General features: G+C 45.3%; 1 protein-coding gene across 1 annotated transcript; it reads left to right on the top strand.

Moving 5' to 3' along the window:
- Window positions 1–37,563: 37,563 nt before the first annotated feature.
- LOC138372370 (tripartite motif-containing protein 59-like) lies at window positions 37,564–117,975 on the top strand. Its single transcript, XM_069337670.1, has 6 exons — window positions 37,564–37,772; window positions 68,815–68,885; window positions 109,482–110,183; window positions 111,232–111,378; window positions 115,348–115,563; window positions 115,680–117,975. The coding sequence occupies exons 2-6, from the start codon at window positions 68,880–68,882 to the stop codon at window positions 116,190–116,192; spliced, it is 1,584 nt and encodes a 527-aa protein (XP_069193771.1). The 5' UTR covers window positions 37,564–37,772; window positions 68,815–68,879; the 3' UTR covers window positions 116,193–117,975.
- Window positions 117,976–144,179: the final 26,204 nt, after the last annotated feature.

Here is a 144,179-nt window from a genome sequence, read left to right as displayed (position 1 = left end):
GAAGGCTGGAGCTACAGGTCCAGGGCCAACCCCCTGCCAGTAAAAGGGGCTGGAGCTACAGGTCCAGATCCAACCCCCTGCCAGTTGAGGAGGGCTGGAGCTACAGGTCCAGCGCCAACCCCCTGCCAGTAGAGGTGGGCAGGAGCTACAGGTCCAGCACCAACCCCCAGCCAGTAGAGGGGGGCTGGAGCTACAGGTCCAGCACCAATTCGCTGCCAGAAAAGGGGGGCTGGAGCTACAGGTCCAGCACCAACCCCCTGCCAGTAGAGGATGGCTGGAGCTACAGGTCCAGCTCCAACCCCCTGCCAGTAGAGGGGGGCTGGAGCTACAGGTCCAGGGCCAACCCCCTGCCAGTAGAGGGGGGCTGGAGCTATAGGTCCAGCACCAACCCCCTGCCAGTAGAAGGAAGGCTGGAGCTACAGGTCCAGGGCCAACGCCCTGCCAGTAGAGGGGGGCTGGAGCTACAGGTCCAGCACCACCCCTCTGCCAGTAGAGGGGGGCTGGAGCTACAGGTCCAGGGCCAACCTCTTGCCAGTAGAGGGGGGCTGGAGCTATAGGTCCAGTACCAACCCCCTGCCATTAGAGGGAAGGCTGGAGCTACAGGTCCAGGGCCAACCTCCTGCCAGTAGAGGGGGGTTGAAGCTATAGGTCCAGCACCAACCCCCTGCCAATAGAGGGAAGGCTGGAGCTACAGGTCCAGGGCCAACCCCCTTGCCAGTAGAGGGGAACTAGAGCTGGAAGTCCAACACCAACCCCCTGCCAGTAGAGGAGGGATGGAGCTACAGGTCCAGCACCACCCCCCGCCTGCCAATAGAGGGGGGCTGGAGCTACAGATCCAGCACCATCCCCCTGCCAGTAGAGGGGGGCTGGAGCTACAGGTCCAGCACCAACCCCCTGCCAGTAGAGGGGGGCTGGAGCTACAGGTCCAGCACCAACCCCCTGCCAGTAGAGGGGGGCTGGAGCTACAGGTCCAGCACGAATCCCCTGCCAGTAGAGGGGAGGCTGGAGCTACAGGTCCAGCACCAACCCCCCCCCATCCTGCCAGTAGAGGGGGCTGGAGCTACAGATCCCACACCAACCCCCTGCCAGTAGAGGTGGGCTGGAGCTACAGGTCCAGCACCCCCCCCCCATCCTGCCAGTAGAGGGGGCTGGCGCTACATGTCCAGCACCAACCCCCAGCCAGTAGAGGAGGGCTGGAGCTACAGGTCCAGCACCACCCCCCCCCCCCCCATCCTGCCAGTAGAGGGGTCTGGAGCTACAAGTCCAACACCAACCCCCTGCCAGTAGAGGGGGGCTGGAGCTACAGGTGCAGCACCAACCCCCTGCCAGTAGAGGGGGGCTGGAACTACAGGTCCTGCACCAACCCCCTGCCAGTAGAGGGGGCTGGAGCTACAGGTGCAGCACCAACCCCCTGCCAGTAAAGGGGGGCTGGAGCTACAGGTCCAGCACCAACCCCCTGCCAATAGAGGAGGGCTGGAGCTACACGTCAAGCACCAACCCCCTTCCAGTAGAGGGGGCTAGAGCTACAGGTCCAGCACCAACCCCTTCCAGTAAAGGGGGCTGGAGCTACAGATCCTGCACCAACCCCCTACCAGTAGAGCGGGGCTGGAGCTACAGGTGCAGCACCAACCCTCTTCCAGTAGAGGGGGTCTCGAGCTACAGTTCCAGCACCAACCCTCTTCCAGTAGAGGGGGGCTGGAGCTACAGGTCCAGTACCTACCCCCTGTCAGTAGAGGGGGGCTGGAGCTACAGGTCCAGCACCAACCCCCTGCCAGTAGAGGGGGGCAGGAGCTACAGGTCTAGCACCAACCCCCTGCCAGTAGAGGGGGGCTGGAGCTACAGGTCCAGCACCTACCCTCTGCCAGTAGAGGAGGGCTGGAGCTATAAGGCCAGCCCCAACCCCCCGCTAGTAGAGGGGGGCTGGAGCTACAGGTCCAGCACCAACCCCCTGCCAGTAGAGGATGGCTGGAGCTACAGGTCCAGCACCTACCTCCTGCCAGTTGAGGGGGGCTGGAGCTATAGATCCAGCACCAACCCTCTTCCAGTAAAGGGGGGCTCGAGCTACAGTTCCAGCACCAACCCTCTTCCAGTAGAGTGGGGCTGGAGCTACAGGTCCAGCACCTACCCCCTGTCAGTAGAGGGGGGCTGGAGCTACAGGTCCAGCACCAACCCCCTGCCAGTAGAGGGGGGCAGGAGCTACAGGTCCAGCACCAACCCCCTGCCAGTAGAGGGGGGCTGGAGCTACAGGTCCAGCACCTACCCTCTGCCAGTAGAGGAGGGCTGGAGCTACAGGTCAAGCACCAACACCCTGCCAGTAGAGGGGGGGGGGGAGCTAGAGCTACAGGTCCAGCACCAACCTCCTGCCAGTAGAGGGGGGCTGGAGCTACAGGTCAAGCACCAACACCCTGCCAGTATAGGGGGGCTGGATCTAGAGGTCCAGTACCAACCTCCTGCCAGTAGAGGGCGGCTGGAGCTACAGGTCCAGCACCAAACCCCTGCCAGTAGAGGGGGGCTGGAGCTACAGGTTCAGATCCAACCATCTGCCAGTAGAGGGGGGCTGGAGCTACAGTTCCAGCACCAACCCCCTCCTCGTTGAGGGGGGCTGGAGTTACAGGTCCAGCACCAACCCCCTGTTAGTAGATGGGGGCTGGAGCTACAGGTCCAGCACCATCCCCCTGCCAATAGAGGGGGGTTGGAGTTACAGGTTCAGGACCAACCCCACCCTGCCCGTAGTGGGGGCTGCAGCTACAGGTCCAGCACCAACCCCCTGCCTGTAAAAGGCGCGGCTAGAGCTACAGGTCCAGCATCAACCCCCTGCCAGTAGAGGGGGCTCGAGCTACAGATTCAGGGCCAACCCCCTGCCAGTAGAGGAAGGCTGGAGCTAAAGGTCCAGCACCAACCCCCTGCCAGTAGAGGTGGGGGGGGGGCCTAGAGCTTCAGGTCAAGCAGGAACCCCCTGCCTGGAGAGGGGCCTGGAGCTACAGGTCCAGCACCAACCCCCTGCCAGTAGAGAGCGGGCTTGAGCTATAGGTCCAGCATCAACCCCCTGCCAGTAGAGGGGGGCTGGAGCTACAGGTCCAGCACCATCCCCCTTCCTGTAGAGGAGGCTGGAGCTGCAGGTCAAGCACAACCCCCTGCCAGTAGAGTGCGGGGGGGGCTGGAGCTACAGGTCCAGCACCAACCACCTGCCAGTAGAGGGGGGGGGGCTGGGGCTGGAGCTACAGGTCCAGCACCAACCCCCTGCCAGTAGAGGGGTGGGCTGGAGCTACAGGTCCAGCACCAACCCCTTGCCAGAAGAGGGAGGGGGGGGGGGGCTGGACCTACAGGTCCATGACCACCCCCCTGCCAGTAGAGGGGGCTGGATCTACAGGTCGAGCATCAACCCCCTGCCAGTAGAGTGGGGCTGGAGCTACAGGTCGAGCATCAACCCCCTGCCAGTAGAGGGGGGCTGGAGCTACAGGTCAAGCACTAACACCCTGCCAGTAGAGGGGGGCTAGATCTAGAGGTCCAGCACCAACCTCCTGCCAGTAGAGGGGGGCTGGATTTACAGGTCCAGCACCAACCCCCTGCCAGTAGTGGGGGGAAGGAGCTGCAGGTCCAGCACCGACCCCCTACCAGTAGAGGGGGCCTGGAGCTACAGGTTCAGCACCAACCCCCTGCCAGTAGAGGGGGGCTGGAGCTACAGTTCCAGCACCAACCCCCCTCCTAGTAGAGGGGGGCTGGAGTTACAGGTCCAGCATCAATCCCCTGCCAGTAGAAGGGGGCTGGAGCTACAGGTCCAGCACCATCCCCCTGCCAGTAGAGGGGGGTTGGAGTTACAGGTTCAGGACCAACCCCACCCTGCCCATAGAGGGGGCTGCAGCTACACGTCCAGCACCAACCCCCTGCCAGTAAAAGGCGGGGCTAGAGCTACAGGTCCAGCATCAACCCCCTGCCAGAGGAGGGGGCTTGAGCTACAGATTCAGGGCCAACCCCCTGCCAGTAGAGGGGGGCTGGAGCTAAAGTTCCAACACCAACCCCCTGCCAGTAGAGGGCGGAGTGGAGCTACAGATTCAGGGCCAACCCCCTGGCTATAGAGGATGGCTGGAGCTACAGGTCCATCTCCAACCCCCTGCCAGTAGAGGTGGGGGGGTGCCTAGAGCTTCAGGTCTAGCAGGAACCCCCTGCCTGGAGAGGGGCCTGGAGCTACAGGTCCAGCACCAACCCCTTGCCAGTAGAGAGGGGGCTTGAGCTATAGGTCCAGCATCAACCCCCTGCCAGTAGAGGGGGGCTGGAGCTACAGGTCAAGCACCAACCCCCTGCTAGTAGAGGAGGCTGGAGCTGCAGGTCAAGCACCAACCCCCTGCCAGTAAAGGGGGGCTGGAGCTACAGGTCCAGCACCAACCCCCTGCCAGTAGAGGGGGGCTGGAGCTACAGGTCCAGCACCTACCCTCTGCCAGTAGAGGAGGGCAGGAGCTATAAGGCCAGCCCCAACCCCCCGCTAGTAGAGGGGGGCTGGAGCTACAGGTCCAGCACCAACCCCCTGCCAGTAGAAGGGGACTAGAGCTACAGGTCCAGAACCAACCCCATTCCAGTAGAGGAGGGGCTGGAGCTACAGGTCCAGCACCAACCCCCTGCCAGTAGAGGGGGGCTGGAGCTACAGGTCCAGCAGCATCCCCTGCCAGTAGAGGGGGGCTGGGTCAACACATCCAACACCAACCCCCTGCCAGTAGAGGGGGGGGGGGGTGCTGGAGCTGTAGGTCCAGCACCAATCCCCTGCCAGTAGAGGGGGGCTGGAGCTACAGGTCCAGCACCAACCCCCTGCCTGTAGAAGGGGACTGGAGCTACAGGTCCAGAACCAACCCCCTTCCAGTAGAGGGGGGGCTGGAGTTTCAGGTCCAGCACCAACCCCCTGCCAGTAGAAGGGGACTGGAGCTACAGGTCCAGAACCAACCCCCTTCCAGTAGAGGGGGGGCTGGAGCTACAGGTCCAGCACCAACCCCCTGCCATTAGAGTGTGGCTGGAGCTACAGGTCTATCACCAACCCCCTGCCAATAGAGGGGGGCTGGAGTTACAGGTTCAGGACCAACCCCTCCCTGCCCGTAGAGGGGGCTGCCGCTACAGGTCCAGCACCTACCCCCTGCCAGTAGAGGGGAGCTAGAGCTACAGGTCCAGCACCAACCCCCTGCTAGTAGAGGGGGGCTGGAGCTACAGGTCCAGGACCAACCCCATGCCAATAGAGGGGGGGCTGGAGCTACAGGTCCAGCACCATCCCCCTGCCAGTAGAGGGGGGCTGGAGCTATAGGTCCAGCATCAACCCCCTGCCAGTAGAGGAGGGCTGGACCCAGCAAACAATTTTAGGTTGCCACAACATATCTGGAAAGTATTTGAAAGTATTGGAAACGTTTGTTTTATCGTATCAGATACGATATTGTGTGTGGACTTAAATAGGTTTCCAAAACTTATAACCAAGACATATGTATCTAACACTAATTTGAGATGTTGTGGCAACTTTACACTCCTAACATGAGTCATTCATAATCCATTCATATACCAATATGAATCTCTTATGAAAGGTTTGAGCCAATAATCTGAACCCTTTTCACATCTTTGTGTTTAAAGTTAAATTTCTTGAAATTAAATTATATTTTATATTATATTATTTTTATTATATTTTATATTATATTATTATTTTCAATTTAAATATTAAAACCAATTTAAGGGTAAAAAAAATCTAATAATTTATATTTCTTTTATTATTTACTAACAATTATAATTATTTACTAACGGAGAGAGGGGAGGCTGTACGGCGGAGAGTGGCGGCTGTGGCGGACAGTGGCGGCGGTGGCGGATAGTGGCGGCGGGCGGACAGTGGCGGCGGGCGGACAGTGGCGGCGGCGGGCGGACAGTGGTGGCGGGCGGACAGTGGCGGCGGTGGCGGATAGTGGCGGCGGGCGGACAGTGGCGGCGGTGGCGGATAGTGGCGGCGGGCGGACAGTGGCGGCGGGCGGACAGTGGCGGCGGGCGGACAGTGGCGGCTGTGGCGGATAGTGGCGGCGGGCGGACCGTGGCGGCTTTGGCGGCGGTGGTGGACAGTGGCGGCGGGCGGACAGTGGCGGCGGCGGGCGGACAGTGGCGGCGGCGGGCGGAAAAGTGGCGGCGGCGGGCGGACAGTGGCGGCGGTGGGCGGACAGTGGCGGCGGCGGGCGGACAGTGGCGGCGGCGGGCGGACAGTGGCGGCGGCGGGCGGACAGTGGCGGCGGCGGGCGGACAGTGGCAGCGGCGGGCGGACAGTGGAGGCGGCGGGCGGACAGTGGTGGCGGCGGGCGGACAGTGGTGGCGGCGGGCGGACAGTGGTGGCGGCGGGCGGACAGTGGTGGCGGCGGGCGGACAGTGGTGGCGGCGGGCTGACAGTGGTGGCGGCGGGCTGACAGTGGTGGCGGCGGGCGGACAGTGGTGGCGGCGGGCGGACAGTGGTGGCGGTGGCAGACAGTGGTGGCGGTGGCAGACAGTGGTGGCGGTGGCAGACAGTGGTGGCGGTGGCGGACAGTGGTGGCGGTGGCGGATAGTGGCGGCGGGCGGACAGTGGCGGCGGGCGGACAGTGGCGGCGGTGGCGGATAGTGGCGGCGGGCGGACAGTGGCGTCGGGCGGACAGTGGCGGCGGTGGCGGATAGTGGCGGCGGGCGGACAGTGGCGGCGGGCGGATAGTGGCGGCGGGCGGACAGGGCGGCGGCGGGCGGACAGTGGCGGCGGGAGGACAGTGGCGGCAGTGGCGGATAGTGGTGGCGGGCGGACAGTGGCGGCGGGCGGACAGTGGCGGCTGTGGCGGATAGTGGCGGCGGTGGTGGACAGTGGCGGCGGCGGGCGGACAGTGGCGGCGGCGGGCGGACAGTGGAGGCGGCGGGCGGACAGTGGAGGCGGCGGGCGGACAGTGGAGGCGGCGGGCGGACAGTGGAGGCGGCGGGCGGACAGTGGAGGCGGCGGGCGGACAGTGGAGGCGGCGGGCGGACAGTGGAGGCGGCGGGCGGACAGTGGTGGCGGCGGGCGGACAGTGGTGGCGGCGGGCTGACAGTGGTGGCGGCGGGCTGACAGTGGTGGCGGCGGGCGGACAGTGGTGGCGGCGGGCGGACAGTGGTGGCGGTGGCAGACAGTGGTGGCGGTGGCAGACAGTGGTGGCGGTGGCAGACAGTGGTGGCGGTGGCGGACAGTGGTGGCGGTGGCGGATAGTGGCGGCGGGCGGACAGTGGCGGCGGGCGGACAGTGGCGGCGGTGGCGGATAGTGGCGGCGGGCGGACAGTGGCGTCGGGCGGACAGTGGCGGCGGTGGCGGATAGTGGCGGCGGGCGGACAGTGGCGGCGGGCGGATAGTGGCGGCGGGCGGACAGGGCGGCGGCGGGCGGACAGTGGCGGCGGGAGGACAGTGGCGGCAGTGGCGGATAGTGGTGGCGGGCGGACAGTGGCGGCGGGCGGACAGTGGCGGCTGTGGCGGATAGTGGCGGCGGTGGTGGACAGTGGCGGCGGCGGGCGGACAGTGGCGGCGGCGGGCGGACAGTGGAGGCGGCGGGCGGACAGTGGAGGCGGCGGGCGGACAGTGGAGGCGGCGGGCGGACAGTGGAGGCGGCGGGCGGACAGTGGAGGCGGCGGGCGGACAGTGGAGGCGGCGGGCGGACAGTGGAGGCGGCGGGCGGACAGTGGTGGCGGCGGGCGGACAGTGGTGGCGGCGGGCAGACAGTGGTGGCGGTGGCGGACAGTGGCGACGGTGGCGGACAGTGGCGGCGGTGGCGGACAGTGGCGGCGGTGGCGGACACTGGCGGCTGTGTCTGGCGGTGGTGGCGGGCGGTGGCGGCGTCTGTGATGAGTGGTGGCGGCTGGCAGTGGTGGGTGGTGGCGGCGGTGGTGGTGGGTGGTGGTGGCGGCGGCGGCTGGTGGTGGTGGGTGGTGGCGGCGGTGGTGGTGGGTGGTGGTGGCGGCGGTGGTGGTGGGTGGTGGTGGCGGCGGCGGCTGGTGGTGGTGGGTGGTGGCGGCGGTGGTGGTGGGTGGTGGCGGCGGTGGTGGTGGGTGGTGGCGGCGGTGATGGTGGGTGGTGGTGGCGGCGGCGGCGGCTGGTGGTGGTGGGTGGTGGCGGCGGGTGGTGGGTGGTGGCGGCTGTGGTGGGTGGTGACGATCGGCGGTGGGGGGGGCTGGTGGCGGCTGGCGGTGGCGACTGTGGCAACGGGCGGTGACGGCTGATAGCGGGCGGTGGTGGCGGCAGGTGGTGGTGGCGGTGGTGGCGGCTGGTGGTGGTGGCAGCTGGTGGCGGTGATGGCGGCTGGTGGTGGTGGCAGCTGGTGGCGGTGATGGCGGCTGGTGGTGGTGGCAGCTGGTGGCGGTGATGGCGGCTGGTGGTGGTGGTGGTGGCGGCTGGTGGTGGTGGCAGCTGGTGGCGGTGATGGCGGCTGGTGGTGGTGGCAGCTGGTGGCGGTGATGGCGGCTGGTGGTGGTGGTGGCTGGTGGTGGTGGCAGCTGGTGGCGATGATGGCGGCTGGTGGTGGTGGTGGTGGTGATGGCGGCTGGTGGCGGCATGTGGCGGCTGGTGGTGGCGGCGGTGGTGGGTGGTGGTGGTGGTGGTGGGTGGTGGTGGCGGCTGTGGTGGGTGGTGGCGGTGGTGTCGGCGGCGGCTGTGGTGGGTGGTGGCGGCGGCGGCGGTGGTGGGTGGTGGTGGCGGCGGCGGTGATGGGTGGTGGCGGCGGCGGCGGTGATGGGTGGTGGCGGCGGTGGTGGTGGGTGGTGGTGGCGGCGGCGGCTGGTGGTGGTGGGTGGTGGTGGTGGGTGGTGGTGGTGGGTGGTGGCGGCGGGTGGCGGTGGTGGGTGGCGGTGGCTGGTGGCGGCTGGTGGTGGGTGGTGGCGGCGGGTGGTGAGTGGCGGTGGCTGGTGGCGGCTGGTGGCGGCTGGTGGCGGGTGGCGGCTGGTGGTGGGTGGTGGCGGCTGGCGGCGGGTGGTGGGTGGTGGCGGCGGGTGGTGAGTGGCGGTGGTGGGTGGCGGTGGCTGGTGGCGGCTGGCGGCTGGTGGTGGCGGGTGGCGGCTGGTGGTGGGTGGTGGCGGGTGGCGGCTGGTGGTGGGTGGTGGCGGGTGGCGGCTGGTGGTGGCGGCTGGTGGTGGCTGGTGGCGGGTGGCGGCTGGTGGTGGGTGGCGGCTGGTGGTGGGTGGCGGCTGGTGGTGGCGGGTGGCGGCTGGTGGTGGGTGGTGGCGGCTGGTGGTGGGTGGTGGCGGGTGGCGGCTGGTGGTGGGTGGCGGCTGGTGGTGGGTGGTGGGTGGCGGTGGCTGGTGGCGGCTGGCGGCTGGTGGTGGGTGGTGGCGGGTGGCGGCTGGTGGTGGGTGGTGGCGGGTGGCGGCTGGTGGTGGGTGGCGGCTGGTGGCGGGTGGCGGCTGGTGGTGGGTGGCGGCTGGTGCTGGGTGGCGGCTGGTGGTGGGTGGCGGCGGGTGGCGGCTGGTGGTGGGTGGTGGCGGCTGGTGGTGGGTGGCGGCTGGTGGTGGGTGGTGGCGGGTGGCGGCGGGTGGCGGCTGGTGGCGGCCAGCTGGGACACACCCTTCACCACTGAAGGTCTGAGCAAAACTAACCATATGTCTCTCTCACCCACCAGCCCAGGGTTGCCAGCTCGCGCTCTCAAAATGTTTCCTTCAAAGATTGTATATTATCTTTGAACAACAAGTTTGATTATCAAGGAAATAATGCATATATTATTGTCACATTAATACTGTGCAATATCTTATTACATTCCTGCTAAATAATTATAATTTGAAACAGGACAAAAAATCCCACATATATATAAAAACCAACATTAGAGATCACGAGGCTTAGGCCTCGCCTGTGACCACACATCCTGCCTCCCTGGCCTGCTACACTCACACACCTCACACTCTTAACTCTCTCATAATCACTCTCACTCTCTTACTCTGTCACTCTTACTCTCTGTCACTCTTACTCTCTGTCACTCTTACTCTCTGTCACTCTTACTCTCTGTCACTCTTACTCTGTCAATCTTACTCTCTATCACTCTTACTCTGTCATTCTTACTCTGTCACTCTTACTCACTCTCAGTCACCCTTACCCATTCATACTCACTCTCTCACTCTTACTCTCATACTCTTACTCTCAATTACTCTTACTCTCAATCACTCCTACTCCCAATCACTCCTACTCTCAATCACTCCTACTCTCATTCTTACTCTTACTCCCAATCACTCTTACTCTCAATCACTCTTATTCTCATTCTTACTCTTACTCTCACTCTTACTCTTACTCCCAATCACTCTTACTCCCAATCACTCTTACTCTCAATCACTCTTATTCTCATTCTTACTCTTACTCTCACTCTTACTCTTACTCCCAATCACTCTTACTCCCAATCACTCTTACTCTCAATCACTCTTACTCTCAATCACTCTTACTCTCAATCACTCTTACTCTCATTCTTACTCTTACTCACTCTTACTCTCAATCACTCTTATTCTCATTCTTACTCCTACTCTCACTCTAACTCCTACTCCCAATCACTCTTACTCCCAATCACTCTTACTCTCAATCACTCTTAGTCCCAATTACTCTTACTCTCAATCACTCTTACTCTCAATCACTCTTACTCTCACTAACTCTCAATCACTCTTACTCTCACTCTAACTCTCAATCACTCTTACTCTCATACTCACCCTTACTCTCAATCACTTTACTCTCACTCTTACTCATTCTGTCACTCTTACTCACTCTCAGTCACTCTTACTTATACTCACTCTTACTCACACTTACACACTCTCTGGCACTCTCACTCACCTTCAGTCACTCTTACTCACTCTTACCCACTCTCGCTCACTCTTACTCACTCTAGTTAATAAGAACACGCCAATATAAGACAACAAAACGTTTTCAGATTCTTTCTCACCACTTTCCAGCAACTTTTATAATTTATATAAATTATCTTAGGGAATAATACATAAATTATATATTTAAACATGATATTAGTGTTTAGTGGAATGCATAAGGAGTCAAATTGTGTTAAAAAGAGCGATTTTTAGAAAATTTGGAAAACTACTTTTTTCTGTTCATATTATAACTAAATGGATTTTAAAGGTTTCACTCAGCCAATATATATCATTCACAATTTATTAATGAATTTTACAAAAAAACACCATAAATTTTATATTTAAACATGTAAAAACTATTTGTTTTACATTTGGAAGAAAATAATTGTAGAAAAACAATTTATAATTAAACCTTTGTGTTTGGATTTTTTGAGTAAAAGTTTCTCAAAGGCTCTCCTGCACCATTCTCAATGCAAATCATTCCCACACCTATGGGAAGAGATAGGCGAACGTTGTGTAGATGATTTGTGTTTGCTGGGGAGCTACAGGTCCAGCACCAACCCCCTGCCAGTAGAGGGGGCTGCAGCTACAGGGCAGCTACACCAACCCCCTGCCAGTAGAGGGGGGGGGCTGGAGTTACAGGTCCAGCACCAACCCCCTGCCCGTAGAGGGGGCTGCAGCTACAGGGCAGCTACACCAACCCCCTGCCAGTAGAGGGGGGGGGGGGGGCTGGATCTAGAGGTCCAGCACCAACCTCCTGCCAGTAGAGGGGGGGCTGGAGCTACAGGTCCAGCACCAAACCCCTGCCAGTAGAGGGGGGCTGGAGCTACAGGTTCAGATCCAACCCCCTGCCAGTAGAGGGGGGCTGGAGCTACAGTTCCAGCACCAACCCCCCTCCTAGTAGAGGGGGGCTGGAGTTACAGTTCCAGCACCAACCCCCTCCTCGTTGAGGGGGGCTGGAGTTACAGGTCCAGCACCAACCCCCTGCCAATAGAGGGGGGTTGGAGTTACAGGTTCAGGACCAACCCCACCCTGCCCGTAGTGGGGGCTGCAGCTACAGGTCCAGCACCAACCGCCTGCCTGTAAAAGGCGCGGCTAGAGCTACAGGTCCAGCATCAACCCCCTGCCAGTAGAGGGGGCTGGAGCTACAGATTCAGGGCCAACCCCCTGCCAGTAGAGGGGGCTGGAGCTACAGATTCAGGGCCAACCCCCTGCCAGTAGAGGAAGGCTGGAGCTAAAGGTCCAGCACCAACCCCTGCCAGTGGAGGTGGGGGGGGGGGGGCTAGAGCTTCAGGTCAAGCAGGAACCCCCTGCCAGGAGAGGGGCCTGGAGCTACAGGTCCAACACCAACCCCCTGCCAGTAGAGAGCGGGCTTGAGCTATAGGTCCAGAATCAACCCCTTTCCAGTAGAGGGGGGCTGGAGCTACAGATCCAGGGCCAACCCCCTGCCAGTAGAGGAGTGCTTTAGCTACAGATGCAGGACCACCCCCCCCCCCTGCCAGTAGAGGGGGGCTGGATCTACAGGTCCAGCACCAACCTCCTGCCAGTAGAGGGGGGGGGGCAGGGCTGGAGCTACAGGTGCAGCACCTACCCCCTGCCAGTAGAGGGGGGCTGGAGCTATAGATCCAGCACCAACCCTCTTCCAGTAGAAGGGGGCTTGAGCTACAGGTCCAGCACCAATCCTCTTCCAGTAAAGGGGACTGGAGCTACAGGTCCAGCACCAACCCCCTGCCAGTAGAGGGGGACTGGAGCTACAGGTCCAGCACCAACCCCCTGCCAGTAGAGGGGGGCTGGAGCTACAGGTCCAGCACCAACCCCCTGCCAGTAGAGAGGGCTGGAGCTACAGATTCAGGGCCAACCCCCTGCCAGTAGAGTGTGGCTGGAGCTACAGTTCTAGCACCAACCCCCTGCCAGTAGAGGGGGGCTGGAGTTACAGGTCCAGGACCAACCCCACCCTGCCCGAAGAGGGGGCTGCAGCTACAGGTCCAGCACCAACCCCCTGCCAGTAGAGGGGGGGCTAGAGCTACAGGTCCAGCACCAACCCCTGCCAGTAGAGAGGGCTGGAGCTACAGATTCAGGGCCAACCCCCTGCCAGTAGAGGGGAGCTAGAGCTACAGGTCCAGCACCAACCCCCTGCTAGTAGACGGGGGCTGGAGCTACAGGTCCAGGATCAACCCCATGCCAATAGAGGGGGGCTGGAGCTATAGGTCCAGCATCAACCCCCTGCCAGTAGAGGAGGTCTGGATCTACAGGTCCAGCACCAACCTCCTGCCAGTAGAGGGGGGCTGGAGCTACAGATTCAGGGCCAACCCCCTGCCAGTAGAGGGGGGGAAGGAACTGCAGGTTCAGCACCAACCTCCTGCCAGTAGAGGGGGGCTGGAGCTACAGATCCAGCGCCAACTCCCTGCCAGTAGAGGGGAGCTGGAGCTACAGGTGCAGCAACAACCCCCTGCCAGTAGAGGGGGGCTGGAGCTACAGGTCCAGCACCAAACCCCTGCCAGTAGTGGGGGGCTGGAGCTACAGGTCCAGCACCAAACCCCTGCCAGTAGTGGGGGGGGAGGAGCTGCAGGTCCAGCACCGACCCCCTACCAGTAGAGGGGGCCTGGAGCTACAGGTTCAGCACCAACCCCCTGCCAGTAGAGGGGGGCTGGAGTTACAGGTCCAGCACCAACCCCCTGCCAGAAGAGGGAGGGGGGGGGCTGGACCTACAGGTCCAGGACCAACCGCCCCCTGCCAGTAGAGGGGGCTGGATCTACAGGTCGAGCATCAACCCGGTGCCAGGAGAGGAGGGCTGGAGCTACAGATTCAGGGCCAACCCCCTGCCAGTAGAGGGGAGCTAGAGCTACAGGTCCAGCACCAACCCCCTGCCAGTAGAAGGGGGCTGGAGTCTTCATTTCCAGGACCAACCCCCTGCCAGTAGAGGGGGGGGGGGCTGGCGCTACAGATCCAGGGTCAACCCGCTGCCAGTAAAAGGGAGTTGAAGCTACAGGTTCAGCACCAACCCCCTGCCAGTAGAGGGGGCTGGAGCTACAAGTCCAGCACCAATCCCCTGCCAGTAGAGGGGGGAGGCTGGAGCTACAGGTCCAGGACCAAACCCCTGCCAGTAGAGGGGGGCTGGAGCTACAGATTCAGGGCCAACCCCCTGCCAGCAGAGGGGGGGTGGAGCTACAGGTGAAGCACCAAATCCCTGCCAGTAGAGGGGGGCTGGAGCGACAGGTCCAGCACCAACCCCCTGCCAGTAGAGTGGGGCTGGAGCCACAGGTCCAGCACCAACCTCCTGCCAGTAGAGGGGGGGGTGGGGGCTGGAGCTACAGGTCCAGCTCCAACCCCCTGCCAGAAGAGGGGGGAGGCTGGAGCTACAGGTCCAGCACCAACCCCCTGCCTGTAGAGGGGGGAGGCTGGAGCTACAGGTCCAGCTCCAACCCCCCCCCCCCCCCTGCCGGTAGAGGTGGGCTGGAGGTACAGGTTCAGCACCAATTCCCTGCCAGTAGAGGGGGAGGCTGGAGCTACAGGTTCAGCACCAACCCCCTGCCAGTAGAGGGGGGAGGCTGGAGCTACAGGTCCAGCACCAACCCCCTGCCAGTAGAGGGGGGAGGCTGGAGCTACAGGTCCAGGACCAACCGCCCCCTGCCAGTAGAGGGGGCTGGAGCTACAGGTCCAGCACCAACCCCTTGCCAGAAGAGGGAGGGGTGGGCTGGAGCTACAGGTCCAGGACCAACCGCCCCCTGCCAGTAGAGGGGGCTGGAGCTACAGGTCCATCATCAATCCCCTGCCAGTAGGGAGGGGGCTGGAGCTACAGGTCTAGCACCATCCCCCAGCCAGTAGGGAGGGGGCTGGAGCTACAGGTCCAGCATAAACTCCCTGAGAGTAGAGGGGGCTGGAATTATTGGTCCAGCACCATCCCCTTGCCAGTAGAGGGGGGCTAAAGTTACAGGTCCAGCACAACCCCCCTTCCAGTAGAGGGGGGAGGCTGGAGCTACATGTCCAGCACCAGCCCCCCTGCCAATCGGGGGGGGGGGGGGGGGCTGGAGCTACAGGTCCAGCATAATGGGGCTGTCACTGACCACTGGTGATAATGGGGCTGACACTGACCACAGGTGATAATGGGGCTGACACTGACCACAGGTGATATTGGGGCTGACACTGTCCACAGGTGATAATGGGGCTGACACTGACCACAGGTGATAATGGGGCTGAAACTGACCACAGGTGATAATGGGGCTGACACTGACCACAGGTGATAATGGGGCTGACACTGACCACAGGTGATAATGGGGCTGACACTGACTACAGGTGATAATGGGGCTGACACTGACCACATGTGATAATGGGGCTGACACTGTCCACAGGTGATAATGGGGCTGACACTGACCACAGGTGATAATTTGGCTGACACTGTCCACAGGTGATAATGGGGCTGACACTGACCACAGGTGATAATGGGGCTGACACTGACCACAGGTGATAATGGGGCTGTCACTGACCACTGGTGATAATGGGGCTGACACTGACCACAGGTGATAATGGGGCTGACACTGACCACAGGTGATAATGGGGCTGACACTAACCACAGGTCATAATGGGGCTGACACTGACCACAGGTGATAATGGGGCTGACACTGACCACAGGTGATAATGGGGCTGACACTGACCACAGGTGATAATGGGGCTGAGACTGACCACAGGTGATAATGGGGCTGACACTGACCACAGGTCATAATGGGGCTGACACTGACCACAGGTCATAATGGGGCTGACACTGACCACAGGTGATAATGGGGCTGACACTGACCACAGGTGATAATGGGGCTGACACTGACCACAGGTGATAATGGGGCTGACACTGACCACAGGTGATAATGGGGCTGACACTGACCACAGGTGATAATGGGGCTGACACTGTCCACAGGTTGAGGACCTCCGCAGGATGAGTGAGCCCGTCAAGAGGCTGGTGGAGGCTGGCCGGGTGTTGGCCGTCCAGGAAGACCAAGATGGCCGCCGCTCCGCCAGGATAACTCTACAAGACGGACAGCTGTACCTCCACTCACTCCTGCGTCAGCCCACGCCCACACCCTCCAGGTTACTTTATTACACCCACTAGTCTTACTGACATTACTGACTTACTACGTTTTGATAACTAATATGATAAAATTTTGTTATACAGTTATCAGCATGATTTATTTCATTTCCTGCAGGAGAGTGAGGTTGTGGGCGTGCTGGAGCCCTCCTGCACCCTGGCGTTCCTTGACCTCGGGTGGGCGGGGTCAACAAGAGGGCGGGTCACCATCCGGCTGACCCCTGACACTCCGCTGGCCAGACAGTTTGTGTTGTTGTGTACGGGCCAGCGGGGCCACACCTACCGCAACACTAAACTGTTGTGGGTGGAGAACAAGGGTGAGCCGGAGGAGTGGGTGGAGGGCGGAGACTACGAGAGTAATGATGGTAAGGGAGGAGCCCCACTGCTGCCTGACCTCCAGGGGCAGTACCGGAGGTCTGACCAGGCAGGAGCTGTATCGGCCTTGTATGGGCCGGGGGGTCCCAGGAGTGCCCAGTTCGGCATCACCACCAGGGACCGCCAGGGTGGCGACCAGTGGCCATATGCCTTCGGTGATGTGGTGAGCGGCCTGGATGTGGTGAGGGCAGCCGTCAACCATAGTGACATTACGGAGGTGACTGTGGTGGACTGTGGTGTTGTGCTGCCACTCTAGTTCACTGTGCCACCACCATCACTACTGTGGTGTTGTGCTGTGACTCTAGTTCACTGTACCATCACTACTGTGGTGTTGTGCTGCCACTCTAGTTCACTGTACCATCACTACTGTGGTGTTGTGCTGCCACTCTAGTTCACTGTACCACCACCATCACTACTGTTGTGTTGTGCTGTGACTCTAGTTCACTGTACCATCACTATCACTACTGTGGTGTTGTGTTGCCACTCTAGTTCACTGTACCATCACTACTGTGGTGTTGTGCTGCCACTCTAGTTCACAGTACCATCACTACTGTGGTGTTGTGCTGCCACTCTAGTTCACTGTACCATCACTACTGTGGTGTTGTGCTGCCACTCTAGTTCACTGTGCCACCACCATCACTACTGTGGTGTTGTGCTGCCACTCTAGTTCACTGTACCACCACCATCACTACTGTGGTGTTGTGCTGCCACTCTAGTTCACTGTACCATCACCATCACTACTGTGGTGTTGTGCTGCCACCCTAGTTCACTGTACCATCACCATCACTACTGTGGTGTTGTGCTGCCACTCTAGTTCACTGTACCATCACTACTATGGTGTTGTGCTGCCACTCTAGTTCACTGTACCATCACTACTGTGGTGTTGTGCTGCCACTCTAGTTCACTGTACCATCACCATCACTACTATGGAGTTGTGCTGCCACTCTAGTTCACTGTACCACCACCATCACTACTGTGGTGTTATGCTGCCACTCTAGTTCACTGTACCATCATTATCACCATTACTACTGTGGTGTTGTGCTGCCTCTCTAGTTCACTGTACCACCACCATCACGACTGTGGTGTTGTGCTGCCACTCTAGTTCACTGTACCATCACCATCACTACTGTGGTGTTGTGCTGCCACTCTAGTTCACTGTACCACCACCATCACGACTGTGGTGTTGTGCTGCCACTCTAGTTCACTGTACCACCACCATCACTACTGTGGTGTTGTGCTGCCACTCTAGTTCACTGTACCACCACCATCACTACTGTGGTGTTGTACTGCCACTCTAGTTCACTGTACCACCACCATCAATACTGTGGTGTTGTACTGCCACTCTAGTTCACTGTACCACCACCATCACTACTGTGGTGTTGTGCTGCCACTCTAGTTCACTGTTCCATCACCATCACTACTGTGGTGTTGTGCTGCCACTCTAGTTCACTGTACCACCACCATCACTACTGCGGTGTTGTGCTGCCACTCTAGTTCACTGTACCACCACCATCACTACTGTGGTGTTGTACTGCCACTCTAGTTCACTGTACCACCACCATCAATACTGTGGTGTTGTACTGCCACTCTAGTTCACTGTACCACCACCATCACTACTGTGGTGTTGTACTGCCACTCTAGTTCACTGTACCACCACCATCACTACTGTGGTGTTGTGCTGCCACTCTAGTTCACTGTTCCATCACCATCACTACTGTGGTGTTGTGCTGCCACTCTAGTTCACTGTACCACCACCATCACTACTGTGGTGTTGTGCTGCTACTCTAGTTCACTGTTCCATCACCATCACTACTGTGGTGTTGTGCTGCTACTCTAGTTCACTGTTCCATCACCATCACTACTGTGGTGTTGTGCTGCCACTCTAGTTCACTGTACCACCACCATCACTACTGTGGTGTTGTGCTGCTACTCTAGTTCACTGTTCCATCACCATCACTACTGTGGTGTTGTGCTGCCACTCTAGTTCACTGTACCATCACTACTGTGGTGGTGTGCTGCCACTCTACTTCACTGTACCATCACCATCACTACTGTAGTGTTGTGCGGCCACTCTAGTTCACTGTACCACCACCATCACTACTGTTGTTGTGCTGCCACTCTAGTTCACAGTACCATTACCATCACTACTGTGGTGTTGTGCGGCCACTCTAGTTCACTGTACCATCACTACTGTGGTGTTGTACTGCCACTCTAGTTCACTGTACCACCACCATCACTACTTTGGTGTTGTGCTGCCACTCTAGTTCACTGTACCATCACCATCACTACTGTGGTGTTGTGCTGCCACTCTAGTTCACTGTACCATCACTACTGTTGTGTTGTGCTGCCACTCTAGTTCACTGTACCATCACCATCACTATTGTGGTGTTGTGCTGCCACTCTACTTCACTGTACCATCACCATCACTACTGTGGTGTGCTGCCACTCTACTTCACTGTACCATCACTATCACTACTGTGGTGTTGTGCTGCCACTCTACTTCACTGTACCATCAACATCACTACTGTGGTGTTGTGCTGCCTCTCTAGTTCACTGTACCACCACTATCACTACTGTGGTGTTGTGCTACCACTCTAGTTCACAGTACCATTACCATCACTACTGTGGTGTTGTGCTGCCACTCTAGTTCACTGTACCATCACTACTGTGGTGTTGTGCTGACACTCTAGTTCACTGTACCACCACCATCACTACTGTGGTGTTGTGCTGCCACTCTAGTTCACTGTACCACCACCATCACTACTGTGGTGTTGTGCTGCCACTCTACTTCACTGTACCACCACCATCACTACTGTGGTGTTGTGCTGCCACTCTAGTTCACTGTACCATCACTACTGTGGTGTTGTGCTGCCACTCTAGTTCACTGTACCATCACTATTGTGGTGTTGTGCTGTCACTCTAGTTCACTGTACCATCACTACTGTGGTGTTGTGCTGCCACTCTACTTCACTGTACCATCACCATCACTACTGTGGTGTTGTGCTGCCACTCTACTTCACTGTACCATCACCATCACTACTGTGGTGTTGTGCAGCCACACTAGTTCACTGTACCACCACCATCACTACTGTGGTGTTGTGCTACCACTCTACTTCACAGTACCATTACCATCACTACTGTGGTGTTGTGCTGCCACTCTACTTCACTGTACCGCCACCATCACGACTGTGGTGTTGTGCTGCCACTCTAGTTCACTGTACCATCACTACTGTGGTGTTGTGCTGCCACTCAACTTCACTGTACCACCACCATCACAACTGTGGTGTTGTGCTGACACTCTAGTTCACTGTACCACCACCATCACTACTGTGGTGTTGTGCTGCTACTCTAGTTCACTGTACCGCCACCATCACTACTGTGGTGTTGTGCTGCCACTCTAGTTCACTGTACCACCACCATCACTACTGTGGTGTTGTGCTGCCACTCTAGTTCACTGTACCACCACCATCACTACTGTGGTGTTGTACTGCCACTCTAGTTCACTGGACCACCACCATCACTACTGTGGTGTTGTGCTGCCACTCTAGTTCACTGTACCATCACTACTATGGTGTTGTGCTGCCACTCAACTTCACTGTACCACCACCATCACAACTGTGGTGTTGTGCTGACACTCTAGTTCACTGTACCACCACCATCACTACTGTGGTGTTGTGCTGCTACTCTAGTTCACTCTACCGCCACCATCACTACTGTGGTGTTGTGCTGCCACTCTAGTTCACTGTACCACCACCATCACTACTGTGGTGTTGTACTGCCACTCTAGTTCACTGTACCACCACCATCACTACTGTGGTGTTGTACTGCCACTCTAGTTCACTGTACCACCACCATCACTACTGTGGTGTTGTGCTGCCACTCTAGTTCACTGTACCATCACCATCACTACTGTGGTGTTGTACTGCCACTCTAGTTCACTGTACCACCACCATCACTACTGTGGTGTTGTGCTGCTACTCTAGTTCACTGTACTATCACCGTCACTACTGTGGTGTTGTGCTGCCACTCTAGTTCACTGTACCATTACTACTGTGGTGTTGTGCTGCCACTCTAGTTCACTGTACCATCGCTACTGTGGTGTTGTGCTGCCACTCTAGTTCACTGTACCACCACTATCACTACTGTGGTGTTGTGCTGCCACTCTAGTTCACTGTACCACCACCATCACCACTGTGGTGTTGTGCTCCCACTCTTGTTCACTGTACCACCACCATCACTACTGTGGTGTTGTGCTGCCACTCTAGTTCACTGTACCACCACCATCACTACTGTGGTGTTGTGCTGCCACTCTAGTTCACTGTACCACCACCATCACTACTGTGGTGTTGTGCTGCCACTCTAGTTCACTGTACCATCACTACTGTGGTGTTGTGCTGCCACTCTACTTCACTGTACCATCACTATCACTACTGTGGAGTTGTGCTGCCACTCTACTTCACTGTACCATCACCATCACTACTGTGGTGTTGTGCTGCCACTCTAGTTCACTGTACCACCACCATCACTACTGTGGTGTTGTGCTGCCACTCTACTTCACTGTACCGCCACCATCACTACTGTGGTGTTGTGCTGCCACTCTACTTCACTGTACCGCCACCATCACTACTGTGGTGTTGTGCTGCCACTCTAGTTCACTCTACCATCACTACTGTAGTGTTGTGCTGCCACTCTAGTTCACTGTACCACCACCATCACTACTGTGGTGTTGTGCTGCCACTCTACTTCACTGTACCACCACCATCACTACTGTGGTGTTGTGCTGCCACTCTAGTTCACTGTGCCACCACCATCACTACTGTGGTGTTGTGCTGCCACTCTAGTTCACTGTACCATCACTACTGTGGTGTTGTGCTGCCACTCTAGTTCACTGTACCATCACTACTGTGGTGTTGTGCTGCCACTCTACTTCACTGTACCATCACCATCACTACTGTGGTGTTGTGCTGCCACTCTACTTCACTGTACGATCACCATCACTACTGTGGTGTTGTGCTGCCACTCTACTTCACTGTACCATCACCATCACTACTGTGGTGTTGTGCTGCCACTCTACTTCACTGTACCATCACCATCACTACTGTGGTGTTGTGCTGCCACTCTACTTCACTGTACCATCACCATCACTACTGTGGTGTTGTGCTGCCACTCTAGTTCACTGTACCATCACTACTGTGGTGTTGTGCTGCCACTCTAGTTCACAGTACCATTACCATCACTACTGTGGTGTGTGCTGCCACTCTAGTTCACTGTACCGCCACCATCACTACTGTGGTGTTGTGCTGCCACTCTACTTCACTGTACCACCACCATCACTACTGTGGTGTTGTGCTGCCACTCTAGTTCACTGTACCATCACTACTGTGGTGGTGTGCTGCCACTCTACTTCACTGTACCATCACCATCACTACTGTAGTGTTGTGCGGCCACTCTAGTTCACTGTACCACCACCATCACTACTGTTGTTGTGCTGCCACTCTAGTTCACAGTACCATTACCATCACTACTGTGGTGTTGTGCGGCCACTCTAGTTCACTGTACCATCACTACTGTGGTGTTGTACTGCCACTCTAGTTCACTGTACCACCACCATCACTACTTTGGTGTTGTGCTGCCACTCTAGTTCACTGTACCATCACCATCACTACTGTGGTGTTGTGCTGCCACTCTAGTTCACTGTACCATCACTACTGTTGTGTTGTGCTGCCACTCTAGTTCACTGTACCATCACCATCACTATTGTGGTGTTGTGCTGCCACTCTACTTCACTGTACCATCACCATCACTACTGTGGTGTGCTGCCACTCTACTTCACTGTACCATCACTATCACTACTGTGGTGTTGTGCTGCCACTCTACTTCACTGTACCATCAACATCACTACTGTGGTGTTGTGCTGCCTCTCTAGTTCACTGTACCACCACTATCACTACTGTGGTGTTGTGCTACCACTCTAGTTCACAGTACCATTACCATCACTACTGTGGTGTTGTGCTGCCACTCTAGTTCACTGTACCATCACTACTGTGGTGTTGTGCTGACACTCTAGTTCACTGTACCACCACCATCACTACTGTGGTGTTGTGCTGCCACTCTAGTTCACTGTACCACCACCATCACTACTGTGGTGTTGTGCTGCCACTCTACTTCACTGTACCACCACCATCACTACTGTGGTGTTGTGCTGCCACTCTAGTTCACTGTACCATCACTACTGTGGTGTTGTGCTGCCACTCTAGTTCACTGTACCATCACTATTGTGGTGTTGTGCTGTCACTCTAGTTCACTGTACCATCACTACTGTGGTGTTGTGCTGCCACTCTACTTCACTGTACCATCACCATCACTACTGTGGTGTTGTGCTGCCACTCTACTTCACTGTACCATCACCATCACTACTGTGGTGTTGTGCTGCCACACTAGTTCACTGTACCACCACCATCACTACTGTGGTGTTGTGCTACCACTCTAGTTCACAGTACCATTACCATCACTACTGTGGTGTTGTGCTGCCACTCTACTTCACTGTACCGCCACCATCACGACTGTGGTGTTGTGCTGCCACTCTAGTTCACTGTACCATCACTACTGTGGTGTTGTGCTGCCACTCAACTTCACTGTACCACCACCATCACAACTGTGGTGTTGTGCTGACACTCTAGTTCACTGTACCACCACCATCACTACTGTGGTGTTGTGCTGCTACTCTAGTTCACTGTACCGCCACCATCACTACTGTGGTGTTGTGCTGCCACTCTAGTTCACTGTACCACCACCATCACTACTGTGGTGTTGTGCTGCCACTCTAGTTCACTGTACCACCACCATCAGTACTGTGGTGTTGTACTGCCACTCTAGTTCACTGTACCACCACCATCACTACTGTGGTGTTGTACTGCCACTCTAGTTCACTGTACCACCACCATCACTACTGTGGTGTTGTGCTGCCACTCTAGTTCACTGTACCACCACCATCAGTACTGTGGTGTTGTACTGCCACTCTAGTTCACTGTACCACCACCATCACTACTGTGGTGTTGTGCTGCCACTCTAGTTCACTGTACCACCACCATCACTACTGTGGTGTTGTGCTGCCACTCTAGTTCACTGGACCACCACCATCACTACTGTGGTGTTGTGCTGCCACTCTAGTTCACTGTACCATCACTACTGTGGTGTTGTGCTGCCACTCAACTTCACTGTACCACCACCATCACAACTGTGGTGTTGTGCTGACACTCTAGTTCACTGTACCACCACCATCACTACTGTGGTGTTGTGCTGCTACTCTAGTTCACTCTACCGCCACCATCACTACTGTGGTGTTGTGCTGCCACTCTAGTTCACTGTACCACCACCATCACTACTGTGGTGTTGTGCTGCCACTCTAGTTCACTGTACCACCACCATCACTACTGTGGTGTTGTACTGCCACTCTAGTTCACTGTACCACCACCATCACTACTGTGGTGTTGTACTGCCACTCTAGTTCACTGTACCACCACCATCACTACTGTGGTGTTGTGCTGCTACTCTAGTTCACTGTACCATCATCATCACTACTGTGGTGTTGTGCTGCCACTCTAGTTCACTGTACCATCACTACTGTGGTGTTGTGCTGCCACTCTAGTTCACTGTACCATCACCATCACTACTGTGGTGTTGTACTGCCACTCTAGTTCACTGTACCACCACCATCACTACTGTGGTGTTGTGCTGCTACTCTAGTTCACTGTACTATCACCGTCACTACTGTGGTGTTGTGCTGCCACTCTAGTTCACTGTACCATTACTACTGTGGTGTTGTGCTGCCACTCTAGTTCACTGTACCATCGCTACTGTGGTGTTGTGCTGCCACTCTAGTTCACTGTACCACCACTATCACTACTGTGGTGTTGTGCTGCCACTCTAGTTCACTGTACCACCACCATCACCACTGTGGTGTTGTGCTCCCACTCTTGTTCACTGTACCACCACCATCACTACTGTGGTGTTGTGCTGCCACTCTAGTTCACTGTACCACCACTATCACTACTGTGGTGTTGTGCTGCCACTCTAGTTCACTGTACCACCACCATCACTACTGTGGTGTTGTGCTGCCACTCTAGTTCACTGTACCATCACTACTGTGGTGTTGTGCTGCCACTCTACTTCACTGTACCATCACTATCACTACTGTGGAGTTGTGCTGCCACTCTACTTCACTGTACCATCACCATCACTACTGTGGTGTTGTGCTGCCACTCTAGTTCACTGTACCACCACCATCACTACTGTGGTGTTGTGCTGCCACTCTACTTCACTGTACCGCCACCATCACTACTGTGGTGTTGTGCTGCCACTCTACTTCACTGTACCGCCACCATCACTACTGTGGTGTTGTGCTGCCACTCTAGTTCACTCTACCATCACTACTGTAGTGTTGTGCTGCCACTCTAGTTCACTGTACCACCACCATCACTACTGTGGTGTTGTGCTGCCACTCTACTTCACTGTACCACCACCATCACTACTGTGGTGTTGTGCTGCCACTCTAGTTCACTGTGCCACCACCATCACTACTGTGGTGTTGTGCTGCCACTCTAGTTCACTGTACCATCACTACTGTGGTGTTGTGCTGCCACTCTAGTTCACTGTACCATCACTACTGTGGTGTTGTGCTGCCACTCTACTTCACTGTACCATCACCATCACTACTGTGGTGTTGTGCTGCCACTCTACTTCACTGTACGATCACCATCACTACTGTGGTGTTGTGCTGCCACTCTACTTCACTGTACCATCACCATCACTACTGTGGTGTTGTGCTGCCACTCTACTTCACTGTACCATCACCATCACTACTGTGGTGTTGTGCTGCCACTCTACTTCACTGTACCATCACCATCACTACTGTGGTGTTGTGCTGCCACTCTAGTTCACTGTACCATCACTACTGTGGTGTTGTGCTGCCACTCTAGTTCACAGTACCATTACCATCACTACTGTGGTGTGTGCTGCCACTCTAGTTCACTGTACCACCACCATCACTACTGTGGTGTTGTGCTGCCACTCTACTTCACTGTACCACCACCATCACTACTGTGGTGTTGTGCTGCCACTCTAGTTCACTGTACCACCACTATCACCATCACTCCTGCATCACCATGGACTGCGTGTTTTGATGACAATGTAATTTAAGGACACCTTCATCACTATATCATCATAACTTCACTATTTTTGGTATTTAACACTTTGGTATTTATACTTTGGTATTTTATACCTGACAATCACGGCTGTATCACCATCAATGCTATATCTTCCCAGTACTGTAACCTATCATTGCTGTATCACTATAGCTTCACTATCACCTCTATATATCACCATCACCTCAGTGCTCACACTTGGGGTCATATACTGACCATGTTGAGTAACAAATTGTTGGTGTCACTATATGACAGCTGTAGACACTGTTATATCACCAACAGCTCACTATCACATAACACTGTCACTGCTACACCAACATCATATCACTTTCTCTGCATAATCACCTCACTGATATTTCCTCCTTACATTCACTGATATATCACTATCACTGCTACAGCACCACTGCTGCTATATCACCATCACTCATATCACCATCACCTCAATATCACTGCTTTATCACTACTATACTATCACTGCTATATCGCCTCACTATCACAGCTATATTACCATCACCTCCATATCACTGCCATATCACCACCTCAGTATCACTATCACAATATCACTTATATTACTATCACTGCTATATCACCATCACCTCACAATCACTCAGGTGTGGTGTGATATTACCATACTGGTCCATGTTGTGTTGTGATATTACCATACTGGACCATGGTGTGTTGTGATATTACCATACTGGACTATGGTGTGTTGTGATATTACCATACTGGACCATGGTGTGTTGTGATATTACCATACTGGACCATGGTGTGTTGTGATATTACCATACTGGACCATGGTGTGTTGTGATATTACCATACTGGTCCATGGTGTGTTGTGATATTACCATACTGGACCATGGTGTGTTGTGATATTACCATACTGGACCATGGTGTGTTGTGATATTACCATACTGGTCCATGGTGTGTTGTGATATTACCATACTGGTCCATGGTGTGTTGTGATATTACCATACTGGTCCGTGGTGTGTTGTGATATTACCATACTGGTCCATGGTGTGTTGTGATATTACCATACTGGTCCATGGTGTGTTCTGATATTACCATACTGGTCCGTGGTGTGTTGTGGTGTTACCATACTGGACCATGGTGTGTTGTGATATTACCATACTGGACCATGGTGTGTTGTGATATTACCATACTGGTCCATGGTGTGTTGTGATATTACCATACTGGTCCATGGTGTGTTGTGGTATTACCATACTGGTACATGGTGTGTTGTGATATTACCATACTGGTCCATGGTGTGTTGTGATATTACCATACTGGTCCATGGTGTGTTGTGGTATTACCATACTGGTCCATGGTGTGTTGTGATATTACCATACTGGTCCATGGTGTGTTGTGATATTACCATACTGGTCCATGGTGTGTTGTGGTATTACCATACTGGTCCATGGTGTGTTGTGATATTACCATACTGGACCATGGTGTGTTGTGATATTACCATACTGGTCCATGGTGTGTTGGGATATTACCATACTGGTCCATGGTGTGTTGTGATATTACCATACTGGACCATGGTGTGTTGTGATATTACCATACTGGACCATGGTGTGTTGTGATATTACAATACTGGTCCATGGTGTGTTGTGATATTACCATACTGGTCCATGGTGTGTTGTGGTATTACCATACTGGTCCATGGTGTGTTGTGATATTACCATACTGGACCATGGTGTGTTGTGATATTACCATACTGGTCCATGGTGTGTTGTGATATTACCATACTGGTCCATGGTGTGTTGTGATATTACCATACTGGTCCATGGTGTGTTGTGATATTACCGTACTGGTCCATGGTGTGTTGTGATATTACCATACTGGTCCATGGTGTGTTGTGGTATTACCATACTGGACCATGGTGTGTTGTGATATTACCATACTGGTCCATGGTGTGTTGTGATATTACTATACTGGCCCATGGTGTGTTGTGATATTACCATACTGGACCATGGTGTGTTGTGATATTACCATACTGTACCATGGTGTGTTGTGATATTACCATACTGGACCATGGTGTGTTGTGATATTACCATACTGGTCCATGGTGTGTTGTGATATTACCATATGGGTGTGAGGTGGTGTTATGACCACACATACACCAGTATGATCATACTGTAGCTGGTGTATGATGTGCTCAAACTGTATAGTGATGTCTTGGCTGATTAGCCTAGTATCACGAATATTAATTTATGTAGTTATTCTTTTTTCGATAACACACTAGTATTAAATGTGTATTGCCAATGTATTCCATATATATCTATGTATATTATATTTCTGTACCATAAGTCCTTGCCATGTATTTGTGGATATATATTAGAAGTCTAGTGAATAGCAGTAGCCTAATGTCATGTAGCTTGAAAAACATCCGTATATGCTTATATTATGGAATGCTACATAATGCTGTATAGGAAATATTATGTGAACTATGATGGAGAATGTATAAATTTAGGTCTCGGATGTATTACTGTCATGTATACTGTGTAATTTCCCTTTCATTATTGTTCATTACATTGTCCTCTAACATTAAATTAGATTATGGCACTGTGAGATATATACCATATGAACATAGTTTTGATACACACATGTATATATATATACTTTATATTGTATTCATGTATACTTATGTATAATGGCTGGCGGACAGACGTCTTGAAATCCTCCCTTAACCCCTCCTCCCCTCTCCCGCCAGTGTTACCATGTCTTGCTAATATGAATTCTTTGTTCACATATTTTTATATCATGATATAATTTTTAATGTACTGAATTATTGATATGTATTATTATGTAAGGTTGTGTATTATAGTCTTTATTTTGTTGATATATGAATTAGAAGTTCTTGATCGAGATATGTCTGTATATGAGCGCATGTGTTGCCGCTACGGTCCGGGTTTTGTGACCTTATTTGTGTCATTTGACTGCTGGGATATTTGTCATGTTGCAGTAATGTATACCATGGATCAGTTCTACCATTGTGCAGCCTGTATACCAGGTGATAGGTGCTGTTATATATCTTAGTGAGGTGGGTACCTGAGGATCTTAAGTGATGCCATTGTGCTGTATATGATATTGATTCCTCATACCTCATTTGTTAATGGTTGTGACACCCCCACCACCACCCTGTATTGGTATTAGCAGCATAATAGGCGCTAGTGTCCCACTGCGCCACGATAGAGCCTGGCGTCAGCTAGTGCTGATTGTATGCAGTTTTGAGACCTGTTGATGATCATGCCCAGCTTTGAGAAGCTGGATAAATCATTGAGTGTGAGTTTATAGATTGTATTCTTTTTTATGTTATGTTCACTTATGTTAATGCCCAGTAAACTGGTATATGTTTTGTTAGCCTTTCACTCCCCTAGATACTTATTGATATTTGGCAAGTCTATGTTTTCCATTGATCTCCATTGAAGCCTGACCAGGATTTTCACACAATTCCCCCATGCACTCTGGCTGTCATCTAGGAATGTTCTATCTCTGATGCTCCTCTTTTAATACACAGAGTAATGACACTAACAAGTGATTAACCCCCATGCACTTTGTCAGAGTGCATGGGGGGGGGGGTTGTGTGAAAATCCTGGTCCGGCTTCAGTAGAAGCCTCAAGAAACCCTCGTGTGTTCAGCAGAACTCCAGATTGCAGTCCTTTTCCATGTCGTGGCCTGATTGTCTGGGCATGAGCATGAAAATACCCACCACAATGGTTCGAATCCTCATCATGGCTCCTAAGGATTTTCTCACTAATTTAATTATTCCCATCCTGATTAGTAACAATATGTATTCGAGAAATAGTGACGGGCTTTAATTACTCTCGGGTCACTTCCACACCTGCAGAGGTAGGAAATAAACTCCTAAGGGGCCATGTCACCGAAAGTCCGATGAAAAATGGAATATTTACGAAAAATTACGAAAAATACTACAACGTTCTGGCAACACTGTGGTCCAAACCGTTTAATGATATCTTGAAAAATAACGTAATTAGAGTCAAATTTCCCGCTGCAACTTTCGTGAATCTGGTCCTCGCGCCGTGAGTACGCCGCGGGGTATTGTATCTTACGTTGTAGATGTCTTATTTTTCGTAATAGCGTTGAAAATAACATGTTATGCATAAAATGAATATAAACTAACCATATGGCAACACAACATATGGTCTGACACGAGGGTGGTGCAGTCAGTGACTGCGTGTCTCTCATGGAGAGAGGATGTATGCTGACGCGCTCACACAATATCTCCCAGAACATGCTATTTTTGGATTTTTAGCTATTTGTACTGCAATATGACTTACCAAACGAACAAGAGAGAAGCATTGACAGCTAGATGCATGCGAGCTCTCCATACGAGCTGGCCGCAATGCGTAAATCACCACTCACGAGTGACCGCAGGTAGAGAAACTTTGAGAGCGCGCTACGCAACTCCAACTTTTAATACTAGATAAAATTTCACAGCCTTTATTTATTATTCTATTTACATGAAACTTGCACATTATATGTAGAAAATACGCCTCTATAAACGCATGTCATTATTCTTATCTACGTAGATTTATTGATTTTATAAATAATGATACACCTCATTTTGTTGCATACGTTTTTGGGAAACTTTTATAAAATCTGTATTATTGCACTAAATACATCTAGGAAAATAATGTGACATGCAAATCTTTATTATATAGTAAGGTCATAGCTGAGTGTCTTATAAATGATTTTGGTTCACAATTGTGGGCTGTGAAATTTTTTGAACATAATTGAAAAATTCGTATTTTTTTTGTTTTTTTTTTCTCCGTCTCTATTTAGGCTGAGATGCTGAAACTTGGCCTATGTGCAGCACCTTTCACATGTATCAGGATAATAAATTATGAATACCCTACAACAACTTTTTATTTCGGGGGAGATGGCCCCTAAGTCAAAAAATAGAACATTTAATACAAATAAATGACGATGGCAAATATTGATATTAACTGAGGCTGGACCCACAACCCCTCAGTGTACTCTTCTTGAACTCTCCTCAACACTCCCGTTACACCATGTCACAAACATGTTGTTAATTATCTTATAACACACGTGACTGTCTCCTCTGTAACTGAGGTGAACCTTTGGTCAAAACTGTACATATGTCTAATGTGCTCATTTATTTATTTATATACAAGAAGGTACATTGGGTTTGAGGATACATAGCATGGTATTTACAATCTTGTAAAGCCACTAGTAAGCGCAGCGTTTCGGGCAGACTGTACGTGCAGCGTTCCATGTGTTCAATATCTTCACCTTATGACATTCACTTCCTGGCCAAAACTGTACATACAACTAATGTGTTCATGTGCTCAATATCTTCACCACATAACCTTCACTTCCTGGACAAAAATAGTTAGCAATAAATCAACATATGGTCAAACACTCCACATAATGGACAACAATAAATGGGTACACTAACTTGCACATATATGTCTAATATTGGTAAGTCCCTTGACGATTGTTCATCAATAACATTCCCTGAGGTAATTAAGATCAGCCATTCTCGACACCAAGACAAAAGAATATTACATGCATGGAAAGGTATGAGCAGTTGGTCATAGGAGACACTGCTAACGACCCGTTGTTGAGTGCCTTAAACACTCCACTGGGATGTTGGGGCAATGTTTACACTGATGCATCTGGCAGCGTGGCGCCTCCCTTGCTGGCTGAGACCCAGTAACAGTCTGGGCTTCACACTCTCCTCCAAATATATCAACCCAGCCTCTTGTTTACACACTGCTTTTGTAACTGTGTGCACCTGTGTACTGCTGTGTAACTATGTGCACCTGTGTACTGCTGTGTAACTATGTGCACCTGTGTACTGCTGTGTAACTATGTGCACCTGTGTACTGCTGTGTAACTATGTGCACCTGTGTACTGCTGTGTAACTATGTGCAGCTGTGTACCTATGTCCACCTGTGTACTGCTGTGTAACTATGTGCACCTGTGTACTGCTGTGTAACTATGTGCACCTGTGTACTGCTGTGTAACTATGTGCACCTGTGTACTGCTGTGTAACTATGTGCACCTGTGTACTGCTGTGTAACTATGTGCACCTGTGTACTGCTGTGTAACTATGTGCAGCTGTGCACTGCTGTGTAACTATGTGCACCTGTGTACTGCTGTGTAACTATGTGCACCTGTGTACTGCTGTGTAACTATGTGCACCTGTGTACTGCTGTGTAACTATGTGCACCTGTGTACTGCTGTGTAACTATGTGCACCTGTGTACTGCTGTGTAACTATGTGCACCTGTGTACTGCTGTGTAACTATGTGCACCTGTGTACTGCTGTGTAACTATGTGCACCTGTGTACTGCTGTGTAACTATGTGCACCTGTGTACTGCTGTGTAACTATGTGCACCTGTGTACTGCTGTGTAACTGTGTGCACCTGTGTACTGCTGTGTAACTATGTGCAGCTGTGTACTGCTGTGTAACTGTGTGCACCTGTGTACTGCTGTGTAACTGTGTGCACCTGTGTACTGCTGTGTACCTATGTCCACCTGTGTACTGCTGTGTAACTATGTGCACCTGTGTACTGCTGTGGGAGTGGACGGGGGTAGAGGGAAAGACCCAGCTTAAAAAAGGTGAAACGTATAAGAGTCAATATCTTCACTAGTTTATAATCACATCTCCACCATTCCAGTTCTCTTCACACAATGGGACTTTCCACCTGCAGAGTTCAGTATGGTCATCCCGTGCAATTGGTGTTTGCCAGAGATGAGTTTATAATAATCTGACCCAATTAACACTCCTATATCTTTGATACAGTAAGATTTGTTTTATGGATCAGCTAATTTGACTCGCTGCTGTTTTAAATGTTTAATTGTGATCCTTAGACCTGGTACATGTAGGTCAGATGGGATTGTGTCCACGACTATAGAGAATACAGGTCTGAGGTAACCACCCAAGGGAATGTAGGGTTTGACTACGATCTAGGGTTTAGGTCCACTGTTCAATAAAAACCCAAGTATATTCAGGGTGACATGCATCACTGGTTTGAATTCCATTTGTTCTGCCGCCCTCTGTGTGACAGGTTTTCTTGGAACCCTCATAAAACAGCCCCTGACTAGTAGTTTCCTTTTCCCCTGAGGCAGAGTTAACATGGCTGTTGGTAGGGTTGCAGCAGTGTTGGTTTGGGTCAGCATAGCCCCTGTACTGCCTTCCACTTGGCAGTCGTTGTCTGCTGCAGTAGTTTAGGGTTTAACGCCGGGTGACGGTGGAGTTGGTCTCCTACCGTCACCCCTTCACATTCCAGCCCGTTGTTGACGTGAGGCGGCTTGGTGGGCTGCTGTCAGAGTGTGATGCTCCATGGGACAGCATTTTCTCTGTCCTTTAGTAACCTTATGGTTCCCCCCCCCCCTCCTCCCTTTCCAGCCCGTTGTCGTAGTGAGGGAGCTTGGTGGGCACCTGCCGGGGTGTGATGCTCCATGGGACAGTCCTCTGCCGTCTTCACTAATTGTGCTGGATGCTGTTTCCTCTTCCTTATGTTTCATTTTGCCTTCTCCATCTCCTTTCTAATTGTCATTTCCCGCCGACCTTTTGCCATTCTTGAATATTCTTTCGTACATCTTCTGTTTTGACGCCCGGATGTTTGGGGAGGCACACTTTCACCCGTAGAACTGTGGTACCCGACGTTGCGAGGGAGGGGACGGTTTTGATGCCACTCCTCGCCTTCGTTGCTGAACCCGATTTCGACGGACTGAAGATTCTTTAGGTGACGATTGCGGGGTGTATACTCATGATGCACGCCTGGGGGGGGGGGGCGCCATCTTGTTGGGTGTTCTATCCTCTAATTGTGACTCCATGGTGGGTATGGGGGCTTATTCTTGAATGAAATTATTACCTGCTCATTGTTATGCCACTGAATGATCCTCATATAACTTTCCAGGCGTGTGGGGTGGGCGACCAAGCCCCTGAGTCGGACTGTGTTGGAAGACTGGGCTATGTAGCCCCTGCTACATTGGGCCCAAACCTAGCTACTCCTTTGACCCTCCCAATTAAACCCTTTCGGTCTCCCCCCCCCCCCCCCCACCTTTTTGGTAGGGTTGAGTCCCAAAACCCCAGGGATGACCACCTCATCACCTGGAGTGGCTCCTTCTCTCATTGTGACAACTGGGCCATTTACCCCTCCACTTACTGGGGGTGCTTGGTGCCAACCCTCCGGGAGGGTTGGCCAACCTTCAGGGAGCCGGTCGGCCGAGCGGACAGCACGCTGGACTTGTGATCCTGTGGTCCTGGGGTCGATCCCAGGCGCCGGCGAGAAACATTGGGCAGAGTTTCTTTCACCCTATGCCCCTGTTACCTAGCAGTAAAATAGGTACCTGGGTGTTAGTCAGCTGTCACGGGCTGCTTCCTGGGGGTGGAGGCCTGGTCGAGGACCGGGCCGCGGGGACACTAAAAAAAGCCCCGAAATCATCTTAAGATAACTTAAGATAACCCCCCACAGGTGCACTCGCATGATTCCTTCCAGTGGTAATATGTTCCACGCCTTGTTTGGTCCTGCTACGTGGACTAAATACTTTGATCTCAACCATCTGGATTCTACACGGTCTGGTGATTTCTTCCTCCTTAAACAGCTCATTCTTTCAGGGGATAACTCTGTTACTTTTAACCCCATTCGTTCTGGTACACGTGTCATTGCTGCTCCTTCTCGGGAAGCAGCTGCCGGCTTAGTCGCATTGTTCAGCATTGGGGAGACGCCTGCTAGAATCTCCAAAAATACCTGGTTAAATGTCTGTATTGGCACTGTTATCCGCCCGCACTATGTTGCGAATGATGTTGGGGAACTGAAAGACTGCCACGAAGATATTAAACATATCCTTGAAGCCTAAGGCCATTCTGTCCTCCAGGTTGATACGGTCACTCGGCCCCCAAGTGGATGTCGTCATCAGCCTCTTCGAGTTGTGAAGATCACTTATGATAGTAGGTCCCTTCCGCCTTCTATAATTCTTGCTGGTGCCAGATGCTCCGTTCAGGAGTACATTCCCTCTCCTGTAATTTACAATAGGTGCTGGAACTTTGGGCTTGGTACCCTCAAATCCACAAGTGCTGTGTTACAAGGCTTAGATGACATTATGAGATGCTGCATCATCTCCCTCCAATGTGCATTTCAGTACTTACTGTATCTATAACCGTATTTTGGGAGTCGGCGTCAGTCCCTGAGGACCGGCTCTAGGCACTTGTTCTTCCTATTCGGAAACCAAGGTCTCTAAGGACTTTCCCTAATGACTATCGCCCCACTGCCCTCACACGTTGCATCTGCAAACTCTTTTGAACGTATGGTGAATGTCCGTCGGATGTGGTTCTTAGAGCACCAGTGGATCTTCCTTCCGATACTTTGGCTCTGTGGCAACTTTTGATAATTGATTATTTTCTTCTTGATTTGCTCCTTAATCTGTGAAAAACTTGGAGGTATTTGAACCTGTACAACAGATAGAGCAGTGGCAGTTTTTGCTAGTGAGTCTGCCTTTTCATTACCATCTGTGCCAATGTGACTTGGTATCCAATTTAGGGTGATTGACAGCCCTAGATTATGGGCTTCTTTTCCTGTATGTTGAATTTCTGTGAGGAGTTGTATATTATCTCTGTGCTGACTGGATAACAATGCCTGGAGCAAAGATTTAGTCGGTATGAATGATGACATCATGTAAATTATTGTCAATTGAATAGTTTATGGCCTCCTTCAGGGCATATAATTCTGTTTGCAATGTTGAGCACCCACTATTCATGCTCCAGTAAGCTTCATGGTTGGTAGTGTAAACTGCTGCCCCAGCAGAACCTTTTTCTTGATCAACTGATCCGTCTGTGAAGATGTGAGTCGTTGTGGGTCTTGAGGTCTGAGGTCTATGGCTGCTTTGAGCCTCTGCAAGTCGCATGCTGATTTTGTAACTGGTCATCCTTCAATGATGATATTTAGACTTGATTATTCCCATGGAGGAGGCTGCCGAAAGTATGGTCTGTCTTCTCCTTTGTATTTAGTGGTCCATTTCAAGTCCACTTTCTCTAGAATCTTGACCAGATTATCCGTCCATGCACTTGTTCTTTATTGAAGGTTTCTCTGAAGCGATCTGTGTATGCTGTCTTTGATTGACAGTCTGGCGGTGGTTCCAACAGTTTTGCCATTATGGTGGCTATCCTTTGTTTGATCCTGTTTTCTAAGGCTGGTAAGTTGGTTTCCATTCTTAGATTCTCTCGACGCGTCCATATAGGTGCTCCCAGCATTGTTCTGAGACCATCATAATAAGGGATTGATTGATAAAGATTAAGCCACCCAAGAGGTGGCACGGGCATGAATAACCCGTAAATAATAAGGAAATTTGTTGTTGTTTCAGATTTAGCTACTCAGAACGAAGTGTCCATGTAGCACAGGCTATGGTGAGCCCGTAATTGAGTTCGGTTATTCGCGATAACCTTGTTTCTGTGATATTTGGGTCTAGGTTTAAAATGGAGGAGGGGATTCCTCCTTTTTCCCTGTTTGTTTAACACTTCTGTTTTAGTGCACTGGTTTTAGTCTCGTTTTATTAACGTAATCTTGGTGGCGGATGTAGATGCACCTGTACAACTCTTCGCTCCCAATACATACACTTTAACATACACCTTTACTTGCACCTCAATATACACATCTGCACACATGCTACACAGGCCCCCCCCCTATACTAAGCCATACCCCCCCCCCCCCCCATTCATCACACGGAGACTCTGATCTGAAACTTTTCTTTGACAGAAGTTATAGAACTCACTATCACCACACCAGAAATAAATATCTCTTTGATATCTCCAGAGTCAAACTAACTCTGTATAAACACTCTACGCAAATAAAGGGACATAGTCTATGGAACTCACTCCCTAATGAAGTAAAAAGCTGTCCATCCTACCGCTTATTCAGAAGTACCACCAAAAAGTACCTAATTTCATCTTCATAGTTTTCTACCTAGTGCTTCACACTCGCACTGTATCTTGTGCTGCCCCAAAATATATGTCTAAGCCATATAACTTCACCGTTGTATCTTGTGCTGCCCCAAAATATGTGTCTAAGGCATATAACTTCACCGTTGTATCTTGTGCTGCCCCAAAATGTGTCTAAGCCATATAACTTCACCGTTGTATCTTGTGCTGCCCCAAAATATGTGTCTAAGCCATATAACTTCACCGTTGTATCTTGTGCTGCCCCAAAATATGTGTCTAAGCCATATAACTTCACCGTTGTATCTTGTGCTGCCCCAAAATATGTGTCTAAGCCCTATAACTTCACCGTTGTATCTTGTGCTGCCCCAAAATATGTGTCTAAGCCCTATAACTTCACCGTTGTATCGTGTGCTGCCCCAAAATATGTGTCTAAGCCCTATAACTTCACCGTTGTATCTTGTCATCATCTTATCATGGTTGTTATGTTGAACGCAAATTTTACTACAATGTACCTAACAATAATCCTCAAATTATGCTACAATATACCTAACAATAACAGTAGGTAAATGTACCTACTAATTTTCTTCAAATTTCCTTACAATGTAACTATTAACTTTTCTCAATTTAGCTACAATTTACCTACTTAAAATTATCTGTTAGATTAAGGACCTGCCTGAGACGCTATGTGTGTTAGTGGCTTTACAAGAATGTAAAAACATCAATGCTATGTACTCTCATAAACCTATTGTACCTTCTTGTATATATATAAATAAATAAACAAACTCCTGTGTATATAAAATAAAGACAATTAAAAAGTCAGTTTCGGCAAAGATCAGTAACCAAAGAAAATGTACGGGGCAAGATGGCGGGCAAGCGAGCGAGTGACGTCATCACAACAACAGCAAGCTGCTACACGAGGTGTATACGACGACCCGTGTGATAACACTGCCGCTCCTCAACTGATAACAATGTCGCCGCGCAATCACTACCAACAAGATAACAACTCTGATAAGAAGAACTGCAGCTACCATCAAGAAGAAGATAACACTGCCGCTCCTCAACTGATAGCAATGTCGCCACTTAATCACCAACAACAAGATAACAACTCTGATAAGAACTGCAGCTACCATCATGAAGAAGATAACACTGATGCTCCTCACTGTCTTAGAGACGGTCACCTGTGACCACAATACCGGCCAAATTGTCCCTCCCACAGTACTCTCAGGACACTTATGGCAGTGTAGGTGTGTGGTGAGGCCACACCACTGAAGACATTGAGGATATACCACGAGGGAGAGACAAAACTGTTGAAGGAAGGAGTCACTGGCTCCACCTGACCACCTTGTTCCTCGCACTCTCATCATCCTCCGTAAGTACTGGAGTACTTTCTGTTCAACCATTGTCTTACATAGGCCTATACAATTCTTGGGGTGTGGACACAGGTCTATGGAATTGTTAGGGTGAATTATATGCCTATGGCATTGTTGGGGTGAGAACATTATCCTATAGAATAATAATAATAATAATAATAATGTTTATTCAAAATAATGTGTGTGTACAAAGAACGTAAGAGTAATGTACAATTGAAGGGACAGGAGTTACACATACTGCTACTAATGACGCCACTATTACACAAACCATCTTGAGTAAAACTTAAAATATTATAGATTTTTTTAACTAATTAGATGTAAGGGGGGGGGAGGGGTATATATACACACAAGTTATATATATATATATATATATATATATATATATATATATATATATATATATATAACTGAAAACTCACACCCCAGAAGTGACTCGAACCCATACTCCCACAACTGGTATGTACAGGGACGCCTTAATCCGCTTGACCATCACGACCGGACATAAGGAAGTGATAGCCGAGGCTATATGAACCACTTCCCCGCCGGCACTCGGATGGTAATCTTGGGCATAGCATTTTATCAAATCACCTCATTCTTTGGGGCACACGTGAGGAACACAAATGCAAACAAGCCTGAATGGTCCCCAGGACTATATACAACTGAAAACTCACACCCCAGAAGTGACTCGAACCCATACTCCCACAACTGGTATGTACAGGGACGCCTTAATCCGCTTGACCATCACGACCGGACATAAGGAAGTGATAGCCGAGGCTATATGAACCACTTCCCCGCCGGCACTCGGATGGTAATCTTGGGCATAGCATTTTATCAAATCACCTCATTCTTTGGGGCACACGTGAGGAACACAAATGCAAACAAGCCTGAATGGTCCCCAGGACTATATACAACTGAAAACTCACACCCCAGAAGTGACTCGAACCCATACTCCCACAACTGGTATGTACAGGGACGCCTTAATCCGCTTGACCATCACGACCGGACATAAGGAAGTGATAGCCGAGGCTATATGAACCACTTCCCCGCCGGCACTCGGATGGTAATCTTGGGCATAGCATTTTATCAAATCACCTCATTCTTTGGGGCACACGTGAGGAACACAAATGCAAACAAGCCTGAATGGTCCCCAGGACTATATACAACTGAAAACTCACACCCCAGAAGTGACTCGAACCCATACTCCCACAACTGGTATGTACAGGGACGCCTTAATCCGCTTGACCATCACGACCGGACATAAGGAAGTGATAGCCGAGGCTATATGAACCACTTCCCCGCCGGCACTCGGATGGTAATCTTGGGCATAGCATTTTATCAAATCACCTCATTCTTTGGGGCACACGTGAGGAACACAAATGCAAACAAGCCTGAATGGTCCCCAGGACTATATACAACTGAAAACTCACACCCCAGAAGTGACTCGAACCCATACTCCCACAACTGGTATGTACAGGGACGCCTTAATCCGCTTGACCATCACGACCGGACATAAGGAAGTGATAGCCGAGGCTATATGAACCACTTCCCCGCCGGCACTCGGATGGTAATCTTGGGCATAGCATTTTATCAAATCACCTCATTCTTTGGGGCACACGTGAGGAACACAAATGCAAACAAGCCTGAATGGTCCCCAGGACTATATACAACTGAAAACTCACACCCCAGAAGTGACTCGAACCCATACTCCCACAACTGGTATGTACAGGGACGCCTTAATCCGCTTGACCATCACGACCGGACATAAGGAAGTGATAGCCGAGGCTATATGAACCACTTCCCCGCCGGCACTCGGATGGTAATCTTGGGCATAGCATTTTATCAAATCACCTCATTCTTTGGGGCACACGTGAGGAACACAAATGCAAACAAGCCTGAATGGTCCCCAGGACTATATACAACTGAAAACTCACACCCCAGAAGTGACTCGAACCCATACTCCCACAACTGGTATGTACAGGGACGCCTTAATCCGCTTGACCATCACGACCGGACATAAGGAAGTGATAGCCGAGGCTATATGAACCACTTCCCCGCCGGCACTCGGATGGTAATCTTGGGCATAGCATTTTATCAAATCACCTCATTCTTTGGGGCACACGTGAGGAACACAAATGCAAACAAGCCTGAATGGTCCCCAGGACTATATACAACTGAAAACTCACACCCCAGAAGTGACTCGAACCCATACTCCCACAACTGGTATGTACAGGGACGCCTTAATCCGCTTGACCATCACGACCGGACATAAGGAAGTGATAGCCGAGGCTATATGAACCACTTCCCCGCCGGCACTCGGATGGTAATCTTGGGCATAGCATTTTATCAAATCACCTCATTCCTTATGTCCGGTCGTGATGGTCAAGCGGATTAAGGCGTCCCTGTACATACCAGTTGTGGGAGTATGGGTTCGAGTCACTTCTGGGGTGTGAGTTTTCAGTTGTATATAGTCCTGGGGACCATTCAGGCTTGTTTGCATTTGTGTTCCTCACGTGTGCCCCAAAGAATGAGGTGATTTGATAAAATGCTATGCCCAAGATTACCATCCGAGTGCCGGCGGGGAAGTGGTTCATATAGCCTCGGCTATCACTTCCTTATGTCCGGTCGTGATGGTCAAGCGGATTAAGGCGTCCCTGTACATACCAGTTGTGGGAGTATGGGTTCGAGTCACTTCTGGGGTGTGAGTTTTCAGTTGTATATAGTCCTGGGGACCATTCAGGCTTGTTTGCATTTGTGTTCCTCACGTGTGCCCCAAAGAATGAGGTGATTTGATAAAATGCTATGCCCAAGATTACCATCCGAGTGCCGGCGGGGAAGTGGTTCATATAGCCTCGGCTATCACTTCCTTATGTCCGGTCGTGATGGTCAAGCGGATTAAGGCGTCCCTGTACATACCAGTTGTGGGAGTATGGGTTCGAGTCACTTCTGGGGTGTGAGTTTTCAGTTGTATATAGTCCTGGGGACCATTCAGGCTTGTTTGCATTTGTGTTCCTCACGTGTGCCCCAAAGAATGAGGTGATTTGATAAAATGCTATGCCCAAGATTACCATCCGAGTGCCGGCGGGGAAGTGGTTCATATAGCCTCGGCTATCACTTCCTTATGTCCGGTCGTGATGGTCAAGCGGATTAAGGCGTCCCTGTACATACCAGTTGTGGGAGTATGGGTTCGAGTCACTTCTGGGGTGTGAGTTTTCAGTTGTATATAGTCCTGGGGACCATTCAGGTTTGTTTGCATTTGTGTTCCTCACGTGTGCCCCAAAGAATGAGGTGATTTGATAAAATGCTATGCCCAAGATTACCATCCGAGTGCCGGCGGGGAAGTGGTTCATATAGCCTCGGCTATCACTTCCTTATGTCCGGTCGTGATGGTCAAGCGGATTAAGGCGTCCCTGTACATACCAGTTGTGGGAGTATGGGTTCGAGTCACTTCTGGGGTGTGAGTTTTCAGTTGTATATAGTCCTGGGGACCATTCAGGCTTGTTTGCATTTGTGTTCCTCACGTGTGCCCCAAAGAATGAGGTGATTTGATAAAATGCTATGCCCAAGATTACCATCCGAGTGCCGGCGGGGAAGTGGTTCATATAGCCTCGGCTATCACTTCCTTATGTCCGGTCGTGATGGTCAAGCGGATTAAGGCGTCCCTGTACATACCAGTTGTGGGAGTATGGGTTCGAGTCACTTCTGGGGTGTGAGTTTTCAGTTGTATATAGTCCTGGGGACCATTCAGGCTTGTTTGCATTTGTGTTCCTCACGTGTGCCCCAAAGAATGAGGTGATTTGATAAAATGCTATGCCCAAGATTACCATCCGAGTGCCGGCGGGGAAGTGGTTCATATAGCCTCGGCTATCACTTCCTTATGTCCGGTCGTGATGGTCAAGCGGATTAAGGCGTCCCTGTACATACCAGTTGTGGGAGTATGGGTTCGAGTCACTTCTGGGGTGTGAGTTTTCAGTTGTATATAGTCCTGGGGACCATTCAGGCTTGTTTGCATTTGTGTTCCTCACGTGTGCCCCAAAGAATGAGGTGATTTGATAAAATGCTATGCCCAAGATTACCATCCGAGTGCCGGCGGGGAAGTGGTTCATATAGCCTCGGCTATCACTTCCTTATGTCCGGTCGTGATGGTCAAGCGGATTAAGGCGTCCCTGTACATACCAGTTGTGGGAGTATGGGTTCGAGTCACTTCTGGGGTGTGAGTTTTCAGTTGTATATAGTCCTGGGGACCATTCAGGCTTGTTTGCATTTGTGTTCCTCACGTGTGCCCCAAAGAATGAGGTGATTTGATAAAATGCTATGCCCAAGATTACCATCCGAGTGCCGGCGGGGAAGTGGTTCATATAGCCTCGGCTATCACTTCCTTATGTCCGGTCGTGATGGTCAAGCGGATTAAGGCGTCCCTGTACATACCAGTTGTGGGAGTATGGGTTCGAGTCACTTCTGGGGTGTGAGTTTTCAGTTGTATATAGTCCTGGGGACCATTCAGGCTTGTTTGCATTTGTGTTCCTCACGTGTGCCCCAAAGAATGAGGTGATTTGATAAAATGCTATGCCCAAGATTACCATCCGAGTGCCGGCGGGGAAGTGGTTCATATAGCCTCGGCTATCACTTCCTTATGTCCGGTCGTGATGGTCAAGCGGATTAAGGCGTCCCTGTACATACCAGTTGTGGGAGTATGGGTTCGAGTCACTTCTGGGGTGTGAGTTTTCAGTTGTATATAGTCCTGGGGACCATTCAGGCTTGTTTGCATTTGTGTTCCTCACGTGTGCCCCAAAGAATGAGGTGATTTGATAAAATGCTATGCCCAAGATTACCATCCGAGTGCCGGCGGGGAAGTGGTTCATATAGCCTCGGCTATCACTTCCTTATGTCCGGTCGTGATGGTCAAGCGGATTAAGGCGTCCCTGTACATACCAGTTGTGGGAGTATGGGTTCGAGTCACTTCTGGGGTGTGAGTTTTCAGTTGTATATAGTCCTGGGGACCATTCAGGCTTGTTTGCATTTGTGTTCCTCACGTGTGCCCCAAAGAATGAGGTGATTTGATAAAATGCTATGCCCAAGATTACCATCCGAGTGCCGGCGGGGAAGTGGTTCATATAGCCTCGGCTATCACTTCCTTATGTCCGGTCGTGATGGTCAAGCGGATTAAGGCGTCCCTGTACATACCAGTTGTGGGAGTATGGGTTCGAGTCACTTCTGGGGTGTGAGTTTTCAGTTGTATATAGTCCTGGGGACCATTCAGGCTTGTTTGCATTTGTGTTCCTCACGTGTGCCCCAAAGAATGAGGTGATTTGATAAAATGCTATGCCCAAGATTACCATCCGAGTGCCGGCGGGGAAGTGGTTCATATAGCCTCGGCTATCACTTCCTTATGTCCGGTCGTGATGGTCAAGCGGATTAAGGCGTCCCTGTACATACCAGTTGTGGGAGTATGGGTTCGAGTCACTTCTGGGGTGTGAGTTTTCAGTTGTATATAGTCCTGGGGACCATTCAGGCTTGTTTGCATTTGTGTTCCTCACGTGTGCCCCAAAGAATGAGGTGATTTGATAAAATGCTATGCCCAAGATTACCATCCGAGTGCCGGCGGGGAAGTGGTTCATATAGCCTCGGCTATCACTTCCTTATGTCCGGTCGTGATGGTCAAGCGGATTAAGGCGTCCCTGTACATACCAGTTGTGGGAGTATGGGTTCGAGTCACTTCTGGGGTGTGAGTTTTCAGTTGTATATAGTCCTGGGGACCATTCAGGCTTGTTTGCATTTGTGTTCCTCACGTGTGCCCCAAAGAATGAGGTGATTTGATAAAATGCTATGCCCAAGATTACCATCCGAGTGCCGGCGGGGAAGTGGTTCATATAGCCTCGGCTATCACTTCCTTATGTCCGGTCGTGATGGTCAAGCGGATTAAGGCGTCCCTGTACATACCAGTTGTGGGAGTATGGGTTCGAGTCACTTCTGGGGTGTGAGTTTTCAGTTGTATATAGTCCTGGGGACCATTCAGGCTTGTTTGCATTTGTGTTCCTCACGTGTGCCCCAAAGAATGAGGTGATTTGATAAAATGCTATGCCCAAGATTACCATCCGAGTGCCGGCGGGGAAGTGGTTCATATAGCCTCGGCTATCACTTCCTTATGTCCGGTCGTGATGGTCAAGCGGATTAAGGCGTCCCTGTACATACCAGTTGTGGGAGTATGGGTTCGAGTCACTTCTGGGGTGTGAGTTTTCAGTTGTATATAGTCCTGGGGACCATTCAGGCTTGTTTGCATATATATATATATATATATATATATATATATATATATATATATATATATATATATATATATATATATATATATATACTGGCATATATATATATATATATACAACTTTAGAACACTTTCCCACCAGGAGACTCGAACCCTAGCCAGCACAGAAGCCTTCCAGCAACTGGCATAACAGGTACGCCTTAACCCGCTCCACCACCCGCTCAGACCCTTAAAAGAGATGGTAATTTCGGAGTATTTAAATACACCAAAGATCACCACCTCCCAAGAGCACTAGAGCAAGTGAGGGGTCATTTAGACGTTAATTTCATCAAGTCCCTGTTAATATGGGAAGACACAGTGTCTATGCTTAAGGCACAACTCTTCTAAACACGAGAGTGAAGTATACAACTTTAGAACACTTTCCCACCAGGAGACTCGAACCCTAGCCAGCACAGAAGCCTTCCAGCAACTGGCATAACAGGTACGCCTTAACCCGCTCAGACCCTTAAAAGAGATGGTAATTTCGGAGTATTTAAATACACCAAAGACCACCACCTCCCAAGAGCACTAGAGCAAGTGAGGGGTCATTTAGACGTTAATTTCATCAAGTCCCTGTTAATATGGGAAGACACAGTGTCTATGCTTAAGGCACAACTCTTCTAAACACGAGAGTGAAGTATACAACTTTAGAACACTTTCCCACCAGGAGACTCGAACCCTAGCCAGCACAGAAGCCTTCCAGCAACTGGTATAACAGGTACGCCTTAACCCGCTCCACCACCCGCTCAGACCCTTAAAAGAGATGGTAATTTCGGAGTATTTAAATACACCAAAGATCACCACCTCCCAAGAGCACTAGAGCAAGTGAGGGGTCATTTAGACGTTAATTTCATCAAGTCCCTGTTAATATGGGAAGACACAGTGTCTATGCTTAAGGCACAACTCTTCTAAACACGAGAGTGAAGTATACAACTTTAGAACACTTTCCCACCAGGAGACTCGAACCCTAGCCAGCACAGAAGCCTTCCAGCAACTGGCATAACAGGTATGCCTTAACCCGCTCCACCACCCGCTCAGACCCTTAAAAGAGATGGTAATTTCGGAGTATTTAAATACACCAAAGATCACCACCTCCCAAGAGCACTAGAGCAAGTGAGGGGTCATTTAGACGTTAATTTCATCAAGTCCCTGTTAATATGGGAAGACACAGTGTCTATGCTTAAGGCACAACTCTTCTAAACACGAGAGTGAAGTATACAACTTTAGAACCCTTTCCCACCAGGAGACTCGAACCCTAGCCAGCACAGAAGCCTTCCAGCAACTGGCATAACAGGTATGCCTTAACCCGCTCCACCACCCGCTCAGACCCTTAAAAGAGATGGTAATTTCGGAGTATTTAAATACACCAAAGATCACCACCTCCCAAGAGCACTAGAGCAAGTGAGGGGTCATTTAGATGTTAATTTCATCAAGTCCCTGTTAATATGGGAAGACACAGTGTCTATGCTTAAGGCACAACTCTTCTAAACACGAGAGTGAAGTATACAACTTTAGAACACTTTCCCACCAGGAGACTCGAACCCTAGCCAGCATAGAAGCCTTCCAGCAACTGGCATAACAGGTACGCCTTAACCCGCTCCACCACCCGCTCAGACATTTAAAAGAGATGGTAATTTCGGAGTATTTAAATACACCAAAGATCACCACCTCCCAAGAGCACTAGAGCAAGTGAGGGGTCATTTAGACGTTAATTTCATCAAGTCCCTGTTAATATGGGAAGACACAGTGTCTATGCTTAAGGCACAACTCTTCTAAACACGAGAGTGAAGTATACAACTTTAGAACACTTTCCCACCAGGAAAGTGAAAAGCCATGCAACCTCTGAAGAGACAACTAACACAACACCTATACCCCCTATTAGACTATTTTACAGGAACTTCTTTTCCACAATTCATAAAACGGAGGAAAGGGTCCTGAAAGATATTGTTAATAGAAACGTTATCCCTACAGACAAAAATCAGAGGATACAACTGACGATTTACTATAAAACCAGAAAAACGGCCAGCCTACTCATGAGAAACTCTCCAGACACAAAACAGAATGCTTTAAAAGAGACTAACGTCGTCTATGCCTTCAAATGCCCTCTTGGGGACTGTAAGCTCCAAAAAACCCCCAGTATATAGGCAAGACAACAACATCTCTTTCTAGGCGTTTAACGATGCATAAGCAACAGGGCTCCATTAAGGAACATATAATCTCTTCCCACAACCAAACCATCGCCAGAGAAATCCTAGTAAACAACACAGAAATCATCGATAGATACAGCGATAGCAGGCGGCTTGACGTTTGCGAGGCACTACACATCAAGAAGTCAACACCAGCAATCAACAGCCATTTATTGCACAACTATATTCTACCCACCTCAAGACTCCGCTCCAATATAGAAGCATCAAGAAATATGGACCAATAGGCTTTCTACAAACACTTCTATTCAATATCCATTGTTTCGTGTTCTGTCTTGTGTTGATGAAATTAATACCCTATTAATACTCTTGTTCTGTCTTGTGTTGATGAAATTAATACCCTATTAATACCACATCTTGTTCTGTCTTGTGTTAATGCCACATCACCCCTTCTACCTCACTCAAATGTAGATATAAAATCGGAGATGCGTAAGTTCTATTCAGTTGTGTATTTGTGAACTAAAGTCTTTGAAAATGTAATAAGTTTTACGAAACGCGCTCGTGTCGCGTCAGACTAGAAATAAAAATGAATTTTGGAGAATTGATTTTTGATTTACCTCCAACAGTGAAACGAAATGTACGAAAGATTGAGAAAATTCGTGTTAGAATTATTAATCTTACTTTTTCGGTCATATTTAATAATAATAATAATAATAATAATATATATATATATATATATATATATATATATATATATATATATATATATATATATATATATATATATATATATATATATATATATATATATATATATTAGTATATTTTGGTAGCAGTCTTTCCTGTAGACATATATTATTAAATATGATGTTACATGATGGCCAACAAGCCATCACCCGTGGTCCTACTTTTTCGGTCATATTTAATAATATATATATATATATATATATATATATATATATATATATATATATATATATATATATATATATATATATATATATATATATATATATATATATATATATATATGTACATATATGTATATATATGTATACATATATACATATGTGTGTATATCACGAAAATAAACACGTGATTAAGAATGTGACAATGTCAGACCACGGAGGACATTGAGGACCGGAGGACCCAAGATGTAAGAAGATTGCAAATTCTTGAAGCAATTCACATAAGAATAGAACAACCTACCATGAACACCCAAATCACAGAACTATTTACTCTACCCACCATGAGAGTAAGGACAAGACCAGAACATAACGATGCCAACACAGAAGACATGTCTCTTGAAGACATGTCTCTTGGACCTTCTGAAGATGTATTTAATATACGAAAGTACTTAAGGAAATTTCCTGTTTCATTTTTCCTCCGTGGTCTGACATTGTCATATATACATATATATATATATATATATATATATATATATATATATATATATATATATATATATATATATATATATATATATATATATATATATATATATATATATATATTTATTGGTATATACTGGCAGCATGTTTTCTTTTAAACATGTCTCATTGAATATGACCGCATATTCTGTATTTACTATCTTCTGGTTTAGGGCTTCTATCCCTCTAACTATTTTCTTAGCATCAGGCCTTAGCTGAAAGAGGAGTTCTCCAAAACTCATTTTCGTAATTTCAAGGTGAAGAAAAGAAGTGAATTACTATAGAATGTATTACAATTATTTATACAATTTGCACAACGTTTCGAACCTCCATGGTTCATTCTCAAGTGAAAAGAATTTTCAGGACTGGTTGATTTTATACCCGCACTGGGTCAGGTGATAAGACAAAAAAGGTGAAAACATGGGGAGATACATAAGGGATAAATGGGTGGGTGAAACATAAGAACATAAGAATAGAGATAACTGCGGAAGGCATATTGGCCCATATGAGGCAGCTCCTATCTACATACAAAGATTAATCAGGTGTAATTGGCCTGTTATGTTGAACAATGTCTTCTGTGTTGGCATCGTTATGTTCTGGTCTTGTCCTTACTCTCATGGTGGGTAGAGTAAATAGTTCTGTGATTTGGGTGTTCATGGTAGGTTGTTCTATTCTTATGTGAATTGCTTCAAGAATTTGCAATCTTCTTGCATCTTGGGTTTTGTCTATTATACAGGTATTTTTGTTCAACATTTCTCTTGTTAGGGTGATGTCATGGGCTTGTCTCATGTGATTCCTGGGGGCACCGAATTGAAGATGGCATGTCAAACGCCTGGTCAGCTTGGACGACGTCATACCTATGTACTTAGATTGAAGGTTACATCCTTCGTGGGGGCAAGTGTACATGTATACAACGCTTGACTGCTGTAGAGCGTTCTCCGTCGGCTTTGGGCTGTTTTTGATAAGGAGTTCGGAAGTCTTCTTGGTTTTGTAGAATATTATCAGGTTTATGTTTTGGTTAGGAGTAAAGCTTTTTACTCCTTTATGGATTATTTCTTTCATTATTCTTTCCTCTTTTATATGTTCACTGTGCATGGTTGATTTGTAATATAATTTTATTGGAGGTATTGTGGTTTCTGTTCTAGGTTCAGGATTATACCAACGGTCCAAGTGTCTTCTTATAGCAGCGTTTATTTCCGCGTTGCTATATCCGTTGTTCACCAATACCTGAGTTACTCTTTCAAACTCTCTACTCACATTGCTCCATTCAGAGCAGTGGGTAAGCGCTCGACTAATATAAGCATTGAGAACACTGGCTTTGTATCTTTGGGGGCACTCACTTCTACCGTTCAGGCATAATCCTATGTTGGTGGGCTTGGTATATACGTTGGTGCTTAAAGAGGTTCCTGTTTTTGTTATTATTACATCCAAGAATGACAGACTGTTATTTTCACTATTTTCATGTGTAAATCGGAGTACTGACTCTCTCTCTAGATGGCTTTTTAGATCAATTAGTTCATCTGAGTCTTTTACTATTACGAATATGTCATCTACATAACGGCAATATACAGTTGGTTTTTGTCTGCTACTGAAGACCCTGTCTTCGATGGTTCCCATATAAAAATTAGCAAATAAAACTCCTAAGGGGGAGCCCATTGCTACTCCGTCTATTTGTAAATACATGTCTATTTGTGGACTGATGAAAGGGGCTTCCTTTGTACATGCCTCGGGAAGACTCTTCAAGTGTGGCTCAGGTATGTCTAATTTAGGGGTGCTCTCGTCTCCGTATACTCTGTCCAGTATCATTCCTATGGTTGTGTCGACTGGGACGTTGGTAAATAGGATTCGACGTCCAGGGAAGCAATGATTCCACCGGGCTGAGTAGATTTGATTAATTCTAGGAAATCTGCTGATTTTTTTTTCGCACCACTCCTGTGCTAGGTAAGGTCCACTACGGGCTCGCCATAGCCCGTGCTACTTGGAACTTGTTCCGAGTAGTTGAATCTATAACAACAACAACAGTCCTGAAAATTCTTTTCACTTGAGAATGAACCATGGAGGTTTGAAACGTTGTGCAAATTATATGTATTACATGTAATACAAATGTATTACAATTATAAATAATTGTAATACATTCTATAGTAATTCACTTCTTTTCTTCACCTTGAAATTACGAAAATGAGTTTTGGAGAACTCCTCTTTCAGCTAAGCCCTGATGCTAAGAAAATAGTTAGAGGGATAGAAGCCCTAAATCAGAAGATAGTAAATACAGAATATGCGGTCATATTCAATGAGACATGTTTAAAAGAAAACCTGCTGCCAGTATATACCAATATATATATATATATATATATATATATATATATATATATATATATATATATATATATAGATATATATATATATATATATATATATATATATATATATATATATATCCAGCTTTGCTGGAGGCAGCAACAACCCCCAGTGATCGTGCACGCCTCACAGCTGTGCAGGCTCCCCATGCAGGGGACTTCCTTCTGGCAGTCCCTATGTCTGCGACAGGCACACGTCTTGATCCGCAGGAGCTCCGTATTGCAGTCGCTCTGCGCCTTGCTGCCCCTATCCACACTGTTCACAGGTGTATTTGCGGCGAGGCAGATGCTGACGAATATGGATTGCATGGCCTGCACTGTGGAAAATCGGGTGGTTGGCACACTAGACACGACGAAGTCAACGACATCATTAAAAGAAGCCTTGCCTCTGCTCAGTGTCCAGCGGAGAGAGAGCCCCGCAACCTACTGAACCGTGACTCTGTTAGCTTTGCCGGCCGACCAGACGGAATCACACTGCGTCCGTGGAAGGGTGGCAGGCAGTTAGCATGGGACTATACTTGCGTATCCACCCTGGCAACGACATACATCACCCTCTCTGCCGGCACGGCAGGAGCCGCAGCGACACACAGAGAAAAACAAAAGTCAGTCAAGTACAGGCAATTAGATCAAAGGTACAATTTCGTTCCAATAGGGTCTGAGACCCTAGGCCCATGGGGTGAGAGTGCAAGAAGGTTTCTTAAGGATCTTGGTTCCAAGCTCATTGACACCACAAGAGACCCTAGAGCAGCAAGTTTTCTCTTTCAGCGCCTCAGTGTCGCGATCCAGAGGGGAAATGCCCGCTGCATCCTCGGTTCCTGCCCGGCGTCGGAGGAGTTCGAGGAAATCTACAGCCTCTAGGAAGCGAACTTTTTCTTGTGTCCTCTTAATGTTCATTTTTTGTATGAAATCAGATATGTAACTGTATAACCTTGCATAATAAAGTGTACATCATAATAAAAAAAAAAGGGGGTGGTAGGAGAAGTGAACACTCTTTCGTATTCAGAGTTAAATGTCAAGTTTTTCCCTGAGTGCTCTGTGTTCCCTTCTCTGAGGCTGTGGGTCCCTATAATTACACCAGTGGTGGTACCCCCCTATATATATATATATATATATATATATCTATATAATCTATATCTATATCTATATCTATATCTATAATCTATATCTATATCTATATGTATTATAGGTGGCAGCCGTAGCAGTCGGTCGTGCAGGGGGTTGGGTCCCACATTTGTGCCCATTCAACAAGGATAAGAGTGCCTGAGGAAGTCAAGAATCGACTCATGTCTGTGTTAATACCTGCTGAAGACTCTTAGTGGGTCGAGGAAGCCTACCTCTCCAGCAGTGCAACAGAATCAACTGTAAAAGGTGTGTTGTCCTGGCGGGAGGCGTGCTATGGAGGGGAAGGACACAGGCCTGGGTGAGGGTTATCTCAGTGCCTCCATAAACAACAGCCTCCAGGCGGGGAGGAGGCCTCATGTGGAGGAGGGGGGGAGTGAAGGGGAGGCTCACAAACCTGCTTGTATTCCAGCAGTCTTATAAGTGAATGTGTGCGTCTTTTCAGATGAACGGTGAGTTTGTAGTGATAAACATAATGCACTTGTGAAACTTTGTGCTAATTGTGTGTGACCGGGATACCTTCTCCCCCCTCTCCCTAGCCTCCCACAGGCCTCGCCAGCCCACCCAGCTACCCTCTCCCGGCGGCTGACCCGACGACCATCGTCCACCCCACGACCACCGTCACCCCACGTAACCCTACGCCCACCGCCACCCCACGCCCACCGTCACCCCACGCAACCCTACGCCCACCGCTACCCCACGCCCACCCCCAGCCCACGCCCACACACGCCACACGCCCTGCGGCTCCCTCACCAGGAAAGGGTGGAATGACACATGTGGTGGGGTCAAGAGACCGGGAAAGGGTGGAAGGAAAGGGTGGAAGGACACATGTGGTGGGGTCAAGAGACTGGGTCACCAGTGTGCCAATAAGTGCTTGAAAAAGATAAGTTGAGTCCAGTCCTGTGGTGACTGGACCATTGTGAGTATCGTGTTGAGAGCACCACACCCAGTGAGCCAGGACACATTCACCAGTGTTTAGTGACAAAAAGGAAATTATCCAAGTGTTACGTGCCACATCAACCCTCCCCCCACCCCCTGAGTGTAGTGCCTCCCCCCACCCCCTGAGTGTAGTGGCCCCCCCCCCACCCCCTGAGTGTAGTGCCTCCCCCCCAGTGAGTGTAGTGTCTCCCGCTCGCCCGCTCCACTTGTGTAGTGTCTCCCCCCCCCTCCGTGTGGTGCAGTGTCTTCCGCTCCCCCGCCCCCACCTCCCACGATCAGGTGGTCGCGCCTTCCCTCCCCGGCCCCCCTCCCAGACCGGGCCAGCGCGCAGCCTCCCAACCCCCACCCACCACCTCCACGAGCCCACCCACCCCAGACATCTGCCCAGACATGACGCATAGTATAGGGGACAACCTCGTCCCCCCCAGCCAGGAGGGAGAGACAAATACTCCAGTGCAAGGTGACATTCACTTTACCTAAGGGGATGGCAGAAGAAGCCGCTACCAGCCAGCTCACCCCTCCCGAAGCCAATCAAAGGAGAGGCACATGCAGTGGTTGTGGGAACATCGTCAGCATCAACTCTGTCTCCAGAGTCATACGCCAGCATGGTGACTGTCCTGGGTCAGGGAGGCCTCCCGTGGGAGGAGGCAGCACTCAGGAGCCTGTTGCACCAGTACAAATCGCAACAGATTACATTGCAACAGACGACCTCCTAGAGGCAATTAAAGCAACGTCAACCAGGACACTCACCCACATCCCAAAGGCCTCTCGCCCTTTTGCTGCAGGGAAATACACGGACCTCATCGCAAAAGTCAACAGAGGGTCAAATAACCTTGTTGCACCTGATACCATCAAAGCCTGGCACAATCTGTTACTTTTTGGCAATGCATGCTTAGGTGTACCAGACAGAGGAGGCAAGACACTGGCCTCATCCGTCAATAAAGCAATTAGGGATTTTCCGAGGGCTGACAACCTAGTCCGCCTCCCCAAACACACCAAACACCGCCGAGGCAGACCAAGTACGACAATCAGCGACAACAGAAAATTAGGTACCCAAGTCAGCAAGAAAATTGAAGAGGGCAATACAGTCGGGGCACTCAGGTTAATCACAAGTGAGGACAAAATTTTGCCCAGGGATGAAACCACAGCCCAAGCACTGAGAGAAAAACACCCCGTCAGGGCCGTAGGTGGACCTCCCCCACAGGTCAGGCTCGCCCCTAATCAGGAACCTCTCGTCCTCCGGGAGTCAGAGGTTTATAAAGCTATCGTTTCATTTCCCCCGGGCTCCTCAGGAGGCTACACAGGGGTAAGACCTCAACATGTGAAGGAAATGGTGAACCCTGTTCTTGGCCCAGCTGCAGAAGCGCTCCTGACAGAAATCACAGCGTTTGTCAACAACTGCCTCGCCGGGTTAATCCCTGATGAAATCAAACCATTCTTCTTTGGTGCATCCCTATGTGCCCTCAAAAAGAAGGGGGGAGGAATCAGACCCATTGCCGTTGGTAATACCCTTCGCCGCCTAGTTGCAAGGGCTGCTGTCAGAAGTATCCGAACGGAAGCAGCCACCATGCTGCAACCCAACCAGCTGGGGTTTGGAGTCCCCCAAGGCTGTGAAGCAGCGGCTCATGCTGCACGAGCCTACATTAGCTCTCTTACTGAAGACCAGGCAGTAGTAAAATTAGATTTTAAAAACGCTTTCAACTCGGTCAAAAGGGAAGCAATCCTCACTGCAGTCCAGGAACATTGCCCAAGCATTCTCCCGTTTGTGTCAGCAGGCTACAGCAAAGACTCAACCCTCCTGTTTGGCAAACATGAAGTCACCTCAGCAGAGGGAATTCAACAGGGTGACCCACTTGCACCGTTCCTCTTTTGCATAGCGGTTCGAGAAATTACAACCAGACTGTCCAGCGAGCTCAACATCTGGTTCCTGGATGATGGCACTCTGGCAGGCACACAAGATTCCCTGCTAGAAGACTTACAGCTGGTGAAGACACGGGGGGAGTCCATGGGTCTCGTTCTTAGCCCCTCCAAGTGCGAAATTATTGCATCTAGTGAAGTAATCATTAGAACAGTGAAATCAGTTCTACCAGAAGCCTCAGTCGTTAAACCTACCGACAGCACACTACTCGGAGCACCTCTGGGCCACAATGCCATTGCTGCAGTCCTTGACGAAAAGTTTAGAGACCTAAAGAGGATGGAAGAGAGAATTGGGGACTTGGACTCCCACGATGCCCTCTACCTTCTCACAAAGTGCCTTACCCTGCCCAGGCTAACATACTTCTTAAGGTGTGCACCAACTTTTGGCAACCCACTTCTAAATCAATATGATGAGCTCCTCAGGTCAATATTCAGGAAGGCGCTCAACCTAGATTTAGATGACAGTCAGTGGGACCAAGCAACACTACCAGTGAGATTTGGAGGGATAGGTATACGAAAGGCAACTGAGGTAGCACTTCCAGCATTCTTATCCTCATGTACAGCAGCCAACGAATTGGTAGGGCAGATCCTACCAGAGCGTATGAGAGAGACAGCGGGAACTCATGATCAAACGTTCATCGAAGCAGCCAGACAATGGGACACCATTGCACACCCTCAACCCCGACCACAAGTCCCAAAAGACCACAAGCAGGCCCACTGGGATAGCCCCATAATGGAAAAGACTGTCACAGCAATGATTGACAACGCTGATGCTGAAAACAAAGCCCGCCTCCTAGCGGTAACAGCACCCCACGCTGGGGATTTTTTATTTGCTGTGCCCAATGCAGCCCTGGGAACTCGCCTCAGTCATGACGCTCTCCGCATTGGAGTTGCCCTTCGCCTTGCCGCCCCCATCCTCACCGAACATAGGTGCATCTGCGGAACTGCGATGGCAGACCAATATGGTCGTCATGGTCTGGTATGTCGTAAATCACAGGGTAAAATTGCAAGACATGAAGAAGTCAACGACATCATCAAGAGGAGCCTCGCCACAGCCCGCTGCCCGGCACAAAGAGAACCACACTTATCCAGACCTAACGACCCTCAGAAGCGCCCTGATGGGGTCACCTTGCTACCTTGGAAGGATGGTAAGCAAGTGGTATGGGACTACACGTGCGCTGCCACACTGGCCAGTACCTACCTCCACTACAGCACACGTGAAAGCGGTGGTGCTGCTTCTTTCAGGGAATCGCAGAAAATTATTAAATACAGAGGTCTAGCACACTGCTACAGCTTTGTTCCAATCGGCTCGGAGACCCTCGGTTCGTGGGGAAAATGTGCATTGAAGTTCCTGAAGGAATTGGGGACAAATTGATCAGCGCTACAAAAGACCAGAGAGCAAAAAGTTTCTTGTTCCAGCGCCTCAGTGTTGCGATTCAGAGGGGAAATGCCTGTTGCGTCTTGGGCACTAGTCCAACTTCAGAGGAATTCGAAGAAGTGTTTGACTTGCAACAATGATCGAACCCGTCTGTGACATTCATCAATGTTTCCCATTGTTGTGTTCTTCAAGAGATCCATAACCTTTAAGCACCTTTTTGCATTATTATTTTTGTATCAACCCATGTATATCTTGTAACCATCAAATGCATAATAAAGCACAAAAAATATTCAAGGAAGGGGGTGGTAGGAGAAAAGCACACAGAAACTGTATTGGAGGGGATCTAAACATTCCCTCTAATGCGTTATGCGTGGTTTCCTCCGAGGCTATGGGTCCCCCTTCTTCCAGCTAGAGGTGGTACTCCCTTCCTATTTTATATATATATATATATATATATATATATATATATATATATATATATATATATATATATATATATATATATATATATATATATATATATATATATATATATCAAGAAACTAACAACATTATATGGAGGACCTATGGCAATTCCACGACCAAGAGATGGCTTCCTGAACCTCGCAGGAATTAACCTCACTGAGGACCAAGTCACTCTCCTAAATCGGCATAAACTGTCATGTTATGTCCAGACCGAGTGAGATGGCCCGGAAAGTAGAGTTGGAAATTCTGTTGGACGACATATTCGACCTCGAGACACAAAAGAAGGTCACTACCAAAGATACCTTACAAGCAGAACTTATTGCAGAAGGAGGAAAGAATCGAGGCAATTACAGAAGCACCATACTGTCCCCCGAGCTCAAAGCGGCAGCTAAAAGCCTTCGTGAGAACAAGGAGATAGTTGTCAGGAGAGGTGACAAGTCGCCAATATATGTCATTCTTAAAAAAGACGATTATCTGGCGAAAATGAACATCATACTCTCTGACCAAACTAAGTTCCAAAGGGTAACGAAGGACACTACAGCCGAATTAAAAGCAAAGGTCAACAGACTGATCGAAACTGTGAACGCCAAGAAATCCGGATTCCACCTGCCAAAGATCATTGGGGAATATAAACCTGGATATGCGTATGGAAATGTCAAGACACACAAGCCTGGAAACCCACTTCGGCCAATCATTAGCCAGATACCCACACCCACGTACAGACTGGCGAAGCGACTCAACGGCCTGCTGACTCCTTATGTTCCCTGCGCCTTCAGCCTGAAGTCTCCAAAGTAATTTGTTGACTTCCTGCGGGGCACACGGGCCACAGGGATAAGAGCCTCGTTGGACGTAGAATCGCTGTTTACCAACGTACCTGTGGACGAGACAATCGGGATGATAGCCGACAGAGTGTATCGTGATCCAGCCTGTACTCCTCTTGACATACCAGAAAATATTCTGAGGAAACTACTCCAAGCTTGTACTAAAGAGGCACCCTTCTTGAGCCCGGATGGGCACATGTATAAGCAAGTAGATGGGGTCGCCATGGGTTCTCCCCTAGGTGTCCTGTTTGCAAACTTCTACATGGGTACCATCGAGCAAAAAGTCTTAGTCGACATGAACTTGAAACCGGCCATATACTGCAGGTATGTTGACGACATTTTTACACAGGTACCTGATGTCAGACATCTGCAGGAGCTGAAGGAGGCCTTTGAGCAGAGTTCCGTGCTGCGTTTCACTTACGAGATGGAAAAGGATGGGAAGCTGCCCTTTCTAGATGTAACAGTCATGGAAAAGGGCGGAGGTTTCCACACTGCAGTCTACACTAGGGAAACGAACATAGGAATGTGCCTAAATGCCAACAGCGACTGCCCAGACAGGTACAAGAGGAGTGTTGTTAACGCATATGTCGACCGTGCTATCAGCCACAGCTCAGAATGGAAGCAAGTCGACGAAGAACTCTGTAGGGTAAGGCAGGTCCTAGTCAACAACGGCTTCTCCAATGGTTTCGTCGAAGACATCATAAGCAGGAAAGTGAAACGCCATGCAACCTCTGAAGAGACAACTAACACAACACCTATACCCCCTATTAGACTATTTTACAGGAACTTCTTTTCCACAGCTCATAAAACGGAGGAAAGGGTCCTGAAAGATATTGTTAATAGAAACGTTATCCCTACCGACAAAAATCAGAGGATACAACTGACGATTTACTATAAAACCAGAAAAACGGCCAGCCTACTCATGAGAAACTCTCCAGACACAAAACAGAACGCTTTAAAAGAGACTAACGTCGTCTATGCCTTCAAATGCCCTCTTGGGGACTGTAAGCTCCAAAAAAACCAGTATATAGGCAAGACAACAACATCTCTTTCTAGGCGTTTAACGATGCATAAGCAACAGGGCTCCATTAAGGAACATATAATCTCTTCCCACAACCAAACCATCGCCAGAGAAATCCTAGTAAACAACACAGAAATCATCGATAGATACAGCGATAGCAGGCGGCTTGACGTTTGTGAGGCACTACACATCAAGAAGTCAACACCAGCAATCAACAGCCAATTAATGCACAACTATATTCTACCCACCTCAAGACTCCGCTCCAATATAGAAGCATCAAGAAATATGGACCAATAGGCTTTCTACATACACTTCTATTCAATACCCATTGTTTCGTGTTCTGTCTTGTGTTGATGAAATTAATACCCTATTAATGCCACCTCTTGTTCTGTCTTGTGTTGATGAAATTAATACCCTATTAATGCCACCTCACCCCATCCACCTCACTAAAATGTAGATATAAAATCGGAGATACGTAAGTTCTATTCAGTTGTGTATTTGTAAACTAAAGTCTTTGAAAATGTAAAAAGTTTTACGAAACGCGCTCGTGTCGCGTCAGACTAGAAATAAAAATGAATTTTGGAGAATTGATTTTTGATTTACCTCCAACAGTGAAAAGAAATGTACGAAAGATTGAGAAAATTCGTGTTAGAATTATTAATCTTACTTTTTCGGTCATATTTAATAATATATGTCTACAGGAAAGACTGCTACCAAAATATACTAATATATATTATATATATATATATATATATATATATATATATATATATATATATATATATATATATATATATATATATATATATATATATATATATATATATATATATATATATATATATATATATATATATATATATTTATATATATATAAAACTAATACCAGCTCCCCTGCCCACTAAAACCACGTGGGGTCTACCCATTCAGGTAGTGGGGGCACACGGCCCTTCACCATCGGCCATGGTGAAGGGTGTGAAGACCTCCGTACAGGACAAAAAGAAAGATGGTGGACGCAAGAAACATGTTCAAAGCAGACGCCCTCCCAGTAAGCACCCTGGGGGCAATAAGAGTAACAATTCCAGTGTCAAAGTTACCACTGAGAAGGGTCATAAAGTAACCAGGCCCCAAACCTGCAAAGCATTAAATAGTGCTCCCCACAGATCTGGACGCTCTCTGGCCATGCTTAAAACTTTGGTTTCCGAATTGATCGAAAGTCTGCTGTCATCACATGGTATCAAGCAAACCACAGAGACTCGGAAGACAATTGAGCACAAGCTCAAGAAATTCTAAAATATAATATCCTCACCTTCAAGACAGCAGGGCAGGAGACACCCCACTAAAAAACAGATAGAGTCCAGCTCGTCGGAAAGCGACATTGATGAGTCAATTTCAGGTCCACTAAAAACCTATACACCAATTGCAACTTCCATGGCGTATTCATCAGACTCCATAGATATCACGGAATTATCAGCAGATTCCAAGAACCTAGAGGTCTAAAGATCCTGCAATGGAATGCACAAGGGCTGCGCACAAAATTGCAACACATACTTACATAGCAGCAACCAAAGACATAGACATCCTGATACTACAGGAGAGCTTGCTTCGAGCCGGATTAGAACCTAAAATCTCAGACTATCGAGGCTTCTTCCTTCCATGGATCAACGGGCAATCCAGGGGATGTGCAATCTATGTAAAATGTGACCTGATCTCCAAGTCCATAACCAGCCCACCCGATTGTGGAGCAGGGACAGAGGTAATGGGAGTAACCATTGAGCTAAGACACGACAAACTTGAAGTGTTTAATGTGTACAGGTCTCCACATGCCGAAATGGATCTCTGTGTTATTTGGACACGCGACTACATCAAACTCAATCATTTGTAGAGATTTTAATGCCCATCATCGATTGGCACTGGGTTCGAACACAACAAATGAGACCGGCATTCACATTGCACATCTAATAGACCAGCTTCCAGAAATCCAAATCCTAACCAAGAATAAACACCCACCCACATCCAAGGAGGTAGATTAGACCTTACCTTCGTTTCAGCCTTCCTAAGAGATGCAGCAACATGGTCAGTTGAGCCCACACTCACAAGCGACCACTATGGGGTCCAAATTCCTCTCAAGTTAAGATCTAGATCTCTCAAGATCTACCCACCCCACCTCCGCCTCCATCTGAAGCCTGAAACTTTGCTTTAGCAAACTGGGACCGATTTCAAAACCTCATTTCTGAGTGCCATATAAACTATGATCTTCCCGAAGACATTAATCAGGCAGAACAAGAATTTGTCAAAGCAATTCAAAATGCAGCCAACCACTCAATCCCATTGAAAAACAGTCCACCAGACACCATAAAGATCATTGGTACTACTCTGTCTCCACTCGATTATCCGGACTATATGGGAAGGACCCCCAGCCGGATAATCATGTGTTCCAGATAATGGTTCTTTTTCACCTCTGAGTCCAAAAGTGTCCATTTCTAACGATTTTTATACTACAAACAACATAATTTGAATTGCCTTGCCACATATAATTATTAAATATTCAACTAGAAACATCAACTTACCTTGTTGGTGTTCGTCTTCTTGATTGATGTCACACATCTTGAAGTTAAAAATTCCTGACAATTTACGTAACCTATACTAACACAACACTAAAATTAACACTTAAAATTACTGTACAGTTCATTAAGCAAAGTTAGTTTTGACTGTCAGCTGCTGAAGCCTCACTGGTTGAAGGCATTTGGCTTGCCTGTGACACCTCACCTGTTGAAGGCGCTTGGCTTGCCTGTGACGCCTCACCTGTTGAAGGCGCTGGGCTTGCCTGTGACGTCTCACTTGTTGAAGGCGCTGGGCTTGCCTGTGACGTCTCACTTGTTGAAGGCGCTTGGCTTACCTGTGACGCCTCACTTATTGAAGGCGCTTGGCTTGCCTGTGACACCTCACTTATTGAAGGTGCTTGGCTTGCCTGTGACACCTCACTTATTGAAGGTGCTTGGCTTGCCTATGACGCCTCACTTATTGAAGGTGCTTGGCTTGCCTGTGACGCCTCACTTATTGAAGGCGCTTGGCTTACCTGTGACGCCTCACTTGTTGAAGGCACATGGCTGGATTTTCTTACCATATAAGAATCAAGTTTAGCTTGCCTTCTGTGTTCATTGGCCTGTTGTATGATCAGCGATCTTTGGTTCGCCTCAGGGTTCACTTCACTTGAAATCAACCGGCAATTTTCACAAAGTTGTTTAACACGTAACTTGTCTTTAATTGTTAGGACAACCTTCTTCCTCTTAACATCTCCAGAATGATTGATGCTGCTACCAGACATAGTCTTGGCCAAAAGTGTTCATAGTTACTATAAAAATAAAAAAAGTTATTTAAAAAAATATTTCACTAATGGCGCAGCACTGTGGTATAACACGATGGACGGGAGCACAAGGGTTGACCAGGATTGGACACGTCCACTTGGGGCAGCTATAACACGTTACGTAGGCCGCCAGGAGGAAAAAACTCAATATTTTTTTAAGGAAACTTCAGCCTGTTCAAATTATTTTTAGGAAACTTATATATTTGTTATTACATAATTACTAGTACTTCTTTTGTTTTTGGCTATGATGTATTGTTCTAAAATTAATGGTAATTTCTGAAGCCAGGTGGTCTCTCCCCCGACATGACCCACCCACCCCACCCCCTCCTACACCATGCACCTCGAGCCACAGCCGTACAGGATTAATACTGTATGTCCCGCGGCCTGGCTTTCATATCCGGAATATTCACTCCTTGTCCGGCTGACTGTCCGGATATTACAACATCGGCAGCAAGTTAACCGGCCCAGATTTTTTATCCGGACAAACACCTGATTATCCGGCTCCTATGGAGATTTTGGCCGGATATTGAGATAACTTTATCCGGTCACGATTTTGGCCGTATAAGGGCGTTTTCCAGATATTCGAATCCCGGATAATCGAGTAGTTACAGATATTTTAAAATGTGGATGCTGCTCGCGTCACTGACTCGGACTCAAGAGAAAAATTATGGACGCCGGGGGTGGGCGTTACAAGAGTGCAGAAGTGTTAAGCTGTGCATGGCATACTTATTACGACACGACCCGATGGCAAAGTTAAATTTCTCAAATTTTCTCTAATGCTTTGCAATCTTTTCTGCATACTAGCAAATCCTGCAACTTTGTCTAAATGATCACAAACGTAACTTGAAAAATAAGAAAATAAAAAATAATTATAAAATTGGAATATTGAAAACTTCAGATTTTGAAATCAGCTGCAAAAATATAAACTATCACCAATTGTTCACTTGGTGTTATTATGCTCTCAGAATAGTATAGGATCTTCATATTCATAGATTTAGAATATATGTTTTCAGTTAATTTACTGTAAAAACAAATCATCAATGTGGCATTTGAATTATGCGCCAAATTTAGAAAAAACAGGATAACTCCAAACGTTTAGAGTTTGTGAAAAGTCCATTCTAATAGGATCGTTGAACAGACAGCTGTCCACATTATTTGTAAAAATGGTGAGAATTGGTCAGAAACTTAATTTTTTTTAAGCTGACTCAAATTTGAAACTCTAGTTTTTGAGATAATAAAAGTTGAAGTTATCGACAATGAATTAAGTAGTTCTAATTCATTAATTTACTTATATGTTTTAATAAACGTTGTTTGGCATTCGTACTCAAATATGTGAAAGTTGTAGGTCAATGTGTGTTGGAATGATGTCAAGAAAAAATAACCCTCAAAAAAACAAAATATTGGGATAATTGTAATGATTTAGGGGATAAAAATTTAATCAAAACCGCCTAAAGAGACAAAGAAAATAGAATTTGAAATCTGTGAAAAACTCAGTCAAAAAAATTCAAAGTCCCAAATTCTGCCAGTTATGACTGATTTATTTGATGATCAGTTTCATTCTATCTTGACATAGTTAGGGGATGGGTATGCACTCTCCAGGATGTAGAGGTTACAACAAAATGAGAAAATAAACAAAGGAGACAAAAAAGAAATTCCCCCCTCCCCCCCAAAAATATATTTATTGGACTTTGGTGAAAGTAACAGATATTAACATTAGGCAATGCATTTTTATGATATATAACAAAATAGAGCATCATAACATACTTATTATTATTGGTATTATTATGTATTACTCAGCAATGCTATACAGGCACCAGCTGCATATTTACTTTGTGGACACTTCTTGCTACTATTCTTCTTTGTGCATCGGACAAGTGCTTGCGTCTCTTTATTACTGCATTATCCCTCAGTTCCAGTTAATAGGAGCTGTTCTCCTTATTAACAAAATGTTCTCCTTTTAAACAAAATTGTCTAAAATACATTTTTGAAAATATTGGGATGAAACTTGCATGATGCTTAAGCCAATAAGTTGATTTGTTTAGCATTTAATATTAATTTTCACATAATTCGAATATTTTTTTGCCAAGCTCCAGCTTTTACAGCCCAGGCTATAGCAGCTTAACCCTTAGGCTGCTAAGGGTCATAATGGGTTCAACACCCACAGGTGCAACAAAAAAATCCAAAAAATTCTTTCGTCTTATAAAAGTGTTCATTTGTATTCCCTGATGTTACGGCCCTCTCAGGTCGCAACTGGGTTCTTACTCTGATGTTGTTAGAGGAAGGGTATCCGGCCCCAAGCTAGTAGTGGCTTTCAAGGGATGTGATCCGTAACACAAGTAAATTAAAAGGGGAAGGGAAAGAAAGGCAAAAACTTAATATTATAATTAACACCTTCACCAATAAATATATATAAGAAGATTACACGGGGGGGTATAAACACTATTATCTACACGGTTGTCTTCTTCTGAAGACTCTGGATCTTCACGGTGCCAAGCTCTTGGTGCTCTCGTGGCCTCACGACGAATCCTTCTAGAATCTTGAGTCTACCCCGGCCACAGGCCAGCCAAAACACAGTTCCACTGGGGGCACCGTCGTGGAGGCCGTCAACCACAAGTCCAGCAGATAGCTGGCAGGTTCCAAATCAGCGACGCTGGTTAGGCCACTCCACGAGCGATACTAGGGTCGTGCCCTAGTCAGGAGCCTCGTGTGATACCACAGATCACTCTCCTTTCCAGAACACCCCAGTGGTTAAGCGTCTCCACCAGTCAGTCCCGGGTATGACAATCCTTCAACTGCCGCTTCACAGGCAGGGTAACACCACAGTGCTCATCCGGGGGGCGACTCACAGCTGCTGCAGCAAACACTTGGTGACGAGACGGCTGCCTTGGGTAGACTGATCCAACTTCCATTACAGCAGTCCCAGGTCGACTCTGTAATCAGACACGTCATCAGTAACAGGGACACACAAAAGCACCTCACTTACAGGCTTAGACACAAACGCCCGACGTATCCACTCCATAGATGGCGTTGTTGTCTGAGCACCACCTCACCAGAGGTCAGCAGCGGCTGTGTTATGAACTAAACAGGACTGGATACTAGCCCTCGTGGCCAGTACACCTCGTCCTCACCAGGTGTCGTCGTCCATTTGGAGGGGGTTTCGGGAGCTGACCCACAGATGGCGCGGTCGTCACTGCTCCGTGCTCGGACGCTGGATTCGGGTCCGTAACACCTGATCATGGAAAAAATAACAAAAAAATCGTAGCTGGCATATTTTAGGCGCAATATGGTAGGGAAGTCTGGCAAAAAAAGGGGCGATGATAGAGCCTTCGCCAGACGAGGTCTACTCCACCCGAGCTGTCAGGCGGCAGTTGCTACAAATATATTATTACCTAATAAATTCAATGTCTCTGATTGATTTTTTCTTAGTGTTTTGCAGTAATATTATTCAATGATGTGTATTGTGATATATTTATATAATAAACCATCGCTGTACTCAAAATTATGGTGTGCATATTAGTGATTCAATTATTATGTTCATAAAACAATAAACAAATAGTTAAGCTGTTATTACACTATATACACAGGTTATATAAAAGTATCTGCATGTTTTGCTCACCATAACGAACCACTAAGTTGGTCTTATGAGTCAAAATGCAACAAGGAGTGACCGCCACACACCAGCCAGCCACTCACTGCCACTCTCTCCCTCAACAACACCTCACTCGCCCTCATTCTCCTCCCACAATACTGTTTTTGCATTTATTCACTATACACAGACATTATATATAAGTATTTACATGTTTTGTTCACCATAACTGTACATCTAAGCTTGTATGGTGAGTAAAGGCAGAAAGATGTAGCTACTCACACAGTCAGCTGATCGGCGGCCGCCCTCAAGGCCAGATGCACTAATATTTGTCCTCCAACAATACGGTTTGTGGTGTTATTACGCTATATACACACATTATATATAAGTATCTACCTGTTTTATTCACCATACTTATACAAGTAAGCTGGTATGGTGCCCAAACACCATAGTGGCCACCAGTAAACAACATGACAAGTCGTGCAGACGACCCACCTTCCTCACCAAAATAGCGGCTCCCAACATACTTCTATTGCTGTTATTACACTATGTACTCACATTATATATAAGTATCTACATTTGTGTTCGCCATAGCGAACCACTAAGCTGATATGGTGAGTGCAGTCAATAAAAGGTGGCCACACACAGTCAGAAGACGACGCCACCACCCTCCCTCCCACCGCATTACTCCTCATCCATGGAGCACAGCGCTAAATATTTATATATTTATTCATTTATTTATTTATTTATATACAAGAAGGTACATTGGGTTTGTGAGAATACATAGCATAGTACAGTAATTACACTCTTGTAAAGCCACTAGTACGCGCAGCGTTTCGGGCAGGTCCTTAATCTAACAGATAATTTTAAGTAGGTAAATTCTATCAGAATTAATAAAATGATAACAAATACATTGCAAGAACAAAAAATGAGATGAGAGAGATTAGTAAGTATATTAAAGCACATTGGTATATTAAAGCTCTGATTGATTACATTGACAGCTTGATTGGTAATTTAAACAAGATTAATAGACACCATACAGCAGATTGACAGCACATATAAGAAGACAGCAATGATAAAGATGTTCAGATTGGGTACATAAAGATTGGGTAGCAATAGGTACAGTGCAGTTTTAAAGCAAAAGGTAAAAAACTATGAAGATGAAATTAGGTACTTTTTAGTATTGTTTTTGAATGATGCAAAAGTTGGAAAGCTTTTCAATTCAATAGGGAGTGAGTTCCATAGACTGGGTCCCTTTATTTGCATACAGTGTTTACACAAATTAAGTTTGACTCTGGGGATATCAAAGAGATATTTATTTCTGGTGTGGTGATAATGGGTCCTATTACATCTGTCCAGGAAGAGTTTCAGAGCAGGATTTGCATTTAAGAACAGGGTTTTGTAAATGTAGTTGACACAAGAGAATTTGTGGAGTGAGATTATGTTTAGCATGTTTCGGGAGTTAAACAAGGGGGCTGAGTGTTGTCTGAAAGCAGAATTTGGTATTATTCTGATAGCAGATTTTTGCTGGGTAATGATGGACTTGAGGTGGTTTGCAGTGGTTGAACCCCATGCACAGATACCATAATTAAGATAGGGATAGATTTGTGCATAATATAGAGAGATGAGAGCAGAGTTAAGTACATAATATCTGGTTTTGGAGAGTATACCAACTGTTTTAGAGACTTTCTTAGTTATGTGTTGTATGTAGGTACTGAAGTTGAGTCTCTTGTCTAGGAATAGGCCGAGAAACTTTCCATCATTTTTATTGCTAATGTTTACATTGTCTATCTGAAGCTGAATTGTATTTGTAGATTTGCTTCCAAATAAGATGTAGTAGGTCTTTTCTATGTTAAGTGTTAGTTTGTTGGTTAACATCCATAAGTGGACTTTTTTTTAGTTCATTATTAACAACATTATTTAGTGTATGTGGGTTGGGGTTAGAGTAGATGAGGGTAGTATCATCAGCAAACAAAATAGGTTTCAGAATGTTAGAGACATTAGGCAGATCATTGATGTAAATAAGAAATAAGAGAGGTCTCAAAATGCTGCCCTGTGGCACTCCAACGGTTATTGGTAGAGTGGGAGAGGTTATATTATTGATGGCTACACATTGGTGTCTATCACTAAGATAGGATTGGATATAGTCCAGTGTATGGCCTCGAATTCCATAATGATGGAGTTTACGTAAGAGGTAATTGTGATTAACAGTATCAAAGGCCTTTCTCAGGTCAATGAAGAGTCCAATTGGAAACTCATTTTTGTCAAGGGCTGCGTAAATTATATCAAGGAGACTAATAATTGCATCACAATCATATATATCATAAATCATAAATATCAATCATAAATATCATAGATATCACCAATCATAAATATCACCATTATATCAATCATAAATATCACCACAGTCCTGCTATTATCAGAATCCTGGTCAGTTTTATCACAGTCAGGGGTCTTCTGTAATACAATCATTGCTAAATAATAGCATAAACATATATATTTTGACATTTTTAGGCGATGCTGTGGTCACAAGCTGAACAGCAGTGCTGTGCGCTCATGGTGCGTGCATCAGCCTTGGTGACTCACACAATACTGAAGCTCTCACACCAAGGAATGTTGGCCACGATTTTTTTTCTGGTGGCATCTGTCAACTATCGGTCATGGTTGCACTATAGCTGCCCCTATCCTACGCGGGGCATTTAAATTAAGGTGCTAGACACTAAAACAGCTATCAATGTATTGCGCAGATCCGGTTTTGTCTCTCAAATCATCTATATATGTATTGCGCGGTCTAAGGGTTAATGCACATGGTTTGTATTAGTAGGCTGTCAGAGAGGGAGGGGAGGCAGCCGAGAACCCGCCCATACCCCCTTCCACATTCCTGCCCACCCCTCCTTACTCCTGCCCACCCTCCTTACTCCTGCTCATCCTCCTTACTCCTGCTCATCCTCTTTACTCCTGCCCACCCTCCTTACTCCTGCCCACCCTCCTTACTCCTGCCCACCCTCCTTACTCCTGCCCACCCTCCTTACTCCTGCTCATCCTCCTTACTCCTGCCCACCCTCCTTACTCCTGCCCACCCTCCTTACTCCTGCCCACCCTCCTTACTCCTGGCCACCCTCCTTACTCCTGCCTACCCTCCTTACTCCTGCCCACCCTCCTTACTCCTGCCCACCCTCCTTACTCCTGCCCACCCTCCTTACTCCTGCCTACTCTCCTTACTCCTGCCTACCCTCCTTACTCCTGCCCACCCTCCTTACTCCTGCCCACCCTCCTTACTCCTGCCCACCCTCCTTACTCCTGCCTACCCTCCTTACTCCTGCCCACCCTCCTTACTCCTGCCCACCCTCCTTACTCCTGCCCACCCTCCTTACTCCTGCCCACCCTCCTTACTCCTGCCCACCCTCCTTACTCCTGCCTACCCTCCTTACTCCTGCCCACCCTCCTTACTCCTGCCCACCCTCCTTACTCCTGCCCACCCTCCTTACTCCTGCCCACCCTCCTTACTCCTGTCTACCCTCCTTACTCCTGCCTACCCTCCTTACTCCTGCCCACCCTCCTTACTCCTGCCCACCCTCCTTACTCCTGCCCACCCTCCTTGCTCCTGCCTACTCTCCTTACTCCTGTCTACCCTCCTTACTCCTGCCCACCCTCCTTACTCCTGCCCACCCTCCTTACTCCTGCCCACCCTCCTTACCCCTGCCCACCCTCCTTACTCCTGCCCACCCTCCTTACTCCTGCCCACCCTCCTTACTCCTTTCCGCCATCCTTACTCCTGCCCACCCTCCTTACTCCTGCCCACCCTCCTTACTCCTGTCTACCCTCCTTACTCCTGCCCACCCTCCTTACTCCTGCCCACCCTCCTTACTCCTTTCCGCCATCCTTACTCGTGCCCACCCTCCTTACTCATTCCCGCCATCCTTACTCCTGCCCACCCTCCTTACTCCTGCCCACCCTCCTTACTCCTGCCCACCCTCCTTACTCCTACCCACCCTCCTTACTCCTGCCCACCCTCCTTACTCCTGCCCACCCTCCTTACTCCTACCCGCTCTCTTTAAACTTGCTCACCCTCCTAACGTCTGGTCAAAGCACAATACCAAATTTTTTGCAGTATTTAATTTTTCTAAACTTTTATTATGTTTTGGTGGGAAAAATTTAGTCATAGAAACCTTAAATTTGTTGTCTTTTTCCCCTAATAGGTAATACTGCTTCCAGTCTTCTCGGCTACCAAGGACGCCGACGCAAACACAACTTCTACCCATTAATGATGGTAAGGACAATTTTATTCTTGTTTTACTATTAGTATGTGTGGGCTATCATGTTGATGTCAATAATACACTCGCCATCAGATTCAGATTCTTTATTCAGGTAAAGGTACATCCATTTTTTTAATTATTATTATTTTCTATCACAGACGTGGCCACACATTTACAATGCTAACCAGCATATATACATTTTCTTCTGTCCTCCATGGACAGGGTTAGAGAAGTGTTAAACAGGGTTAGAGAAGTGTTAAATAGGGTTAGAGAAGTGTTCAAGGATTTATTGAACACTCAACCACAGAAGGTGATTCGGTGCTTTTAAAATGCCATGCTAACCTACATACGTAAATACATAGATACACAGATTTACGTATGCCCTACATAAAGTGTTTGATGTGTCTTTTACATAGTGTCATTAATGTACATTCACAAAGGTGAAATGTAATTCTGATCAGCTTCCATATATACTTTATACCCATACATATACATACACACACGCATATACATACATATATACACACATGCATTCACATACATTTGTCTCATTTACTCTGACAGGGTGCACCATTGAGTTACATACATAATGATGGATTTAAAGATAGAGGTAGTACATACAATACCTAAAGCCACTAGTACGCATAGCGTTTCGGGCAAGGTGAGGAAAAAAACACTTAAACTAAAACTTAATAGTAATTTAGCTTAAAGTATAAATTGCGTTGAAAGGGGGGGGGGGAAAGGCAGAGAATAGCAATTATACAAGTTGATCAACAAAAAGCATTGATTACAATAATAAGACATGGGTTGACATTTAAGGGTAAGGTATGTTACATGGAGTTTATTAGGTAGTTTTTAGTTTTTATCTTAAACTGGTTGAGAGAGGTACAGTCTTTGACTTGATTGGAAGGTCATTCTACATTATGGGTCCTTTGATTTGTATAGCATTTCTAGTTTGATTAAGTCATACTCTTGGAATATCAAATAGGTATTTGTTTCTTGTGTGGTGCCCATGAATTTTGTTACAACCTTCTAAGAAGCTTTTACGGTCATGATTGACATTACAGTTCAGAATTTTAAATATATAGAATACACATGAGAGGATGTGCAGTGACTTAATATCTAACATATTCAAAGATTTGAGTAGGGGTACCGAGTGATGTCTGGGGCCAGAGTTGGATATTGTCCTAATAGCAGCTTTGCGTTGAGTAATTAGAGGACATAAATGATTTTGGGTAGTAGAACCCCAAGCACAAATACCATAGTTGAGATAAGGATAGACGAGAGAGTAATAGAGCGTCACCAGGGCAGGGCGAGGTACATAATATCTGATCTTAGAAAGAATGCCAACAGTTTTAGAAACTTTTTTTGCTATATTTAGAATGTGTCCCTGGAAATTCAGCTTGTTATCGATGAGGATACCAAGGAATTTACCATCAACTTTGTTAGTAATTTGGATATTTTTTATTCTTAGATTAATTTCATTTGAGGATTTATTACCAAACAAAATATAGAAAGTTTTGTCAATGTTATGGGTGAGTTTGTTAGCAGTTAGCCAAAGATGGACTTTATTTAGCTCAGTATTTACTGTGACATTTAGAGCAAGGGGGTCAGGACTGGAGTAAATGAAGGTTGTGGCATCAGCAAATAAGACTGGTTTGAGGTGTCGTGAGGCGTTTGGAATGTCATTAATGTAGATGAGAAAGAGGAGATGGCCAAGTATGCTGCCCTGGGGAACACCAATGTTTATGGGTAGTGTGGGAGAAATTGAATTATTCACAGTAACATACTGAAGCCTGTCAGTAAGGTAAGACTTAATGTACTGCAGGGAGTGTCCTCTGACTCCATAATGTTGTAATTTAAGAAGAAGGTTTTGATGGTTGACAGTGTCAAAAACCTCTCGTAGGTCCACAAATAACCCAACAGGGAACTCATTTTTGTCTAGAGCTGTATGTATCAAGTTAATCATACTAATCAGTGCATCGTTAGTGCTTTTATTGGGTTTGAAACCATATTGGCAAGAGCTAAGTATATTGTGCTTGGCTAGATAAGAGTAAAGCTGCTTGCAGACTAACTTTTCAAATATTTTTGACAAGGTTGGTAGAATTGATATAGGTCTGTAATTGTTGACATCAGTGAGATCACCACATTTATGGACTGGGGTTACTCTCACTTTTTTAGAGTATCCGGGAAGGTTTGTAGTTCAAGTGATTTGTTGAAGAGCAATGCAATGGCAGCAGCTAGAAAACTGGAGGCTTTTTTGTAAATCAGAGATGGTATCTCATCAAGGGCGCTTGACTTAGTTTTAAGGGAAAGGATTACTTCATTAACATCAGAGGAGTTAGCAGGAGTTAGGCACAGGGACTCTGGATAGTTACCTGTAAGGTAGTCTTTAATATTAGTGAGTGAGGATGGAATATCATGAGCAAGGGATGTTCTAATGGAGGAGAAGAATCTATTGAATTCAATAGCAGTGTCAGAGGCTGAAAGCACACCATCGTCATTGGATAGAAGTATTTGTTTATTAATCAAAAAATTTTTTTATCCCAATATTTGGGAAATAGTGCTCCATGTTTTCTTAATGTTGCCCTTAATTTAGGTGAATTTATTTTCATAGTATTTTGTTTTGGCTCTCCTAATTATTTTTGACAGCGTTGATAAGTAAATCTTTGAAAATTCTTTGGAGACGATTACTATACTTCTTCTCAAGGTTATGTTTTTTATTAATATATTTAAGTATCCCCTTTGTAAGCTATGGATTGTTTAGCCTTTTAGTTGTGAGTTGTTTAGTTAGCATAGGACAGTGGGAGTTATAAAGGCAGAGAGTTTTCTGAAGAAGTGTTTGTACTCCTAGGTTGATGTTCTCTATGTTACCTAATTCAGTCTCTCAGTTGATATTAGCAGCAGCAGCAGCAATAAAATTGCCTATAGAAGTTTCATTATGCTGCCCAAAGTTTATCTTCCTTGTATCTAGAGGTGGTTTGTTAACGTTGGTTAGGAGAAACGTGGGGTAATGGTCAGTGGTTCTTTCAGTGATTATCCTTGAAGTAAGCGGAGAGGTTATGTTGGTCCAGATGTGATCAAGAGCTTTGGCAGTACTATTAATGATTCTAGTAGGTCTAGTGATTAAGGGTATGAGGAAGCAGGAATTCACACAGTTGAGGAAACTAGCAGCAGGAGGGTTATCAGGCTCACAGAGGTCAATATTAAAATCCCCAGAAATTATTAAATGGTTTTTGTTCAGTCTGTTCTCTAGGATTAGATTTCTAAAGTTAGAGTTGAATTCAGACACATCCGTGTTAGGAATTCTGTATACTGCTCCCACAGTCTGGACAGCCTCGCTACCTTTGACTCTGAAGCAGGCAAAGATATACTCTCTACGGGGGTCTCTAGTTTTAATCACTTTTAAACATGTCAGTTCTTGGTGGTGTAAGGTACGGGATGGAAAGCCGTACCCTAGAGTATCGCTAACAACACCCGCTCTCACTTTCTTATAAATAATGGAAGTGCAGGGATCTATATAGCAATAATCACCAGTTCTAACTGCATGGGACAAGAAATACGCCTTGGGGTACAATTTTACAAAAGCGTTTTTTTTTTAAATACCCGATTTCCTCACACTGATTAGAACAGGGGGGGGGGGGGGAAGGGCTATTTGGATACATCACAGGATTGATACAGACAAAAGGGGAAGGAAGATTCCTTTCCACCAATACACACCTCAGGAGACCACTGGCTCAAGGGACTACACAACGGAATAGGCCTCTACAAACTGGGACTTAAGGTCATTTCTCCCTTCCACTCCTCTTGGGTCACTACAAAGGTCATGGGTTTTAACAATACACTACTCTGACCACAATACACAGATGGATGTACACAGTAAATGTGGATAACCCCATATGACACACAGCTGAACACAGGTATCTGAATTAACAACACACTACTCGCCCTACACACAGGGTTCTAAAATCCTTATTTCTACAAATTCCTATCTCTAACTTATACAAGAAGGGAAGCACCGCTATAAACATCTATATTACTGCACTTATCGTATTTGTGGGAGACTATCCAAGATATTGATCTTATCCTCACTGCCTCCCTCTCCCAAGTGAATGAAGGAGGCCTTACCCATGTGCTTCCTGCCCAGTTCCAGTAATGTCTCATCCCTGTACATGTCATACACATTTTCCAATAGTTCATTTATATGTCCTAAAATGTTCCCTGGAAACACAAATCGTAACTGTTTCTATTTTCCGCTTGTTACAACTTGTAATAAAGTTGTTACATCTTGGCTTAACGTGTTTGTGACGTATTAGAACGTTGTTACAACGTGCTATACTGGTTGTATAACTGGTTAGGTGTTAAAACTTGTTCGAACGTTGTACCAACATCGTAGTTTCGGTGTGTGTTTGGCGGGTTCCAAGCTGTTTTTCTACATTTAACACTGTTGTTTCTCTATATTTTCTTGCATTGAATCTGTTTTTTAAATGTTTTATTAGTTTTGTTACATTGGTTTTTAGGAGATTACCTGCTAAGATGATGCTCTGTATATCTGCAGGAGTAAAAGTACCAGACTGGTTTTCAACATTTAACACTGCTATTTCTCCCTACACAAGGGTCTCTCTCTCTTACATAATTTCCCTTCCTGGGGGGACAGGGAGAAAAGAAAAATTCATGTAAATTTGAAGAATTTACGTAAATTTTTCTTAGTACTTCAGACAAAATGTAACCATTCAAGTGGGGCTACTAGCTAGTTAAATGAAACAAACAATGTATCCTTTAACTAAAGACACAAGTGGTGATTGCTCTACTTGTTCGACACAGTAGGAGGCACTGCAACTTACAACTAGCATCACACCTTCTGGGTAACTTCCAGAACTGTCCCGCTTGACCTGTCAAGACTCACCAGACCAACGGAGGGGAATATGAGGGAGGTATGCATGCTGTAGACTTAAGCTCTTGGATTGCAGGCGTAGACGTGGCTGCAACTGGTAGAACCCTTCTGGATCGTACCTTAGGTTACTGACATCTGTTAGTTTGAGTAACTTGAGCCAAAACCTGGCTGTCACTCAGGTGACATACTGTCACAACAAGATGCCACACTGTTGACACATATCTCCTTGATTTGACTGTACCCGTGGTCTACAAGGGAAAACCCAAGTCGAGACACACTAACGACTATGATGGTCACTTGACAACCATAAGGGAACTCAAGAGGGAGACTCCTGGGTACGTGACACCCAGTATTCCATGGTAACTTTAAAACTAAAGGCCGTACTTTACCCTGTACCTTTTCTTTCAGTTTCATTGAGGTGCAGGACCATTATTCCTCATTTCTTTCCTCTTCGTTCTTCTGCTTCTTACTGGCTTCCTCTTCTTGGTGTATGTTCATCTTATTACAAAGACTAGCCCTACCTCTCCTCCACCTCCCTCCGTGGTCTGTTCTGTCCGAACAGAACAGTGTGTGGCTGTCCGGGGGCTATCCGTTGGGTGTTCCGCATGTTGGTCGGTTGCAGGCCCTCCACACTATGATGTAATTACCTAAGTGTAGTTACAGGATGAGAGCTACGCTCGTGGTGTCCCGTCTCCCCAGCACTCTTTGTTATATAATGCTTTGAAATTACTGACTGTTTTGGCCTCCACCACCTTCTCACTGAACTTGTTCAAACCATCTACCACTCTGTTTACAAAAGTGAATTTTCGTATATTTCTCCAGCAGCTTTGTTTCGTTAGTTTAAATCTATGACCTCTTCTTGAAGTTCCGGGTCTCAGGAATTCTTCCCTATCAATTTTATCGATTTCTGTTACTATTTTGAACGTAGTGATCATATCGCCTCTTTTTCTTCTATCTTCTAGTTTTTGCATATTTAATGCCTCTAACCTCTCCTCGTAGCTCTTGTCCTTCAGTTCTGGGAGCCGCTTAGTAGCATGTCTTTGCACCTTTTCCAGTTTGTTGATGTGCTTCTTTAGATATGGGCACCATACAACCGCTGCATATTCCAGCTTTGGTCTAATAAAAGTTGTGAACAATTTCTTTAGTATTTCTCCATCCATGTATTTAAAAGCAATTCTGAAGTTAGAAAGTGTAGCATAGGCTCCTCACACAATCTTCTTAATGTGGTCCTCAGGTGAGTTTTTTATCTAGAACCACCCTGGATCCCTTTCTTTGCCAGAATTCTTTAAAGATTTCTCACATAATTTATAGGTTGTGTGAGGACTATGTTCTCCTATTCCACATTCCATAACATAGCATTTATTCACATTAAATTCCATTTGCCAAGTGTTGCTCCATATACTTATTTTGTCCAGGTCTTCTTGAAGGGCATGACAATCATCTAGGTTTCTTATCTTCCCTATTATCTTAGCATCATCAGCAAACATGTTCATATAATTCTGTATTCCCACTGGTAGATCGTTTATGTAGACAATGAACATTACCAGTGCGAGAACTGAACCTTGTGGTACTCCACTCATGACATTCCTCCAATCCGATACCTTGCCTCTGATTACGGCCCTCATTTTTCTGTCAGTTAGGAAATTTTTCATCCATGTTAGTAGCTTAGCTGTCACTCCTCCAATATGTTCCAGTTTCCAGAACAACCTCTTATGTGGAACTCTGTCGAAAGCCTTTTTTAGGTCCAGATAGATGCAGTAAACCCAACCATCTCTTTCCTGTAAAATCTCTGTGGCTCGATCATAAAAATTGAGTAAGTTCGTTACACAGGATCTTCCAGATCGAAAACCATACTGTCTGTCTGATATTATATCGTTTTCTTCCAGGTGTTCTACCCATTTAGTTTTAATTATTTTTTCCAATATTTTGACTATTACACTTGTCAATGATACAGGTCTATAATTAAGGGGGTCTTTCCTGTTTCCACTTTTGTTGTTCTGAAACTATGTTAGCCTTTTTCCACACATCAGCTACAACTCCTGTAAACAGGGATGCCTGAAAAATCAGTTAAAGTGGAATGCTGAACTCAGGTGCACATTCTCTCAGAACCCATGTTGAAACTCCATCTGGACCAACTGCTTTGTTCTTATTTAGCTCCTTGAGCATTTTTTCCACTTCGTCTCTAGACACCTCTATGTGCTCTATGTTGTTCTCTGGAATTCTTATTGTCTGGTTCCCCTAAAGATTTCATCTTGTACAAACACACTTTGGAACTTTTCGTTTAGTGTTTCACACATTTCCTTTTCATTTTCCGTGAATCTATTTCCCATTTTCAACCTCTGAATATTATCCTTTACCTGCAATTTGTTGTTTATGAATTTATAGAATAGACCTGGTTCTGTTTTACATTTGTCTGCAATCCCTTTTTCAAAATTTCTTTCTGCCTCTCTCCTCACTGCCGTGTAGTTGTTTCTTGCATCTTTGTATCGCTGGTATGTTTGGGGGTTTGGCCTCTTCCTGTATTGATTCCATTTTTGTGTCTTTTGATCTCTGGCCCTCTCGCAATTTCTATTGAACCAATCCTGTTTCCTAGTTCTGCATCTCTGTTTTGGTATAAAAAAATTTGTGCCTTTATCATATATCATTTTCATTTTATCATTTTTTTAAGTTAAAAACGAAGCTATACCTAATAAATTCCCTGTAACCTACCTTACCCTTCTATTGTCAACCAATGTCTGTTTTTTTTTTTTTTTTTTTTTTTTTTAAAGAGCGCTGTTTGTCGACATAATTGTATTTGTTCTGCTTTTTCATCTATGTTTTCATTTCTTGTTTTCATTCTACTCATTATGCTCAATTAGCATTAAGCTTGTCATTTAAGTTTATCATGCCCGAAACGCTTTGCATAATAGTGGCTTTAGGCATTGTATGTACTAGCTCTACCTATAAGTCAACCAATCTTTGTAAAAATTTATTGTATGTATGTACCTTACCTAAATAAACATTTTATTTTATTTTTTATTTTTATATATTTCACAAAACTTGACATACATCTCATTCACTTCCTTGCCTAGCATCAAGTCTGTCCAATTATACTCACTAAAAAAAATTCTGAGGTCGCCATAATGTCCTCTCCTGAAGTCTGGTTTTTCAACTGCTTCAACCTCCTTATTTTCTTCCAGATTATAACGCATTGCATATTTTATTCCCAAAAAGACATGGTCACTTTTACCCAAGGGAGGAAGGTACTGAATATCAAATATCTCTTCCTCCTTCCTGGTAAATATCAAATCTAGCATGGAGGGAACGTCCCCTTCCCTCATCCTCGTAGCTTGTTTAACATGTTGATACAAGAATGTTTCCAGGATGAGGTCTACAAATCTACAGGTACAAAAATCTTCTGTTTTAGCTTCATATGCTTCCTAGTCTATGGATTTCAAGTTGAAGTCACCGACTATCAACAGTCGTGATCTATCATTATCCGTTCTCGCTATAATCTCTCTCATTATTGTTATAAGACCTTCTCGTTTACTATCTAGCTCCTCCTTTGACCATGTGCTGCTTGGCAGTGGACTATATGCATTTATGATCATTAGTTTATCATCCTCATGGCAGATCTCTAGTGCTATTATGTCAACTTCTTGTGGATTGGCAGTCATTATTTCGTTCACCTTTAGGTGTTCTTTCACCAGCAGAGCAACGCCACCGTCTTTCCTGATTTTTCTGTACCGTCTCCAAATTGAGTAGCCCCTTGGGAATATGACCTCATTTAAAATAGCATCTTCAAGTTTGGTCTCCGTGAGTGCAACAATGTCTGGTGTCTGCAGCTGTATTATATCACTTAACTCCAGTATCTTTGATCTTACTCCATCTATGTTGGTGTATGCAATCTTCAGGAACTTGTCCCCCCTCTCTCTATTGATTTTGTTGGTTTACCTTTATGTACCACTTTACTGGTCTGCCTATCCCTATCACTTTGTAGAAAAAAGAATTTATTTCTTCTTCATTCCTGCTCTCATTTAAACGATTTGCCTCGGCGAGGTTCAGTTTCAGCTTCTCTCTGTCCTCTTTTGAAAGATCTCGTCTTAACGACCATACTTTCCCTTCCTCATCACTTTGTAATTTTCTAGCATTATTTAGTACTTCTTCCATCTGTCTGGCACCATTTAGGGTGATCCTCAAAGGTCGATCTTTCCCTTTTACATACCTGCCTATTCTCCTGTAGTCGCACACATTCTCTATGGTAGTAAGACCTTCCACGAGGTCAACTATTTTATCAACTACTTTCGCTTCTTCTACAGCTCTTTCTGACCTAGATGTTATCTTCTTTTCTTTGCAACCAAAAATTATCAGGGACTTACTCCGATCAACTGTGTTTTGCACCAACTTCGGGTTAGATGCCAATTTCTTTCTTACTTCCAGCCGAATGTTTGTTTTATCTTGGTTGCTGCAGTGTTTGGCTTCCTTTACTGCTTCTTCAATTCTTTCCTTCTCCTTGGCCACTTGTGCATAGGTGAGTTGCATATCTTTCTTGCACTGTTCTATTCCCTGCGTAACTTCCTCCATCTGTGCTGACAAAAGCTGTTTCTCCTGTTGAATTTCCTTACCTAACCTATTGTAGTCATTTATGTTTAAATTTACTTTAACTTCTTCCAAAGCTATTTTTAAGAGTTTATTTTCTTCTTCCATGGCTTTGCAATTTGTTTCCAATTGATTTTTATCCTTGCACAAGTCTTTGACTAAACCCTTAAGACATAAAACTTTGCTATTCAAATGGTCATTACTTTCTGTCAATTTACTAATTATTTCTACGTAAGAGTTCACTATAGTATCTAATTTTACCAACTTGTTATGTAGACTGTTTATATCAATGCTTTCTTCATTGAATCCCGCAAAATCAAGCTCTGTTTTGTTTTTCCTCTTGCTGGCGGCCATCTTGAATGTTCTTCTCTGCACTGGAAACACTAGGGCAACTTTTTCTCATCTGATTTTTCACTTCCCTTGGCACATTCCTGTTATCTCGTCTATTTTTCAAAAACACTATACCTTTATGTTCTCTAGGACACCACACATTATCATCAACCTGTACTACAATACTTAGGATTGTTGAAATATGCTGAAGCTCCTCTGATGCAAGTGTTGACCCTAGGGGTGTCACCTTTTTTGAGTGTCCAGAGACAGGTGCCAACAGTCTGTTGAGGGTCAAGACAAACATAAGTGGGGTCTCCATGGTCACAACTCATAAAATCATCCCTGAAGGGATTTACAAAACAGACAGACCAACAACGACAAGTGCATAGAGTTGTAGCGGTGCCTTACCTAACTAGCTAAACATAATATACAAAAATACATTTGGATAGTAGAGACTGGTCACCTAGGGTGGATCGAGTCTAGTTTTCGATCTGGTCTGCATTGCATGGGTAGGTCTAACATGTCCACTCAGCAACTCTAACAGGGGGTCACTTTCCTCTTCTGTGGCCTCATTGGTATCCTGATTGTCTAGCTCTGCATGGGGCAAGTGTAATTCTTCTTTGGGGTGGAATATTTTTAATTTATTACCATGGATCAATTTCTGCTCCCTATTATAAATGTGTTTGATTAAGACATTTACGGGGCCAGTCTTTCGAATCACTCTGTATGGTCCCTTCCACCTATCCTGCAAGGCTCTACTCTGGCCCCATTGGTTATTTTCAGACAACAATAACACAATGGAGCCTTCCTGTATTTTCATTGGCTTGACCTCTCTGTCATAGTAGTAAGCATACTTCACTTGGGCCTGCCTGGAGGCTTCAGCGGCCGCTCTCCAGGCACCATGCATCTTCTGCACCACTGAAGAGGGGTAATCTTCCCCATAATGAACCTGGTGATTATTTATCAAGCACGACGTGAAATTACAGGAATATCCGGTAAACAAGAACATCGGTTGGGTGTTAATGCTTTTGTGAACAGCTGTATTGATAGCCATTTGGACATATGGTAAACTTGACACCCACCCCAAGGGATCAGAACTACATAGAATGGCCAGGGTATCCTTGATTGGACGATTCATACGTTCAACCATTCCGTTGGCCTGGGGATGGAATGCAGCTGTTAAGGCTGAGTTGGTCTGCACCAAGGTACATACCTTAGCAAATAATTAGTTTAGAATTTCAGATCCTCGACCTGTAACCAGGGTTTTCCGGGGCCAAATATACAAACAAATTTATGGAGGAATGCTTCTGCCACTGTCTCTGGCTCTTTCCTCTCCAACGAGATAAGGGTCGTGAACCTTGACAAATGATCCACTAACACTAACACATACCTATGCCCAGTATAACTATTGTGTAGGTCAATTAGGTCAGCCCCAACCCTATTACTTACCTTAATACCTGGTTGATGGGGTTCTGTCAGTTCTTCTACTCCCCAAGCCCGGCCCGAGGCCAGGCTCGACTTGAGAGTTTGGTCCACCAGGCTGTTGCTTGGAGCGGCCCGTAGGCCCACATACCCACCACAGCCCGGTTGGTCCGGTACTCCTCGCAGGAAACAGTCTAGTTTCCTCTTGAAGATGTCCACGGTTGTTCTGGCAATATTTCTGATGCTCGCTGGGAGGGTGTTAAAGAACCGTGGACCTCTGATGTTTATACAGTGTTCTCTGATTGTGCCTATGGCACCCCTGCTCTTCACTGGCCTAGCTAGTGGTTCATGAATTTCGTGGAAGGGTTGGAGGGAAGCATGCACCTGCGTACTCCCCTTATGCCGTTGACAGGGTTCACATTCTCTTACAAATGTTGCCGTATAAGACAGCAAGCCCGGGAAATAAAATGATTGTTTAGCCCGCATGAATGATTTGTAAGTCCTGGGATGACCTGCAATCTTGGAAGAGTGGACCAGTTTTAACGCCGCATTTCTTAGGGCGTCGGGGATAAATAGTTGATATACTGATATAGTTGGGGTCTCCATAATGTGGTATAGTACCCTGTCTACTATTTCAAATTCTGCAATGGGAGTATTTGCTTTCTTGGTTGGGAGATCGTTACCTTCTAGACAGTCCTTGGCCAAAAGGGCAAGGACTATCAAGGACAAATTACATTTGTCCAAGAAGAGTTTCAGAACAGGGGTTGCATATTGAACAGAAACTGCATATGTATGTATTGCGCGATTTCATTACAGTTACTCCCATCGTATATGTACTGTATGTATTATGCGGATTAACCACTGTGCTGCTCGGCCTCCAAATATTACACCCCATCTGTGCGCAGGAAATAAAATCTTGGGATTTTTTTTTAAATGTGTTAATGTGTTAAATACCGTTCCCTGATGTTACGACCCTGGGTTCTCCAGTGGAAACCAGAGGTCAAAACTTGAGCTATTAAACTTTCTGATAGTACAGTTGAGTGCATCACGAACGGCAATTGTTTGTATCTTCCCTGCCAGACGTAAGACTATTATTGTTTCTCAAAGAGCATTTAAAGACTGAGCTGGGGGTTGATTATTAAATAATAACATAGGCACCAACTTTGCTTACTAATACTTTCTAATCATTTGTAAAGTAACAATACGTTGCATAGGGGAAGATCTTTAATGTGCTTAGCTGCACGATCAATTAGGCTCCTTCCGGCACCAAGACATGAGGGAGGCTAGCTGGTCGCTAGGAGCCTCCTTCTCTGGCTGGCGTTCGTGCGGACGAGACCTACTCTGTGGCTGCACCCCTACTCTTCTCCCTTCTCCTCTTACTTATTTCCCTTACCTGAAGTTCCTGTACCCTTAAGTTAAGTACGGGGCATTATTAAGTGTACCTACTCTGGTAGTAACGATTGGTGAGACCTGGGGGTAGTATTTGCCAGTGTTTTGGGTACCCCTAAGTGTTGTGTTTTGTATTAGGGTCCCACGTGGTTTCCCTACCCTAAGCTGCATCCAGCTTCAGTGCTTATCCAGTAGTACTTTACCCTAGCTTGTTCTTAGTGTAAACCTTGTATCCTGCCTACGTGGACCAAGGCTTTTAACGTAAGATAGTGTGGTAAAGTTATTATTATTATTGTTATTGGTGTGAGTGTATATGGGGGGGTTGTTAAGGGGTTAATAAATAAGTACATGAATTACAGAGTATCCCTTCTTCCTGTGTGGGAGCGCATTGATCAACCCTTAGACTAACATATATGGTCTAGTAGCAAGTTATTACTACTGTGGATAGTTTATTTTGGGGGCCGGGCCTTTTAGCTCTCCCATATTTGATACTCTGTCTTCTAACTACCCTTACCCCTTAATTGTACCAGTACCCCCATAGAAGCCCCACACAATATTATTTATAACAAGTGGTTGGCCAGTCCGGGAGGAACATTAAAAGTGTAAAAAATTAGATTCTTGAGTGCCAAAATTAAAAATTTTTGTTTATTTAGAACAGACGAACACCGATACTCCTCCTTCGAATTATTAGATTAATTTGATGTTAGTAGTTAGTAATCACACATTTGTGCATCTGTTCGTACAGGACAGATGTCCCGTACTAGAGTTGCAGGGGTTAGAAGTCTAATGCGATTTCATTTCCCTGTTAACTCTTGAAAGGCTAAAATTCAAGCCTAATTACATATTATTTAACCCAGAAGACTGGATGTGATCAAGTACTACAGTCAAGTATGATTCAGGGACTGCAGTGAGATCAGTGACATTAGATATAACTTGAAGTTTGTTCAGGTAACTGGTCACTGATATATAAACACTGAGGCCCATGGAATACATCTTGATTAAATAATAAATGTATCAAATCACTCATCAGATTTATTGGGGTTTAATTTAGTTAATTGATTCAGAAGATTGAATAGCTCATCATTAAAGTAAAGAATTGTTCTGAGACTGCAGTGGGTTCAGTGACATTGGTCGCAGTGACTTGTAGCTGTTTTAGGCTACTGTTCACTGATTTGCCACTGAGGCCCCATGAACTCATCTTCAGCTTTAAATGATGATACTAACATCAACCTCTGTTGGTATAGTCAGCTGTAATCTCCTTAGTATAATGCTACTGGAGAAATATAATCAGCTGACAAATTTAGATTTCTACTGGTATTGTTTATCTGCAGGCATAGGTCTCCTCAGGCTTGATACTGGGCCTGAGAGTAATTTACCTCCTGCAGAGTTTAACATGGTTATGCCCTGATATTTAGTAGGGCTACCGATGAATCGATGGCAATAGTCTGTCCCCACAAGGAGAGCTATTTGGCATTTGATTTGCTCAAATTTACCTGCAGCTGCTTGATAATAGCTTTCCAGGTCAGCATAATCAACTTGAGATTGTTGTGACAAATCTTCACATTTCTTGATCTGTCTTGTTAAGTGGCCTTTAAGACCTGCAAGGGTTCTTTTCATTCTCCCTGCATTATCCATACTGGCTAGTTGGTGAAGCCTTGCGGGACTTGTACTTGGGTCGCTCATAATACTGAACAAGCACTGATGGTAGCCTAGGGTAAAATTTCTGCACTCACTAGGCTGTAATCCTACCTCTACTAGAGGTTAGCACTTAAAATTAATACACATTATATATATATACAATCATACACACTAATGATTTGAGTGATAAACCAGTGTCATGGAAGTACCTTTAGGTTAGCTCTTCTATATCACCCTAGGATGGTATAGACACTAATTAATCACTCAAAGATGTAATGATCATAAGTAAATTATTATATATACACAACTCAACTCGAGTTGATAAAATTTACACCCAAAATAGGGTCTGCACCATTCATTAATGGTGCTAGGTTGTCCAATATAGTACAACTAGACTATGGTAATGGGACTAGGATGAACAATAAATAGTTCAACTAGTCAATGGTAATATCCTACCCTGTTGTGGGTTGGCAATTAGTAAATATTATATTGTGAACACTAGTGCAATATATATTAAATAATTCTCTATTTTGGAGAAATAATATACACAATTATTGATAATAGCCTCTTAATTGCCTCTATAAAACTTCTAATATTATCAAGAAGTATTAAATATTATTAGTGACCTCGCGAAATAAAGTCCACAAAATTCGTAGATAATCTCTTGCGAAATTTAACACCACGAAATCCGTGAACAATCTCGCGAAGACACAGCCACTAATTTGGCTGGCTTCAATATTAGCGCTGTCAATTCACAGAATAACACGCCACCAAATCTGTGGGTGTGCATGAAACCGCTCATAAGGCTGAACTGAACTGAGTGGGGCTCGTGAACTCGTTCGAGGCAACGCCGCCGTCTTTGACTGGCTTTGTTTAAATCACACTGCACTAGTATATTTAATGAATCCACTGGTTAACTGGTTCATCCGGTACTAAGATGACCAAATAATCTGTCATCCGACTCGCAGATGACCAATAATGTGGGTTTATAGGACCAATAATCTGTCATCCGGTTCGAAGATGACCAAATAATGTGGGAACCGACCTGTGAGATTTATATTTATTTAATTTATATGAATTTATATAGAATTTATATTTACGTTAATTTGTATACTTTGATAGCAATTTGTATGAAGATAAGTGGACTGTATTTCTGCAATAATCTCACAAATCGATCCTCTACACATTAGGGGGGTTTATATTAAATTTATATATATGCAGCCAATCAAACTACAGTATTAAACTACATATATTGAAGAGGTTCCTTATCTTATTTGTACAGCAGGCCTTAGTCCACCAGGTATAACCAGGATGTAGACACCAAATTATCCTCTTTGAGGTAGCTTCCATCACCCAGTAACTGGTACACAAAGCATGCTTCCTCGTCTTGACCTGTCAAAAGGGCGCTAGCTATGAAGCCAGAATCCTAATATATGACAGCTATATCAGAGAAAACACTGTACAAGGAACCATAAAGACCTAGGCTTAATTACCTTTTGTATGAGGCGATCTCGTATTCTAACCGGCTCACCCTATCTAATGACATTAATAGCCACAAATGATAGATAAATGGGTTTTGGCAGAACACTTAACTTGTATTTGTTGACAGCGTGTTGATGATGGTACACCTTTGGTTTCCATAACACTTCGTCCAAGTAAAATTAACAGGAGCCGAATTGCTCCCATGCCTCTGGTCTAAGTACAATAACAATGGCTGCCCACTCCCTCCTCACTGACGCTACTGGCCTACATTGTCCAGATGACAGTAAGTGATAGAAGGGTCACATTTACTTTATTTTAATTCTGATAATTAAGTTAATTTATATGAGATGTTTTTTTGATGGTAAAGTCCAAAGACTAATGTACTTAAGAATAATTCCCACCATAATAGGTGGTGAATTTATAATAGTATGTGGTAATGATATCCCGTTTTCTATAGACGGAAATTCCACTACAAGTTACATTTTCTATGGGTTAACTTGTTTATACAATGCAGCAATATTATCTGCCTGTATGATATTATTAAATGGTGTCGGATTTTCCAACAACCAGGCCTCCACCCCCAGGAAGCAGCCCATGACAGCTGACTAACTCCCAGGTACCTATTTACTGCTAGGTAACAGAAGCATCAGGGTGAAAGAAGCTCTGCCCATTGTTTCTTGCCGGTGCCCGGGATCGAACTCGGGACCACAGGATCATGCGTCCAGTGTTCTGTCCGCTCAGCCACCGGCTGTTGCTCATATATGTATATTTACAAAATATTTACACACTACAGTATCACACACTATATACATTCACCATCAACACACTCAGTACTCTGCGAGAGTGTGATATGCTGTGAAACAACTGATGGGGCATAGTGCAACTTTGCACTTAACGCACCAGGTGCTGAGGCATCTTTACGCTTTTGTTCTCTTCATGAGTGTTCCTGCATTCAACACAGGCATGTTTACACTTTTCCCGTGATGCTGAGCCTGGAATATACTCGTGCATGTGGACACTGAACATCTCGTAACCCCTCAGTCAGTCTGGCACTGCTTGTGGCATTGTTGCTGGCACCCCGCGCGGTGCAACAGAACCCTCCCTCCCATACTTGACGAGCAGTTGTGACAGTACAACACTGAATGTCCGTATTGGTGGTCTCTTGCCTGACTTTATTAGATACATGTTGAATCAGTTGAGCACTGCAACATCAATGAGGAGGAAAAAGAACTTTTTCGTCCACTTCATAGACTTCGCACGCACTCGACGGCACCGAGCATCATGTTACATTTATCTACTAGGCCACATTTATTCACCAGGAGCCGGTGGCTGAGCGGACAATACACTGGACACATGATCCTGTGGTCCCGGGTTCGATCCCGGGCGCCGGCGAGAAACTATGGGCTGAGTTTTTTTTCACCCTGATGCCCCTGTTACCTAGCAGTAAATAGGTACCTAGGAGTTAGTCAACTGTCACGGGCTGCTTCCTGGGGGAGGAGGCCTGGTCGAGGACCGGGCCGTGGGGACACTAAGCCCCGAAATCATCGTAAGATAACCTCAAGATCTCAAGATAGGGACATGTTCACCTTGTAGTCTATGTCACAATCAGGTTTATATACAGTATTGGGAAGCGCGTTTGAAAGTGGACTTTGCCACTGTCCAACATGGTACTAGTGTGAATTGTTGTCAGCATATTCACCTTACGTCTTCCCTCCACCGCACTGATAACGTATTGTCACACTTGCGCAACCGGCAATCACCCACTGAAATACCAATACCAATGCCAGACACTGGAATTTCCCTCCTGTGGGCCTTCACAGTGCCACATATGCCAGTGTTGTGGGCAAGGAGGTATCTGGTCAACAAAGGGCTGGTATAGTAGTTGTCGGTGAACAGGATATGCCCCTTGTTCAGCAACGGTTCCATGAGGGTTTTTACGACACTGCCGGAGAACCCGTGTGGATCTTGAACTGGTATGTCGAAGTCTGCACCTGAATACAGAATCATGTACATGACGATACCAGTTTCACAGTCGCATAGCATGAAAAACTTTAGTCCAAATCAGTACCGCTTTGATGGGATGTACTGCTTGAGCTCAAGTCGCCCCTTGAAGAGTACAACCGATTCATCAATCATTACATTCTGTCCTGGTACAAAATAGTCACAGAACTTGCCTCTCATGTCACTGAAAACTTTCCGCACCTTCCAAAGTCTGTCGTGTCTTTCCTCATTTGCATTATTTTCAAAGAGCAGGCACCTGAGAATCAACAGGAACCTATCACGTGACATGTACCTGTTGAACACTGGGGATGGAACAAGGCAGTCTTTGCTCCAATAATCCTGGATGACGTGTTTCGTGGTATTTCATCATCATGTTCACTGCGAGAAACACGTACATTTCATCAGTTGGGGTGTCCTTCCATTGTGTCAGGTGAGAGGCAGGTAAAATGCCGGCGGTTTTGAGGCTGTGAGCGCATCTGTTTGTCTCAGTCACAAGATGGGTCATGAATTCATTATCGAAATATGCCAGGAAATAGTCTATTTCAGTCATATCGTCACCTGTATACGGAATAATGATGTCATTCCAACATCGGTATCTTCAAAAGTTGGTATTTGTGGGAGTAATGTGTCGCAATCCTCCCACACAAGCAAACCTGTGGGTTTGGTTTTGGCGCCAACACCTCCACGAACACCAAAAACACGGCTCCGTCGTCTTGTGCTCGAGCTGTGTGTAGGTATGGAAGGAGATGAGGCTGTTCTGCGTATTGTAGGCCTACCACGAACACCTGATGTAGAGGGAACACTGTCGTCATTGTCCTCTGGCTGCATGATACGCTGCCGCTTGTCGCAGCGTGTTGCTGGGGCAGCAAAACCCCACCTGGTAGACATTAAAGAAGGATTTGTGTGGGACCAATAGTCAATTCATCCCTCATGTTTATGTTTGGTGAAGAGTATCACTCATTCTCAACAATTTTGTAACGTAATCGTGTGTTCCCATAGTTAATAAGTGTAAAATAATCAGTTGTTGTTCAGTAAAACCCACATGTAAAGATTTAACCCACAGTGCATTTATTTTACAACTTAAGAACATACGAATAAAGGTAACTACAGAAGGCCTATTGGCCCATACGAGGTATCTCCTATTTAAAACAACCCAATCCCAATCATATACATGTCCAACCCACATTTGAAACAAACAAGGTGACCCCACCTCCACCACATTACGCGGTAATTGGCTCCACAAATCAACAACCCTATTACCGAACCAGTATTCACCCAGGTCTTTTCTAAATCCAAACTTATCCAATTTATACCCCACTGTTTTGTGTTCTGTCGTATGTTGATACTTTTAATACCCTATTAATATCTCCATTATTATATCCAGTTATCCACTTGTAAGCCTCTATCATGTCACGCCCAACTCTTCGCCTTTCCAGTGAATGCAATTTATGCTTTATTAATCTTTCTTCATACGACAGGTTTCTAATTTGGAGGATTAACTTTGTCATCTTACGTTGGACACGTCGAAGTGAATTTATATCCATTCTAAAGTACGGTGACCAAAACTGAACTGCATAATCTAAATGGGGCCTAACCAGAGCAAGATATAACTGAAGAACAACACCAGGTGTCTTGTTACTAACGCTTCGATTAATGAATCCCAGTGTCCAATTTGCATTATTACGAACATTTACTGTTACGGCCACTTTGTGCCAGTAACCGGGTTCTTGCTGTTATAACCTCTTCATCTATATCCAACCTCAAGTTGGTGATAAGCATTCAAGTACTGGTTGTGGTAAGTAGTAGTGCAAAGAATAAAGGGGGGGGGGAGTGGATGAACAATACACACTTACACCTTCACCAATATATAAATACCTTTACCATTATATATATATTATAATAAAGTATTACTATACGTATTTACAATAGTGTCTTTCACTCAGGACACAAATACATCAGCAGTGTTCATCGAATCCTGGCGAAACCATTTTCCAGTATGACGAGAAAAATGGATGTTAGTGCAGTCTCTGTAGGGCAGATGGAATGCCAGTTACATGAACCAAAAAAGCAAAAAAAAGTTAAGACTGGTATTTGTCTTCACTGAGGTAACTGTAGGATAAGACAGAGAGAAAAAACATTTAAAAATATTTTACTTAATAAAAAGACATGAAACAAATTACAAAACAAAAAATAATATCCAGGCTTGGCTCTAATACAACGTGTGCAAAACAAACAATATGAACAATCAAATTTATGTTACGTTAATGTGCAAATAAAATATGGTGCTAGAATACTATGAGCTAGACTGCATAAACCTGTTACCACACCGAGATATGCCAACAGATCTTTTCAGTAGACCACTCAGGAGTAATCTGAATCGTAGTGGTGGCTGGCTTCTATTTATATGGAACGACGGCCGTCCAGGTGGTGTCGATAACTAGGAACCAGCTCACTTTAACTGCTTGTTTCGGCCGGTCTCTTCCTAGAGAGATTACCGTGACACCAGGTACACTTCATCCACACCTAATGGCAAACCACTGGTGAGTTCACCTTCACATTGGGGCCAGTCCACACACAACGTATCTTCACGATGTGCCAATACCCCACCTCCACTCTCCAGATACACACTGGCAGAGGGTTTCAGCAACACACTGACAGGGATCTCAAATAGTCACATACAGGGGTAGCTAGCACCCTGGCAGAAGCCTCTAGTCGCTCACTAGCAGCACTTATCAACAGACGCACCACTGTCGTTTTGTAACTCTTTCTGGCCAATCCCGGGTACATCACTCTATACAACACTGCATACATCAGCAGCTAACATGCTGCTCTTACCGACGGCGGCCACTTAGTTCTGCCCAAGGTGAATTGCCCTCCTGTACGCCATCACATCCATATGTCACTTCTGTGAACATAAAACGTCATTAGCTAGACAGACAGTATACTAGGTGGCCCTAGGATAACACCCTTTCACCGGGAAATTGACATTGTAAATTGAAGAAACAACCTAGATGGCATTGGTCTCGATATGCCTCCCACCAGAGGTCATCATCAGCGACCTCCTCTTCTACATGAGGCAGAAAACTGTTCACTGATACCACGCCACCACCAACAGATGGCGTAGCACCCAATACCAGGGAGTTGGAGTGCAGACCCATAGATGGAGCTGGAATCGCCACTCCATACTTCAGTAACAGTGTCAATACCGTAAAATTTATGCATTGATTTTTTGGTTTTAAATTCTTACTAATTATAACTCCCAGATCCCTTTTGCAATCTCAACACCATCTAGCTCATATCTTGTAACTCTATCATCATTACCTAGCCTCAAAACCTTACATATGTCAGCATTAAACTGCATCTGCCATCATTTGACCATTTTAAAACCCTATTTAGATCATCTTGAAGTGATAATGAGTCTTTTTCCATGTTTATTTCCCCTTCTGATTTTTATGTCATCGGCAAATTTGCAAATATTGCTGCTCAAACCTAAATCTAAATGATTTATATACATTATGAATAACAGAGGTCCCAGGACAGAGCCTTGAGGCACTCCACTTACAACATTTTCCCACTCTGACTTAACTCCATTTATACTAACTCTCTGTTTCCTTTGGTACAGCCATGCCCTAATCCAACTTAATATAGCACCCCTAATACCATGAGCCTCTATCTTTTTAATCAGTCTTTCATGTGGCACTGTATCAAAAGCTTTGCTAAAGTCAAGGTACACAACATTACAAACACTATCAACTGCCCCCACTATGCCGGAATAAAAGATAGCAAATTTGTTAAACATATACGGCCATTTGTAAAACCACGATATGAATCATTTATTAATTTATGTTTTTCAAGATGAAGACGAATAGTATTTGCAATTATCGATTCGAGTAACTTTTCCACAATAGACATTAGGCTAATTGGTTGATAGTTTGACGCAAGTGATTTATCTCCTTTCTTGAAAATTGGTACCACATTAGCAACCCTCCACGACTCTGGTACTCTTCCTGACTCTAATGATTTATTAAATATGATAGACAATGGCTTGCAAAGCTCCTTTTTGCATTCCATAAGCACCCTGGCAAACACTTCGTCTAGCCCTGGGGATTTGTTTGGCTTAAGTTTCACTATTTGTTTAATAACATCCTCCCTGGTAACTGCTAAACTAGTCAACCTGTCCTCTTCCCCACCCACACAGACTTGTTTGACTGAAGGCATAATGCTCAGTTCTTCTTTAGTAAATACAGAGATAAAATATTTATTACAATTACTACACATCTCTTTGTCATTGTCAGTTATCTGACCTGTCTCAGTTTTTAATGGACCTATCCGATTCAGATTCAGATTCAGATTCAGATGTTTATTCAGGTAAGGTATATACATACAAGTGATGTTACATTAATGGATTGATATATAGATAGAGCTAGTACATACAATGCCTAAAGCCACTATTACGCAATGCGTTTCGGGCAAGAAAAACATTAATATCTAGAACTTAATACTAATTGAGCATAAAGATTAAAAGGTGTTGAGAACAAATACAAATAAAGATAAAAAAAAAAGGGGGAACATGACTGAAAAAGCAGCACAAATACAATAGGTTGACAAACAGTGTTGATTAAAGGAGTGAGGTAGATTACAGGGAATTTATTAGGTAGTGTTTAGTTTTTATCTTAAACTGGTTGAGAGAGGTACAGTCTTTAACATGGTTGGGAAGGTCATTCCACATTCTGGGCCCCTTGATTTGCAGAGCATTTCTAGTTTGATTAAGACGTACTCTAGGAATATCAAAACTGTATTTATTTCTGGTGTGGTGCTCATGGGTTCTGTTACAACCTTCTATGAAGCTTTTAAGATCAGGATTGGCATTATGGTTTAGCGTTTTATATATGTATAATACACATGAGAGAATGTGCAGTGACTTAATAGCTAACATATTAAGAGATTTGAGTAGGGGTACCGAGTGATGTCTGGGGCCAGAGTTGGATATTGTCCTAATAGCGGCTTTGTGTTGGGTAATTAGAGGACGTAAGTGATTTTGGGTAGTAGAACCCCAAGCACAAATACCATAGTTGAGATAAGGATAGATAAGGGAGTAATAGAGAGTCACCAGGGCAGGGCATGGTACATAATATCTGATCTTAGAAAGAATGCCCACAGTTTTAGAGACTTTTTTTGATATATTTAGAATGTGTCCCTGGAAATTCAGCTTGTGGTCAATGAGAATGCCAAGGAATTTGCCATCTAATTTGTTACAAATTTGGGTATTGTTTATTTTGAGATTTATAAGACTAGAGGATTTATTGCCAAACAGAATATAGAAGGTTTTGTCAATGTTAAGGGTGAGTTTGTTGGCAGTTAGCCAAAGATGGACTTTATTTAGCTCAGTATTTACTGTGGCATTTAGAGCAAGAGGGTCAGGACTGGAGTAAATGAAGGTTGTGTCGTCAGCAAATAGAATTGGTTTGAGGTGTTGGGAGGCATTTGGAAGGTCATTAATGTAGATGAGAAAGAGGAGAGGGCCAAGTATGCTGCCCTGAGGAACACCAATGTTGATGGGTAGGGTGGGAGAAATTGTATTATTCACAAAACATATTGGAGCCTGTCAGTAAGGTAGGACTCGAGGTATTGTAGGGAGTGTCCTCTGACTCCATAATGATGTAATTTAAGAAGAAGGTTATGGTGGTTGACAGTATCAAAAGCTTTACGCAGGTCCACAAATAACCCAACAGGGAACTCCTTTTTATCAAGAGCTGTATGAATCGAGTTAAGCATACTAATAAGTGCATCGTTAGTGCTTTTTTTGGGTCTGAAGCCATATTGGCAAGGGCTAAGTATATTGAGTTTGGCTAGATATGAGTAAAGCTGCTTGTATATAAGTTTTTCAAAAATTTTTGACAAGTTTGGCAGGATTGATATAGGTCTGTAGTTGTTAACATCTGTGGGGTCACCACATTTGTGGACAGGCGTTACTCTCGCTTTTTTTAGAATATCGGGAAAGGTTTGGAGTTCAAGTGACTTGTTGAAGAGCAAAGCAATAGCAGGGGCTAAAGATCTGGAGGCTTTTTTGTAAATTAAAGTTGGTATCTCCTCAAGGGCACCAGACTTGGTTTTAAGGGAAAGGATTATCTCATTGACGTCAGTGGAGTTAATAGGCTTTAGGTACAGAGACTGTGGATAGTTACCTGTAAGATAGTCCTTAATGTCAGTACTGGAAGATGGAATATCATTTGCAAGGGATGAACCAATGGAAGAGAAGAACCTATTGAACTCAATAGCAGAATCAGAGGCTGAAAGCTGACCATCGTTATTAGACAGGAGAGTCGGTTTGTTATTTAAAGATTTCTTTGATCCCAATATTTGTGAAATTGTGCTCCAAGTTTGTTTAATGTTGCTCTTTATTTGAGTAAATTTATCTTCGTAGTATTTAGTCTTGGCTCGTCTAATTATCTTAGATAGCAATAATGAGTAATTCTTTGAGAATTCTTTGGAGACAATTCCTAACCTATACTTCTTCTCAAGGTCGTGTTTTTTGTTAATGGATTTCAGTATTCCCTTTGTAAGCCAAGGATTGTTAAGCCTTTTGCTTGTGACTTGTTTAGTAAGCCTAGGACAGTGGGTGTTATAAAGGCTAAGAGTTGTTTGTAGAAAAGATTGCACTGCTAGGTTGATGTCCCCTATGTTACCTAACTCGGACTCCCAGTTGACATTATCAGCAGCAGTTATAAAATTGTTTATAGCAGTTTCATTGTGCAGCCTAAAGCTTAACTCCCTTGTTTCTAGAGGTGGTTTGCTAATGTTAGTTAAGAGAAATGTGGGGTAGTGGTCTGTAGTGCTATCGGTGATTATACCTGAAGTAAGCGGAGAGGTTATGTTGGTCCAGATGTGATCTAGAGTCGTGGCAGTGCTATCAGTGATTCTAGTAGGTCTAGTGATTAAGGGTATGAGGAGGCAGGAATTCATACAGTTGAGGAAGCTAACAGCAGTAGGGTGTTCTGGCTCGCAGAGGTCAATATTAAAGTCCCCTGCGATAATTAGGTGGTTTTTGTTCAGTCTGTTATCAAGTATTAGATTTCTAAGGTTTGAGTTGAATACAGACACATCAGTGTTGGGAATTCTATAGACTGCACCCACAGACAGGACAGACTCGGCACCCTTGACTCTGAAGCTGGCGAAGATATACTCCCCATAGCAGTCTCTAGTTCTAATTTCTTTTAAGCATGTTAGTTCTTGGTGGTAGTAAAGAGCAGTGCCACCACCTCTCTGAAGTTGACGACAGTTGTGAATTGCTGAGTAGTTAGGCATGTTAAAGAGTTGAGTAGTATCCTCTTTCAACCATGTTTCAGTAAGTATAATAAAAGAGAATTTGTTGCCAATAGTTTCAATCAAGGCACTAACATCATCGAAGTGTTTACCTAGGGATCTAACGTTCAAATTGATTACAGAGATATTGTGATTATGAGTTAATACATTGTTTACATCATGTGCTGCAAAATATCTGCAATTTAGATCATTAAAGTGATTATTGTCATAGATAGTGGATAATAGGTTAAGTTCTGGGTCTATACTTGACTGCATAAGAAAAGCTGAATGTAGAATCAGAAATAAGTAGAAATAAGCTATAAAATAGGGAAAAATATATACACAATACTGTACAAAACAAACACAAAAGGGGCTTACAGGGGTACAATGGAGTAAGGGAGTATGGCTAGGCTAGGCAACCTAGGCAATTAATGAGATTAAAGAAAAAAAAACATGTAAACATGGACTATACAAAACACAAGATATGGAAATACAAAACAAAAAATATAAGCAGGACTAAGCAATACAAAAAAAAACAAATTGAGCAAAAATGAGGTAGATTGCTTACGAGTACTCACAGGTACACTGTAAGTAACAATTTGCAATTTGAGATGCAGGCAAAGCCAGGGGTACAATGGAGTAAGGGAGCATGGCAAGGCTAGGCAACCTAGGTAATAAATGAAATCAAAGAAAAGTTGAATAATAAACATAGGCAAATTTAAGCTAATGATTAATAACTATAGATAGTTCAGTAATGACTGTATAATTAAAAAGACCTGAAGAACTACTTAATAACTCAATTAAATAATTTCGGTAAATGACTAGGTAAGAGTAAGTTAAAAATTAAGTCAGAAAATGAACCAAGGAGACTTAGGATACCTAGCCCCACTAGATGACAGGGGGTTAATTAAGTTAATTCATTGGGAGAGATAAGGTGAGACAAACCACATTGGGAGAGGAAAGTGTTGAGGTTTTCTTCTCTAGTAATAGTAAACATTTTGCCCTCTGCGGTTTTTCTCACCTTTATCAGACCATCTCTAACGAAGCACTGATGAATAGCATCTGGGTTTTGTTGCCGGATTTGACGCAGGCGGTAGAGGATTTGCTGTCTGTTCCTGGTCAAGCACTCGTTGATGTATAGTCCCTTCCGTTTAGATGCAGCTGTCCGGACTAGATTGGATTTCGTAAATTGGGAAGACAGCTTCAGGCGAATTTTCCGTTGATTTAGACCTGATGGATTCTTTTTGCCTACTCTGTAGGCAGCAATAACGTCAGTTTTGTTTAGACTGAGCTGCAATTTGTTTTTTAAGAGATCCTGAGCTATTTCGAAACAATTTTCACCTTCATGTTCCACAGGTATATCTTGGGACGACACGATAACAGAGTCTAGCAGCTTTTGCTGGTCTTTTCTTTCTTTCTTTAATCTTTTCTCTAATCTTTGTTTGATATAATTGAAAAAACCCTTTAGGATTTGTCTTTGCTTGCCCTGCTATGCAAATTTCATTGTTTCTTTTTGCCTTCCTAATCTCTTTTCCAGGGGGGGGGGCGAGGGGAGCCCCTTCGGCTCCCCGGAGCTATCCAGGCTGATATGGATAACCATCGACCAGGACAGGCAACAAGAAAGGTAAGCGCCTCAAAACAAACCCCTATTCTGGTTAAAACAACAAAAATAGCCAAACGAGTGGACAGAACTCCCCAAATGAAAACGAGCAATCAAGGATGACACCACACGAGCCGTGATGCTTGTCTGCACAGCTGCACCCTTCCCAAGAGGGGGAAGGGGGTGCTCCAGACCCACCACGCTGGTGATCCAACCACTAGTTCTTAGGATGATGTGATAGTGGCACGGTCGGGTGGCTCCAGCTCTGGATTCTCTTGTGGTGCTGTGCTTGGTGTTCAGTGCTGCTCTTACTGTGGATTGTGAGCTGGGAGGTATTCACAGGTACTCGGGCTGCATGTGCTTAGGGTTACCTTCTTTGAGTGCCCTGTAAGTACTGCCCTTGGGGTTTGGGGTTACAAGTCACATTAGGGTCTACTTCTATGGTCTTTTGCTGCTTGGTAATTGACCACCCCGAGTGTTGAGGGTTTTCCTACCTTGTTTACCTTGGGGTAAGTGGTAGTTTTTTGCACCGGTGGGGCGCGGGGTACTGCGCAGCTAATTTTCACCTATTACAGCAGCCAGCTCTGTTCCTCTTGGGTATGTTATCCTTTTGCGGGGTTGTTCTTTTATTGTTTTAGCCTGGTAGGGGGTCTGCCTTTGTGTCCCTTGCCCCTGTTAGTTAGGGTGTTGACCTCTTGTGTCTGGTGGTACCCCCTGCTTCGCCCCCATTCGTGGATACGTCCCGGTTGTTCAGCTTTTGCAGTTTGTTTGGTAGACTTGTTAGGTGCCGGTTAGCAGTACCCCGCCTGGGCTTACCCTTAGCGATACGAGTCTAAGGGCCCCGGGAATCCCCGAGGAGGTGCACGGGTCTGATGGATGCGACCCTGGGTCTCCTCTCGCTTTGTGCGCGTTTGAGGGTTGCTCTGTCCCCCTTGTCTCAGGGCAACGCTCATTGTTTTTGCCTCTATCATGCTGCATGTTGGGTTGGTGACACCTTCGACCCTGAGTCCTGTGAGCACTGTTGCTTGTTTGTGACTCAATTCACCCACTCTGATGATTTTCTTCAGGTGCAGGCGGATCAGATGTTACATGTTTCGTTAGTTGCTTCCCCGGTTGCCCCTAAGGCTGCCCCGTAGTGACCCGGACTTGGGGTTGTTGGTTGCTTCGACCTTGATTCAGTCCGCACCCTCTTGTTCAGTCCCTGCTGTGGTTCATTCTGTCGCCCCCCCCCCCTTTTCTCTTGCTTCCTGCTCCGAAGCGTCTGAGGGCTTCATAGTCTGGGCAGGGTTTAGAAGTTTCTGAGACTCGGGCAGTGTCGGGGGATGCCCCTTCCAGGGAGTTGATGGAGGTATTCGAGTCAGTTCCTCCAGCTGTAGCACCGGGGTCTGACCAATGGGCCCCCTCTCAACCTGCTTTTCCGGCTGTTCCGGCTTTTTCTTGTGAGGACGGGGCTTTGGGGAATGACTCGCTCCCGGGGCCTGATGTGGAGGTTCCTAGGGTTGGGGAGGAGTTGCCTTGGGAGCTTTGGGCCCCATTGGACCCTGCTGGGGTTTTCCAACCCTCTGAGCAGGGCTGGCCGTTACGGGGAGTAGGGTTTTCCTTTTCCCTCTCTGCGTACGAGTTTTTGGGCGCCGACCCCTCCCCGGGTTCGGTTCCATGTCCCATCGGGTTCGTCGGTTCCGTCCTGCCGGTGGGTACTTTTTGCCATTTTCTCAGCCTTCTTATCTTGGACATGTATTCTCCATCATGTCACAGTCTTGTTCTCCTCGTATCGGGATCCTGCATGACCATTGGTCTCGGATACCACTGGGCCCATATGAGCCTTCATGATTTTGTTTGCTTCTCTAGGATCTCGAAGGTTCGGTAAGGTCTTTGATACTTCCCATATTACTGGAACGTCTGGCGGCTTCTGGTGAGGCTTATCTCCAGTTAGGACACGTTGGTCCTCTTCAGTGCTTCTTCTTGGTTTTTGATACTATATCTGATTACTGTATTTATACTTAACATCTTCTCTCCGTGCTCTGTCTTGGCATTGAAAATAATCGTTAAATACACCTAGTTGGCACCCTCCCCCACCAGGTGGGTAGTGTGGTTCAGACCTCATGTGTCCTGCGTATGCGCCGCGGGTGTTTGTTTTGTTTATGGACAGTGTACACAAGTATTGGTGTTCCGCGTCCTTTTCTCTCGGGTACTTCACCGCTCTCGCTCCTCTTATCTCTCCAGTCAGAGCCCATTAGATACTGGGGGTGTTATAGATTATGTATATGGGGAGGACACCTAGTTCTTTTCTCTACATACGGGTGTATGACGCCTCATTCACTTCTACTCCTCATCTTTTCCTCCTTCACATACAACTCTGGCTGTATTTCACTAGCGATGCTCCTGGAACATTATACGGCTATGCTGTGTCGTAACACGATAGTGCATAAGCTCTACAGGTGAGCTTATAAGATCTGGCAACACTTTTGGCCAGGCGCTGGTTCTCGGTTTTGGATGAGTGTTGGGTATTGTTTGTGGCATTTTGTATGGGCCATTGCGTGCTTCTTACCGTGTCCTTTCTTTGTCAATCTGTATTGTTATTCATTACATGGTGGGGCACAGCTCCGTCTTTCGAGTTCTTTCTTTAGTCTTTCAGTGCCTGGGTCTTTTCTTGCTTCTGGCCGCTCCTTCTTTGACTTGTGACGATAATCTCTTTCTAGAGAGATTGAGCCTGCTCTTCCATACCTCACGTTACATCCAGGTAACAAGTATAAGATGCTATATTCAAGATACGTCACCGGTAGCACAAAACGTTTTGACCAGGAGGCAAAACGTACCCAAGATCCCCCCTACTCCACACACCCTCCACGCCGGCTTGTCGTCAAACCAGCAAACTACCCATACCAGCCTGCCTGCTTCTGATTGGTGACTCGCCGACCGCGCACCTGCACACTGCACCTCCGCGCCATCTACCTGAATCGACGTCGGAGCCCTGACCAGCTATCAACTTCAGAATATTCTTTGTGCTCTTAGAGTTGACATCTCTCTCTGGCATACTAAGCTTACTGGCTTGTATACGAAGGGAGGTCTCAGCCATAGCCGATATTCTCAGCACCATTTTACTATTTCACCTTTATACTATTGTGTCTCACATTGCCTTTGCATTTATCTTTGTTATTTAATTGTATTTTTCATACCCCGAGATTTGTCTTTATTTTCATTTATGTTTAAAGTAAATATATTAAAGTTTCATTGTTCATACTTTGTGTTTTACGTGTTCCTCCCTCTAACTTACCACAGACAACAGGCAAGCAGTCTATCTTTTTTTTGTAAGTGTGACCAGACATTGACACCTGCCTGGTCGGCAGGAGGACTGCTGAACATCAACACTGCAACACTTTCCAGTCACAGACTCCCTCCATGCTCTCTGGAGTCTCGTTCATTGACCGCCGTGCAGTTCCTGGGTGAGCCCTTCCATATCCATTGGATTCTCTGTGTGTGTAGTAGTAGTAGGCCCAGTTCATGACATTCCCATTTGCTGCCTCAGTCTTCTTTGTTCCTCATATTGCTTCTACTCTCTTGTCCCTAGCTGTTGGTGCTTGGACTGTCTTTAAGGTCATTTCCTATCTCTATACTACACATTATGTTTTTTAGTATGTGCATATTGGCTATACTAATGTTTGTGCTAGGTTGGACTATGTCCGTGTTCAGTTCCCTGATTTTGCACAGTTCGCATGCTCAGATATGATCCTGTGTTCTTTCATCTTCTCCTTGTATGTCATTACCAGCTTCTGGGTTGCCCTGTATGCAGGTGGATGTAGATTCCGTTTGTCCTCTCCTACCCCTACAGTGTCTTTTCGTTGCATCAGGAGGTGCTAGGTTTACGCCCCTGGCTCCGGTCTTTTCTTTGTGTTTCTTTCTGGATGGCATGTTTTTGTTTTCGTGCTGTTCATGTCCTGGTTAGTTCTCCTCATACATGGCTTTGCGTGCGTCTTTCTGCCTTGCCGGGGCTGGTTGCATTGCTCCTGCAGGATTCGGTGTCCCTGTATTTTGCATCGCGTCTTGCATTTCGACTCGTGATGCTTACTTTCTTGTTGACCTCGACCTGGGCCCTGACTATTAGGTTTCGTCGCAATTTTGTTCTTGCTGTTTGCAGCGTCTGCGGTTTGGCATTTTTCTGCTAGCGGCTTCATGTTGTTATCCGTTGTCGAACTTGTTGGTCCTACAGGGGTCCTGGAGGGTTCCCCCCTGGAAGGGGCATGTCTGCTCGCCCGGGTTGGTTCTTTTCTGGCTCGCCGGGTTTGAGTTCCTGGTTTCCTGGCTTAACCCACCAGTTGACACGTTCCTCATCTCAAGATGACACTTCTCACGAGTTTCGCGACGGGACCACGGCGTCTCCGATCTCCTGAGGAGCTTGCTAGTATTGGGGAATTTTCTGTATGGCAGACGTTCCATCTGGTTCCTTGCTTGCCTTGATTTCTGGCGCTGCTTGCTTAGTGTTCGCATCCGGGGTTTTCCCACAGCTCCGCCTTTTCCCATGCTCGGTCCGATCTGTGACAGGGCTGGTTCGGTTTCCGCCTCGAGTCTTCCAGTCTGATACTTCTGTCTCGAGTCTCTCACCATCTGTTGGTGTTCAGGTGGCTTTGTTGATGGTGTCCCACCTGTGTGCTTCGTCTCGGCGGCGGTATGTTTTTTTTGGTGGTCCTTCCCTTTTCTTTTTGTCCCTTCATAGGTAGGCTGCGTTTTTTTTGGTGTAGTCTTATCCTTCTTTTGTGGAGGTTTAGGACTGTCATCTTACCACATACTGTCACCTTGTCTTGTGCGGCACTGGTGGAGCTGCTCCGGTTTGCTTTGGTTTTGGTGTTCCTTCTGCACCAATTCGCGAGCTGTCTCTGGCGTGGTTCACCTCCGGCCTGCTCATGTGCCGCTTGAGCCGTCCTGCTCCTTTGATTTGGGGCTTTCTCCTCTCTTCTCCTCAGTTTCTTGTGACCCCTTCAGTTCTGGATTGTTTTTCCGAGGCTCTTTTCTTGTTAACATTGGCCTCTGGGGGTCGGGTCGGGGGAGCTTCATGCTCTCCTCTGGCGCAGTTTTTCTACTCCTTTGGTCCTTCATGTTAGGCTGTTTGCTTGCAGCAGTCTCCTTTTCTGACAGAGATCATCAATTAACTTTAGTCAGGCCGGGGTTCATCATGTGTTGCGTCCGGTTGCAGAGCTCTGCCGTTATTTGCGTGCCACAGCCTCGGTGGCCAGGGACGCGCTTTGAATTGCTCCGGTTTCCATTCTTCCCTGTTCCCGGGTTTGGGTCTCTCAGGTTTTCCGCACGGTTATTCGGTCCACCTAGTTTGTGGTCTATCTCCGTGCCCATGACGTTCGTAAGTTTGCTGCTCTTGCTGCCATCTTCGGTAGCATTTCTTGGGCTGACAATCGGGCACGGGGTTTTTGGCGGTCAAACAGGGTCCTGGCTGCATGCTACCTCATGATTGTTCCTGGGCCTAGTCGGGCCTGTATCGCTTTGGGTCGCGGTTGCAGCCTATTGTCTCGATTTCGTGTTGAGATGTGAGTATTGATCGACTCCCGGGTAAGTTCCTCTAGTTTTTGTCTTTGGTTAAGTAGTTCCAGGGAGCCGAAGGGGTTCCCCCCAGAAAACCAACGTTGAATGTAATGAAACGCCATTTTCTGGGTTAGCCCCCGGAGGCTCCCCATCAAACCCCCCCCCCTCCCCTTGGTTGGCGTTTTTTCGCATGTTTTGACAGCCAGACTAAGTTGGACAGCTCCACCTCCTTTCCCGGGGAGGGTGGAGCTGCGCAGACATGCTGCACAGCTCGTGTGACATCATGCTTGATTGCTCGTTTTCATTTGGGGAGTTCTGTCCAATTGTTTGGCTATTTTTGTTGTTTTAATCAGAATAGGGGTTTGTTTTGAGACGCTTACCTTTCAGGGTGCCTGTCCCTGTCGATGGCAGATATTTATTTATTTATTTATTTATTTATACATATACAAGAATGTACATAAGGAATGTGAGGATACAAATATGGTAATTACAGTCTTGTAAAGCCACTAGCACGCGTAGCGTTTCGGGCAGGTCCTTAATCTAAGAAAATTTTAAGGAGGTAAATACTTGCAAAAATTATAGACAAAAAAATGATAACAGATTACATGAAATGAAAAAAAAAGATGAGAGAAAATTGTAGGTACAGTATATTAAAGCACATAGGTAGCTAAGATTGATTGCAATGACAGCTTGAATGGTAGTTGACAAAAAAATTGGTAGACACAATACAGCAGAAACAATATAAGATTGATTGCAATGACAGCTTGAATGGTAGTTGACAAAAATTGGTAGTCACAATACAGCATACGGCTAGCACATAAAAGAAGACAGCAATGAACACAATGGTAAGGTTGTTTGATATTACATAAAAATTAGGAGATTGGGTAACACTAGGTACAGAGCAAATTTAAAGCTCAGTGTAGGAAACTAAGAAGATGAAGTTAGGTACTTTTTGGTTTTGCTTTTAAATAAGGCAAAAGTTTTACAGTTTTTCAATTCACTAGGGAGTGAGTTCCATAGACTAGGTCCCTTAATTTGCATAGAGTGTTTACACAGATTAAGTTTGACCCTGGGGATATCAAAGAGATATTTATTTCTGGTGTGGTGATAATGGGTCCTATTACATCTGTCCAGGGAGAGTTTCAGAGCATGGTTTGCATTTAAGAACAGGGTTTTGTAAATGTAGTTGACACAAGAGAATGTGTGGAGGGAGTTAATATTTAGCAAGTTTAGGGATTTAAACAAGGGAGCTGAGTGTTGTCTGAAAGCAGAGTTAGTTATTATTCTGATAGCAGATTTTTGCTGTGTGATGATGGGCTTAAGGTGGTTTGCAGTGGTAGACTCCCATGCACAGATACCATAATTAAGATAGGGGTAGATTAGTGCATAATATAGTGAGAGGAGAGCAGAGTTAGGAACTTAATATCTGATTTTGGAGAGTATACCAACTGTCTTAGAGACTTTCTTAGTTATGTGTTGAATGTGGGTGCTGAAGTTGAATCTCTTGTCTAGGAATAGGCCAAGAAACTTGCCATCATTTTTAATACTGATGTTAATGTTGTCTATCTGTAGCTGAATTGCATTTGATGATTTGCTTCCAAATAAGATGTAGTAAGTCTTTTCGATGTTTAATGTTAGTTTGTTAGTTGACATCCATAAGTGGACTTTTTTTAATTCATTATTCACAACATTATTTAGTGTATGTGGGTTGAGGTTTGAATAGATAAGAGTAGTATCGTCAGCAAACAATATAGGTTTGAGAATATTAGAGACATTAGGCAGATCGTTTATATATATAAGAAATAGAAGAGGTCCTAAGATGCTGCCCTGTGGCACTTCAACGGTAATTGGTAGAGTGGAAGAAGTTGTATCATTGATGGTTACATATTGGTGTCTGTCACTAAGATAGGATCGGATGTAGTCAAGGGCAAGGCCTCGGATTCCATAATGCTGGAGTTTAAGTAAGAGGTAGTTGTGATTAACAGTATCAAAGGCTTTTCTTAGGTCAATGAAGAGTCCAATCGGAAACTCATTTTTGTCAAGGGCTGAGTAGATAACGTCAAGGAGACTAATGATTGCATCGTTGGTGCTCTTTTGGGACCGGAAGCCAAACTGGCAGGGGCTGAGTATGTCGAATTTTACGAGGAAGGAATAGAGCTGTTTGTAAATAATTTTTTCAAATATTTTTGATAGAATGGGTAGATTTGATATTGGTCTATAATTGTTTATGTCCGCCGGATTGCCTCCTTTATGGACTGGCGTTACTCTTGCTTTTTTGAGGATATCAGGGAAGGTGTGACACTCTATAGATTTGTTGAACAGTAGTGCTATGGGTGGGGCAAGGGCATGGGAGGCTCTCTTGTACACAATGGACGGAATTTCACTGGTGTTCCCTGCCTTGGTTTTTAGAGAGCGTATGATGGACACAACATCTGCCGGGCTGATTGGTGAAAGGAGAAGAGAGTTTGGATAGCTGCCTGAGAGATATGTGTTAATATGTGTCTGAGTCTGTGGGATTTTACTGGCAAGATTAGCACCAACCGATGAAAAGAAACTATTAAATTCATTTGCCATTTCTAAATCAGTTGACGGTATATCCCCATCCTTGTAGAGTTTTATTTGGTTATGTGAGTGTTGTTTAGTTCCTAGGATACTAGAGATAGTTTTCCAAGTGCTTTTCATGTTGCCTTTTGCTTCACTGAATCTATTCACATAATATGCAAGTTTTGCCTTTCTTATGATACTGGTAAGCATTGATGAGTACCTTTTAGCTACTTCCTTTGAAACTAGGCCAATCCTAACTTTCTTTTCATATTCATGTTTCTTGTTGATTGAGTTGAGAATGCCACTTGTGAGCCATGGATTGTTTAATCTTTTGTCAGTTACTTGCTTGGTAAGAAGGGGACAATGAAGGTTGTAGAGGCTTAGAGCTTTGGAGAGGAAGAGGTTAGCTAATGAATTTATATCATGGGTATTATTGAATTCAGAATCCCAGTTAATATTGTGAAGTGCCTCTGTAAGATTGTCTAAAGCTGATTCACTGTGTAGCCTAAATGAAAATTTCCTGCTTTTTGGTGGTGTTATGTCCATGTTCGCTATGAGAAAGGTAGGATAGTGGTCAGTTGTTCTGTCGTAGATTATACCAGATACAAGGGGAGCTGTTATGTTTGTCCATATGTGGTCCAAGGTAGTGGCTGATGTTTGAGTGACTCGGGTAGGTTTGGTGACTGTGGGGATTAGCATACAGGAGTTCATGCTGTTAAGGAAATAGTCAACTTGAGAGCAACTTTGTTGACCCAGGTCAATATTAAAGTCTCCTTCCAGAATGATGTGGTTTTTGTTGAGATTGTTGTTTATAATAAGATTCCTTAGGTTGTCTGAGAAAGAAGCTATGTTAGTATTGGGAAATCTATAGATGGCTCCAATAGTCAAAGAGGATTTAAGGGATTTAATTGTAAACTGAGCAAAAGTATATTCCCAGTAGTCATCTCTGTCACTAATAACACTGTTGCAGATAAATGTATCTCGGTAATATATAGCTGTGCCACCACCTTTTTTATTAGGCCTACAGTTATGAATGGCTTTATAACCAGCTAAGTTGTAGAGTTGGGTATAGTCTCTATTTAGCCAAGTTTCTGTTAAAATAATGAACGATAGGTTAGTACCTAGTGCTGTGAGTAGTGCATTTAAATCGTCAAAATGTTTACCAAGTGATCTAACATTTTGGTTATAAACTGATAGATAGGTGCTATTTTGGAGTTTGTTTTTAGCCTGGTGTGATGTGAAATACTTGCAATAATGATGATCAATGTGCTGGTTGGTATAGATATGAGACAGAAGATTTTGATCAGGATCAATATCAGTGTGCATAGAGATGCAGAGGGATCATGATACAAGATACACGATAAAGCAAAACACAAGAATAAAAGCAAATACAATAAAATAGTAACAATTTAGAAGTAAAATAAAGATCCAATAGATAGCCAGGGAGGACACAGAAGTTACATAAAATAAAAAACAAAAAATCAGTAGAGACTGACAATATAAATGTAAAATAAAAAATAATAAGAAAAATAATAATCATAAAAAAATGATCTTGAAGATAATTAGCTTAGTAATGGTTAATTAAAAGGGTAATAAAAAGCCCTAGGTTTAGTGACAAGGGGATTAACTAAGAACAAATAATTAAGCGTATAAAACAGGCAAAGATGACAAACAAAAACAAAAAAAATAAAATAAAAATAAAAATAAACACCTTTGGAAAGGAAAGGCAGAGCTTAAGTACACTTTGGTTGTATGTGAGACTACAAATTATGTTCTGGTTATTCAGCTGATATCCCACAGTCATCCAGGAAAGAAGTGAGGTGTGCTTCAGTGGTTATGCCATAAGTTTTTCCAGAGTCAGTCTTCCTAGCTATTATTTTACCATCGCGCACAAAACAATGTTTAATAGCAGTGGATCTATTGCAAATTCCACGTAGTTTAAATAAGAGATTTTGTCTGAATCTGGTAAGACATTCGTTCACATAAACATTGGATTTCCTAGCGACTGCAGAAGTGATAAGGTCTGACTTGCGGGAGCAGCTATCTAACTTCACCCGTATCTTTCTGTTGTTTGTACCAGATGATTTGGTGCCCACTCTATAAGCTGACTTAATGTCTCTTGCTTCGATTGAATAATTCAACTTAGTACGCAATTCCTGGATCACGATGGCAGTACAGTCTTCTCTGTCAGTTTCATGGGGAAAATCATGTGATGAGATGATGACAGAATCAAGGAGCTTAAGTTGGTCTGATTCGTCTTGGGTTGCAGTGTGTTGCTGTTGTAGGGAGTTAAAATGGTTCTCTAACTTTTGTAGCATCTCTTCTTGCTTCTTAGAGGTTTCTGCTGGTTTAAAGTTAGTAACCGAGATCTGAAGAGAGCTTAATTCCTGTTCGAGGTGGCCGACTCTGGCAGACAGATCTTGGTTAATCTTGTGCATGGCCAAAGCATCATTCTGAAGCTTCATTATCAGGTCCGACTGCTCTCGGATTATAGACTTTTGGCCATCATGTATTTGAGTCAATAATCTGAGCCATGGATTATCAGCGAGACGCTTAAAGTCAGAACATGGGGAGGCAGCTCGTTTAAGTTGCTCCATATGGTTACATAACTGTTGTAAGGCTCGAGCCAGTGACGACGCTTCAATCAGCTGAGAAGGTTTGTTATTGTTGACGCAGGGAGGGTCGGTACTCCCCCCGGTAGCCCCTAAGGGGGAGACAGCCGCATTATTCCTGTTGCTAGCTTGGCTGGTTGGGTTCATCCTGATAGGTGTGCTATCATTCTTTGCGGCCTTGCCGAGCTTAGAATTGTTTTGCATGGTAGCAGCAGATGGGGTAGACTCGTTGATATGGCAGCAGCAAACGTCAGGTTAGCTTCCTCCAGGGAGCAACACTAATGAGGTCGAGATGAGCTAGTAGGTTAGGTTTTGTCGAATATTTCGGTCACATTTAGGTCACTGGGTACTTAGCTGCCTTCTGGGGTTGTTACATCATGTTAGGGATGTTGTGGGCTCAAGGAGCAGCTGATAAAGTTGGAGGGGCAGCAGGGTCGTCAGGAGCGGATGAGCGTTCGAGCGTGAATCTCGAGTTGGGTGAATTTCGTGAATCTCGAGAAAGTATGCTATACTTTCTAACTTAAATTTTTTTTTAAACACTTGGATGGCAAGATACTAAAGATATTGTTCACAACTTTTGTTAGACCAAAGCTGGAATGGTGTGGGGGTTTTCTTTTTTGCTTTCACGACTGCAATGCGTACGTCGCCAATGTACATGTGGCAGACGCTTCACGAAACTGTCGGAATTAGCAGAATAGAAAATACGAGAGCAACCGTACAGGGCCTGGGAGCAAGGTCGAGTTAGAGTCCTTGAAGGTCTCTTCTCAGACTAGCCTCACCTGGTCCTGCTCCACGTCGATCGCTGGAATCTCCTCAATGATGTAACACTTTAAGGGACTCCTAGGGTCCTCATCACATTTATAGTTTAGTGAATTAGGCAATTCGGTGTTGAAGACACCTAGAGCTGAAGGCTTGAGTAATATTGGCAGTATTCAGAAGTGGTTCAATGGTTCAACCCGTTAACTGTGCAACACATCATATGATGTGTTCAGTGATGTGCAGTAACTTGCACTACACATCATATGATGTATTGGAGTACTACGCAAGATTTAACGGCCCGCGGATACACGGGATTCACCACACTTTCATCAGGGCTCTTGTAAACAGACGCCATTTAAAAAAAAAATCGTGGGCCAAATTCCTGGGTGTTAGGGGCCTCAGTATTGAGTAAGCAACCAAGCCTGACGCATGCAGCATGAGCTCACAGCACTGCTGTTCAGCTTGTGACCACAGCATTGCCTAAAAATGCCATAATATACATGTTCTTGCTATTATTTAGCGAAGATATTATTACAGAAGACCCCTGACTGTGATAAAACTGACCAGGATTCTGATAATAGTAGGATTGTGGTGATATTTAGCACTGTGCTCCATGGAGGGAGGAGTAATGCTTTGGGAGGGAGGGTGGTGGCGTTGTCTTCTGACTGTGTGTGGCCACCTTTTATTGACTGCACTCACCCTACCAGCTTAGTAGTTCGCTTTGGTGAACACAAATGTAGATACTTATATATAACGTGTGTACAGAGTGTAATAACAGCAATAGGAGTAGGTTGAGAGCACAACTTATGTTGTTTACTGGTAGCCACTATGGTCTTTGGGCACCATACCAGCTTACTTGTACAAGTATGGTGAATAAAACAGGTAGATACTTATATATAATGTGCATATACAGGGTAATAACACCACAAACAGTATTGTTGGAGGAGAAATATTAGTGCGTCTGGCCTTGAGGGTGGCCGCCACCAGCTGACTGTGTAAGTAGCTATGTCACCATGACACAAATGCTGCTTGACCTAGATGCTCTAGATATTTCATCCCATTGATGCTTTGCTTCCATCCTGTCAAAGTTTGGTGGCCTTTATATAACTCCTATTATAAGATTATAGCTTTTTCATTTAATTCTAACCAAATAGTTTCTGTGTGTAGCTCAGTTTTGATTCCCTCTTTGAGACTACATTTCAAATTTTCCCGAACATATATGGCTACTCCCCCTTTCTCGTCTAATATATTTATCTGTGTGAAATAGTTTAAATCCGCTTATTTGATATTCAGCTATTAGTTCTTTATTTTCTACTTTCATCCATGTTTCGGTAAGTGCAATAATATAATTTTTTTTCTGTGCAGACGAGCATTTAAATTGTGTATTTTGTTTCTTAAACTCCTACTATTAGTGTAATATACCTTAAGTGTATTGTTATTTTGAGGCGCTTCTCTTTCCCCTGTTAGTTTTGCCAATTTGCTTCCTCCACTAACACATACTTTTATTACCTCCTTTCTCCATATCAATTTCTATAACACTATCCAGTTACAGTTTAAACCCAAACAAACCCCTCCAACCACAGGTTCCAATGAGTTGGCAACAGCAACCACCCCAGCCCTAGATAGATGCACTCCATCCTGAGCATACATGTCATTTCTTCCATTGAAGTGTTCCCAGTTATCTACGAATGATATTGCATTTAATTTGCAATATTTGTCCAGTTGGCAATTGACACCAAGTGCTCTCGTCAACTATTCGTTTTCATCTCCCTTTCTTGGAAGAATGCCACATATGACCGGGATTCCTCCCTTGCTCCTAACTAATTCTATGGCTGTCTTAGACCTCTGTATCAGTGTCTCACTCCTAACTTGTCCTACAACATTTTCACCGGCACTGACACAAATAATGGGTTTGTTCCCATTTCCAGTTATAACATCATTCATGTTGTTAACAATATCACCAATTCCTGCTCCCAAATAGCAAACCCTTAACTTGTTTCCCCTATCCCTGGCACAAAACGTTTTAGCCAAATACCTCACCTGGGAATCTCCCACAATGAAAATTCGCTTAAGTACTCCCATTACTTTGTGAGCATCTTGAGGGACTTGCGCTCCCTTCGTTGTCTTCCCTTTCGAGGGACTAAGACTAACTTAAACTAAGAATACTTGATCTTTCCTCCATTATCACACACGATAAATACATTTCCTTCCATTATTCGCAAGAAAGTAAGGACGGGTTTTGTTAGTCTGTAATCTCGGGTACGGCTTACAAGCAGCCCTACTGCAATATGTTACCTAAAAATATTATCCTTTACTCCGGGATATATTTATAAAAAATATTGGCCCTTCTGTGGATATGTTAATCTGTCAGTAATATTAACTCTGCTCTAGAATAGCTAATACAAAAAATGTATGTAAATATTATATAATTACTATTAGTAAATAATGTACCTGTACTGTAATATTACTTTTTTGAGGTGTCACTGTACTGTAATAATACATATAGCTTAACCAAATATTCTTTCCACAGGATAACAGGCCAGAGGAATGTTCAGTGTGTTATAACGATTATGATGACAAGCAGCTACGCCCTCGCACACTACCTTGCGGCCACACATTCTGCTCCCAGTGTATTGACAATGCTATCAAGAATGGTCAGCTGACCTGCCCCAGCTGCCGTGCCGAGCACGCTGCCAAAGCTGCTACTCAGTTCCCAATTAATTATGGTATGGAGGCCCTTATCAGAAAACTAAAAGGTATCGAGGTTGTACCAGAGAAAACGTTACCAGCAAAAACCATTAAAACTTCTGCAAGAGGCATCAGCAAGAAGTTACATTCCCTGGTGCAGGAGCAGAAGAGCAGCATCAGCACCCTCATTACTAGCTGTGAAGAGGTACTGTCCCAGCTGGGGGAGTACCGGGGGCAGCTGGGAGACTGGAAGACTCACCACCTCCAGCTCCAGGACAGACTCTGTGCTCTGGTAAAGCAGAACAAGTCAGCAATGAAGCTCTTGGAACTGGAGGATACCAGTGTGGTGGATATGACAACACAAGGAGAGGAAGGGAAGACTCAGCTGCAAGCCATGTTGGGGAAGCTCGATCCAGTCAACACCCTACAGGAGGTTGACACAACCATAGACACAGCTCATGAGTACAAGATGAAGGTAGAAGATTGGCTCCAGAAGTGCCAGGAACTCTTCCCAAATGTCAGGACTGTCCACACCTCAGTGAAGGTACGCTGCTGAAGGTCACATTGATCTCACCCAACTGTGTGTAGTATTGCCTCTATATAAACACTTTTGACATGGAGACACATCAAGATGAGAGTTGACTTTATATATAGGAAACTTTTTGTTCTAACACCTGATACATTTTTATTAATAAAGTCAACTGTCATCTTGGTGTTTCTCTACACTGTGGTCTGTGTAGAGAAACATTACTTATATTGTCAAATTACTTTACTCAGTCTGATGCTTCATTATAGTCCAGTTACTTTACTCAGAGCCTGATGCTTCATTAAAATCCAGTTACTTTACTTAATGCCTGATGCTTCATTATAGTCCAGTTACTTTACTCAGAGCCTGATGCTTCATTATAGTCCAGTTACTTTACTCAGAGCCTTATGCTTCATTATAGTGCAGTTACTTTACTCAGAGCCTGATGCTTCATTATAGTCCAGTTACTTTACTCAGCGCCTGATGCTTCATTATAGTCCAGTTACTTTACTCAGAGCCTGATGCTTCATTATAGTCCAGTTACTTTACTCAGAGCCTGATGCTTCATTATAGTGCAGTTACTTTACTCAGAGCCTGATGCTTCATTATAGTCCAGTTACTTTACTCAGCGCCTGATGCTTCATTATAGTCCAGTTATTTTACTCAGAGCCTGATGCTTCATTATAGTCCAGTTACTTTACTCAGAGCCTGATGCTTCATTATAGTCCAGTTACTTTACTCAGAGCCTGATGCTTCATTATAGTCCAGTTACTTTACTCAGAGCCTGATGCTTCATTAAAATCCAGTTACTTTACTTAATGCCTGATGCTTCATTATAGTGCAGTTACTTTACTCAGAGCCTGATGCTTCATTATAGTCCAGTTACTTTACTCAGCGCCTGATGCTTCATTATAGTGCAGTTACTTTACTCAGAGCCTGATGCTTCATTATAGTGAAGTTACTTTACTCAGTCTGATGCTTCATTATAGTCCAGTTACTTTACTAAGAGCCAGATGCTTCGTGATAGTCCAGGTTCCACCATTAATGTTTGTGTTGGTAATGACAGGTGCAGGAGACCATCAGCGAGGCCCTGGAGATGATGACCACAGAGACAGGTGCCACAGCTGACCCCGTACACCTGGGAGACTCAGCCTCCAGCATCATGGATAAAGTTCAGGAAATCACTGGAGAGATCCCCCGGAAGCAATTAACAGTAAGTTTTTTATTTTCTCTCGTGGTTCATATCACAAGATATTGAGTTGCGTTTTGAGGAGAAGAAGCCTGTTCTTAGGTTTATCGAGGTTCCCCAAGGTCTACTACTGACTTTCCTTAACATACAATTTACAATAGTTTCCTACCTCTTGGATAAATATTTACTGGTAGGTGAACAGGTGCAACAGCTGAAAGAAAACATGTGAACCATTCATGTCCTGCATGGTGATTGAACCTTTGATCCTCTATTGAACCCAGGATCCTGGGCCCCCCCCTCACAGAGGCACAGAGAGCAGGTGACACTCTACCAACCAATCCCCAAAGCATCCAGGATCCAGCCACAGGTCCAGCACCAACCCCCTGCAAGTAAAGGGGGACTGGAGCTACAGGTCCAGCACCAACCCCCTGCCAGTAGAGGGGGGCTGGAGCTACAGGTCCAGCACCAACCCCCTGCCAGTAGAGGTGGGCTGGAGCTACAGGTCCAGCACCAACCCCCTGCCAGTAGAGGGGGACTGGAGCTACAGGTCCAGCACCAACCCCCTGCCAGTAGAGGGGGACAGGAGCTACAGGTCCAGCACCAACCCTCTGCCAGTAGAGGGGGCTGGAGCTACAGGTCTAGCACCAACCCCCTGCCAGTAGAGGTGGGGGGGGGGGGGGGGGCTGCAGCTACAGGTCCAACACCAACCCTTTGCCTGTACAGGGGGGCTGGAGCTACAGGTCCAGCACCAACCCCTTGCCAGTAGAGAGGGGGGAGGGCTGGAGCTACAGGTCCAGCACCAACCCCCTGCCAGTAGAGGGGGACTGGAGATACAGGTCCAGCACCAACCCCCTGCCAGTAGAGGGGGGCTGTAGCTACAGGTCCAGCACCAACCCCTTGCCAGTAGAGGGGGACTGGAGCTACAGGTCCAGCACCAACCCCCTGCCAGTAGAGGGGGGCTGTAGCTACAGATCCAGCAACAACCCTTTGCCAGCAGAAGGGGGCAGGAGCTACAGGTCCAGCACCAACCCCCTGCCAGTAGAGGGGGACTGGAGCTACAGGTCCAGCACCAACCCCCTGCCAGTAGAGGGGGGCTGGAGCTACAGGTCCAGCACCAACCCCCTGCCAGTAGAGGTGGGCTGGAGCTACAGGTCCAGCACCAACCCCCTGCCAGTAGAGGTGGACTGGAGCTACAGGTCCAGCACCAACCCCCTGCCAGAAGAGGGGGGCAGGAGCTACAGGTCCAGCACCAACCCTCTGCCAGTAGAGGGGGCTGGAGCTACAGGTCTAGCACCAACCCCCTGCCAGTAGAGGTGGGGGGGGGGGGCTGCAGCTACAGGTCCAACACCAACCCTTTGCCTGTACAGGGGGGCTGGAGCTACAGGTCCAGCACCAACCCCTTGCCAGTAGAGAGGGGGGGAGGGCTGGAGCTACAGGTCCAGCACCAACCCCCTGCCAGTAGAGGGGGACTGGAGCTACAGGTCCAGCACCAACCCCCTGCCAGTAGAGGGGGGCTGTAGCTACAGGTCCAGCACCAACCCCTTGCCAGTAGAGGGGGACTGGAGCTACAGGTCCAGCACCAACCCCCTGCCAGTAGAGGGGGGCTGTAGCTACAGATCCAGCAACAACCCTTTGCCAGCAGAAGGGGGCCGGAGCTACAGGTCCAGCACCAACCCCCTGCCAGTAGAGGGGGACTGGAGCTACAGGTCCAGCACCAACCCCCTGCCAGTAGAGGGGGGCTGTAGCTACAGGTCCAGCAACAACCCTTTGCCAGTAGAGGGGGGCTGGAGCTACAGGTCCAGCACCAACCCCCTGCCAGTAGAGCGGGGGGCTGGAGCTACAGGTCCAGCACCAACCCCCTGCCAGTAGAGGGGGGCTGGAGCTACAGGTCCAGCACCAACCCCCTGCCAGTAGAGGGGGGGGCTGGAGCTACAGGTCCAGCACCAACCCCCTGCCAGTAGAGGGGGGCTGGAGCTACAGGTCCAGCACCAACCCCCTGCCAGTAGTGGGGGGGGGGGGGGCTGGAGCTACAGGTCCAGCACCAACCCTTTGCCAGTAGGTGCTTTCCTTGACTGGCTTCAGTTTATGTGTAGTGTAATGTGCTGATTGTCGTGAATTTTGTAGGTGTGATTGACTGATAATGGGTCCCTCACTGACTAAAGGTGATAATGGGGCTGACATTGTCCACAGATGATAATAGAACTGACACTGTCCACAGTTGATAATGGGGCTGACACTGACCACAGGTGATAATGGGACTGACACTGACCACAGGTGATAATGGGGCTGACACTGACCACAGGTGATAATGGGGCTGACACTGACCACAGGTCATAATGGGGCTGACACTGACCACAGGTGATAATGGGGCTGACACTGACCACAGGTGATAATGGGGCTGACACTGACCACAGGTGATAATGGGGCTGACACTGACCACAGGTGATAATGGGGCTGACACTGACCGCAGGTGATAATGGGGCTGACACTGACCACAGGTGATAATGGGGCTGACACTGACCACAGGTGATAATGGGGCTGACACTGACCACGGGTGATAATGGGGCTGACACTGACCACAGGTGATAATGGGGCTGTTACGGACCCGAGGCCGACGTCCGAGCACGGAGCAGTGACGACCGCGCCATCTGTGGGTCAGCTCCCGAAACCCCCTCCAAATGGACGACGACACCTGGTGAGGACGAAGTGTACCGGCCACAAGGGCCAGTTTCCAGTCCTGTTCAGCTCACAACACAGCCGCTGCTGACCTCTGGTGAGGTGGTGCTCAGACAACAGCGCCATCTATGGAGTGGATAGGTGGGCGTTTGTGTCTGAGCCTGTAAGTGAGGTGCTTTTGTGTGTACCTGTTATTGATGACGTGTCTGCTTACAGAGTCGACCTGGGACTGCTGTAAGGGAAGTTGAGTCAGTCTACCCAAGGCAGCCGTCCCCATACCAAGTGCTTTGCTGCAGCAGCTGTGAGTCGCCTCCCGGATGAACACTGTGGTGTTACCCTGCTTGTGAAGCGTCAGTTGAGGATTGTCATACCCGGGACCGACTGCTGGAGACGATTGACCACTGGGGTATTGTGGACAGGAGAGTGATCTGTGGTATCACACGAGGCTCCTGACTAGGGCGCTACCCTAGTATTGCTCGTGGAGTGGCCTGACCAGCGTTGCTGATCCGGAACCTGCCAGCTGTTCTGCTGGATTTGTGGTTGACGGCCTCCACGGCGGTGCCCCCAGTGGAACTGTGTTTTGGCTGGCCTGTGTCAGGGGTAGACTCAGCTTCATCGAAAGATTCGTCAAGAGACCACGAGAGCACCGAGGACTTGGCACCAAGAGGATCCAGCGTCTTTAGGAGAAGACGACCGTGTATATACTTTCCCTGTGTAGTGTTAATACCCCTCCCCCTGTGTAACTTTTATATATTATTTATTGGTGGCGGTGCTAATTATAATATTAAGTTTTTGACTTTATTTCCCTTCCCCTTTAAGTTACTTGCGTTACGGATCTCATCCCTTGAGAGCCACTACTGGCTTGGGGCCGGATACCCTTCCTCTAACAACATCAGAGTACGAACCCAGTTGCGACCCGTGAGGGCTGTAACAGGGGCTGACACTGTCCACAGGTGATAATGGGGCTGACACTGACCACAGGTGATAATGGGGCTGACACTGACCACAGGTGATAATGGGGCTGACACTGACCACAGGTCATAATGGGGCTGACACTGACCACAGGTCATAATGGGGCTGACACTGACCACAGGTGATAATGGGGCTGACACTGACCACAGGTCATAATGGGGCTGACACTGACCACAGGTGATAATGGGGCTGACACTGACCACAGGTGATAATGGGGCTGACACTGACCACAGGTGATAATGGGGCTGACACTGACCACAGGTGATAATGGGGCTGACACTGACCACAGGTGATAATGGGGCTGACACTGACCACAGGTGATAATGGGGCTGACACTGTCCACAGGTTGAGGACCTCCGCAGGATGAGTGAGCCCGTCAAGAGGCTGGTGGAGGCTGGCCGGGTGTTGGCCGTCAAGAGGCTGGTGGAGGCTGGCCGGGTGTTGGCCGTCCAGGAAGACCAAGATGGCCGCCGCTCCGCCAGGATAACTCTACAAGACGGACAGCTGTACCTCCACCCACTCCTGCGTCAGCCCACGCCCGACCACGCCCACACCCTCCAGGTCACTTTATTACAACCACTAGTCTTACTAACATTACTGACTTACTAAGTTTTGATAACTAATATGATAACATTTTGTTATACAGTTATCAGCATGATTTATTTGATTTTCTGCAGGAGAGTGAGGTTGTGGGCGTGCTGGAGCCCTCCTGCACCCTGGCGTTCCTTGACCTCGGGTGGGCGGGGTCAACAAGAGGGCGGGTCACCATCCGGCTGACCCCTGACACTCCACTGGCCAGACAGTTTGTGTTGTTGTGTACGGGCCAGCGGGGCCACACCTACCGCAACACTAAACTGTTGCGGGTGTGGGGCAAGGGTCAGCCGGGGGAGTGGGTGGAGGGCGGAGACTACGAGAGTAATGATGGTGAGGGAGGAGCCCCACTGCTGCCTGACCTCCAGGGGCAGTACCGAAAGTCAGCCCGGGCAGGAGCTGTGTTGGCCAGGTGGAGTCCGGAGAGTCCCAGGAGTGCCCAGTTCATCATCATCACCAGGGACCGCCAGGTTGGTGTCCATTGGTCATGTGTCTTCGGTGATGTGGTGAGCGGCCTGGATGTGGTGAGGGCAGCAGTCAACCACAGTAACATTAGGGAGGTGACTGTGGTGGACTGTGGTGTTGTGCTGCCACTCTAGTTCACTGTACCACCACCATCACTACTGTGGTGTTGTCCTGCCACTCTAGTTCACTGTACCATCACCATCATCACTGTGGTGTTGTGCTGCCACTCTAGTTCACTGTACCATCACTACTGTGGTGTTGTGCTGCCACTCTAGTTCACTGTACCATCACTACTGTGGTGTTGTGCTGCCACTCTAGTTCACTGTACCATCACCATCACTACTGTGGTGTTGTGCTGCCACTCTAGTTCACTGTACCACCACCATCACTACTGTGGTGTTGTGCTGCCACTCTAGTTCACTGTACCATCACCATCACTACTGTGGTGTTGTGCTGCCACTCTAGTTCACTGTACCACCACCATCACTACTGTGGTGTTGTGCTGCCACTCTAGTTCACTGTACCATCACTACTGTGGTGTTGTGCTGCCACTCTAGTTCACTGTACCATCACCATCACTACTGTGGTGTTGTGCTGCCACTCTAGTTCACTGTACCATCACCATCACTACTGTGGTGTTGTGCTGCCACTCTAGTTCACTGTACCATCACCATCACTACTGTGGTGTTGTGCTGCCACTCTAGTTCACTGTACCATCACCATCACTACTGTGGTGTTGTGCTGTCACTCTAGTTCACTGTACCACTACCATCACTACTGTGGTGGTAGTGGTACAGTGGTGTTGTGCTGCCGCTCTAGTTCACTGTACCATCACCATCACTACTGTGGTGTTGTGCTGCCGCTCTAGTTCACTGTACCATCACCATCACTACTGTGGCGTTGTACTGCCACTCTAGTTCACTATACCACCACCATCACTACTGTGGTGTTGTGCTGCCACTCTAGTTCACTGTACCATCACCATCACTACTGTGGTGTTGTGCTGCCACTCTAGTTCACTGTACCACCACCATCACTACTGTGGTGTTGTGCTGCCACTCAAGTTCACTGTACCATCACTATCACTATCACTCCTGCATCACCATGGACTGCGTGTTTTGATGCCAATATAATTTAAGGACACACCTTTATCACTATATCATCATAACTTCACTATCTTTGGTATTTAACACTTTGGTATTTATACTTTGGTATCATATTCCTGACAATCACGGCTGTATCACCATCAATGCTATATCTTCTCAGTACTGTAACCTATCATTGCTGTATCACTATTGCCTCACTATCACCTCTATATATCACCATCACCTCAGGCCCCACACATGGGGTCATATACTGACCATATTGAGTAACAAATTGTTGGTGTCACCATATGACAGCTGTTGTCACTGTTATATCACCAACAGCTCACTATCACTTAACACTGTCACTGCTACACCAACATCATTTCACTTTCTCGACATTATCACCTCACACTGATATTTCTTCCTTACATTTACTGATATATCACTATCACTGCTACAGCACCACTACCTCACCATCACTGCTATATCACCTCACTATCACTGCTATTTCACTATCACATGGGTGTGTTCTGATATTACCATACTGGTTCATGGTGTGTTGTGATATTACCATACTGGACCATGGTGTGTTGTGATATTACCATACTGGTCCATGGTGTGTTGTGATATTACCATACTGGACCATGGTGTGTTGTGATATTACCATACTGGACCATGGTGTGTTGTGATATTACCATACTGGACCATGGTGTGTTGTGATATTACCATACTGGTCCGTGGTGTGTTGTGATATTACCATACTGGACCATGGTGTGTTGTGATATTACCATACTGGACCATGGTGTGTTGTGATATTACCATACTGGACCATGGTGTGTTGTGATATTACCATAATGGTCCATGGTGTGTTGTGATATTACCATACTGGTCCATGGTGTGTTGTGATATTACCATACTGGTCCATGCTGTGTTGTGATATTACCATACTGGTCCATGGTGTGTTGTGATATTACCATACTGGTCCATGGTGTGTTGTGATATTACCATACTGGACCATGGTGTGTTGTGATATTACCATACTGGACCATGGTGTGTTGTGATATTACCATACTGGACCTTGGTGTGTTGTGATATTACCATACTGGACCATGGTGTGTTGTGATATTACCATACTGGTCCATGGTGTGTTGTGATATTACCATACTGGTCCATGGTGTGTTGTGATATTACCATACTGGACCATAGTGTGTTGTGATATTACCATACTGGTCCATGGTGTGTTGTGGTATTACCATATGGGTGTGAGGTGGTGTTATGACCACACATACACCAGTATGATCATACTGTAGCTGGTGTATGATGTGCTCAAACTGTATAGTGATGTCTTGGCTGATTAGCCTAGTATTAATTTATGTATAGTTATTCTTTTTTCAATAACACACTACTACTAAATGTGTATTGCCAATGTAGGCCACATATATCTATGTATATTATATTTTTGTACCATAATTCCTTGCCATGTATTAGTTGATATATATTAGAAGTGTAGTGAATAGCAGTAGCCTAATGTCATGTAGCTTGAAAAACTTCCGTATATGCTTATATTATGGAATGCTACATAATGCTGTTTTGGAAATATTATGTGAACTATGATGGAGAATGTATAAATTTAGGTCTCGGATGTATTACTGTCATATATACTGTGTAATTTCCCTTTCATTATTGTTCATTGCATTGTTCTCTAACATTAAATTCGATTTTGGCACTGTAAGATGTATACCACATAAACATGGTTTTGATTCACATGTATATATATGCACTTTATATTGTATTCATGTATACTTATGCATAATGGCTGGCGGGCAGACATCTTGAAATCCTCCCTTAACCCCTCCTCCCCTCTCCCGCCAGTGTTACCATGTCTTGCCAATATGAATTCTTTGTTCACATATTTTTTTATCATGATATAATCTTTAATGTACTGAATTATTGATATGTATTAATATGTAAGGTTGTGTATTATAGTCTTTATTTTGTTGATATATGAATTAGAAGTTCTTGATGGAGATATGTCTGTATATGAGCTTGAGATATTTGAAAGAAAGGAGTCAGCTGACTCATAGAGGTGGATACAGTGTCGCTCCCGGCCAGCATGGCTCTGGGCGGTCACTCTTTGATTTTCTCAGTCGAGCGCATGTGTTGCCGCTACGGTCCGGGTTTTGTGACCTTATTTGTGTCATTTGACTGCTAGGATATTTGTCATGTTGCAGTAATGTATACCATGGATCAGTTCTACCATTGTGCATCCTTTATACCAGGTGATAGGTGCTGTTATATATCTTAGTGAGGTGGGTACCTGAAGATCTTAAGTGATGCCATTGTGCTGTATATGATATTGATTCCTCATACCTCATTTGTTAATGGTTGTGACACCACCACCACCACCCTGTATTGGTATTAGCAGCATAATAGGCGCTAGTGTCCCACTGCGCCACGATAGAGCCTGGCGTCAGCTAGTGCTGATTGTATGCAGTTTTGAGACCTATTGATGATCATGCCCAGCTTTGAGAAGCTGGATAAATCATTGAGTGTGAGTTTATAGATTGTATTCTTTTTTTATGTTCATTTATGTTAATACCCAGTAAACTGGAATATTTTTTGTTAGCCTTTCACTCCCCTAGACACTTATTGATATTTGGCCAGGTTATATTTCCCATTGATGCTGTAGGTTACTCCCCCTTAACATACATATATATATATATATATATATATATATATATATATATATATATATATATATATATATATATATATATATATATATATATATATATATATATATATATATATATATGTCGTACCTAATAGCCAGAACGCACTTCTCAGCCTACTATTCAAGGCCCGATTTGCCTAATAAGCCAAGTTTTCATGAATTAATGTTTTTTCGTCTACCTAACGTACCTAACCTAACCTAACCTAGCTTTTTTTGGCTACCTAACCTAACCTTACCTATAAATATAGGTTAGGTTAGGTTAGGTAGGGTTGGTTAGGTTCGGTCATATATCTACGTTAATTTTAACTCCAATAAAAAAAAATTGACCTCATACATAGAGAAAAGGGTTGCTTTATCATTTCATAAGAAAAAAATTATAGTAAATATATTAATTCAGGAAAACTTGGCTTATTAGGCAAATCGGGCCTTGAATAGTAGGCTGAGAAGTGAGTTCTGGCTACTAGGTACGACATATATATATATATATTGTGACGGTAATGCGTTGGTGTTCGGCTGTTTAAGGCTAGGGGTATGGCCTCGTCACATAGTTATAAAAAAAAAATAGAAAAAACTGGAACTTCGTCTGTGGTAAGGTAAGGAGAAGACACACAAAACACAAGTAAACTTTAACAATGAAATTTTAATTACGTTAAATAAATCAAAACATGAAAAAATGGACAAACAAATTTGTATAATAAAATCAATCAATCAAAATAATAAGAATACTTAAATGACACAATGAAAAGTTACGTTAAGGCAAAATAACAAGAAGTGCAATACAAAATTAAATGGGAGGTGCTGGAATATTGGCTTTAAGCCACCACTTCTCTCAGTACACGCTAGCGTCTAGCCGGGAGGAGTGGTAACAACGAGAGCACCGAATATTCTGAGGTCTGAGGTCGTGGCGACCCCAGACATCAAGTAGTATGGGGGGGGGCGAGTGTAGGTGCAGCCAGACCGGCGACCAATCAGCGGAGCCGGTAGCGATCAACATGTAGTTTGGCGGTTTGAGTCCGAACAGGTGTCTGGCTGCAACGTTTTGCGCTCTGGCAAGCCTTGCTGGTGTTGTTGTCGTTGTTGGACATGTCTTCCATAGTCGTTTTATATAATTTCAACGACGTAATTATGGAGGGAAGAGCAGGCTCAATCTCTTGAAGGAGATTATCGTCACAACTCTCCCCCGAAGCCTGCGGTTCTGGAAGAAGTACGTCGTTATGTGGTGGAGTATTAGATGGAGTTGCTTCTACTTCATAAACTCTGGAGAGATCATGGGCTAAGATGTTGTCAGACTCTTGGTATAGCGTGTCTCCAGGTTGAATTTCTGCAGGTAGCAAGCCCATAGTAGAAGACGTTGAGATGAGAAGTGGGCGTGCTGCAGGAGGTGTAGGGTGGTGTGGTCCGTATTGATGGTGGACCGAGCACTTTTCAGGTGTGGAGTGAAGTGCTGAAGCTTCAGGATGAGGAAGAGTAGCTCCTTGCCAATTGTTCCGTAGTTCCTTGTAGCAGTAGTTGCTGACAGGTGTACTCTTCTCGCCTCGTTGCTGCATCACGACACCACCAACGTCGGTACCATTGGCGTCGACATGGAGGATGAAGGGCTTATCTGACGAGGTGAGAATGGAATTAGAAGAGGGCAAAGGAGCACGATTATTATCCTGAAAGCATTTGGGAAGATCATTAAGGATTTTGGAATTAGAAAGCGCTGACTCCTTGTCAGTGCTTTCGGGAGGAGAAGCTGGGATGGTCTCACTGTGGATGTAGGGTTCTGTGAAGGTAGAACAATTAGTCAGGACAGTGGGAGGAGTACCATTATATTGCTTCAGGAGGTTGACGTGGCACAGCTGGGTCTTCCGCCGCCTATCTGGAGTTTCTATTACGTAAATGTTATTATTCCTGCACTCTTTGACGCAGTAGGGTCCTGAAAACCTGTTTTGTAAAGGTGAACCTGGGATAGGGAAATAGGCAAGGACGAAGTCTCCCGGCTTGAATTTTCTTACTTTGCTGGTCTGGTCGTAATGAGTCTTCATTCTCACCTGGGCTTTCAATAGATTATCATGGGCAAAGCGGTGGACTCTCTCTAGAATGTGTTGAAGGTTTTGAAGAAACTGGGGCACATTCTGATGCTCACTGAAGGTGGCATCTCTGAGAGAGTCTTTGAAAGCCTTAAGGGGAGTACGGCACTTACGGCCGTAGAGCATCTCATAAGGAGATACTCCTAGGGACTCATTGGGGAGACTTCTGAAAATACACATTATAAGGTCAATCTGCTTATCCCAATCCTTCGAGGTTTCACTACAAAACTTTTTCAAGAGTGCTTTGATGGTCTGATGACTACGTTCAAGAGAACCCTGTGAAGCAGGATGATAGGGGCTGGACAATACCTGTTTGATGTTGAACTCCTCCAGTGTCCTTTTGAAGAGATCACTGGTGAAGTTGGTGCCACAGTCACTTTGAATCTCCCTGGGAAATCCGTATTGAGTGAAGATCTTCAATAGATGTTTGATAACCGTAGCAGCCGTGATGTTCTTCACTGGAACTGCTATGGGAAATCTGGTGGTAGGACACAGGATGGTTAGGATGTAGGCGTTACCTGAACTGGTCCGAGGTAAAGGACCAACACAGTCTATTATGAGTCTGTGGAAAGGTTCCGCAGGCACCTGTATGGGAATCAGTGGTGCTCTGGGAATGGAGACGTTCGGTTTGCCTGCCATCTGACATGTATGACACTGTTTTACGTACTGTTTGACGTTATTTACCATACCTGGCCAGTAGTAGTCTTGACGAATCCCATGGTAAGTCTTGTTGAAGCCGTAGTGGGAGAATGCTCCGTGGGCCAGGTGTAGAATAGTGGGCCGCAGGCTGGTAGGAATCACAAGTTGTTCGATGTTGGCCCAATCGTCCTCCTCCTTCAGTTTACTGGGTCTATATCTGCGGTAGAGCAAGTCGTTCTCTAGGAAGAACCCAGGAATACTGTCGGGTTGAGTCTCAGCCTGGAAAAACAATGGTGTTAAAGTAAGATCTTCCCTCTGCAACTTACGGAACTCCAACTTGGTCAGATGCGGGGGTAGTTTCTGAGGGTCTTGAGGGACAGCGGTAGCAGTAGGGTCAGCTGGCTGTGGACGTGCGGCTTGTGCACGGGTGGTCACGAGAACCGGAGGAGAAACTTCATCACTCTCTTGAACCTCTGCTGGAACATACTCAAGAATAGGGTTTATTGGCACAGAGTTACACACCTGGGGTTTGTCCATGACGATCAGGTTGGTCGGTTGCAGGTCTTCTGCCAAGTCGTTGCCTAGGAGAAGTTGCACTCCAGGCATGGGAAAAGGCTTTTCCCTGACGGCGACTTGGACTTCCCCGTTCACGTAGGGACAATCCAGGTGGACTCTGGCGAGAGGGTATGGAGTGGTAGCAGTGAGGTCAGTGATGAAGACGGTTTCTCCGGTGTAGACGATGTTGGGCACAGCCGACTTCAAGATGATCGATTGTAGAGCCGCTGTGTCCCTCAAGATCTTCAATTTGAAACGTCCCTCCGGATTTGAACCGTTGGCAGAGACAGTTCCAGTATACAGGTGGTTACTGAAAAGAGAAAGATCATTAACATCAACACCAACATTCATCACAGGCTTACCGGACTTAGGAGGAGTTGGTTTGGGTCTTTGTTGGTCAGTGGTTCCCTTGTATCGAGACTTACCACACTTGTCTATGGTATGTCCATAGAGTCTACAATACTTGCAGTACAGTTGTGAACCAGCTTGATCGGGGCTCACCTTCTCGTAACTGTACCACGACTTCTTACTGGAGGATGGTTCAGGTGTCAGCCGGTGGATGAGGCTGTAAGTGTCAGCCGACTTAGCACACTTCAGGTAGTCGGTTTCTTCTTTATCTGCTAAGTAGAGGCGGACAGGAGGAGGCACACGTCTCAAGAATTCTTCAACAAGCATCAGGTTGACGAGTTCTGTAAAAGTAGAGACATGTGCTGCTTCCAGCCATTTCATGAAATACCTCCGTTTCGTGTTAGCAAACTCGAGGAAGGTAGTGGTACTTGCCTTCAGGTGGTCACGGAATTTCCTTCTATAACTTTCAGTAGAGAGGAGGTAGGCGTCCAACACTGCTTGTTTCAGAGTGTGGTAGTCATTCTCAGACGCCAAAGTACTGAGTGTGACTGCAGCTCTACCTGTAAGATGGACTCTGAGAAGTGTGGCCCATTGGTTGACAGGCCAACTGAGTTGATTAGCAAGGGTTTCAAAGGTGGTAAAGAACACATCAACTTCTGCTTCTACAAAGGATGGCATTAACTTACTTGCATGTGATATATTAAAACTGACGGGAAGATTGGCAGTAGCTTGCTGGCGTTGAGTGAAGTGTGAGGTTTCCAAGGCGATTTCGCGTTGACGACACTCTAGAGCCAGAGTCGCTTGTTGCTTGTCATGTTCGCGTTGCATCTCCAACTCGCGTCGTTTGGTTTCAAGCTGTACTCGTTCCCGCTCCTGGAGTAGTGTAACCTCACGTTCCTGGAGGGCGAGTCCACGTTCATGTTCTTCTCTCCTCAAAGCAGCTTCGCGTTCTTGTTCTTCTCTCCTCAAAGCAGCTTCGCGTTCTTGTTCTTCCCTCCGTATGGCAGCTGCTCGTTCTTGTTGTTCGAGGGCTTCCCTTTGTTGTTCGCGGGCTTCCCTTTGCTGCTCACGTTCAATCTTGGCCAGTTCTAATTGGAGTTTCATCGTTGCCAAATCAGTTTTTCCTGAAATATAGTAAGTTTCATGAGTTTCAGAGTCTATCTTACCTTGCTCTAAATAGTAATCCAGCAACAGGTTGTGTAGGTCATTTTTGTTGGCTTGGTAGGGAACTTCTAGTTGATACTCATGTGCAAGAGTTTGTAATTCAGTCTTCTTGGCACGACTTAAAGTCCCTATTTCACCTGCTGGATTGTTACGGAAAGCTTGGAGACGAAACATGGTGAAATTAGCAAATAAAGGTACACGAATATTCAATAGTGAATGTCAGAAACAGGACAACGTGGCAACTGGTACCTATCCTGTGAGATCTTTAACAATTAAAGTTAAGTAAAAGATGTTAAATGATTAAATTAAATCAAAGGCGCAGGAAATCTTGTACCCGGTACTCATGTAAGAGGATAAGGGCAAGAAAATCCCACTAACAAATGAAACAGAGTTTCGAAAACAAATGAAACAGTAAATTGCTTCAAAAGTAAAATTGGTAGTCCAAGGATGTAGGCATACCTTGCCACGTCTCTATAGGACATAAAGCAAGTTTTTCCTACTGAATTTAATATGATACTTACAGAATTAGCGAACTTTTGTGCTCTGAAAAAATAAGCTAATTCCCTACCGTTGTATGTATCATCATCTCTGACTGACGTGTAGGGGTGCGAGGTGTCAACTGGTGACGAGAACTGCTGCTGAGGTCCCAATTCAGCAACTAAAGTTCGAGCTAGAGGAACTATGGCCCTCTTTGTCCTCCTACAGTCAGATTGCAGATGATTGGGTACTCTTGACCCGGGGCAGACCACAGTACCAGGGTACCAATATGATGATCTGTCAGAATGAGAAATATTCAAGGGACATAGATGGTAAACACGAGTAATAACACGGAGGGAGAGATGACCAATTAAGAGTATGACTGCGGCCTACAGTCACCACGTAATCCAAAGTTGTCTCACCTTCACCACTCTCGTAATGCACAATACACCGCACCTTATAAAAAATGAAATTGAATATGAAAAATAGTAAAGCTACGTTAACAAAGTTAAATACGCTTACCATAAATTACCACTTGGCACCAGTACCTGAGTGAAGCTCCTAGGACAGGCCCCCATATAACTTGTGACGGTAACGCGTTGGTGTTCGGCTGTTTAAGGCTAGGGGTATGGCCTCGTCACATAGTTATAAAAAAAAAATAGAAAAAACTGGAACTTCGTCTGTGGTAAGGTAAGGAGAAGACACAAAACACAAGTAAACTTTAACAATGAAATTTTAATTACGTTAAATAAATCAAAACATGAAAAAATGGACAAACAAATTTGTATAATAAAATCAATCAATCAAAATAATAAGAATACTTAAATGACACAATGAAAAGTTACGTTAAGGCAAAATAACAAGAAGTGCAATACAAAATTAAATGGGAGGTGCTGGAATATTGGCTTTAAGCCACCACTTCTCTCAGTACACGCTAGCGTCTAGCCGGGAGGAGTGGTAACAACGAGAGCACCGAATATTCTGAGGTCTGAGGTCGTGGCGACCCCAGACATCAAGTAGTATGGGGGGGGGGGCGAGTGTAGGTGCAGCCAGACCGGCGACCAATCAGCGGAGCCGGTAGCGATCAACATGTAGTTTGGCGGTTTGAGTCCGAACAGGTGTCTGGCTGCAACGTTTTGCGCTCTGGCAAGCTTTGCTGGTGTTGTTGTAGTTGTTGGACATGTCTTCCATAGTCGTTTTATATAATTTCAACGACGTAATTATGGAGGGAAGAGCAGGCTCAATCTCTTGAAGGAGATTATCGTCACAATATATATATATATATATATATATATATATATATATATATATATATATATATATATATATATATATATATATATATATATATATATATATATATATATATATATTGTGCATATCCTTGTTGAATGTCCTGACTTCCAGGACGAGCGTGTGTCTTGCTTTCCGACCGTCCCTCGCGGTCACTTGTCCCTCGATAGAATTCTAGGTGAATTGGATACTTTGGATACCTGCGTTTTCAGTTCATCCTCGTCGCCAATGTGATGTTGTGTGTTGCTGAGGAAGTCTTGGTTGTAGGGTTGATATAAAGCCAATGCCAGGGTTGATATAAAGCCAAAGCCAGGGTTGATATAAAGCCAAAGCCAGGGTTGATATTAAGCCAAAGCCAGGGTTGATATAAAGCCAAAGCCAGGGTTGATATAAAGCCAAAGCCAGGGTTGATATAAAGCCAAAACCAGGGTTGATACAAAGCCAAAGCCAGGGTTGATATAAAGCCAAAGCCATGGTTGATATAAAGCCAAAGCCAGGGTTGATATAAAGCCAAAGCCAGGGTTGATATAAAGCCAATTCCAAGAGTACGACTGAGTCAAACTAGAAATGCTTTACAATTCAAGGGACCTGGAATGTGGAATGACCTTCCCAATTATATTAAAGACTGTACCTCACCCAACCAGTTTAAGATAAAAACTAAGTACTACCTAATTAACTCAATGTAACCTACCTCACCCCCAAAATGACAACCCATGTCTTCTATTTTAAACAATGCTGTTTTGTTGACCAAATTGTATTTTTGCTTTTTTTTCTGCCATGTTCCCCCCCCCCTCTTTTTTTATTTTTTTCTTATTTTTCTCAACACAATTTATACTTTAATCTCAATTAGTATTAAGTTTTAGTCTTAGTGTTTTTCCTGCCCGAAATGCTTTGCGTAATAGTGGCTTTAGGCATTGTATGTACTAGCTCTATCTATAAATAGAGCTAGTGGCTTTATAATATAATAGTGGCTTTAGGCATTGTATGTACTAGCTCTATCTATAAATCCATCAACTTTTGTATCTTACCTTGTATGTATGTACCTTACCTGAATAAAAATTTATTTATTTATTTATAATGCTTGGCTACTGACTTTAATACTTATAAAGATACATGACTAGCAGCATCCAAGCCTGGCGGGCGTCCTGTACGCTCCCTGTTGTTAACATACTGCTGGCGTATGAAACAGCGCATACAAATGGATGGTGCCTTTTGCTATGAACATGACATCGTCCATTCTCAGTTAGGCGCTAGAGAAACTTACAAGGAAACGTCTCTTGGAACACTTAAAAAATTAAGATTTCTCTCAAAGCACCAGCATGGATTTAGTTAAGGCTGATAATGCCATACGATTTTTTAAAGGTTATGATTAAATACAAATGATAAAACTAATGGAAGAAGGGTTAGCTGCCATTATTTTCATTGTTAATCAACAAATGAGAAGGCCCCAGGAATAGTACAGGCTGGAAAGCTATTTCTTGATTCTGTTAACACAACAAGGTTGTTATAACTGAAAAATGCTGCTATGGGGGATCTAGTATTACTCTGGTGTAGGGGCAGTTAGAATTAAGATGTATCTCTAGTTGTGGAGATCAGTAAGGCCCGGCCCCCAATAAAAATATAAATCATGATTAACAATTGACTACAAGGCAATGTCAGTTTAGAGGTAGATCATAGATCTCCTACCCAGGAAGAATGGATACTCCTTTAAAACTAACTTATTTATTAACCCCTTAACAACCCCCCATATACATCCACACCAATAACAATAATAATAATTACTTTACCACCCTACCTTACGTTAAAAGCCTTGGTCCACATAAGCAGGATGCACAAGCTAGGGTAAAGTTTACTAGGGAAGCACTTGAAGCTTGGGGCAGCTTAGGGGTAGTGAGCCCACTTGGTACCTTATCACAACACAACACTAATGGGTACCCAAAACACTGGCAAATACTACCCCAAGGTCTCCACCAATCTTACAATCCCACAGTAGGCAAACTTAAATATACCATACTAAACTTAGTACACTTAGACATAGAAATAGGTAAGGGAGAGTAGAAGGAAGAAGGGGAGAGAGGTGCAGAGCCCCACAGTCCAGATGTTTACACCTCGAACGCCACCAGAGAAGACCGCATCCAGCGACCAGATCAGGGCTCCCGAGTTGTGTGGTGCCGGGAAGAGCCTAATTGATCGTGCAGCTATACACATTACAAATCCTCACCAATGTACAATATTGTTTACTTTACTCATTCTAAGGATAGTTAATAATTACTACAATGTTATACTTAATCCACAACAAGCTCAAGAGTCTGAATGCTTGTGAGCAACAAGATTCGTCTTATGTCTGGCAAGGAAGATACGAACAAATACACCTCGCCATGTGTCCCAAATAATATAAAGTAGTTTATTTAACTCAATTTGACCTCTGGTTTCCACTGGTGAACGCAGGGTCGTAACAAAGGTGAAGACTGCTAGGATGGTACACACGCACATGGACAGATAATTTACATCAAAGTTGTGAGAAACGTTTAGGTGACCACAAGACTATTATCTAGGCAACGCAGTGTCCCAGACTTACTAATGTTCCACAGTCACATCCATATTGATTGAATTATTTATTTATTTATTTATCTATTTATTTATTTAATTAATTTTTTATTTAAGGTAAGGTAATTATCAAAAGAAGACACCAAACCGGGAAGGCTATGTAGCACTATCAAAGCGCGAAATAATCAGAGGGCGCTAAATATCACCAAGAATGCCAATACGAGAACAAAAACGCATAAGGCGAACGATATCAAAAGTATCCGATTCACCTAGAATTCTATCGAGGGACAAGTGACCGCGAGGGACGGTCGGAAAGCAAGACACGCTCGTCCTGGAAGTCAGGACATTCAACAAGGATATGCACAACTGTAAGAGGGACAACGCAATTCAGACAATAAGGAGCAGGGCGGCGCTCCATTAAGTGACCGTGGGTTAAGCGGGTATGACCAACCTGCAGCCGTGCCAAAGCAGTTTCCCACCGCCGGTTACGGTGGCAGGAGGAAGGCCACGGGGACACACTACGTTTGAGAGTACGCAGCTTGTTACCAACCACAGAGGACCAATAACACTGCCAACGGGCAAGAATGGAAGAATGAAAAACAGGATAAAAGGCGGAATAAGGAATACCTTTACGGGAGATGGGACAAGAACGGAAAGCTTCCTTAGCGGAAGCATCCGCACGCTCATTGAAAGAAACACCAATATGGCTGGGAACCCAGCAAAACTCTACTGATTTAAATTTACTAGAAATAAGAAACAGCCAATGTTGAATCTCGATGACCACCGGATGGACAGGATTAAAGGACCCTAGAGCCATGAGGGCACTACGAGAATCAACTACAACCACAAAGGAGGAATGAGAATGAGAAAGCAAGAGACGAAGAGCATAGAGAATAGCATAAAGTTCTGCCGTAAAGACGCTAGCCTCCGAAGGGAGGCGACACATATAAGTACGGTCAGGAAAAACAACAGAGTAGCCCACACCGTCCGCAGACTTAGACCCATCAGTGAAGATGGAAATAGAGTGGGAGTGCGAAGAAAAGTGCTCAAGGAAGAGGCTTTTCAGAATCGTAGGAGGGGTAAAGGCGTTAGTAATACAAGTCAAGGACGTACAAAACTTGGGAAGGGGGACTCTCCACGGAGGTAAGGAAGGAACAATACGAGGAGAAACATTAGAAATATGGACAGAAAGAGAATCCTGTAAGCGAGATAACCGGACAGAAAGTGGGAGACAATGAAGAGGAACAGGAACACAAGGAGGAGGAAAAGTCAATGCACGACACTTGAAACAATCGAGGGATCCCACCTCCACCACGTTCCTCGTGGGAGGAAATGATGTTGGTCGAGTTAGGAGTGAGGAACTGATTCAGAGGTATAAAACAGCCATAGAATTAGTTAGGAGCAAGGGAGGAATCCCGATCATATGTGGCATTCTTCCAAGAAAGGGAGTGGGAAATGAATGGATGTCGAGGGCAATTGGTGTCAATTGCCGGCTGGAAAGATATTGCAAATCAAATGCAATATCTTTCATAGACAACTGGGAACACTTCTATGGAAGAAATGAAATGTATGCTCGTGATGGGGTGCATCTATCGAGAGCTGGGGTTGTTGCTGTTGCGAACTCGTTGGAAGAAGTGGTTAGAGGTGTTTGTTTGGGTTTAAACTGTTAGTAGATAGAGGTATGGGAATTGATTTGGAGGAAGGAGGTAATAAAAGTATGTGTTTGTGGGAGAAAGGAATTGGCAAAATGATCAGGGAAAGAGAAGGGCCTCAAAATAACAATTCACTTAGGGTATATTACACTAACAGTAGAAGTCTAAGAAATAAAATTAACGGATTAAATGCTCTTATCTGCACAGAAAAAATAGATATTATTGCACTTACCAAAACGTGGATGAATGTAGAAAATTAAGAACTATTAGCTGAATATCAAATAAATGGATTTAAACTATTTCACACAGATGAAAGATATTAGACGAGGAGGTCGAGTAGCCATATATGTTAGGGACAATTTGAAATGTAGTCTCAAAGAGGGAATCAAAACTGAGCCACACACAGAAACTATTTGGATAGAATTAAACGAAAAAGCTAATAATATTATAATAGGAGTTATATATAGGCCACCAAATTTAGACAGAATGGAAGCAAAGCATCTATGGGATGAAATATCTAGAGCATCTAGATCTAACATTATTTATGTCATGGGTGACTTTAATTTTAGTGGAATAAACTGGTTGAACAAAACAGGGAATAGTGAAGCAGAAGATTTTCTAGAATTAATTGACGATTGCTTTCTTACTCAACACATTAAGGAACCAACACGGGAAAATAATATTTTAGATTTAGTGTTAACTAACAGGGAAACACAAATTAATGACATTGAAATAGGGAGTGAGCTAGGGAACAGTGATCACAAAGAAATCAGATTTAGCATAGAATGGAATAGACCTGTAGGAGAAAATTCTGTTAGAGTGCCAGATTTTCGAAAAGCTGATTTTAATAGCCTAAGAATTTTTTTGGGTCAAATTGATTGGAAAGCCTTGGGTATGGGGTGTGAACCGGTCTTGGAGCGAGACATGAACCCAGCGATAGGTGACTTAAATGGGGATTTCGATGTGGATTCAATATATAACTTATTTAAGAATATTCTAAACAAAACACAGGAACGTAGTATACCATACAAATTGAATAGATCGAATACTAATGACCCAAAGTGGATAACAAAGAATTTGAAGAACCTTATAGGTAAAAAGAGAGCTAGGTACAAAAGGATTAAAAATGGGGAGGTCACTTTAGAACAGGAATTCGTACAACTGGTTAGAAATGTTAAAAAAGAGATAAGGAAAGCAAAAAGAAACTATGAAGTTCGCATAGCAGGGCAAGCAAAGACAAATCCTAAAGGGTTTTTTCAGTTATATCGTACTAAGACTAGGGAAAGAATAGGTCCAATAAAAACTGAGACAGGTCAAATAACAGATAGTGATGAAGAGATGAGTAGTATTTTTAATAAATATTTTGTATCTGTATTTACTAAAGAGGAACTTAACAATATGCCTTCAGCCGAACTAGTCTATGTGGGTGGGGATGAGAACAGGTTGACGAGTTTAGCAGTTACCAGGGAGGATGTTCTTAAACAAATAGTAAAACTCAAACCAAACAAATCCCCAGGGCCGGATGAAGTGTTTGCTAGGGTGCTTAAAGAATGCAAAGAGGAGCTTTCCGAGCCACTGTCTACCATATTTAATAAATCAATAGAGTCAGGCAGAGTGCCAGAGTCATGGAAGGTAGCTAATGTGGTACCAATTTTTAAGAAAGGAGATAGATCACTTGTGTCAAACTATCGGCCAATTAGCCTAACGTCTATTGTGGGAAAGTTACTTGAATCAATAATTGCAAATACAATTCGTCTCCATCTTGAAAAACATAAATTAATAATTGAGTCGCAACATGGTTTTATAAATGGCCATTCATGTTTAACAAATTTGTTATCTTTTTATTCTAGCATAGTTGAGGCAGTTGATAGTGGTAAGGATTGTGATGTTGTGTACCTTGACTTTAGCAAAGCTTTTGATACAGTGCCACATGAAAGACTAATTAAAAAGATAGAGTCTCATGGTATTGGGGGTGCTATATTAAGCTGGATTAGGGCATGGCTATACCAAAGGAAACAGAGTTAGTATAAATGGAATCAAGTCAGAGTGGGAAAATGTTGTAAGTGGAGTGCCTCAAGGCTCTGTCCTGGGACCTCTGTTGTTTATAATATATATAAATGATTTAGATTCATTTACATTTAGATTCACCTGGCTGGTTAGATTCATCCAGTCAGTCAGGTGCTGTCACAGTTTGCGGTTGTGTTAGCTGGAGCTCTGGAGTAACATTATTATTGCAATAATGGAAGGATTAGTAAATGATTTGGTGAGTTTGGTTGGAGCTCTGAGAGCAGAGATGGACTCCCTGCGGGAGGAGGTACGACGGCTGAGACTTCGAGAGGAAACGAAGGAGGAGACCAATGTTGACGAGATCTCATCGTGGAGAGTAGTGAAAGACAGGGGTCTTAAGAAGACTTTGACAAGGCCGCCTACAGACGCCCTAAGGACGGCAAATTCATTTGCCTTGTTGGAGGACGAGTGCTGTAGTACGCCTGCAGCGAGGAAATCAGCGAGAAACGGCGGAGCGCAGGCCCCTCAGGCTGCTCAGAAAGTTAGGGCGGTACCGAAGCGAATTTTGGTTGTGGGAGATTCCCAGGTGAGGTATTTAGACAGAACGTTTTGTGTCAGAGATAGGGGGAACAGATTAAGGGTTTGCTATCCGGGAGCTGGAATTGGTGATATTGTTGAAAACATGAATGATATTATGACGGGAAATGGGAACAAACCCATTATTTGTATTAGTGCAGGGGGTAATGATGTTGGGCGAGTTAGGAGTGAGGAACTAATACAGAGATTTAGGACAGCCATTGAATTAGTTAGGAGCAAGGGAGGAATCATATGTGGCATTCTTCCAAGAAAGGGAGTGGGAAATGAATGGATGTCGAGGGCACTTGGTGTCAATTGCCGGCTGGAAAGATATTGCAAATCAAATGCAATATCTTTCATAGACAACTGGGAACGCTTCTATGGAAGAAATGAAATGTATGCTCGTGATGGGGTGCATCTATCGAGGGCTGGGGTTGTTGCTGTTGCGAACTCGTTGGAACCAGTGGTTAGAGGTGTTTGTTTGGGTTTAAACTGTTAGTAGATAGTGGTATGGGAATTGATTTGAAGGAAGGAGGTAATAAAAGTATGTGTTCGTGGGAGAAAAGAATTGGCAAAATGATCAGGGAAAGAAAAGGGCCTCAAAATAACAATTCACTTAGGATATATTACACTAACAGTAGAAGTCTAAGAAATAAAATTAATGAATTAAATGCTCTTGTCTGCACAGAAAAAATAGATATTATTGCACTTACCGAAACGTGGATGAACGTAGAAAATAGAGAACTATTAGCTGAATATCAGATAAATGGTTTTAAACTATTTCACACAGATAGATATATTAGACGAGGAGGGGGAGTAGCCATATATGTTAGGGACAATTTGAAATGTAGTCTCAAAGAGAGAATCAAAACTGAGCCACACACAGAAACTATTTGGATAGAATTAAACGAAAAAGCAAATAATATTATAATAGGAGTTATATATATGCCACCAAATTTAGACAGAATGGAAGCAAAGCATCTATGGTATGAAATATCTAGAGCATCTAGATCCAACAGTATTTATGTCATTGGTGACTTTAATTTTAGTGGAATAAACTGGGTGAACAAAACAGGGAATAGTGAAGCAGAAGATTTTCTAGAATTAATTGACGATTGCTTTCTTACTCAACACATTAAGGAACCAACACGGGAAAATAATATTTTAGATTTAGTGTTAACTAACAGGGAAACACAAATTAATGACATTGAAATAGGGAGTGAGCTAGGGAACAGTGATCACAAAGAAATCAGATTTAGCATAGAATGGAATAGACCTGTAGGAGAAAATTCTGTTAGAGTGCCAGATTTTCGAAAAGCTGATTTTAATAGCCTAAGAAATTTTTTGGGTCAAATTGATTGGAAAGCCTTGGGTATGGGGTGTGAACCGGTCTTGGAGCGAGACATGAACCCAGCGATAGGTGACTTAAATGGGGATTTCGATGTGGATTCAATATATAACTTATTTAAGAATATTCTAAACAAAACACAGGAACGTAGTATACCATACAAATTGAATAGATCGAATACTAATGACCCAAAGTGGATAACAAAGAATTTGAAGAACCTTATAGGTAAAAAGAGAGCTAGGTACAAAAGGATTAAAAATGGGGAGGTCACTTTAGAACAGGAATTCGTACAACTGGTTAGAAATGTTAAAAAAGAGATAAGGAAAGCAAAAAGAAACTATGAAGTTCGCATAGCAGGGCAAGCAAAGACAAATCCTAAAGGGTTTTTTCAGTTATATCGTACTAAGACTAGGGAAAGAATAGGTCCAATAAAAACTGAGACAGGTCAAATAACAGATAGTGATGAAGAGATGAGTAGTATTTTTAATAAATATTTTGTATCTGTATTTACTAAAGAGGAACTTAACAATATGCCTTCAGCCGAACTAGTCTATGTGGGTGGGGATGAGGACAGGTTGACGAGTTTAGCAGTTACCAGGGAGGATGTTCTTAAACAAATAGTAAAACTCAAACCAAACAAATCCCCAGGGCCGGATGAAGTGTTTGCTAGGGTGCTTAAAGAATGCAAAGAGGAGCTTTCCGAGCCACTGTCTACCATATTTAATAAATCAATAGAGTCAGGCAGAGTGCCAGAGTCATGGAAGGTAGCTAATGTGGTACCAATTTTTAAGAAAGGAGATAGATCACTTGTGTCAAACTATCGGCCAATTAGCCTAACGTCTATTGTGGGAAAGTTACTTGAATCAATAATTGCAAATACAATTCGTCTCCATCTTGAAAAACATAAATTAATAATTGAGTCGCAACATGGTTTTATAAATGGCCATTCATGTTTAACAAATTTGTTATCTTTTTATTCTAGCATAGTTGAGGCAGTTGATAGTGGTAAGGATTGTGATGTTGTGTACCTTGACTTTAGCAAAGCTTTTGATACAGTGCCACATGAAAGACTAATTAAAAAGATAGAGTCTCATGGTATTGGGGGTGCTATATTAAGCTGGATTAGGGCATGGCTATACCAAAGGAAACAGAGTTAGTATAAATGGAATCAAGTCAGAGTGGGAAAATGTTGTAAGTGGAGTGCCTCAAGGCTCTGTCCTGGGACCTCTGTTGTTTATAATATATATAAATGATTTAGATTCATTTACATTTAGATTCACCTGGCTGGTTAGATTCATCCAGTCAGTCAGGTGCTGTCACAGTTTGCGGTTGTGTTAGCTGGAGCTCTGGAGTAACATTATTATTGCAATAATGGAAGGATTAGTAAATGATTTGGTGAGTTTGGTTGGAGCTCTGAGAGCAGAGATGGACTCCCTGCGGGAGGAGGTACGACGGCTGAGACTTCGAGAGGAAACGAAGGAGGAGACCAATGTTGACGAGATCTCATCGTGGAGAGTAGTGAAAGACAGGGGTCTTAAGAAGACTTTGACAAGGCCGCCTACAGACGCCCTAAGGACGGCAAATTCATTTGCCTTGTTGGAGGACGAGTGCTGTAGTACGCCTGCAGCGAGGAAATCAGCGAGAAACGGCGGAGCGCAGGCCCCTCAGGCTGCTCAGAAAGTTAGGGCGGTACCGAAGCGAATTTTGGTTGTGGGAGATTCCCAGGTGAGGTATTTAGACAGAACGTTTTGTGTCAGAGATAGGGGGAACAGATTAAGGGTTTGCTATCCGGGAGCTGGAATTGGTGATATTGTTGAAAACATGAATGATATTATGACGGGAAATGGGAACAAACCCATTATTTGTATTAGTGCAGGGGGTAATGATGTTGGGCGAGTTAGGAGTGAGGAACTAATACAGAGATTTAGGACAGCCATTGAATTAGTTAGGAGCAAGGGAGGAATCATATGTGGCATTCTTCCAAGAAAGGGAGTGGGAAATGAATGGATGTCGAGGGCACTTGGTGTCAATTGCCGGCTGGAAAGATATTGCAAATCAAATGCAATATCTTTCATAGACAACTGGGAACGCTTCTATGGAAGAAATGAAATGTATGCTCGTGATGGGGTGCATCTATCGAGGGCTGGGGTTGTTGCTGTTGCGAACTCGTTGGAACCAGTGGTTAGAGGTGTTTGTTTGGGTTTAAACTGTTAGTAGATAGTGGTATGGGAATTGATTTGAAGGAAGGAGGTAATAAAAGTATGTGTTCGTGGGAGAAAAGAATTGGCAAAATGATCAGGGAAAGAAAAGGGCCTCAAAATAACAATTCACTTAGGATATATTACACTAACAGTAGAAGTCTAAGAAATAAAATTAATGAATTAAATGCTCTTGTCTGCACAGAAAAAATAGATATTATTGCACTTACCGAAACGTGGATGAACGTAGAAAATAGAGAACTATTAGCTGAATATCAGATAAATGGATTTAAACTATTTCACACAGATAGATATATTAGACGAGGAGGGGGAGTAGCCATATATGTTAGGGACAATTTGAAATGTAGTCTCAAAGAGAGAATCAAAACTGAGCCACACACAGAAACTATTTGGATAGAATTAAACGAAAAAGCAAATAATATTATAATAGGAGTTATATATATGCCACCAAATTTAGACAGAATGGAAGCAAAGCATCTATGGTATGAAATATCTAGAGCATCTAGATCCAACAGTATTTATGTCATTGGTGACTTTAATTTTAGTGGAATAAACTGGGTGAACAAAACAGGGAATAGTGAAGCAGAAGATTTTCTAGAATTAATTGACGATTGCTTTCTTACTCAACACATTAAGGAACCAACTCGGGAAAATAATATTTTAGATTTAGTGTTAACTAACAGGGAAACACAAATTAATGACATCGAAATAGGGAGTGAGCTAGGGAACAGTGATCACAAAGTATTCAGATTTAGCATAGAATGGAATAGACCTGTAGGAGAAAATTCTGTTAAAGTGCCAGATTTTCGAAAAGCTGATTTTAATAGCCTAAGAAATTTTTTGGGTCAAATAGATTGGAAACTCTTGGGTATGAGGTGTGGGCCGGTCTTAGAGCGAGACATGAACCCAGCGATAGGTGACGTAAAAGGGGATTTCGATGTGGATTTAATATATAACTTATTTATGAATATTCTAATCAAAGCACAGGAACGTAGTATGCCATACAAATTGAATAGGTCGAATACTAATGACCCAAAGTGGATAACAAATAATTTAAAAAACCTTATAGGTAAAAAGAGAGCTTGGTACAAAAGGATTAAGAATGGGGAAGTCAGGTTAGAACATTAATTTATACAACTGGTTAGAAATGTTAAAAGAGAGATTAGGAAAGCAAAAAGAAAGTATGAAGTTCGCATAGCAGAGCAAGCAAAGTCAAATCCTAAAGGGTTTTTTCAGTTATATCGAACTAAGACTAGGGAAAGGATAGGTCCATTCAAATCTGAGACAGGTCAAATAACGGATAATGACAAGGAGATGAGTAGTATTTTTAACAAATATTTTATATCTGTATATACTAAAGAAGAACTTAACAATATGCCTTCAGCCGAACAAGTCTATGTGGGTGGGGATGAGGACAGGTTGACGAGTTTAGCAGTTACCAGGGAGGATGTTCTTAAACAAATAGTAAAACTCAAACCAAGCAAATCCCCAGGGCCGGATGAAGTGTTTGCCAGGGTGCTTAACCCCTTAACTGCGTTGCCTCCAAATGTGACCCCCGCAGTGCGCAGGAAATAAATTCTCTGGAAAAAATTATTTTTTCTTTTTAAAGTGTCAAAAACCCTTCCCTCAGTATGGGTATGTAAAAAAAAAAAGTCGAAATTGTACTTACTTTGGCTGCTATGGGGTCCGGAAGTTGGGGCGTGACGTCATCATTTCCTGTGCGCCCGTGCCATAAGCTCTCAGGGGCGGTGGGGCGCTCGGGGCGGGGTGCGCGAGTTGCCGCGAATATATTTTCGTTCATTTTTTGCGCACCTTTCCAAATACATTTTCATTGTTTTTATGTGCCAATCCAATGTATAATGAACACGTACACTATAATATCGCAGTACAACATCCGTACTGTCCGTAGACACTGTGTTACGTGCATGAAACTTGTGTACACATATGCAGCACATATTTACTATGTATCATGTTAATTTGTGTATATATATGCAATCTATTTACACACTATACACTGTCACACACTATATACATTCACCATCAACACATTCAGAACACCGTGAGTGAGAGCTGCCACACCCAGCCAGCCCTCCCTCACTTCTCCAACATTGTATTCGCCAACTTTGCCCCTCCCATCATACAGTTATTCACACCAATGTTTCATGTTCATTTATGTATATTTACAACATATGTACTCACTATACACTGTCACACACTATATGCATTTACCATCAACACATTCAGAACATCGCGTAGCAGCTGCTTTGTATGGGCCAATAGCAGCTGCCTCGTATGGGCCAATAGCAGCTGCCTCGTATGGGCCAATAGCAGCTGCCTCGTATTGGCCAATAGCAGCTGCCTCGTATGGGCCAATAGCAGCTGCCTCGTATGGGCCAATAGCAGCTGCCTCGTATGGGCCAATAGCAGCTGCCTCGTATGGGCCAATAGCAGCTGCCTCGTATGGGTCAATAGCAGCTGCCTCATATGGGCCAATAGCAGCTGCCCCGTATGGGCCAATAGCAGCTGCCCCGTATGGGCCAATAGCAGCTGCCTCGTATGGGCCAATAGTAGCTGCCTCGTGTGGGCCAATAGCAGCTGCCTTGTATGGGCCAATAGCAGCTGCCCCGTATGGGCCAATAGGAGCTGCCTCGTATGGGCCAATAGCAGCTGCCGCGTATGGGCCAGTAGCAGCTGCCCCGTATGGGCCAGTAGCAGCTGCCGCATATGGGCCAATAGGAGCTGCCTCGTATGGGCCAATAGGAGCATTTGGCCATGAACACATTCAGAACACCTCGAGTGAGAGCAGCCACACCCAGCCAGTCTCCCTCACTCCAACATCTTACTCGCCAACATTGCTCCTCCCACCATATTGCTATAGTTCTTATTACACATGTTCTATATACCTATCTACATGTTTAATTTACCAGAACTATGCAAGTAAGCCGGTATTGTGTCCAAACAGTACAGTGGCCACCGTACACTGCATGAAAAATCACACAGCAGACGACGCTACGATTACGTCTCCTCCCTCACCAAAATAGCTCCTCTCAACATTCTCCTGTTGCTGTTCTTACACTATATACACACACTATATATACCCATGTACATATGTGTTGCCCATAGCAAACCACTAAGCTAGTATGGTGAGCAAAACAAGAGTGGCAGCCAAACACACACAATGAGGGTACCTCAATTCTCGCCCTCCCTCCCTCATCAAAATTCCTCCTTCCACAATACTACGCACAACGCTAATTATAACCACAATCCTGCTATTATCACAATCCTGGTCACTAATTCCTGTAAATGAATAATTGACCACACGTTTATTTTGAAAAGGAACCTAAGAAATCATTTGAAGATTCTTAGATGAACGAAATAATGCTGTGGTGCTGTGGCTAGCGCTGTGAACATCGTGAACAGCATTGAATCACTGATATTTGAACATTGTACCCAGTCATTATCACACTCAGGCTCTAATATAACACTATCATAGCTAAATAATACAAGTTATATATATATTTTGACATTATTAGGCGATGCTGTGGTCACATGCTGAAGAGCAGTGCAGTGCGCTCATGCTGCGAGCGCCAGCCTTGGTTGCTCACACACTACTGAGGCTCCCACACCCGGGAATGTGGACCACGATTTTTTTTTAAAGATGGCGTCTGTTTACAAGAGCCCTGAGGAAGCTGATGTAAACCCCATGTAGCCGTGGGAGTTTTGAATGGAACGTGAAAAATACAAATACCCGGAGGTGCGTTGCGCAAACCAGACGTGAGCCTGCAGGCGCGTTGCGCAGTTTAAGGGTTAAAGAATGCAAAGAGGAGCTTTCCGAGCTACTGTCTACCATATTTAATAAATCAATAGAGTCAGGCAGAGTGCCAGAGTTTTGGAAGGTAGCTAATGTGGTACCAGTTTTTAAGAAAGGAGATAGATCACTTGCGTCTAACTATCGACCAATTAGCCTATCGTCTATTGTGGGAAAGTTACTCGAATCTATAATAGCAAATAAAATTCGTCTTCATCTTGAAAAACATAAATTAATAATTGAGTCGCAACATGGTTTTATAAATGGCCGTTCATGTTTAACAAATTTGTTATCTTTTTATTCTAGCATAGTTGAGGCAGTTGATAGTGGTAAGGATTGTGATGTTGTGTACCTTGACTTTAGCAAAGCTTTTGATACAGTGCCACATGAAAGACTGATTAAAAAGATAGAGTCTCATGGTATTGGGGGTGCTATATTAAGCTGGATTAGGGCATGGCTATACCAAAGGAAACAGAGTTAGTATAAATGGAATCAAGTCAGAGTGGGAAAATGTTGTAAGTGGAGTGCCTCCAGGCTCTGTCCTGGGACCTCTGTTGTTTATAATATATATAAATGGCTATACCAAAGGAAACAGAGTTAGTATAAATGGAATCAAGTCAGAGTGGGAAAATGTTGTAAGTGGAGTGCCTCCAGGCTCTGTCCTGGGACCTCTGTTGTTTATAATTGTTTATAATTAGCCCTGAGGACAGAGTTGGACTTTCTGCGGGAGGAGGTGCGTCAGCTCAAAAAACAACGAGAAGTAACGAAGGAGGAGACCAGCAGTAAAGGGACCTCGTCTTGGAGAGTTGTGAAAGACAGGGGCCTTAAGAAGACTTTGATAAAGCCGCCTTCAAACGCCATAGCAACTTCTAATTCATTTGACGTTTTGGAGGACGAGTGCTGTGGAGAGACTGTGGATCGCGCAAAAGGGAAAGCAACGAAGAGAAAGGAAGCGCAGGCCCCTCAGAAAGTAAAGGAAGTACCTAAGCAAACATTAGTTGTGGGAGATTCCCAGATAAGGTATTTGGATAGAACGTTTTGTGCTAGAGATAGGGGGAACAGGTTAAGGGTTTGCTATCCCGGAGCTGGCATTGGTGATATTATAAACAACATGAATGATATTATGGCTGGTAATGGGAACAATCCCATTATTTGCATTAGCGTGGGAGGAAATGATGTTGGTCGAGTTAGGAGTGAGGAACTGATTCAGAGGTATAAAACAGCCATAGAGTTAGTTAGGAGCAAGGGAGGAATCCCGATCATATGTGGCATTCTTCCAAGAAAGGGAGTGGGAAATGAATGGATATCGAGGGCACTTGGTGTCAATTGCCGGCTGGAAAGATATTGCAAATCAAATGCAATATCTTTCATAGACAACTGGGAACACTTCTATGGAAGAAATGAAATGTATGCTCGTGATGGGGTGCATCTATCGAGAGCTGGGGTTGTTGCTGTTGCGAACTCGTTGGAAGAAGTGGTTAGAGGTGTTTGTTTGGGTTTAAACTGTTAGTAGATAGAGGTATGGGAATTGATTTGGAGGAAGGAGGTAATAAAAGTATGTGTTTGTGGGAGAAAGGAATTGGCAAAACGATCAGGGAAAGAGAAGGTCCGCAAAATAACAATTCACTTAGGGTATATTACACTAACAGTAGAAGTCTAAGAAATAAAATTAACGAATTAAATGCTCTTGTCTGCACAGAAAAAATAGATATTATTGCACTTACCGAAACGTGGATGAATGTAGAAAATAGAGAACTATTAGCTGAATATCAAATATATGGATTTAAACTATTTCACACAGATAGATATATTAGACGAGGAGGTGGAGTAGCCATATATGTTAGGGACAATTTGAAATGTAGTCTCAAAGAGGGAATCAAAACAGAGCCACACACAGAAACTATTTGGATTGAATTAAACGAAAAAGCTAATAATATTATAATAGGAGTTATATATAGGCCACCAAATTTAGACAGAATGGAAGCAAAGCATCTATGGGATGAAATATCTAGAGCATCTAGATCTAACAGTATTTATGTCATGGGTGACTTTAATTTTAGCGGAATAAACTGGTTGAACAAAACAGGGAATAGTGAAGCAGAAGATTTTCTAGAATTAATTGACGATTGCTTTCTTACGCAACACATTAAGGAACCAACACGGGAAAATAATATTTTAGATTTAGTATTAACTAACAGGGAAACGCAAATTAATGACATCGAAATAGGGAGTGAGCTAGGGAGCAGTGATCACAAAGAAATCAGATTTAGCATAGAATGGAATAGACCAGTAGGAGAAAATTCTGTTAAAGTGCCAGATTTTCGAAAAGCTGATTTTAATAGCCTAAGAAATTTTTTGGGTCATATTGATTGGAAAGTCTTGGGTATGGGGTGTGGGCCGGTCTTGGAGCGAGACATGAACCCAGCGATAGGTGACTTAAATGGGGATTTCGATGTGGATTCAATATATAACTTATTTAAGAATATTCTAAACAAAGCACAGGAACGTAGTATACCATACAAATTGAATAGATCGAATACTAATGACCCAAAGTGGATAACAAAGAATTTGAAGAACCTTATAGGTAAAAAGAGAGCTTGGTACAAAAGGATTAAAAATGGGGAGGTCACTTTAGAACAGGAATTCGTACAACTGGTTAGAAATGTTAAAAAAGAGATAAGGAAAGCAAAAAGAAACTATGAAGTTCGCATAGCAGGGCAAGCAAAGACAAATCCTAAAGGGTTTTTTCAGTTATATCGTACTAAGACTAGGGAAAGGATAGGTCCATTAAAAACTGAGACAGGTCAAATAACAGATAGTGATGAAGAGATGAGTAGTATTTTTAATAAATATTTTGTATCTGTATTTACTAAAGAGGAACTTAACAATATGCCTTCAGCCGAACAAGTCTATGTGGGTGGGGACGAGGACAGGTTGACGAGTTTAGCAGTTACCAGGGAGGATGTTCTTAAACAAATAGTAAAACTCAAACCAAACAAATCCCCAGGGCCGGATGAAGTGTTTGCCAGGGTGCTTAAAGAATGCAAAGAGGAGCTTTGTGACCCACTGTCAACCATATTTAATAAATCAATAGAGTCAGGCAGAGTGCCAGAGTTTTGGAAAGTTGCTAATGTGATACCAGTTTTTAAGAAAGGAGATAGATCACTTGCGTCTAACTATCGACCAATTAGCCTAACGTCTATTGTGGGAAAGTTACTCGAATCTATAATAGCAAATAAAATTCGTCTTCATCTTGAAAAACATAAATTAATAATTGAGTCGCAACATGGTTTTATAAATGGCCGTTCATGTTTAACAAATTTGTTATCTTTTTATTCTAGCATTGTTGAGGCAGTTGATAGTGGTAAGGATTGCGATGTTGTATACCTTGACTTTAGCAAAGCTTTTGATACAGTGCCACATGAAAGACTGATTAAAAAAATAGAGTCTCATGGTATTGGGGGTGCTATATTAAGCTGGATTAGGGCATGGCTATACCAAAGGAAACAGAGAGTTAGTATAAATGGAATCAAGTCAGAGTGGGAAAATGTTGTAAGTGGAGTGCCTCAAGGCTCTGTCCTGGGACCTCTGTTGTTT

Source organism: Procambarus clarkii, chromosome 38 (assembly GCF_040958095.1).
Source record: "Procambarus clarkii isolate CNS0578487 chromosome 38, FALCON_Pclarkii_2.0, whole genome shotgun sequence".
Classification (NCBI taxonomy): Eukaryota; Metazoa; Arthropoda; class Malacostraca; order Decapoda; family Cambaridae; genus Procambarus; species Procambarus clarkii.
This window is presented reverse-complemented; position numbering and strand designations above follow the sequence as displayed.

What these genes read in the sequence shown, in the direction of transcription:
- LOC138372370 (XM_069337670.1), top strand. An exon ending in TCCCCCGGAAGCAATTAACA is followed by an intron (nt 111,379 to 115,347) that starts GTAAGTTTTTTA and finishes CACTGTCCACAG; the next exon opens with GTTGAGGACCTCCGCAGGAT. An exon ending in ACCACGCCCACACCCTCCAG is followed by an intron (nt 115,564 to 115,679) that starts GTCACTTTATTA and finishes GATTTTCTGCAG; the next exon opens with GAGAGTGAGGTTGTGGGCGT.